This window comes from Paramisgurnus dabryanus, chromosome 15 (genome assembly GCF_030506205.2).
Source record: "Paramisgurnus dabryanus chromosome 15, PD_genome_1.1, whole genome shotgun sequence".
Taxonomy (NCBI): domain Eukaryota; kingdom Metazoa; phylum Chordata; class Actinopteri; order Cypriniformes; family Cobitidae; genus Paramisgurnus; species Paramisgurnus dabryanus.
The window spans coordinates 32,292,932-32,437,110 of record NC_133351.1 but is presented as its reverse complement, the minus strand read 5'-3'; the positions used below and the strand labels follow the sequence as shown (position 1 = coordinate 32,437,110).

The window sequence follows — 144,179 nt, the reverse complement described above, 5'->3', positions numbered from 1 at the left end:
TTGTTTTAACAAAAGATTTGCACTAACAATTTTAAGCTTATACTTGCATTGAATCTGTCAGTGTTATACAGATTTGTCTTTGATATAAAGGTTTTAAGCTAATTAAGATCATCTGTTGGCATCCAAAAATGTATATCAAAACAGAAATGTGTTGATTTGTGTATATACCGTATTTTCCAGACTATAAGTTGCATGTATTCATGTTTTGACCGTCCTGGAACTTAAAGTCAGGTACGAAACCTCAAAATAATTTCATATGAACCAAGAAAAACCATTACCGTCTACAGCCGCGAGAGTCCGCTCTATGCTGCTCCTGTATTTATGTAATTCAATGGATTCAGTGATGTGGAATGACTTTGCGGGACCTTTCTGAACTTGATTTGGCTTGTCGTGTAAATTTCGCCTATTCAGCCTCCCATGAACCATGTTCTGTATGTTATTGTGTATCGTGTAAATAACTGTTTATGTTACTTTAACATGTCAGACACCTTGTGACATATGTGTGGACAAAGGCAGGCAGAAGCAGCGGATCCATATGCAAGTGAATTTTATTGATAACATAAAGCTAGTGATGTTACATTTGAAGTGAGGCTTGGGAGCTTGTGTCGAGCAAAAGTGGGCGTGCCAGATGAAGCTTTGATTCGAAGCTTGTGTTGTTAAGATTGAAATCACGTGACCGATGATAAACAAAGCTTCACTTTCTGCTCAGTCACGTGCGCTCTTCGCTTTGCGTGTTGGAGGTTTTTTATGAGTTATTTGCCTTATTCTCATTTTGGTCCCACATAATACTGTATATGGGTGATTCTCACGAAAACTTGGTTTTAAAAATGTCAAGCATGAAAATGTAAAAATTGCTTAAATTTACTTTTTTTCCCACCAGACATTGAAAAACAAAGTCTGGAGTAAATGGGAACATTAATTTAAACACTTTACTTATCATTTAACACTTTTTGTAACATAATTTAAAAAATCTCATTACCGCAACAGTCAGAAAACATCAACACTGACATATTTTCAAAATGACATGACAAACCTGAAAGAACATCATTTGGAGATTCTGCACATGCATTTAAAATCAAAGTATTATGCTTCTATTAATTAAATTAACATTTAATAAGCATCTGTTGCGGTAATGATAATCAAAATGTCGTGTAAGCATTCTGACAAGACAATATTTCAAATTAACTGTAAAAAATGATCTTACCTGGTAGCCATCTTGAAGTAACTGGTCCATGTGCTTGGTCACTCAAAAATCAAACTTTATTAAAATTCTGTATGTGTGCTTAAACTGTTCTCAAAAAGTGTTGCGGAGGATAGGAAAATTAGGCATGGACACATCATTTTCCTAATTTTTCTTCATTATTATTATACATGAATATTCAGTAAATATTTTTTCTGTCATCTAAAGTAGTCTAGTAAAACATCCATTTATTTTTATTTTTTAAATATTTTTGTGTTAATTTGATTAAATTACAACATAACGCATGTTCAAACACAGCCGGACACATTGCGGTAATGAGAATTTCAGCAGAAAATGAGATAAAATTGACAAATTATAAATTCTTATGTTGAAATCACACTTTTTAATATTACTATATTACACATTTTATAGTTAAAATCATTAGTGCTGTGGTGTTTCAATGGTTTCGTGAGAATCACCCATATATGTGCTATTATGTGCGTGTGAACATTTTTCTGTACAATACAGTATTGAATCATATGAATAATAACTCATACTGGAATTTATTGTCACACTTTAACGAGTAAATACATTTATTATATTGACCATTCACACACATTTTCTAAGCTTTATTTGTACACATAATATTGATATTCATTTGAATTTTATCAGCTTGTTGCTTCATTGACTGAGCTTTTTTTCCAGAAGCAAGTGCTATATGTATATTAACCAAAAGATGGCTCTGTTCTCAACACCCTCCTTGAGGCTTCGAATCATGGTTTGAAACAGTAAGAGAAGTATTGATGCTTCATTCGAAGCTTCATTTCCCCATCGCTACATAAAGCGATACAAAATAATAATAAAAGTGAAAAACTGAAACAAACACAAAAGCAAACCTGAACCACATACATCCATTCAACAACTGATACAAGACAACTGATACACTGGGCTTATATACACTAAAAGAGTAACAAGGAAACAAGACACACCTGGGGAACAATCTGCACACAGACCAATAAACAAAAGAACTACAAAGAACTTCAGACATCGAAGACAAAGACCAAACTTCAAAACTTCCTGGCACAGGACCGGGGAACACAAGACATGACTGTGACACACCTATTCAGCCTGCTGTTCTGTCTGCTATTGTTTAGTTGAATAACTTGCCTTTCCAGATAAAATGTCTGTTCTTCGGCTTGGATTTTGTGAAATCATTTTCTTAAAAAAACGTGTTGTATAGTCCAGTGCGACTTATATATGTTTTTCCTCTTCAAAAAGCATTTTTGACTGATGCGACTTATACTCCGGAGCGACTTATAGTCCAGAAAAAATACGGTTTATATACTGTAATATGAATTGATGTCTGTAGATGTATATTCTGTAACGGTGGTTTTGTTTTTTCTTAGATGAGGTGGAGCAGTGGTTTATAGCAGTGGTATTGTTGGTGAGTTTTGGGGTGGTGTTTATCGCTGTAGTCCTGATCTTTCTGGCTGTATGGTACACTTATAAAGTTTGCAGAATGATGCACCCTGATGTCAAACTGCCCGAGCACCTTAAACAGGTACGGTACTATAACAAGAACAAAAAAATAGAGAACGAGCAGGGTATATAAGGTTTTTACATAAATTAAACTGTGATGTAAGAACAAAAATATTAGTACATTTTTCACATTTAATGTTTAGGATTTATATTCAAGGATTATTTATAGATTATGGTATTATTACTGTACACTCACTATTTATTATTGACCATTTATTATTGTTTTATGTCAAAATACCGAGCTCAATGGAGACTTCCTCCATATTATTTCTTGAATTGCTCTTGCTGTATTTTGACGTCATCCACCTGTCGGTTTTTTTCATTTGCTCGTAAATGTTTGTATCCAGGTTGCTTTGTACTGTATTTTAATAGTTGTTTTTCTATGTATATATCTGCAGTATTTGTTTGAACGGCCTCAGTCGTCCATGTTGCTGACCGTTCCACCCAACGAGAAGGTTTATGAGGTGAGGATCTTACATGAGGAGTCACAGAGCACACAGACGACAAATGAACCAATCAGAGTTCAGGAAAAGCAGGAAGACTGTTGGATGACAACGGACATGAAACAAAGAGACGAAGAGCAGCGATTACTTGATAAAATGACAGTGTAGTACTTCACACCATCATCTTTCTTCATTTTGTAAATTTTAAGAACTTTCTATTGCGATACTGTGAGTATTGTGAGAAGTAATGCCTTGTGATGCTTTGGTTAAAAGCATCTGCATCACCTAACCCTAACTGAATTACTGAAGATATTTTTCAAGTAAGTTTATGTTTGTATATCTATTTTTATAACACCTCAATCACTAGGGCTTCTTGTAGATGGCTTCTCATCAAATTCATTATTAATATTGTTAGAAAGACATGTTTGACACGTGTATTTCTGTGAATGGTCATTAAAGCTAGATTGTAAAAGTTCTGATTTAATATAAGCAGCATTTGGACTCATGTACAGTATTCTTTTCATTGACCACCAGTACCTGCCAACCTGTTTACAGCCTTTAACTGAAGTGTAAAGGTTCATCACAAAGGTCCAAATCCTTTACCAGAAACAGAAATGTCTGTTTCCTTCTTTGATGATGAATAAATGTAATCCTTGAGTTTCCGGATATAACATCAGGATTGTTTAGATTTTTTAAGCAGGTTGCTAGTTGTGGGTTGCTTGAGTTTTGTTATTAACAAACCATGACCAATTTGCAATGTCTGAAATGGCCCGGCCTATGACTAAGCAAAGCACATCTAAGTCCAAGTTTCCCTCAACTTTAACTAATAATACTTTAATAAAAGCGGCTTCTCATTCCAGCACTAGTTTGTTCACCTAAACACCTGCTCTCATCAATGCATTAACATTAGCAGCTCCGCTTTTACTCTTTGTGTCTTGATCCGGTCCTTGTGTTCCCCTATCTAGTACTTTTATTTATGAACATAAAACAAAATAAACCAAACAGGAACCAAAATAATCTATGGCGGGTAATCCACAGAAACAAACAAAGACAGGCCTGAGAAGACAATTAACCTGAGGACCAATAAAGAAAAGAACTACACAGAACTACAAACATGGCAGACAGAGACATATCTTCAAAATAAAAGTACATGATAGGGGAAACACAAGGACTGGATTGTGACACTTTGAACTTATTCCTGATTATTTGTGTACAGCTTTTTCCAATGCCCTAATGATTGATTCATATCAGCTTTATAAAAAAAACATTTCGGTGTATAATAATTTGACTGACATATAGTAGAGAATCAATGAGTTTGAGAATTGTTGGAACAAGCAGGTTCAATGTGTATTTGATGATGTATTTTGGGCTTTGGTAGCCTTTCAGTGGTGCTTTCTAGAAAGGAAGAGAGCATGGTCCTGTCTTTAGCATACAAGCTTCAATTAAATGTTGCCTGTATCTCATCTGTGCACTAGAAACAGATAGCCTACTGTATCAGTCAGGAAGTTGTGATGATAAATCCATCTTCTGAGCTGCGGTATCCCAACACTGGTGTCACATTCATACTGTGTTTAACATTTAATGGCTAAGGACCACCCAAGAGACCATATGACATGTAAAGCAACCAATCAATCACATTTCGCTTTGTGCTGCATCATATTTAAGGATGTCTCCACAATAAAATACAGGGTTCCTACAGGGTTTGGAAAAGTATAAATCAGAGTATGGAAAAATATTTACGTTTCCTGACTATTGTCCCTATTTTGTATTCTAAATATAAAATTAAGAATTTCTAAATGTATATAATAAATATATATTATATATATGCAATTGTTTTTTCATGGCGATTGGCGAATGTCTGCCAGCACTTCCAAGAGATAGTTTTTACACTTGATCTTATGATAGAAATTTAATTTTTGGGTAAATTAATAACCCTTTAAAAATTGTGACTGATTTAGCATTTTGTTTGTTAAGGTCACAAAAGGCAGTATTTTATTTAAAATAGAATTTCTAAATATTTTATTTATAATTAGCTTATTCTGCCCTACAAAGCCAAAGCACAGTAACTATGCATTTGCTCAAAATTAGTTAACGGTTGAAATGGGCTTTGTGAGATCTGTTGTGTCTTGTAACAAAGTCTCTTGGTTCAATTTTGTCTCATTTCAGAGAAACGTGTGTGCCAAAATTGCAGCAACGTTTGACTGGCTGGTGTAAAAAACTTTAAGGGCATTTTTCTCAGTTTAGGTGTTTGCGTACACTGTAAAAAAATTCCGTAGAAATTGCAGCTGAGTTGCCGGTAATTTACCGTAGATTTACATTTATGTTTTTTTCGGACAACATTTTGTTCAAAGTTAAATGAAAATTAAACATTCACAAGTCTTTATCTTTACAGAGTAAAACTAAAAAACAGCATCAAGCCGAACATTCTGGGAAACAAAATCTGGACCAAAAAACAGAAAAAGGTTGATGATGATTTCTGGTTCCCAGAATGCTTTGCATGAGGCTGTTATTGTATAGTTTTATTTTGTAAAGATAAAGACTTGTTAATATTTGAAATTTATTTAACTTTGAACAAACTCTTGCCAGTAAATAACATAAATGTAAATCTACGGTAAATTACCGGCAACCCAGCTGCAATAACATTGAAATTTCTACGGAATTTTTTTACAGTGTAGTTACTGGACTTAGCCTTTGTATGGCAGTATTGTTTAAACAGTCTTTTCAAGTTTTCTGTACCTAACAGCCAGTTAAGCATTGTCATTTGACTTTAGCTCTATTTTCAATTTTTCTGGTTAATTGTACATGAACGCGTCCCTTCTGTTTTTGTATTTATAAACAGGGTTCTAAATTAACATTAAAATTTATTTTGGCGGGTGTTAATAAAAACTTACTAGCCAGTTTGGCCGGTGATGCATGAGGCATTGCATGCATGATACATAAAGCTCTGTTCTCTGTCATTTATCCCTCTGGCAGTACTTCCTTCATTTCCCATGAACACTGTGCCGTAATGCTACGTGATGATGTTTAATACGCCAATTGCCTGCGCGCAGTTTGCAGCGAAACCAGCGCGAGAAACCATGGAAACGAACTGACCGCGTCCACCAGAAAACTAAAGGATGAAGGAGAACGAACGGGCAGAGCATGGAGGATAGACTGAGACAGGGGTGGGGCATGTGCTCCGGTGTAAATCTTTCGTGCCCATGTGTAAATCTCAAGTTTAAATTTTAGCAGTTAACTAGTGTATTCATTTGCAAAGATAATAGCGGCAAAACAGATCTATATGCAACGTAGTTACGCATCCATGTCCACGCGCTTCTTTGCGTTCATCCGCGCACGCAACTGCATCCAAAAGGGTACGCCACGCGAATGAGTATTTATGAAAACATGACGAGAAGTATGTTTCTTAATAATACTGATAATCTTATTTTGACTCGATCATTATTGGCTTCTGTAGATGTACATCAAAAATGTTTTGTGCAAAGCAGGGAAATGGAAGAAGAAAGGAGAGATGATGAGTTAAAGGGAGGTAAGGCAAACAACATCCTCAGCCTGTCAGGTCTTAAACATTAGAGGAAAAATCTCAGGAAAACATTTTGTCAAGTCTATAGAATTGCATTGTTGCTCAGAAAATCAACAGATTTATGTGTTATACTGTTCTGTATTTTCAGATATGAAATTAATATTTAGTTTACTAATATTTAACTCTAGGACACTAACTTACATAACAGTTAGCAGTAACTATGACTGAGATTATTTAATATAGCAGTCATAAAATGACTGGTTCTTAAAATATTCTTGTAAAAATAAGTTATCAATCATTGCTATCATTGTATAATGTAGAAAATATTTCTCTGCTGTCATTATTATTACCAAACATGTTATGCCATTTATGCCTCCAAACATGTTAGGTATGTTGAATATTACACTTAAATATTTTTAACTACATATTTATCTTTCGCAGTACCTGTTGCACTGTAGAATAGTGTGTTAAGCAAAGGATATTGTAAAGAAGTGTTGCCCCTTTCTTGCACACAGCAGGCTTTCAAAAAAGTCAGCAAAAAATGGGGGGCCTGTGCCCCAGTAAAGCTTTATGTCTATCAACAGAGAAATGAAGAAAGCTTATGTTTCATCACAAACATGTTGTCATGTTTTGTCAGGATTGTTGCATGCATTCGAAAAAAAAAAATCATTGTTGCATTCAGTGGCACTCTAAATTTCTTTTATTTTCACCGGGAAAAATTTGGCTAGTGGAAATACTGATTGGCTGGTAACTTCAAAAAGTTACTAGCCACTTTGGCTGGTGGTCAAAAAAGTTAATTTAGAACCCTGTTTATAAATGGAATTTTTGTATTCATTCAATGGTACCACTCAGAGATAAAGTTAGAAGTGACCAAACACATCAACGTTTTTCCTATTTAAGACGGGTAGTTATACGAGCAAGTTTGGTGGTACAAAATAAAACGTAGCGCTTTTCTAAGCGGATTTAAAAGAGGAACTATATTGTATGGCGGAACAGCACTTTTGGCAGTACCTCGACTCCATTATGAGAGTGTCACGGTAGGAGTCCATCGTGACTTTCTGTGTTGTGTTGTCGTATGACTGAAGTATGCGTGTGTGTGTGTGTCTGATCACTAATGATCTGAGTGAGTGCAGGTGCGCGTGATTGCTTTGCTCCAGCTGGTGGTAGTTATTCAGACGGCATATATACTCACCCATTCTCTCTTCTCACTGCCAGATGATTATGCTACGTTGTCTTACCTGTGTTATCGTGTCGTGTGTTCCTGTGGTCTCGTCTACGCGTGGAGTAGTGATGGGCAGTCCGGCTCTTTCCATTAGTTCGGCTCTTTCGGCTCAAGCTCCGGCTCTACATTTTAGTGATGGCAGTCCGGCTCTTTTCATAGATTCGGCTAGGGCTGTGATGGTGGCAAATTTTTACCACCGCGGTGGAACCATCAACAACAACCGCCGGTGTTGCGGTGGTGGGGTCCATGGGGGGGTAAGGGTGGTTTAAATGGTGAAGGAAAATAAAGTTTCACTAAATGCGCTTCCTGATGCGCGCGACTTTAACCTGGTAAAATTTTTATTTCACAACAAAAGACAAACGTGATGTGTATGTATCACTGTCACTGGAGACCAAAAGAAACTAAAGCAGACGCACAACACAGTGACATGGCTAAACTCCAACGTGCTGAGTTATGCTAAAATCCACCAGTTTAGTGGAAACGCCATACATGGTAATGTAGCGGAGATTTGTGTATTAACATAAAACAATGTTATAAATTTGTATCTTAGGCTTTAAATTACTGTACAACTTTTGTTATTATTATTATTTCACGTTTAAAAAAAACTGCAATTTTTACTTATTATTTTGTTTAATCATTCACCTGATATGTGACGTCACACAACCGCCGGTGGCACTTCACCACTGCGGTGGCAATGCACCACCGCGGTGGTGCGGTGGTCATGACAACCGTCCCACCCCTAGATTCGGCTCTTCTGGCTCGGCTCCCTTAGAAGAGCCGGCTCCCCTGCATGCGTCTGAAGAGTCGGCTCTTCTCGTTCGCTACAAAGAATCAGCTCTTAGAGCCGGCGTTCGCGAACGACCCATCACTAGCGTGGAGTTCTGCCTGTCTGTGTATCCGGTTTCATCCGTCATCTTGACTTCACCCACGAGCACAAGGACTTGTCACCGCAGCCTTTGTCTGATCAAACATTACTATCATATCATCTGTGTCGTCTATTTAATAAATCATTTTCATCTTTACTGCATTTGCTTCCTGATCTTTATATCCAGTCATCACAGAGAGGGAGAAGGGGAGCGACTTTTTCAGGCGAGTTGAAGTACTCTCAAAAGTGCTGTTCCGCCATACAATATAGTTCTTCTTTTAAATCCGCTTAGAAAAGCGCTACGTTTTATTTTGTACCACCAAACTTGCTTGTATAACTACTCGTCTTAAATAGGAAAAACGTTGATGTGTTTGGTCACTTCTAACTTTATCTCTGAGTGGTACCATTGAATGAATGGGGCTAAGCTAAATGCTATTGAAGTGTCGCAGCGCGCCCCAGCGCTTACGTGCACGCACTAAGATGATAGAGGGATGTATCAACTCTTCTTAGTTAAGGTAATAACATATTTTAATATTGAAAATGAGTAGACTATTCCTTTAAGGCACTTCAAACTTTGCTACGACATCATCATGCTTTTGATTCACAGATGGTAATTGTGTTAAAGTGTTTGATGTTGACTCTGCAAAACTACAACTTATAGAATTGATGTTATTTTTAGTGTCACGTAAGCAGTGTTGGGGGTAACGCATTACAAGTAATGCGCATTACGTAATAATATTACTTTTCTGAAGTAACGAGTAAAGTAACGCATTACTTTATAAATGTACACATAAATATTTTAGTTACTTTTTTAAAACTGAACATTTTAACATAGAATTACACACTATGTGTGCCTGAGCTGGAACAGTTTCAGTTAGAAACGGAGATGGCAGGCCAGAGCTTGAGATTTGTGCGATCATAAAAAACACCTGCAAGGCCTGAAAGAGATCAAGCCTCAGCCAAGTAAGAAAAAGTAACTTAAAAGTAACGCAAGCATTACTTTCCTTGAAAAGGAACTAAGTAACGCAATAACTTTTTGGGGGAGTAACTTAATATTGTAATGCATTACTTTTAAAAGTAACTTTCCCCAACAATGCACGTAAGATTAACATAAAGGGGATAATGCTTTCTAGCCCTTGATGCAGGAGTCACAATTGTTTGTTAGACAGATATTAAAGGAAATGGTTCAATTAAAGGACTGTGTTAAAAGTACCTGCTGTAAATTAACAAACTATTAATAAAACAGTGTAATTGGGTGTGGGTGGAGCCTGAGGATTACATAACAGCTTTCTTCATTTTTGGATTGGGATAATATAAAGATATAAAGATTTTGGATTAATATAAAAAAGAGAAACAACTGCTATTATGAATCTGACTGTATTCACACAAGTTTTTATTTTATTTTTTACAAATTTTGTACTTGTTTCTCTTCCTGTCCCATCTTTCACATCTTCTCTTGATAGTAATGGATTGTGATAACCTGAATGAAAGTATAATCAAAATCAGTCAGATTTTTATACAAAAGCAAGAGAAAAAAACAGAGAAAAAACAAAGTAACCAAAAGAATAACAACAAATGAAGAGTTTGGTTACAAAACTAAATAGCTTGGTTTTTTAAGTTTTTGTCTAAACATGTTTATTATTATGTTATCATGTTTTTATTGCGGTTTTTGTGCTATTTAGCTGTATTTGTTTTTGTTAGGCTTAAATGAAAACAAACCAACTACAATTTGATTGATATTAATTAGGGATGTTCACATTGACCGTTTAACCGTTAACCGAAGGTAAGAATTTATGACCGATTAACATTATCAGTTAAAATAAAAAAAAATTGTTAATACTGTCCATGGTGCGTGTCGTCATGAGCCGACAGACATTTTCTATCTTTAATTTGTGAATGTCCTGTAAATGACACATATGATTGCTGCCCTGACGGTCTGATAAAGTAGTAATCATTTGTATGAGAAATCATTGGTATGCGTCTTTGGAAGCTGAACGGAGACGCGCGCGTGTCTGCGCAAGATGACGCGGTCTGTCTCGCGCACATCCGGACAGACATTCGCTGATGGCCTCTGACCCTGACCATAAACATCTCTCTTTTTGCACAAACGGAGAAAGACGACGCAAAACCAAAACTTTCTGAAAAGCGTCCTGCTTTAGAAATGACCACTGTGGTAGATGAAACGGAGACAATCTTATGGGGGTAATATGATGCCAATATTATTGAAAATGAACAGACTAAAAGTCACAAATAGATATTACAACTTGTAAACACAAAACGCAATCTACAAATAGATTAAAAATCCACAAACACAGTCCTCGTGATCCGCAAATGTAAAACAAGATCTACGAATCGTCTTTGTGATCCACAAATATAAAACATGATTTACAAAAAGAAATCAGTGACTTGTACTTGAAAACCAGAATTTGAATGAATGTAAAGTGACTTCTTTGCAGATGAATATCATTTTCTATTTGTAGATTGTGTCACATTTGTTTTCAGAATTCTGACACTATTGTTTCGCTTTGGTGACAAAATAATGCCATAATCGTTGAAAATGAAGAGACTACAATTTGTAAACACGAAACAAATCTGCAAATAGGTTCCAAATCTGCAAACAAACTCCTCATGATCCGCAAATGTAAAACGAGATCTACAAATATATAAAAATCCACGAACAGACTCTTCATGACATACAAATATAAAATGCGATTTACAAATAGATTTAAAATCCGCAAACCAACTCTTTATGATTCACAAATAGAAATCATCGACTTGTACTTGACAAACAGAATTTAAATGAATGCAAAGTGATGTGTCTGCGCATGAGGGTCATTATTTGTTTGTAGATTGTGTTGCATTTGTTTTCAGAATTTTGGCACAATTGTTTCGCTGTTTTCCATTAAAAAAATCTACAAATGCCCTCCTCACAATTTGCAAACAAACACAGTCTAACTTGAATTTTCCAACCATTGTAAAAAGACATTCTTACACATTCTGTGCAAAGTTCAGCATGCAAGTGTTGATTCTGTGTTTGCAAATCACAGGGCATTCACGAATCCTTCTGCACAAGTCTACAGATCTTTTTGGCACTATCTTTCCGCAGAGTTTGTCACTACGATCCACGCGTGTAGTCAGCCAATCAGGGGTATTGCTTCAAAGTAATGCCACGCCCCCTCAATAAGCTCTTTTCAAAATAAAAGCTGGGCTCACTGCCATTTACCGTTGCCGGTGTTACAGCGCTGAAAAGGGGGCCAGACCGCGTTATCGATATTATATTAATGATATTAAAGCATTTATGTATAGCATGGCAAATATGTAGCATTAACGTGAACTAGAACAACCCCTCATTTAAGTTATTATCAGTGCCTGACAATTCAGCCGAGGTCATTAAATCGTTAAAAACACTGCATGAAGCGGTTTTATCCTTAAAACATCAGTGTCTCTTCAACAAACATTTGCCGAGCGTCAGCGAGCCAGCTGGATGGAGTGGAGCTGCTGACGCAGCTAAAATAAAGCAAGCGGGTGCAACGATAATATTGGATGTAACTTGCCGTAATTAACAAAAACATGAGCCTTATTTGACAGCAGCACTAATTGAACTATTTGACCATATGCATTTGATATACATACCGTGACCGGAATGCACTTACAAATCGCGCTGTTATTAGAAACATTTAACTCTTTCCAGACTGAGCATGGAGACAAACAAGCACAAGCCGTTTATAGAAGCAGCTGCCTGTCAGCGTGTACGGAATGAAGTCGTTACGGTCTCGGTTTTTAGACCGGCAGTCTGCCTGTGCCATTCCACCATAATCCGGACTGAATGGGTTGCAATATTATATCCACCATTTACAATCCTTCCTTTAAGGTCTGTTCTGCTTTTAACAGCTCAAAGCTATTACTCTCTGTAGCTTTCGAGTCCGTTGTAGGCTACTGGTAAATTTTGCAGTTGTTTTAGTTAACTTTGCAGAGCATTTTATTCTCGGAAATGGTCCTGGGCTGGGTTTTCCTATAACGATTGAACTTAGCACTCAAGAGCGCTTTCTACAAGGTAAAACGATCGCTCGCAGCTGGGTTTTAAGTGCTACTAACGAGTCGCTATCCCTTTGTCAAGTGCTGAAATGTCACTTACTGAATGACTCGTAATTGTAGCAGAAGCTTGTTTAGGCTAATGATCTTCAGCCGATGTGCACTAATATTTTTTTAAAATATTATTAATTATTTTTCAATGACTTATTAAATGTTTTAATAATTTGTGCATCATGAAATATTATTTTTTCATATTTAGTTAGGACTCGTCCCACTGCGCAATGCCTTCTGCATTTTATAATATAGTTTAGATTTTTCTATTTATTTGTTGTTTATTATCTATGTTTATTTATTATTAAGGATTATTGCATTACCCAGTTGCGAGCGATCGTTATACGTGCATCTTTGGGAAACGCAGGTAAATGAACAACGAATGTTCGTTAAGTAGCTCGTAGAAAGCGCTCTTAAGTGCTAAGTTTAATCGTTATCGGGAAACCCAGCCCTGTTCGTTCGGAATGTGACTGGCACACAGCTCTAGTCAGGACTGATTAGGCTATCCATTTATCAAGTATTGATTAATTATTTTCACTTAATCCCTTTTGCATTTTACAAAAAGTAGAATAGGCAGGCATATTCTGAATTTAATCAAAATTATGACTGTGGCGTTGAAGGAACCTTCCTTTAGTGATAAATAAATAAGTTATTTTGCTATTATTATCTAGCAAATATGACAGTTTTAAACAAACTAAGTAGCCTTTTTATTTATTTATTGGCAAATGCAGAACAACAAGGAACATGTAGAACATAGGCGACACGCCTCTACCTTGCGATGAGAAGATTAATCATGGGGAACATAAGCTAAATGTAATTTTAAAATGTATTTAATTTAAAAACAAATTTAATCCGAAAGCGGACTGTTTATGCTTGTCAAATTTATGCTGGCTCGGTCACAAAATTTCATCAGGCAGTATTTGATATATGTATTTGTGTTCATGGAAAACAATATAGGCTATAGAAATTCGTGCTGAGTGACAGGAAAAAGACAACCGTGCTAATTGGCACAAGAAAAAAAAGGGTCAATGAATACAAACAAATAAATCGAAAAAAAAAAGTAAGATATTGTTGATTCTGCATTTATCCAGCCAGCATAAATTTGACAAGCATGTGCTTTGGTTTTAAAAATGACATTTACGCCTTTAATCATATAAGGGAGAAAGGCGTGTAGCCTACCTTTGCTTTCTCCTCATTGTTCTGCATTTGCCAATGAATAAGTCAGTCATATTTGTTATAAAAAAAAATCAATGTATGCTACAGAATAATAGAACTTGTTAATTTTTTACCAAAATAAGAAAAAGAAAGTCGGTAAAAATGTGCACCCAGCTAGACACTCAAAATGAGGGCCGGAGTGGGACTCGCTGACTATTAAAATAATATAATTAAATCCTCAGTAGCCATATCTGCTATACTGTTCTCTGCAGCCTTGAAAATTCATTGTATTTTTCTAATATATCATTTCCAATTCAGTGCAAATACAGTAGCCTAAACAATTATGATTTTGCCGTAATTGTGCAGCCCTATATTTTAATATTATTTAAGTAAACTTGTTAAAAAACTACTAAAAGGGAACAAATATGTTTTCCCCTATATTTCTATAAAAAAAATGTAGGTCTTGTTAATACGTATAGGGTTGCAATAGTTTGGAACCTACTGATATACAAAACTGGCTAATATGTCCTGACTGGAGCTGTGCGCGTCTGCGAAAAAAAAAAAAAAAACGAAATAGGCGTCAGCTCATTTAATGTCATTGTGCTTTCAGTTAACCTGTTTAGAACTAGAAGTGTGCGCCCTGCCCTCGACTTTAGGCGGTGCGTTCAAGTTCATATACAGCGTGCAGACAGCGTGCCCGAGCGCGAGGGGGAAAAGTCCGCGGGAGAAACTCAACAGCTTTAATGTACAAAAACCTTACGACAAACGAGAAACGTTCTAACGGATGCCTTCAGTCAAGCAGGATTAAAAAGAGGATGAGAAACGTGCAAAATATACAATGTACAGTATATGTCATTAATAACTACTGCTTTTAAAAGGACTTTTAAGTTATTGTTTTTGTTTCATTTTCAAAGTTTGATACATTGTGCATAATGACATACTTGGAAAAAGGGATAATTCAAGAATAATTTATAATTGTTAATCTTTTATTAATTTTATGAAATACATTCAACTATATTTCAATGCACATTTAGGCCCTGAACAAAAAACAACTCGCGAGGGGAGGACTAGGAATTAAACCTTAATTAACTTTAAGGAATTAACTTTAGTAGTTATAACGGGCCACCTCTCGTCAAACTTTTATGACCCCCTCCCCCACCCGTTGACAGGTCGTGTTTTATGACCCCTTTGACAGGGGGGCGGGACCATCAATCAAAATCTGTACAAGTTGTCAACTTTAGACAGAAAGTATTTAATGGTTTTATGACGGTCATTTAGAGTGATTGTTTTTCCTGAGTGTGTTTTATGTCACGCGTATGCTGTCATTAAACATGATAGGTTGTGTTTGTGACATTTGCTGTTTATTGACATTTGATGTCAGCTCTCACCCTTCCTCCCTCCTTTCTCACAAGCCCTGCATTCTTTCACAGGGGTGCGTGTTGTAAAGCGATTAAAGATTTCTAAAACTCAATGTTGGTAAAACAATCCCCCATTACGGTGTCAAAAAAGTAAATGTTTATTTTAGATTTAGACAAATCATGAACAATGCTACGATTAAAACATTTGTTTGTAACATCACAAGTTATTTAATGAAATATTCCTTATACGTGTATAGTTTAAGCAATGATCTGAGCCATAACCTTTGGAGCCGGCAATACTATAATCTTTAGACAAAAGTCTAAACTAAATACAATTTTAAACGATTCATGAGTTCCGTGAATCTTTTCATGACCTGCTCTATAGTTTCACACGTATTAAAGATCCGACGGTGCCTGACAAAGCGCCGGGTGAGTGTTCATATATGCCGTTTTAAATTAACCTTAATAAAATGTAATTCTGTCCACTATGGCAAAATATTGGGGGTTTATTTTAGATTTAGGGGTTTCTTTAACCAAGGCTCTGATTAAGACATATGTATACGTGCACCGATTGTATCAGAGAACTTATAGCTGACGTTAATAAACTTTTTAAATGTTTTTAAGACGTATTCACCCCATTTAGGGGGTTTTATTTTTAATTAAAGGCTTCTTAAAACATGTGTGAATATGTGTATATTATACAAAGAGTCTTATATTGTCTGCTCTGACAAAAATAAAGTATTATTCTAGATTTAGGTCAATTGACTGCGTGTATCTTATAAATACAACTTGATAATACGTTTGTTTTGTCAAGAGACTTTTTTAAAGTCACGCAAGAATAAAATCTTTTAGTTGTAATTGGTTAACATTAAATATACTATTATCTATTTAACTATAAGATATATTTTTCTGATCAACCTCAAAGTTTTTGATGCTGAGCTTATGACCGTGTGTGATAGATATTTCACAGCAGGGTCGGTTTGTAGAGTCTTTTAAAACTGTAGTGGTAAAATGTAATATGGTAACTCTGTCAAAAAAGTAAAAGGTTTATTTTAGATCATAATCTATTTTATGGCAAACATTGCTGTATCTAAAAGTTTTTAACAACACAATTTATTTAATGAAATACGCAGTACGTGTATAGCAATGAATTGTACCAAAACCCCCGTAGGTCGACATTTCTTTAGACTAAATCCTATTTATTTTAAACTATATAAAAGCTGATTCGCTTCACGAGATCTGTGAAGCATTTCAAGCAGGGGGTTCTGTTCAAGCCATTAAAGATTGGGGCTCCGGCGTTTACAATAGAACATACACGGATGCGGGGACATATGGGCCATTAAGAAACTTTTAAACGATTAAAAACATATTCATATCATCTTCTGGGGTTTGTTTTAAATTAATGACATCTTAAAACCAACTGGGAATATGTGTTTATTACACAATAAAATGTAATTATGGCCGCTCTGACAAAATGAGGGTTAATTTTAGATTTAGGGAATTCTTTAACCAAGTCTCTGATTAAAACACGGGAATGCGTGCACCAAAGTTGTCAGATAACGTAGGCTGATGCGCACATATATCTGGTGTTAAGAACCTTTTAAACGTTTTAAGACATTTCACACCGTCTTCTGAGTTGAATTCATTAATGTCATCTAACATACGCGTGTGTACATGTGTATTTACGATAAATGTAACACGGTACGTATTGTCAAAATAAAAGGTTTCTTGAACATGTTATTCCAGTGTGTGGTTCTTGTCTTGCGAGTGTTCGACATATTTAGTGATGTGGAAAAAAGGCCCCATTGACAAAAAGTAATAGGTTTATTTTAGATTTCAGGCTTCATTACTCAGATACAGATTAAAGCATGTTACTTCTTATTCGTAATTTAAAGAAACTTAGAAGTTTTAAGACATTTCATCACACATCCTATGATGACATAAACCCTTGTGTTAGCCCTTAGAGGACAACAAAACGGGTGCAAATATTATTTATCAACGTTTGATGTTGTTATAAACCAGGTTGTCACATACGTGACAACAATCATTGCTTTAAAGACAAAACATTTAACAAATTTGACATTTTGTTAAACATGGTTGTGTGCGTCCATAAACACAACAACAGTTAGGACATGGTTCTACATAATATTAAAATCACGGGCTTACGTTAAATAGGTAAACCTTAATTTTTACTAAATAAAATAAAAATAAACTATTTGAACATATTATCTGATATTAGGTTAGGTTTAAGATGAATTAGTGTCTATAGCTTTACGAATTACAGATGTGGCCTTTAAAAATGCGCGTCTCTGAGAGCAGAATGCCGCGGAGACTTCCGAAATTCTGCGAGATCCCGCAGAAGGGGAGTTCGGTGGGGGACGCAGGAAATATAAAAAAACCTGTAGAGGGCAGGCGTGTTTCATGTAGGCCATACTGACGACAATGTGTGTGCTCGACTTCATGCTTAGCGTATACTGTATGATATTGAAGTAACATGACACGGATTATCAATGTTTAGGCGATAGACTTTGATGTCATACAAATGCATGCTTTTTGGCAAACATTTTGTTGGCGAAGTTTTCTTTTGCCAGTTACATAAACAGTCACATATTCTTCATAAAAATCGGACTCAAACGCGCATCATTTGTCTTATTTTTTCCGTGTACAGTTACAGTAGAAGAGACGTGATGTATGATAATCGAGTCTTATAACAAAATAATTCGCGAAGACCTTTGAAGAGACCGAGCGCATTTACGCAATATCATTAACTAGTTTATCTAATTTTACATTTAGTTCATTTTTGCATCTGAACGTTTTAATAGCTTTAACATGGTTGTGTTGCACTTTTCTGCATTACTGAACAGTAGGCTACTTTTTATATTATCATGTTTCCCTTTACATGGTATGAAACACGATAAAAAGTATGCAATGGTGTTTAATACATTTCACTGATAATTTGTATAATATGTTATACTTTTGTACTAAGGAAATAAAATCATATTGTGAGTGTAAATATTCATAAATTGGAGGAGTTTCTGAGGTGTTTGTCATCGGCAAAATGTGCAGTTTCTTTGTTGCTGATTAAAAACCGTTGGCTATGTGATTGTTTAAAATTGACATTTTTTCTACTTATTATTAATTTATTTTTTGCCTACATTTACTCAAATAATATCAATGTGAAAATATAAGTAATTCATACTTCAAGTTAGGCGTAAAACTTACACATTTTTGATGTCAAATAGAAATAATAATAATTTGAAATATGCAATTATTACAGTTTAAAAAACTTAAATATATTACTCTGACCTTTTTAAATATATTGACTAAAATAATCTGTAAATGTAATACTTATATTATTAAGGCGTATACATCAAATAATATATGTACATTTTACACAAAATATCTGTTCTATTTTAAGTAATTTATTTTCCAACTAAAAAAATCGCATAACTGCATTAAGAGATTTTATTAAGTTACTTTAATCATTTATTTTAGAGATATTTACAAAGCCACTGAATCATTTTTAACAGTGTGTACATTATGACCTTACGGTAGACTATTATTAAATGCATATAAATAAAAATATGTAAAACTAAATAAAAAATATATCATACACGGACTGTATGTAAGCATACCTTTTCTTGTTCGGTGCACGTGGGTTTAAATGCCGTTTTTCTAAAGAAGAATTTTAAAACTTTATTGGTGGTAGTTGAGAAGAATTCCTTTTTCCATTTCTAAATAATTTTGAGCGCAATATAAATATATCATATTTTTATTCTTATTATATAAGAATACGCAATTTTTACAACATTTTTAACATATGGAAAATATACGTTAAGCGTGTTGTGTGAATTTCCTAATTACAAGCTTTTGATGAAATTGCACCAAAACTAAACGTGCATAAAAACATAAAAAAGTAATTTAAATAAGCGAAAAATCTTTTTTATGAGCTCAAAATGTTGAATATAATGTGCTATTGCTGAAAATTGCCCATCTCTAAAGGAGAATATTCATCTTTAAAGTTGAAGAAACAAAAAAGTACTGATAAGCATTCTCAAATATATATATTCTGCAAGCACTCAGTTGAGAAGAATTCCTTTTTCCATTTCTAAATCATTTTGAGCGCAATATAAATGTATCATATTGTTATTCTTATTATATAAGAATACGCAATTTTTACAACATTTTTAACATATAGAAAATATACGTTAAGCGTGTTGTGTGTATTTCCTAATTATAAGCTTTTGATGAAATTGCACCAAAACTAAACGTGCATAAAAACATAAAAAAAATCATTTAAATAAGCGAAAAATCTTTTTTATGAGCTCAAAATGTTGAATATAATGTGCTATTGCTGAAAATTGCCCATCTCTAAAGAAGAATATTCATCTTTAAAGTTAAAGAAACAAAAAAGTACTGATAAGCATTCTTAAATATATATATTCTGCAAGCACTCATTTATCCATAATGATGTAATTTATTTTTTAATAACATATTGTCGCTGTCGGGCAAAGATACTCTCTGGACACCAAGACCATGTCTATGGGTTCAAGAATAACAAAATATTGGCCATTTGAAACTCGAAAGTCATCACTTTATTTTGTCCCATTGTTTTCCATTTTGCGGGTGATAAAACTCCTGTGCGCGTCGTTCAAATTCATTGAAATTTTGTTCACTTGTAGTTTAACTTGTTGTTCACTTGTAGTCGAGGGGAACCAAGCTGACAGCCGCGACAGCAGAGATTGTCACGTACCTACAAAAGGGTACCTGCAGCGATATCATTCTGGCTTGGTGGGATGTCAGCCAGCGAGAGTCCTCTGATTCTGACCTTGTTCTTTTACTCCTCAGAGTCTAAAACCAGGAGGGCATATTAAGTATTCATTGTATTTTCATTTTAACAGAGCAGCTATGGTTGCGCGTTTCACACACCTCTCCAAACCACGTTGTTAACACTATGCTTGTTCGACTTCATGCGGCGCCACAAGAACCGACAGCCGGATGACGTCAGAGTACCGCGAGAATGATTCAAGAAATCATATTTCGCCTCGCTCTCGCGATACTGTGACGTCTTCCGGCTGTCGATTCTCGGGGCGCCGCATGAAGTCGAACAAGCCTATTGACAGCAGCAAAAGCTACACATGCGCTTTTAACTTGTAAAACTCAAAGGTGTATGGGTAATGTAGTCTCTGCTCTCGGTGGGACGAATTAGGTAGCTTGCATTGTGAAGGGCGCTTTGAAAAGCGGCAGCGCAGCCAAATGATTAAATTAAGCCTCTGATTTAAACAGATGTGCAAATGAGCGTTCTGGTACGCTAGAAGTACGTTCTGGGCGCAGGGAGAGGTGGTGGTACGCAAGAGCTATATTTGGAAGTGGCGGTACTGAGTACTGGCGCCTACCGGCCCACATTAAAGCACTGGCGGTAGCAAAGGTATAGACGGCCCTTTGAAAAGCAAAAGAAAGCTGATAAAAATGAGAAACCCACACTGAAATAAATTGGAGTATTAGGCTACTTAACAAAATCTAAACATTTTTCACTCAGAAAAGGCTAGTAAATATAAACAAAATTATCAGCAGCTTTAACTTTATTACTTTTTTAATTTTAATTCACTCTTTGTTTCAGCGATGTTTATAAATATACTATATTTTTGCATTTTGATTACAAACTGTTCTACACTGAAAAGAAACTAATGTAATCTTCATGATTTAATCACGTAAAACACAAGTCTAAACACAAGCACCACTTTTCTGAATGATGATAATCACAAACATCCCAGAGTTTGTAAACCAATTGTTTGTAAACATATTTAATGCTAACTACTTAAAAATTCAGAAAATATTTTTTACAGTGTATAAATAAAAAGACATGAAGGAAGTTAATTCCAAAATGTAATTAATTGTACATGGTTTAGCTGCTTGTTTTAGCAGCTACCAGTGACACAGAGTCAAGAAATTAAAAACCACCCACCCCTAGGTCTGCCAATTCTTTGCCAACCCCCAATGCTAATCGATCACCTCATCATCAGGGAATCAAAAGAAAACCGGTTTATCCAGTTTTCACCAGCGCGTTGGGTTTTAATTTCAACCCTTGCAGTTTCTTTGTTAAAATGCAATTTAAGCAAATAGGCCTAATACATACGCTGTATGTTATTTTAAATGAATGTTTATAACTTATAAAATTAAGTGGATATCAGGTAACTTAATTTGACATATGTTGATATAACCTAGGCTCTCAAGTCCCACGCATTCACCATGAGACAGACGCATTTCTGTCAGTTCACACGCTCACACACCAAACCTTGTAAGCTATTTATCACGCTGAGAAGTAAAATAGAACTTTTCCTGCTATACAAGTAATAAAGGAGGTGCTGGTATACAGAGCATTTCTGTCGAGTTTAGCAGTACATTTTTTAGGTGTGGTCAACTTTACGCAGCGCCACAAGAACCGACAAGCAGATGACATCAGAGTACCACGAGAAATAAAGCGGAGGAGGTTGGTTTTAAATCGCCCTCGCGGTACTCTGATGTCATCCACTCATGTTTGAGTCTGTATCAGATGAAAATACAGATTTTGAGGAACAACTTATTGTTTGGAGATTGTCAATGGACGTTTCTGAGTGGTATGTTTGTTTTTTCAGTGTGGACCTGCAAAACGCCAAATGCATAAAAATTAATTAATATTGTAATGTCTTAGCATGATATGTTTTCTAAAATGTTTAAAAATGAACAAATCAGTTGTGCGAAACTACACAGAATTTTTTTTTTGTTATGAAACATGTTCAATGGTTACAGTGCCTCATGGTGGGGTTGAACCCCTGGTTCAGTTTACCCCATCTGGTTCACTTTGCCCCACAGCCACCGTTTTGGGAAACTGCCTAGCTTAGTAATTCAGGCTAATCTTTAGCTAAATCATTCACATGGTTTTATACATTAGCCTATCACCAATATTTATGGTATAAATATTTAGACCTGGATAAATCTACTTTGACATAACAGCCATTATACCTGGTATGTATACATTTTACTTTGATAGGATAAATTTTTTTTTTTTTTTAAATCATACTTTAATCATAACTCTTTAATTTGTCCTTCTCTTTAACATAGCCAAATATAAATTATGGTTGCTACCTGTATTTGTGGTCACACGGCTACAAATCTGTATGGTTGCCTAGATAAAGGGGGTGGGTCAACTTACCCACTGGCTCACTTTGCCCCACTCTCCCCTACTTGGTATTGAGAAACGGGCATTGTTTATCGAAGCCGGAGCGCGAGCTACAAACTACAGAGCGAGTGCGCGGGTGCACAATGGTGAAAGAGCAACACACGATGTAAATAACTAAACCAGTGCTCGCAGTACAGACACTTTATATTTTAGCGTACTATACCTTCACTTTCTTTTGCGTGCCACCACTTCTCATGTTGCTGGTACTTTGCCTTAAAGAGTCAAAGGGCGTTTCTATGTGGCGCTGCGCAGACAGTTCGGCAACGAAGACATCAAAGTCCTGCGAGAACAAGTCGAAATGTTACAAATGGTCCGACTTTACCTTTGCTCTCGCGGTACTCTGATGTCATACGCCGACCAGTCAGCGCCGCACCATTTAAAGTCGAACACACAAAGCGTCAAGGCAGGGCCGCTGGAAGTCATTTTGAACAGGGGGTGCTGTGAATTTTTTTAACCAAAAAACCTATGAGCCTATAGGCCTATTTAAAATACATTTTAAAAATAAATACATTGAGATTTACTACTTTATTGTCATACACTTCAGGGCACACAGCCAGGGTCTGAAACACACAGACATCATCAGTTCTCAGATGAATATGCGCTATTAATCAGAAGCAAAAATACTTATCCCAGGGGGAATTACTTTCGTTACAATTTACATACAACATATAATATTATAACAACATATAATATTAATTAAACTTCACAGTTTTCAATGTCCATGCGGACGAACATATTTTACTTTCGTTTTTAAGTTAAGATCACACGTCGATTAACAGATGTAAAATATTCTCACATTAACATACCTAGTATATTTTTATATAGATCTTTTTTTACTAAATAGTACTATTACTGTCTTTTTTAAACATATAAATAATTCATAATTTGAACAAAAATAATAATGGGTTTAGTTCTGATATTGTATACTTTTATAAAGAAAAACATGGTGTATAATTACATTTTTAGAATAGGCTTTATATAAGGTTTGTACTGTAAAAATACTTTATGTGTTACAAACAAAAGATAAAGAATTTACAAACGTGTGGAGAGCCATTTCAGCACTTGGACAGCGAAATGTTTTTTTTTAAAGCATTACTTAAAATGTTTTCTCATCTCACCATATCTACAGGTGCAGAGTCATTATATACAATAAATCCGTTGGGTAGCATTTAAAAAAAAAAACATTTAAAAGTAGATGCATTTGTTTAAAGCAAAGCATTTATTTACTTAGCTACAGATGAAGCAGCTCTTTGCGCCTTCTAACGTCTCATAATTGGTCATCATTTATGTCCAAGAGACTCAATAATAATCTGTTACATTTTAATCCTTTAATTTTTCATATTAAAAAGCGTTTTTGTGCTGCTGCGCATCCATGTATGTAATAAACAAACCCGCGTTGTCATTCCGTTAATACGCATATTATCAACGCGCTCTTTACTCGAACAGAAAAAACTCGCCTCGCGAATTGCGCCGGTTGTATAATAGAGATTCCAAAGTCTCTCATGAGCTAGAGGACTAATATCCAGGGAGTTCAGTATTTCTGTGTGGGCATGCATCAGGGAAAGGTGTGTGAGTCTTTTCTGGGTCATGGTGCTGCATACCAATGTCTTCAAAAGATGCAAGGCGGAGAAAGTGCGCTCGGATGAGGCCACGGATAGGCACAGTAATGAAATTAAAATCCAAAATACACGTAATAACCTACGTGTGTCAAAAATAATTTCCTAAAATATTCATAAGTAATATATCAATTGTGCAAAATATTTTAACTTAAAAAAAAATATTTCTCGCCTTCCCGCGACCATGCGTCAAGGTCTGGAAGAAAATGATACCTGCCCGGATCCCACGCACGCATCTGCAGTTATATACATTTTACAAAACCAGTATTCATTAGATTTTAAGAACTTTTTTGCCACTTTTAAAACTGTAAAACTAAATAAAAAAGATATCATATGCCGAATAAGCATGTAAGCATATGTTTTCTTGTTCGCTCCACGCAACACGGGTTTAAACGCCGTTTTTTTTCTAAAGAATAATGTTTACACTTTATTGGTGGTGGTTGAGAATAATTTATATTGCTTGCAGAATAATGTATATTGCATTTTAGCGCAATATAAATGTATCATATTGTTATTCTTAAATTAAAGAATACTAATATATTTTTTACAACATTTTTAACTTTAAAACATACATATAAAGATGCTTTGTACAATAGCTTTGCTTCTGACAACAATTTTCTGTAATAAATCAGTAAATGAATCACAAAATGTGTTGAAAGTGGCGAATAAAATGCTTGTCAATTCAAACAAAGGTGTATAAAACCGCTTTAATTAACAATAACTAAACTGTGCTCTTTTGCATACCTCTACTTTTCTCATGTCTTTCTTTATACCACCTTTATCTTTTTAAAATCTTGCCACTTTTAGAAATAATTTGTTTGCATTTTTTGTATACTGCACACTTTATTTGCATCAACTATACCCATAATAACATTTTCTACGTTTTTCTTTCAATAAAAATAAACATATTTATTATTGTCTTAACTTAAAACTTTGTTTTTTAATTTATAAATTAGATTTTATATAAAAAAGTTTTAAAAGTGTTGACTGCGAACGTCTGAGATAAGATATCTGGAAGGACAATAATAACAAGGATAATATACGCCTATAATATATGTACATTTTTAATTAAAATGTCTGTTCTATTTCTAGCCATTTATTTTGTTTTGACCAACTAAAAAATACATAAGTGACATTAAGAGATTTTATAAAGTTACTTTAATCCATTATTTTAGTAATATATTTACAAAGCCACTGAAAAATATTTTTATTGTTATGAATAACGGCTGAAAGGATTAAAAAAAAATCATAACACTGACTGCCTATATGCGCAAGAAAGGTATTATTAAAGTTTTAAATATGTAAAACTAAATAAAGATATCATATGCCCACTGTACAGTATGTAAGCATGGGCACTTGTTTTCTTGTTCGCTCTGCGTGGGTTTAAACGCTATTTTTCTAAAGAATATTTTTTTAACTTTATTGGTGGTGGTTGAGAAGAATTCCTCTTTCCATATGTATAGCATTTTAGCGCAATATACATGTGTCATATTATTGTTCTTAATATATTAAGAACAATAATACTAATATATTTTTACAACATTTTTAACTTTAAAACATGTATTTTTATACCACATGAATCTCTTTAAAATATTAATACTTTTAGAAAAACGGACATAATTATTAATATTATAAACAAACAATGAAACGGTGTCAAAATTCGACAACACAAATAATTAAGATATTCATTGTAAATAGAGTTAAGGGTATTAGGCTCACACTAAATTCTTTGTTGCACTTAGTATAAATGCCCATTGCACGTACAGTCATCTTAATATATGTATGCGCTGTTATGCTGGCAAGAAGGGGTTGACGTCACTTTGCTGTTTTAATAGAAATATTAAATATTCAGCAATGCCCTTATTAACTTCTGGAAACAACCGCAATGACAACGCATATAAAAATGTAGTTTTTTATGCGCCACCTGGTGGATTTTCTGTGAAGCGAAACACATTAAGGGAAAAGGGAAAGTAGCCCCCCCGAAAACACTTGCAGAATTCTGCGTGACTCCGCGAGACGATTTGGCGAATGTTGCGGGAGAAAACGCGCGTTTTTAAAGGCCACATCTGTACATCGTAAAACCCCCAGCGGATATGGTGTGTGTGTGTGTGTGTGTGTGTGTGTGTGTGTGTGTGTGTGCGTGTGCAATGGCTGTTATCACGTGGTGCGGACCAAACGACCAACGCTGCGGGGGTTGTGAAGCGAAGAATGAGTTCTGTATAGATGAGAAGTTTTTCCTTCTGAACACAGAACCTTTACCAAAAATGTAACCCCGGATTAACACATCACAGAACAATTTGAACAACCGTGTCGGATTCGTACACACCAGAGGTCTGTTTTATGTTTTGCAGAAACTGTGGAAACTTTTGATGCTGCCAAGTAGGGATGCACGATATTTATCGGACAGATAAATTATCGGCCGATATGGGCGGGAATGACGTCATTTTTATCGATCCGATAAACAACTAAAATACGATAACTACATCTGATACAGTACGATTGCTGGTAAATCAATAAATCTGTCTGCTTTATCCTCTTTCCGGAACTGACTACACCTCAAACTGTCGCGCTCATTATGCGCTCAACTGTCGCGCTTACCACGTCATCATCTGTAAACAAACATGTCTTCGCCGGTCTGGAAGTTTTTCTCGGTGGCAGTGGAGGACAATGCTTTTGCTATTTGCAAAAAATGTTCAGCAAGGGTTCCGAGAGGAGGAAAAAATTCGTCAAGTTTCAACACATCCAATCTTATATCGCACTTGAGAGGTCGTCATCGCGGCGAAGATGTACTGAAAGAATACGAAGCCGCGGCAGCTGCAGCTAAAGTTAATAGCGCGAAGGCTAAAACACCGAGCGTCACTGTACCCATTCAGCGAGCATTTGAAAATGCTAAAAAGTTTTCCAGAGACAGCGAAAAGGCAAAAGCTATAAACGACAAAGTGATCGAATTTATAGTCCTCGACGACCAACCGTTCTCCGTAGTAGAGGATCTGGGTTTTCGCGGATTAGTACAGCATTTGGAGCCACGTTACACCCTTCCAAGCCGCCGCTTCTTCTCTGATGTTTCCCTCCCTGCTTTGTATGAGTCAGTCGCCACACACATTCATAATTTGATCGACAAAAATGGACTACACATAAGTTTCACCACGGACATCTGGACATCTGATGTTAGTCCGGTGAGTATGCTTAGTTTAACGGCTCAGTGGTTGGATGAACATTTTAACATGCAGAAAGTTCTGCTGCACGCACAGGAGTGCTCCGGATCGCATACCGGGGCAATGATATGCGAAGCTTTTGAAGCAATGTTAGAACGGTGGAGTATAACAAAAGACAGAGTGCATGTTGTCCTTCGGGATAATGCACGCAATATCATCAAGGCCATGCAGGACTGTGAGCTTGCAAGCTTGGGCTGTATGGCACACACCTTACAGCTCGCGGTAAACGAGGCTGTGCTGAGCCAGAGAAGCATAACAGACTGTATTTCGATCTGCAGAAAGATGGTAGGCCACTTCAAACATTCACAAGTTGCCACCTCCCGTCTGCAAGACTTGCAAAAACAACTGGGCATGAAAGAGACGAGGCTTCAACAAGACGTGCCCACCAGATGGAACAGCACGTTCTATATGCTGAGAAGTTTGTTGGATCAGAGGCGAGCCCTTGCAGCATATGCGGTAGATTTTCAATTACCTGCTTTTTTGAGCATACAACAATGGACATTAATTGAAAACATGATGACCATTCTTGACCCATGTGAACAGCTGACAAGAGACATCAGCTCATCTACAGCCACAGTAGCTGATGTGATCCCCTCCATTGTAGCATTAAAACGTCTGTTAAACAAGACCGTTGCAACAGATCATGGAGTTAAAACTTCAAAGACCACTCTACTGCAAGCCATAGAACAGCGATTCAGTCATATCTATGGAGAGCCCCTGTTTTATCTTGCTACAATCTTGGACCCCAGGTATAAGGACTGCTATTTTGACCAACCAATGAAAAGAGAAGTAACAGAAAAATTGCAGACCATGATGAGCTGTGCATCAGAGAATGCGGATGAACCAAAAGTTAAAAAGACCAAGACAGATGGTGGCAATGTTTCCTTGCTAGCAATGTATGAAGAAATCCTTCAAGAAAACTATGATGTCACGAAAGAGATGACCCAAAGCCGAACAGAGGGGCAGGTAATTAAATTGTTTATCTAAGTTAGGTTTATTTGTCTCTAAAAATAGACCAAAATGTAACAGCCTAATTTTTTCTTTGTTCATTGTCTACTTTAGATAAACGTGTACCTCTCGGAGCCCCCAATTCCTAGATCAGAGAGCCCCTTGGAATACTGGAAACGCAACAAATCCCAGTTCCCAGACCTTGCTTCACTTGCAAGGAAATACCTGTCAGCCCCTTGCACCAGCATTGACAGTGAACGCTTATTTTCTGCTGCTGCAAATGTTATGGATGAAAAAAGAAACCGAATTGGATGTGAGAAGGCAGAGATGCTTTTGTTTATCAAAAAAAATCTGCCACTAATGCCTAATGTAACAAATAGAAAAGATGATGGACATTAAACAGAGAAGTGAAAAATGTGCACTTTATAGAAGGTTGAGACAGGTTGGGTAGTGCAAATTGGAAATCAAATTATTATTGTTTATATTTTTTATGTTAAACTATATAATTTCTATGCCCGATGCACTTCATTTTTGTTAAGCATGCACTTTTCTGTATTTTACAAGGTTGACAAATGTCAATGCATTTTATTTATTTAATTATTTTTATTTTTTATATTTTAAAAAAATGTCACCCTCATGCGGTAGAATAGATGCATTTCTTGTTTGTTATGCATGAAATACTTATGTTAATGACTAATGAGTTGTTAATTGCAGATAAACCAGAGTTCCATGACAGGTTCTGTTAAACCCTTTCTGTCACACAATATTGTGGTTTATTACACACAAAAACATTTGATAAGTCAGGCCTGATGTTTGCTGTTAAGGCCAGAGCTGCAAAAATATCAGTTTTATCAATGCACTTTTGTTTTTAAGATGTATTTAAGGTTGACAAATGTTAATGAATTTTATTTATTTTTTTAGTTTAAAAAGGATACCTACCTCACCCACATGCACTAAAGGTAGAATAGATGCATTTCTTGTTTGTTATGTGTGAAATACTTATGTTAATGACTAATAAGCTGTTAATTGCAGACCAGAGTTCCATGACAGGTTCTGTTAAACCCTTTCTGTCACACAGTATTGTGGTGCCTTACACACAAAAACATTTGATAAGTCAGGCCTGATGTTTGCTGTTAAGGCCAGAGCTGCAAAAATATCAGTTTTATCAATGCACTTTGTTTTTAAGATGTATTTAAGGTTGACAAATGTTAATGAATTTTATTTTTTGTTTAAAGACATATATACCTACCTCATCCTCATGCACTAAAGGTGGGATAGATTAATTTCTTGTTTGTTATACAAAAACTTCAACTTAAAGTAATTTAATTGCAGATAAACCATAGTACTGTTAAACCCTTTCTGTTACTAAGTATTGTGGTGTATTACACAAAAAATAAAAAGTGGAAGAGTCAAGGAGTAATGTTTGCTGTTATAGTTGTGCCAGAACACTAAAATATCAGTTTCATCAGTGCTTTCATCTTGGATTTTTTTATTCTCGTAGGAGCACAATCTGAAAGTTATTTCGAAAATTATAATGTAAAAAATTGCACTTACTGGTTATCGGTATCTGTATCGGTATCGGCTATTAAGATGACTTAATTATCGGTTATCGGTATCGGTCAAATTTTCTCTTATCGTGCATCCCTACTGCCAAGGTGTCCGAGTTCGCAAACAAACTATCAAACGCAACGCGGCGGAAACAGTGGACACGAGCCTTTTGTTGCTGAGAAGGAGATTGAACTCAGAAACAAACAAGCAAGCAAAGTTGTCTACGAAACTACGGATTCTTGAAAAAGATGGCACAAAGATCATTCGAACGACTACGCAATGGCCAGAAGGGGTATGTGTACGGGACCGACCTTTTTAAAGATATGCTTAAAAAGAACTACAAGCGCGAGATGTCCAATCTACTATGTACTGTGATATACAAAGATGCCAATGTGTGCATGCCTCCAAACTATTGCGAAGCTAACGCCGGTCGTGTAACCAGACTCAAGGAAAAAACAGATGGTGTGAAAAGTATAGATGGCTCTCTCAATAACATGGTACAGACGGTTGTACAGGCCCAAGAGGAACCCCGTGTGATTATTAGAAAGGCCCTAGAGATATTTTATGAATGTGACGAGGCCGAGTTCTACATCATCAATATCATACTTATGTCGGCCTTTGTAATTGACGTATGCATTGATATCCTTGTAAAGAAACGAGAAATTAATGTGTGTGAAATCATAGAAAATGCCGTAGATTTTATGTTTGAAAAGGGTCTTGGATCATGCATGCACTTTCTATGGTATCTAGATAATATCATAACGTTTAATAATGATGATGCCTAAAAACCAATCGTGTGAGCCAGGGGCATATCTTATGCAAGTTTTTACAGTTGTTTTTTAGTTTTACCAAAAGTTTTAATCTGATTTTATTTTTTACTCAACATTATGATTGATAATCTATGTCCGTCAACAAAGGTATACTTTAACAAAAACTACGTTCTAGTAGTTTCAATGTATGGTAACTGTTGTTTTTTCATCATTGATTTTGTATACTGCTTATGTTTTTGTATGTTTTGCTGTACCGATTTCATAAAAACAAAAAATATACAAGGATTTCTGGTCTTTATGTCTGTGTTGATACCATTAGGCTCAATCATTAGAACATTTAAACATCTTGTTCAGACAACGTGGGACATTGCTCATTCTTCATATGTTTTTGCAACTCCACACAGAGAAACGTGAAAGATTAATAGAAATTACATGTGGCTACATCACATGTCTTTCAGAGGCGTAAAATAAAGTCACCAATGTTAGTATGGGAAGCTAAAACAGCACAGGCACAATCTGATCCTAATTTTGATACCTGACGTCTGTCACATAGTCAAAGAGCATCTACTTCATGTCTCTACGAATCCTGACAGAGTTTTAGTTTCATGTACACAACACATCAAATGTAAACCACGGTAAACTAAATACATTTGACAGCAAAGATCTCTAATTTTCTGACAAACCCCAAAAAAGATGAGGAGGTCATCATCAAACATCACTCACTTTTTAGGTAGCGAAAGGTTTTTGTTTATTTTAGTTTAACTCAACACTGAAATTTTAGTTAAGCACACAGAAATGCACAGATTTTACGTTTTAAGTATACATGTCTACATCACATTGCGATTTTAGTCTCAACTAGGTCGATGATCTATCAATATTAGCTACAAATGTTGTTTGTATGCGTGCTCTGATTTCACAAAACATCCATTTACATTCAAAACCTTTTGGATTCAACGCCTTAAAGTCATCAATTTTATTTCGTTCACATCAAACGCACCAAAATTTTGAATGTGCAAACTGTTTTACTTCGTTTTAAACATGTTTGTGCGTTTTCGGTCTAGATTTTTATAGAAAACTTCAGAACATGACACCATTTTAACATTTACAAAATGATGAAACATTTTACTTTTAAGTGGCTCCCATGAGTATGTGTTGCTGTGACAAATACCTTTGATTGTTTGGAAATTATATGAATGCAGAGAAACAACGCAAAAGTTTTGAACTTTAACATAATTTATATGCGTCCTGATTTTTAAAAACAGTAAGCTGTAATGTTTCTTACACACAGATCTAAACACATCACAAGTCTCAATGTTTAATAACATAAAAACCTGTATGCAAAGGTTTGTTGGCGTATTTTTAGACACAAGCTGTTTATTTTCATCTTTAAACAAATGTGTATGACAAAAGTTGTCCTGCCTGAACTGACACTAAGGATCGATGCCGAAATGTTAAATCTAAGTATTTGCAAAACAACCTTCACCGTCATATAGATGTTTTCAATCTAATGGTACCCGTTTAAATGTGACCATACTATTTCAAACATTACCAAGTTGTAGATGGTTGTGACTCAATTTACAAAGGTTTTAACACACATTACTGTTTGTCACGATGTGTTTCATCGCATTGCTGTTGCATGCAACAGACTCTCAAGTTTTATGTTAAAAGGATTACTAAATAAAAACCTAAGCATTCTGTATTATGTTGGCACTGATGATTTTACAAGTTTTACAGTTTCAAACATTTTTTGCTATATTCGCTGTGAAAGATTTAGTAAATAAATCTAAAACATAAACAGTGTTGAAGCGTTACCTTAATCTTCTAGCAACAATTTTCAAGAGATTACCAACATGTATGATGTACTAACTGTCAGGGGATCTGTGATATTATTTTCTGAAGTAATTAGCTATCTAATGGCTACTGCACAATAACTTATGCGATAAAGAGTTTGTTACATAACCTATAGAAACGAAACAAGATAAATTACAAAGTCACTGGCATGAGGTTTACACTTAAACAAATTACGCAGATGTTTAAAGTGGTACATATTTTTTATTTCTCATCAAGTAAAAGAAATACATCATATGTTATCATTGTAGTGTAGAAATATCACAACGTTTTTCACGATCGGTTCAATAATTTCACCAACAGCAATTTGATTATTATTTGATATTGTAAATACACACAAACCCCAACAACCACACAGGTAATAGTCTCTAAATATTCTATAGAAAGCCATTAGCTTTTTGTCATCAAGTTTGCAACAGATGTATCACTACGACTATTTCATGATCTTGAAACCAAACAGTCTGTGGAATCGATACACGCAATGTGTATTGATTCATCAGGCATTGTCGGATCCTTCTTGGGGACCCAGGTCCATTGGAACATCATCAGACATTACTTGAGCCGTACAAAGGGTTGTGTTGTTGTTGTAGATTGATGGTCCGCCATCAGATACTATGGTGGACTTATTGAGTGCACAGGTCCAGCTGTAGGTTCTCTCATATACATATTGCTCTGGGGTGGGGTAGCGTGAATGTGTTGGTGTAGCAGTAGGAGTCCATAGTTTCTTGAAACTTGTTAGGCGATTGTGTTTGAATGAATCATACTGGCGCCGATTTAATGACTGTAATGGATAGGCGGAGATAGGAGTCCTGGAGTTAGGGACATTCCTCTCTGGGCGTAACAACTTCACTTTAAACATCTGCGTGATTTGTTTAAGTGTAAACCTCATGCCAGTGACTTTGTAATTTATCTTGTTTCGTTTCTATAGGTTATGTAACAAACTCTTTATCGCATAAGTTATTGTGCAGTAGCCATTAGATAGCTAATTACTTTAGAAAATAATATCACAGATCCCCTGACAGTTAGTACATCATACATGTTGGTAATCTCTTGAAAATTGTTGCTAGAAGATTAAGGTAACGCTTCAACACTGTTTATGTTTTAGATTTATTTACTAAATCTTTCACAGCGAATATAGCAAAAAATGTTTGAAACTGTAAAACTTGTAAAATCATCAGTGCCAACATAATACAGAATGCTTAGGTTTTTATTTAGTAATCCTTTTAACATAAAACTTGAGAGTCTGTTGCATGCAACAGCAATGCGATGAAACACATCGTGACAAACAGTAATGTGTGTTAAAACCTTTGTAAATTGAGTCACAACCATCTACAACTTGGTAATGTTTGAAATAGTATGGTCACATTTAAACGGGTACCATTAGATTGAAAACATCTATATGACGGTGAAGGTTGTTTTGCAAATACTTAATTTAACATTTCGGCATCGATCCTTAGTGTCAGTTCAGGCAGGACAACTTTTGTCATACACATTTGTTTAAAGATGAAAATAAACAGCTTGTGTCTAAAAATACGCCAACAAACCTTTGCATACAGGTTTTTATGTTATTAAACATTGAGACTTGTGATGTGTTTAGATCTGTGTGTAAGAAACATTACAGCTTACTGTTTTTAAAAATCAGGACGCATATAAATTATGTTAAAGTTCAAAACTTTTGCGTTGTTTCTCTGCATTCATATAATTTCCTACACAGGTGCTTCACTGGTGCTTCACTGGTGCTTCACTGGTTCTTCACCGGTGCTATATGGCACTAAAAATGGTTCTTCTATCGTTACGATCCAAAGCAACTGTTTTGGTGCTATATAGCACCGTTTGTTTTTTAGAGTGTACTCATGGGAGCCACTTAAAAGTAAAATGTTTCATCATTTTGTAAATGTTAAAATGGTGTCATGTTCTGAAGTTTTCTATAAAAATCTAGACCGAAAACGCACAAACATGTTTAAAACGAAGTAAAACAGTTTGCACATTCAAAATTTTGGTGCGTTTTATGTGAACGAAATAAAATTGATGACTTTAAGGCGTTGAATCCAAAAGGTTTTGAATGTAAATGGATGTTTTGTGAAATCAGAGCACGCATACAAACAACATTTGTAGCTAATATTGATAGATCATCGACCTAGTTGAGACTGAAATCGCAATGTGATGTACACATGTATACTGAAAACGTAAAATCTGTGCATTTCTGTGTGCTTAACTAAAATTTCAGTGTTGAGTTATACTAAAATAAACAAAAACCTTTCGCTACCTAAAAAGTGAGTGATGTTTGATGATGACCCCATCATCTTTTTTGGGGTTTGTCAGAAAATTAGAGATCTTTGCTGTCAAATGTATTTAGTTTACCGTGGTTTACATTTGATGTGTTGTGTACATGAAACTAAAACTCTGTCAGGATTCGTAGAGACATGAAGTAGATGCTCTTTGACTATGTGACAGACGTCAGGTATCAAAATTAGGATCAGATTGTGCCTGTGCTGTTTTAGCTTCCCATACTAACATTGGTGACTTTATTTTACGCCTCTGAAAGACATGTGATGTAGCCACATGTAATTTCTATTAATCTTTCACGTTTCTCTGTGTGGAGTTGCAAAAACATATGAAGAATGAGCAATGTCCCACGTTGTCTGAACAAGATGTTTAAATGTTCTAATGATTGAGCCTAATGGTATCAACACAGACATAAAGACCAGAAATCCTTGTATATTTTTTGTTTTTATGAAATCGGTACAGCAAAACATACAAAAACATAAGCAGTATACAAAATCAATGATGAAAAAACAACAGTTACCATACATTGAAACTACTAGAACGTAGTTTTTGTTAAAGTATACCTTTGTTGACGGACATAGATTATCAATCATAATGTTGAGTAAAAAATAAAATCAGATTAAAACTTTTGGTAAAACTAAAAAACAACTGTAAAAACTTGCATAAGATATGCCCCTGGCTCACACGATTGGTTTTTAGGCATCATCATTATTAAACGTTATGATATTATCTAGATACCATAGAAAGTGCATGCATGATCCAAGACCCTTTTCAAACATAAAATCTACGGCATTTTCTATGATTTCACACACATTAATTTCTCGTTTCTTTACAAGGATATCAATGCATACGTCAATTACAAAGGCCGACATAAGTATGATATTGATGATGTAGAACTCGGCCTCGTCACATTCATAAAATATCTCTAGGGCCTTTCTAATAATCACATGGGGTTCCTCTTGGGCCTGTACAACCGTCTGTACCATGTTATTGAGAGAGCCATCTATACTTTTCACACCATCTGTTTTTTCCTTGAGTCTGGTTACACGACCGGCGTTAGCTTCGCAATAGTTTGGAGGCATGCACACATTGGCATCTTTGTATATCACAGTACATAGTAGATTGGACATCTCGCGCTTGTAGTTCTTTTTAAGCATATCTTTAAAAAGGTCGGTCCCGTACACATACCCCTTCTGGCCATTGCGTAGTCGTTCGAATGATCTTTGTGCCATCTTTTTCAAGAATCCGTAGTTTCGTAGACAACTTTGCTTGCTTGTTTGTTTCTGAGTTCAATCGCCTTCTCAGCAACAAAAGGCTCGTGTCCACTGTTTCCGCCGCGTTGCGTTTGATAGTTTGTTTGCGAACTCGGACACCTTGGCAGCATCAAAAGTTTCCACAGTTTCTGCAAAACATAAAACAGACCTCTGGTGTGTACGAATCCGACACGGTTGTTCAAATTGTTCTGTGATGTGTTAATCCGGGGTTACGTTTTTGGTAAAGGTTCTGTGTTCAGAAGGAAAAACTTCTCATCTATACAGAACTCATTCTTCGCTTCACAACCCCCGCAGCGTTGGTCGTTTGGTCCGCACCACGTGATAACAGCCCTTGCACACGCACACACACACACACACACACACACACACACACACACACACACACACACACACACACACACACACACACACACACACACACACACACACACACACACACACCATATCCGCTGGGGGTTTTACGATGTAATTCGTAAAGCTATAGACACTAATTCATCTTAAACCTAACCTAATATCAGATAATATGTTCAAATAGTTTATTTTTATTTTATTTAGTAAAAATTAAGGTTTACCTATTTAACGTAAGCCCGTGATTTTAATATTATGTAGAACCATGTCCTAACTGTTGTTGTGTTTATGGACGCACACAACCATGTTTAACAAAATGTCAAATTTGTTAAATGTTTTGTCTTTAAAGCAATGATTGTTGTCACGTATGTGACAACCTGGTTTATAACATCAAACGTTGATAAATAATATTTGCACCCGTTTTGTTGTCCTCTAAGGGCTAACACAAGGGTTTATGTCATCATAGGATGTGTGATGAAATGTCTTAAAACTTCTAAGTTTCTTTAAATTACGAATAAGAAATAACATGCTTTAATCTGTATCTGAGTAATGAAGCCTGAAATCTAAAATAAACCTATTACTTTTTGTCAATGGGGCCTTTTTTCCACATCACTAAATATGTCGAACACTCGCAAGACAAGAACCACACACTGGAATAACATGTTCAAGAAACCTTTTATTTTGACAATACGTACCGTGTTACATTTATCGTAAATACACATGTACACACGCGTATGTTAGATGACATTAATGAATTCAACTCAGAAGACGGTGTGAAATGTCTTAAAACGTTTAAAAGGTTCTTAACACCAGATATATGTGCGCATCAGCCTACGTTATCTGACAACTTTGGTGCACGCATTCCCGTGTTTTAATCAGAGACTTGGTTAAAGAATTCCCTAAATCTAAAATTAACCCTCATTTTGTCAGAGCGGCCATAATTACATTTTATTGTGTAATAAACACATATTCCCAGTTGGTTTTAAGATGTCATTAATTTAAAACAAACCCCAGAAGATGATATGAATATGTTTTTAATCGTTTAAAAGTTTCTTAATGGCCCATATGTCCCCGCATCCGTGTATGTTCTATTGTAAACGCCGGAGCCCCGATCTTTAATGGCTTGAACAGAACCCCCTCCTTGAAATGCTTCACAGATCTCGTGAAGCGAATCAGCTTTTATATAGTTTAAAATAAATAGGATTTAGTCTAAAGAAATGTCGACCTACGGGGGTTTTGGTACAATTCATTGCTATACACGTACTGCGTATTTCATTAAATAAATTGTGTTGTTAAAAACTTTTAGATACAGCAATGTTTGCCATAAAATAGATTATGATCTAAAATAAACCTTTTACTTTTTTGACAGAGTTACCATATTACATTTTACCACTACAGTTTTAAAAGACTCTACAAACCGACCCTGCTGTGAAATATCTATCACACACGGTCATAAGCTCAGCATCAAAAACTTTGAGGTTGATCAGAAAAATATATCTTATAGTTAAATAGATAATAGTATATTTAATGTTAACCAATTACAACTAAAAGATTTTATTCTTGCGTGACTTTAAAAAAGTCTCTTGACAAAACAAACGTATTATCAAGTTGTATTTATAAGATACACGCAGTCAATTGACCTAAATCTAGAATAATACTTTATTTTTGTCAGAGCAGACAATATAAGACTCTTTGTATAATATACACATATTCACACATGTTTTAAGAAGCCTTTAATTAAAAATAAAACCCCCTAAATGGGGTGAATACGTCTTAAAAACATTTAAAAAGTTTATTAACGTCAGCTATAAGTTCTCTGATACAATCGGTGCACGTATACATATGTCTTAATCAGAGCCTTGGTTAAAGAAACCCCTAAATCTAAAATAAACCCCCAATATTTTGCCATAGTGGACAGAATTACATTTTATTAAGGTTAATTTAAAACGGCATATATGAACACTCACCCGGCGCTTTGTCAGACACCGCCGGATCTTTAATACGCGTGAAACTATAGAGCAGGTCATGAAAAGATTCACGGAACTCATGAATCGTTTAAAATTGTATTTAGTTTAGACTTTTGTCTAAAGATTATAGTATTGCCGGCTCCAAAGGTTATGGCTCAGATCATTGCTTAAACTATACACGTATAAGGAATATTTCATTAAATAACTTGTGATGTTACAAACAAATGTTTTAATCGTAGCATTGTTCATGATTTGTCTAAATCTAAAATAAACATTTACTTTTTTGACACCGTAATGGGGGATTGTTTTACCAACATTGAGTTTTAGAAATCTTTAATCGCTTTACAACACGCACCCCTGTGAAAGAATGCAGGGCTTGTGAGAAAGGAGGGAGGAAGGGTGAGAGCTGACATCAAATGTCAATAAACAGCAAATGTCACAAACACAACCTATCATGTTTAATGACAGCATACGCGTGACATAAAACACACTCAGGAAAAACAATCACTCTAAATGACCGTCATAAAACCATTAAATACTTTCTGTCTAAAGTTGACAACTTGTACAGATTTTGATTGATGGTCCCGCCCCCCTGTCAAAGGGGTCATAAAACACGACCTGTCAACGGGTGGGGGAGGGGGTCATAAAAGTTTGACGAGAGGTGGCCCGTTATAACTACTAACTTTAGTGTTTAGAATTCAGTTAAAAACCAAAAAAAGAATTCTGTGTGCTTTTTGTTTAAAGTGCTTGTTTTTATTTAATGTATTTATTTATTCACTGGTGGTAGGGTTGGGGGACAATGAAGGGGAGGGGGGGTTCGGCACATATGCTTGAACCACTACTGATTTGATGTAACGGGTGGAATAATTTTAACATGTCACCTGCAGTCCGGGTTAGGGTGGATTGCAGACTGCGGGTCTAAAAGCCAAGACTGTTTTGACTCGATTTGAGTGCCTAGCTCGATTTGAGTGTCTAGCTGGGTATGCGGTTTTACCTACTTCGTTTTTCTTATTTTACACTGTAAAAAATGTTTTGTGGCTTAGTAAATTTAACTAAATAAAATTAGTCAATTATATAAAAAAATAGGTTAAAACAAAAACTATTTTTGAGTACAAATAATGCAAAAATGTGAGTAATTCTAGATTAACACATTATTTAGTTAATTCCTAAATTTTATCATGTAAAATTTGTGAGAAGGAAATTAAATAATTATAAAAAAATAATAGGCTGTATTAACTTAAAAATATAGTGCATCATTTTTGCATCCACTTTTTAAAGTAAATTTTACATGGAATTTTTAGTAGGCCTAATTGCTTCTCCATGTAAAACTTACTTAAACATTGCAATTGCTTAAATTGCAAAGGCTTAAATTCAATGTAAAACTTACTTTAAAAAAGTGTATGTAAAAATGATGCACTGTATTTTTTTTTTTAGTAAATCCAGCGTATAATTTTTTTCATATTATTTTTATCAGTGTACTTAGTTTGTTTAAAACGGTCATATTTGTTATTAAAAATCATCAATATATGCTACGTAATAATAGCAAAATAACTTATTTATTTTTCACTAAAATAGGAAAGTTTCTTCATGCCACAGTCATAATTTTGGCTAAATGCAGAATATGCGTGCCTATTCTACTTTTTGTAAAAAGCAAAAAGGATTAAGTGAAAATAATGAATCGATACTTGATAAATGGGTGACTTGTTCATTATTGTAATATAAAGAAATGCATTACATTTTTTAAAAACAAAGCCCGCCTTTTAATCTTTCTGACTAGAGCTGTGCGCCAGGCAAATTCCAAATGAGCAGGGCCGGGTTTCCCAAAAGCATCGCTAAGTAGATCGTAAAAACAATCTTAAAATTCATCTTAGAATTATGGGCCGTTTCCCAAAAGCTTTGTAGCTTAAGTAGCACTCGAAAATCATCGTAGATCTACGAGTGCTCTGGAGTAATCGTTAATTTATAAGTGCATCGTAAGACAGCAGTGTTACAAGGTCACCTGCAGGACAACCAGCAAATTGCACTCCTGCAACAACGATAATGTAATGTTTTAAATGTAGGCTATATTTATTTATTGGGTTTTTTTTCTTTGTTTATTTGTTTAAATTACTTTAATATAATATATTTAAAATTCAAACGAGAAATGAAATTTAAATGACTAAACATAAATTAATTAAGAAGGAAAACGTATTTGGTACAATTTTGGTAAAAGTTGGTACTAGCAAATTGATAAATGGTTCCTACCAATTGCTGCTATAATTCATCTAGGCTACAGTAAAAAAATATTTTTTTGAAGGGTATGGCATCTGATTAAAAAAACCAAATAAATATTTACGGTACAATGCAATAATCCTTAATAATAAATAAACATAGATAATAAACAACAAATAAAAAGAAAAATCTAAACTATATTATAAAATGCAGAACGCATTGCGCAGTGGGACGAGTCCTAACTAAATATGAAAAAATAATATTTCATGATGCACAAATTATTAAAACATTTAATAAGTCATTGAAAAATAATTAATAATATTTTAAAAAATATTAGTGCACATCGGCTGAAGATCATTAGCCTAAACAAGCTTCTGCTACAATTACGTACAGTTACCTACAATTTCAGTAAGTGACATTTCAGCACTTGACAAAGGGATAGCGACTCGTTAGTAGCACTTAAAACCCAGCTGCGAGCGATCGTTTTACCTTGTAGAAAGCGCTCTTGAGTGCTAAGTTCAATCGTTATAGGAAAACCCAGCCCAGGACCATTTCCGACAATAAAATGCTCTGCAAAGTTAACTAAAACAACTGCAAAATTTACCAGTAGCCTACAACGGACTCGAAAGCTACAGAGAGTAATAGCTTTGAGCTGTTAAAAGCAGAACAGACCTTAAAGGAAGGATTGTAAATGGTGGATATAATATTAACATGTAATTTGCAGTCCGGATTATGGTGGAATGGCACAGGCAGACTGCCGGTCTAAAAACCGAGACCGTAACGACTTCATTCCGTACACGCTGACAGGCAGCCCCAGGTGAAAAAAAAGTGCACTAAAATACACTTTATTTAAGTACACTTAGTACACTTTTCCACAATATACTAAAAGTGCTCTATTTTCGCACACTAATTTTGAACTTAGTATACTAAAAAGTAGTATTTAGTACTTCTTAAGATGAACTTAATACCATCTTAGTGTACTCAACTGTGCTATTTTGAGACACCATGAAGTTGAACTAAAATGTATTTTTAACATACTAGGTCTGTATTTAAAAAAAATATATTTAATTATAACTTGAAGTACACTTGAACCCACCTTTAAGCATTTTTAAATATACTTTAAAGTATACTAATGGTATGTTAAAATAATATTCCAAATGTATTCCCAGGTGAAAAAAGTTCACTAAAATACACTATTTAAGTACACTTTCCACATTATACTAAAAGTGCTCTATTTTCGCACACTAATTTTGAACTTAGTATACTAAAAAGTAGTATTTAATACTTCTTAAGATGAACTTAATACCATCTTAGTGTACTCAACTGTGCTATTTTGAGACACCATGAAGTTGAACTAAAATGTATTTTTAACATACTATGTCTGTATTTAAAAAAATATATTTCATTATAACTTGAAGTACACTTGAACCCACTTTTAAGCATTTTTAAATATATTTTAAAGTATACTAATGGTATGTTAAAATAATATTCCAAATGTATTCCCAGGTGAAACAAGTTCACTAAAATACACTATTTAAGTACACTTTCCACATTATACTAAAAGTGCTCTATTTTCACACACTAATTTTGAACTTAGTATACTAAAAAGTAGTATTTAATACTTCTTAAGATGAACTTAATACCATCTTAGTGTACTCAACTGTGCTATTTTGAGACACCATGAAGTTGAACTAAAATGTATTTTTAACATACTATGTCTGTATTTAAAAAAATATATTTCATTATAACTTGAAGTACACTTAAACCCACTTTTAAGCATTTTTAAATATATTTTAAAGTATACTAATGGTATGTTAAAATAATATTCCAAATGTATTCCCAGGTGAAACAAGTTCACTAAAATACACTATTTAAGTACACTTTCCACATTATACTAAAAGTGCTCTATTTTCACACACTAATTTTGAACTTAGTATACTAAAAAGTAGTATTTAATACTTCTTAAGATGAACTTAATACCATCTTAGTGTACTCAACTGTGCTATTTTGAGACACCATGAAGTTGAACTAAAATGTATTTTTAACATACTATGTCTGTATTTAAAAAAATATATTTCATTATAACTTGAAGTACACTTAAACCCACTTTTAAGCATTTTTAAATATATTTTAAAGTATACTAATGGTATGTTAAAATAATATTCCAAATGTATTCCCAGGTGAAACAAGTTCACTAAAATACACTATTTAAGTACACTTTCCACATTATACTAAAAGTGCTCTATTTTCGCACACTAATTTTGAACTTAGTATACTAAAAAGTAGTATTTAATACTTCTTAAGATGAACTTAATACCATCTTAGTGTACTCAACTGTGCTATTTTGAGACACCATGAAGTTGAACTAAAATGTATTTTTAACATACTATGTCTGTATTTAAAAAAATATATTTCATTATAACTTGAAGTACACTTAAACCCACTTTTAAGCATTTTTAAATATATTTTAAAGTATACTAATGGTATGTTAAAATAATATTCCAAATGTATTCCCAGGTGAAACAAGTTCACTAAAATACACTATTTAAGTACACTTTCCACATTATACTAAAAGTGCTCTATTTTCACACACTAATTTTGAACTTAGTATACTAAAAAGTAGTATTTAATACTTCTTAAGATGAACTTAATACCATCTTAGTGTACTCAACTGTGCTATTTTGAGACACCATGAAGTTGAACTAAAATGTATTTTTAACATACTATGTCTGTATTTAAAAAAATATATTTCATTATAACTTGAAGTACACTTGAACCCACTTTTAAGCATTTTTAAATATATTTTAAAGTATACTAATGGTATGTTAAAATAATATTCCAAATGTATTCCCAGGTGAAACAAGTTCACTAAAATACACTATTTAAGTACACTTTCCACATTATACTAAAAGTGCTCTATTTTCACACACTAATTTTGAACTTAGTATACTAAAAAGTAGTATTAAGTACTTTTTAAGATGAACTTAAAACCATCTTAGTGTACTCAACTGTGCTTTTTTGAGACACCATGAAGTTGAACTAAAATGTATTTTTAACATACTAAGTCTGTATTTAAAAAATATCTTTAATTACAACTTGAACCCACCTTTAAACATTTACGAATCTACTTTAAAATATACTAGTAGTATGTTAAAATAATATACCAAATGTATTCCCAGGTGAAAAAGTTCACTAAAATACACTTTAAGTTCACAACCTTAAGGTACCAAAAGCTCTTTATTTTCGTGCAGTAAATTGTGCTTAATATACTAAAAAGTAGTATTTAGTACTTGTTAAGACAAACTTAAGACAATCTAAGTGTACTCAACTGTGCTATTTTCTAAAATTGTATTCAGTTACAACTTGAAGCACATTTGAACCCACCTTTTAAACATTTATAAATGTAATTTAATAATTTCAGATATAATAATATTACATAAATAATATAGCATACAAAATGAAATAATAATATATTGCCCACACATTTGTATACATAAAATAAATCATTTCTAATGTACTGTATGTGACATTTGAATTACAGTCAAGTTTACTATTAGAATGTTATACATGTACTATTTTACCTGCATGTTTGCCACCAAAACATGTTTTAACTCATTCTAAAATGATACCTATTCTGTATTCATACATACGAACCGGTTTCTTCCATCATTAACAACTAATTAAATGTTAAAGAAACAACTAAGTATGTATTTACTGCTATTGAAATGATTTTACAATATAAAACAAAGATCAGTGAAATGCAATGAGCTACTTTTATCAAATTGTGGAACATTAATACATCAATATGAAAAGTACACTATGAATATGCAACCATTGAATAATTATATAATCATAATGATGTAATTCTCTAAACAAAAAGTTACTGGACAAATGCAGAAGTGCATTTGAACTTACTCGAGATAAACCTACAAATGGCTGAACCAAAACACAGAGAAGTTTAAATGTCACGTTTAAGTGGAGGGTCACTTCTTCTTGCCATTCAGACACTGAAGACTTAATCACAAGGTCTGTGAAAAGGAAACAGAATCTATACAAAATTAACCAATAATTAATGAACATATGCATTAGAATTTTGTTAACTTCTCAGTTTACCTTTTAAAGCTTTGACTGTGTCCTCATCAAGCTTGACATGAGTGTCCGTTTGATCCGTCGCTACATGGCACTCTACAAGTTACATTGAACAAAGGGTTATAGGAGGCTTAACTCACTGACACTGATATAATGCAACCTGTGTGTATTACAGGATATTCTTTACTTTGATAATTGTGTTTTATTTTAACCAAGGGCATTTTCCATTGACATGTCTATTGTGGTCTTGCTTACAAGAAAAGTTCACCTCTGTTTAAGGAGATTTAAGGAAATCAGAAGTCATGCCAATGGATTCTATGCACGCTTAACTTCCACAATTGACTCAAGGCTGCTCTTAAGTTTCTGATGCGGGAGATTTAAAGCAGAGTGACAGCAGAATCGCTAAAATTACTTGTTTGCTGGATTTACCCAAATTTACAACCTATGATGTGTGAAGAATTGTCCAGATGTGCAAACTGAGAAAGGTTGCAAGTTTTATGTGTTGTCTTATCTCTGTAATCATTAAGATATATTCAGCTAGCCTGTACTAGCAGTGCTTACATTGTGCTGTTTTTTACAATCCGTCCAGCAGGCTAATCACGTTAGTAATATATTATTGTCTTTGTAATGTTGTCTAAAAGTGTCCGGTCCAACATCCAATAGGAAAATTCAACTGCAGTACAGGGCTCAAAATTAACTTTTTTTTGGTAGCACTGGTGCTCACAACTTTAAAGAGTTAGGAGCACCAGCAAAAATTTAGGCGCATCCATCCAAAAATTTAAAAAGCACCACAACTACAATGTATATGTTAATAGATTTATTTTATTAAAATAAAATGCAACCACCAGGCTTTACATATCCTATGGCCAGCATTTAAATTTGGTCTTTTATTTTTTATTTTTTACTGCATAGATTACTAAATTAATACCCAACTGCTTTTGAAATAGTATAGCAATAATAATTTACCAATTACAGATTAAAGGTAAAATGATTAAGATTACAATAGAAAATCTAGCAAACACGTAAAACACTGATTAATTGGGACATTTACAAAAGTGACATTAATATAGAAGGCTTAATATAGAAGGCTTATATTGGTATTGATAACTGCATTACCAGGATGCTATTACTACTAAATATGTTTTTAAAAATATATTTTTTTATAAAAACATACCATCAACATTGTCGTGTTCCACATCAACATGGACAAGGATGTTTGTCGGATGTCCATTCACCAGCGCATGCGCACATACACTATCAAACACTCTTTGACAGACAGGTCGGTGTCTCCATAGATATGTATATAAAGGCTAGATGGCTCGTCCGCGCTGCTGGCCAATTGAGTGCAACGTCCGCATTTTGGCGGCCATCTTAGGACAGGGCGCTCGCTCACTCGTAGCATTGAGTTTTAATGATGCAGGTACTTTTAAATGACCATAACTTGCTTAATTTTTTACCGATTTTCAAACGGTTTGGTTTGTTATAAACGTCAAAGATGTACCTATGACACTGCATACCTATACTAAAAATAAAAAATAAATTCATGAAAAATGTTAAAGCAACCAGAATTGTAGCCACGTTAATAACGTTTGTAAAAACCCAAACCGTTTGAAAATCGGTAGAAATTTGAGCAAGTTATGGTCATTTAAAAGTACCTGCACCATTAAACTCAATGCTACGAGTGAGCGAGCGCCCTGTCCTAAGATGGCCGCCAGGTGATGCCGTTAGGGACTCCGCCTTGAGCCATCTAGCCTTTATATACATATCTATGGGTGTCTCCATCAATAATGAACACATTTGTCATGACACTATTTGTGTTTTTGGCACTTTCGCCATGTTTAAGCAAGGTCTGTCGCTTAAAATGTTTTGATTCCGCCACCAACGCCGTTTTACAGGATTTACAGTAAGCAAAGTAAGTTACATCGAGCCATTTTCATAGAGGAGACACTCGAAATCTTTAAGCCACTCTCTCTGAAAGGTTTAACGTCAAGTCTTATTTTCCGGTGGTGGAGTCGCATTTGAATCCGGATCGTCGTCTGATTAATTACAGTAGTAACATTGGCTGTAGTCGGCTTGTTCTCGTCATGCTCGCGGTGCGTCTTATTTTCGCGCTTCACGTACCAACGTAGCACGGCAACAAGGAATGACTGACGCTCATATTAGCCAATCTGCGGTCTTCATTAAACGTAAGAACTTAATGGTGAAATTTGATTGGTTATGTAACGTTGGGGAGAACACTGAACCTGGGAAGCAGCACGCAGCATCACAATCTAAATCAAGTCGCACCACAACAAAATGGGCAGTCGCAGAAATGCTCCCAAATATATTTTAAGGTCGCACAGATTAAATTTCGGTCGCATATGCGCGACGCAAGTGTCTTTCGCTAGTTTCCACCCTAATTTTCACGTTTAGCGCCGCGTTGTTTAAATAGCAATTGCATTTGCGCCCCCTTTTGCGCCCATGGGCGTTCTGGTCTAAAAACAAGGTGTGTTCAGGCGCATTGTTGGCGCGTTGCTATTTTGAGGCAACTAAAATAGACTACGCCATTGACCAACAAAAACCTGGTCTAAAGTCTAAAGTCAATGGCGCAATGTGTTTTATGTTATTTAAAGAGCGCATTAGTAAAATGCGCCTAAACACGGGAGGACAACGCGGGTTTGCTTATCACAAGGTACATAATGCGCAGCAGCACAAAAATGCTTTTAAATATGAAAGATTAAAGGATTGAATGTAAAAGATTATTATTGAATCTCTTGGACATAAATGAGGACAGATTATGAGACGTTAGAAGGCGCAAAGAGCTGCTTCACCTGCAGCCTGCTAAGTAAATAAATGCTTTGCTTTAAACAAATGCGTCTGTTTTTAAATGTTTTTTTTTTTAATGCTACCTCACGGATTTATTGTCTATGATGACTCTGTACCTGTGGATATGGTGAGATGAGAAACATTTTTAAGTAATGCTTAAAAAAACTCTTTGCTAAAAAAAAACGCTGTCCAAAGTGCTGAAACGTGAGGAGAGCCGTTTGTAAATTCTTTATCTCCTGTTTATTACAAATAAAGTATTTTTAGAGTACAAACCTTATCTTACATGCTTGTAAATAATTTTTTGATGATATTGGATAGCCATACATTAAAAGCAATTACAAGCCTGCTTTTTACTTCCATGACTAAAAGAAAACGGGTTTTAAAGGTTTTGATAAAAAAATAACAATTTCAATACAAGTGAAAAACAACACAATTATTTAACATTAATCTTAAACTGGGGATCTTCTTCCTCCGCTTATTTTTTCAGTTTACAAAGTCCGTCATCTAAATAGGGATTAGACATAACGCCAGCGCAACTAGCTTTTAAAGGGGATGAGAGCAGAGACTCTCATTGGTTTATTGCACGTTACGCCCAAAATACTCCCATTACAATAGGACCTACCCTTTTCGACCATGCGCTCGGCGCAAAATCCATTTTTCCCGTCGTTAAATTAGCAAAAGTGGATTCGGACACGCCCATTTAGATGTTGCGCTGTGCGCTTTAGACAATGCGCTTAGATCGTTAAAATAGGGCCCTTTATATCCAAATGTCAAAAAACTTACACTAATAAAGCATCATTCTTACAGATCATTAACTAAAAAAGTTGGTTTAGGTTTAGTTACTCTATAAACATTAGCATTAGAAAAACACAAAAGTTATCTAAATATTATACAAATACTGTAGAACTAAAAACTTACACCAAGAATAAGTATTTTTACGGGCTGTATCTTCATCTGTTCATCTCTACTTCGACTTATTAGATATTCTCGGCTCTGATTGGTCAATTTGAATGCCGCTGTGCTAAAAAAAGACAGGCTGTTATGATTTCTGAAATACAACAAGAGAAATGAAATGCCTAACTTTACTCACAAAAAAAATGTAACGTTATGTTCCAAAAGCCACACAACATACACGCTTTAAGAAGCTGGGTTATACTGTAATACTAAATGTTCTACTTATTTAATAGTTCACTAAAAATAAAAAGCAAAAATCTGTCATCACTTAACTTACCCTCATGTTCTCTCATTCATCTCCAAACAAAAACCGATGTACTTTAATGAAATCCAAGAAACGTATATTTCCCCTCGATGTCAGATCCACTTGATACTTAAAAACTGCTCACATTTCAAAAGGTTAATCGCAACAGAAATAAAAACCATCGCCGAAGTAATCCATGTGAATCGCGTTGTTTCAGCCAAGTCCTCTGATGATCACTATATATAATTTAATAGTTTTAGTTTCAACTTTTAATCCACATTTACCAACGATCACGCACGTTGTGTATCGAACAACTGAATCAGGAAGCCAATGTGACGTACTGAATCCCAAGAACCAATGAGGTTTAGTCAGGTCCGTCACGTGTGTTGTTTGAATATAAATACTAACAAATTTATGTGGATTAACTTTGTAAAATCAATATATAATGCAAGTTCAATGATATGATGTTGAAATTGCAATGTTAGCCTATTAAAATTAATGTACATGTTTAAAAAAATATATGTTTTTTTCTAAATACACTAAAACTTCTGTAAAAGTATGCTTGTGTTTAACATACTTTTTTTTTAAATGTGTAATTAAACATATATTTTTTCCCAGCGTACCTCTAGTGCTCTTTTTAGAAATACGTTAAATGTATGCTTGAGTTTAGCATACTTATAAAAAGTGTAATTAAAAATATATTTATTACCAGTGTACCTCTAGTGCACTTTTTAGAAATACATTAAAAGTATGCTTGAGTTTAGCATACTTATAAAAAGTGTAATTAAAGATATATTTATTACCAGTGTACCTCTAGTGCACTTTTTAGAAATACATTAAAAGTATGCTTGAGTTTAGCATACTTTTAAAAAGTGTAATTAAACATATATTTATTACCAGCTTAACTCTAGTGCACTTTTTAGAAATAAATTAAAAGTATGCTTGAGTTTAGCATACTTTTAAAAAGTGTAATTAAGCATATATTTATTACCAACGTACTTGTAGTACACTTTTTTTAAATACATTTAAAAGCTATTTAACATATTTTTAATACACTTTAAATAAGCACGTTGGGAATACAAATGTACTAAAAACATATTACTTAAATTTTAAGTATATTTTTAATACATTAAATACTACTTTTTTTCCACCTGGGGCTGCTTCTATAAACGGCTTGTGCTTGTTTGTCTCCATGCTCAGTCTGGAAAGAGTTAAATGTTTCTAATAACAGCGCGATTTGTAAGTGCATTCCGGTCACGGTATGTATATCAAATGCATATGGTCAAATAGTTCAATTAGTGCTGCTGTCAAATAAGGCTCATGTTTTTGTTAATTACGGCAAGTTACATCCAATATTATCGTTGCACCCGCTTGCTTTATTTTAGCTGCGTCACCTTTAGGGATGGGCATTCGATTAAGTTTTCTTTGTCGATCGTCAGGAGAATTAACGATCGACTATCGATTAATCATTAATATTTTTATAATAAAATTTGTTATTTAACTTTTATACTTAAAAAATGCAATGAATACAAATATACAGCGTGTTTTTCCTCGATGAGACCTTTATTACAAGATCAACTTGTGGAAGACAGTTAAACTATGTTTCAAACATATATTTGCGTGCATGTGCGGTGCTCTAAAGCAGCGGAACCTGCAGCTGCGAGCCAGCATTATTAAACAGAGACCTCATTAGTTCCAAAATAAATAAAAAAAACAGATTCATGTTCAACATTATATTAAACAAAAAACATAATACTTAGATCTGAAAGGTTTTGTCAAAATGTAACTCAAAATTATTCAAGCCAGAAGAAAGTGCAAGATATTAGCCTTCCTAACATTAGGCTATAACAAATTAGGCTACTTAAAGCCTCGTGAAAAATAACTAACTTAAGTAACTCGCATAAAACTTCTGCACCAGTCTACTGATTTTTTTTTGAGAAATAAAAGCATGTTTTGGGGTCAGACGCGACCGCAACCCATGGTGACCGTCAGTCCAGCCGCCGCCGAAAACACCCGCTCCGAGGAGACTGACCGGGATGCACAGGTACCTCAGCGCTAACTTGGCTTATTCCGCATACAGAGTATGTGTGAAACAGCGTGCGTTTTGTGAGCCCGATTCACCATTGTTTAATTATACTAACATAGTCTTTTAGTTTTTATTTGTTGTAAAACAACAGTAGACACAAATTTACTATGATCTCCAACTCCACAATATACCATAACCATGGTATTTGTAGTAAAATTGCGGAAATACAAATCGTTTTAATCTGAAAAAAAAAAACATTTTCACAATGATAAAATCATGGCTAATTTTCCTAAGGTAGTAATTACAAAATGATATATGTTTGAAAGACGGAGATGCGCACCTGTCAATCTATTACATAACAGAGCGAGGCCAGAGACAACGTGCTCATAAACGGGAGTAATATGGAATAATATGTGCATCTTTGAATAACTGTAAGTATACATTTCTTTTAAATATATTTTTGTCATATAAAGTTTTGAGACATTGCCTAATAATGCTTTTTTCACTTTAATTGCTCATTTAGACTTATTGTGCGGGTAACAGCGTTTTTGACGCATTTACCTCAGAGATTATTTTAGCAATATTGCTTTTTTCCGGTAATAATAATACAATTTATATTTCAATCCTGTTTCATTGTCTGTTTATTCATTTCATTATGCTGTTATGTTAATGTGAGGATATTTATTTGCCATATGAAACGTGCCGTTATATGAATACGTTTGTATAATATTCAAATATATGCGGAATAATGTGTGCGTCTTTGAATAACTGTATGAATACAGTTGCTTATTTTTGTCATAAAGTTTTGAGTAATAATAATATTGTGAGGATTAATTTCCATATCAGACGCTTTTTGTCGGTGAATACTCTCGTTTATTATTTGGAAATCATATACATACATAGTAGGAAATATATAATGTGGAAGGCTAGACTTGCAAAGTTACTCTGCTTATTTTTATTTATGATATATGTGGAGATAAATAAAGCATTGCAAAACTGCTGATTTGATCCATTCAGATCCTGACCACCAGGCTAGAGATTTTAAACATCCTTAATCCACATTTACTAGTCTGTCAAATAATATCTAAAATATATTGTTTTGTGGAAAAAAAATGATGCTTTGTTCTATTGTTTATGCGGAAAAGTGTTCACAGAAAGTGTCAATCACATGAACGTTTTATATGCAGAATAAGCGGTTAGCAGCGCACTGCAACGGGTGCTTGACGGATTCGCCGCACACATACTAGGGGTGGGCGGTATGAGCAAAAATTCATATCAAGGTATTTTTCACTCTTCAGCCGGTATAACGGTATTACGGTATGTTGCCATATGAGATAAAACTTGGAGTCACACTGTAGTAAACCTTAGTTAAATTACGGACAAAATTAGTATTTTTCACCTTATGTTACTAATAAGTGAGGGATTGGACATAGACATGATTTTTTATCTTTTCCCATTTTTTCCTTTAAAAGCGCAATTGTGTGGATGGGTGGACTCATCTTCTTATGCATATTGTCACTAATATGGGAAGTATGAAAATATGGAAATTAGTATGGTCATTTGCTTGTAGGCTATTACAATGTTTTACGCTACATCCAACAACTTTAAAGCTGTGTGCTGTGTATATCTTGTGTCTGTTTGATTTATAAATATACAAAGAACAAGATTTTCTTTTTGTTGTTAATATGAACATCTGATAGGAGATGCCATCTCACTTTAAATAATTATTAATCCCTGAACGCATTAATGAATGCAGTTTATTAATACAAGTTAGTTATATTAATAAATGTATTTATTGCATTTAATTGCATTTAATTTAATTAACCAGCAGATTCACATTGCCAAAAACACTCCACTCATACGTTTTTATGCGTAAATAGGCACTATGTATTGTTTAATAGCCTCTCTAATTAATAAACCTGCATTAAGAAAACGAAATTTACCATTAAAGGCTGTTTTTAATGTGTTTGGTACGTTTATCCGCTAAAGCACTCTGAAAGCGCTATTCATTTAACCGTTACTCGTCAACCATTTGCGCTATCAAAAAAGGAATGGTTACTAAAAGAAGATAAATTGCACTTTTAGCCAAATTATGGTTTATTAAGGTAATTTCTTGCTTTCCGTCCTCCAATCGTTTACCTGGAGAGCGCGTGCAGGGCGCAGTAGAGAGAGCAGATCTGAGTGAAAAGGGAGTACACCGTTAAACGACTTTGAAGCAGTGAGGTAAAAAAGCCTCCTAAATGTATAACACTGTTGACGCGCTGTTGGTGCCTTGGGACTCGACAACCCGACTGTTTAAGTTGATTTTCAATAAAGCAGTGTTGATTTTGTTCGCTTCTGGGTCCTGTTATGTTTCAGAACCTGGTAATGCTATAGGTAAGCCACGGGCTTGTTTCTCGCCAAACTCGCTGTATACAGATCACAACACCTGAAATATAGTCTTTGGCAGGATTTGCGTGCACTATTATGTGCATCCTCTTAAAAAAATGATGATTAAAAATGGATTGAAGTGCGATCGGAGCCTTTCGTTTTGTGTTTCTGTGGACGGCGCATCTCGGGAACGGAGGTATGACTTTTAAGACTTGGGTAAACTCCCGCGCGGTCTTAAAAAAATAACATTCATAAAGTTAAATTTAAGTCCTAGGATGAAGATCTGGGCGTTTTAAGGCCATAGATATAACTTTCTGAAGGTTAGTTTTTTGTAACACCCCGCGGGAACCCTGATAAGTGCAAAAATAGAATTTAAAATATGTAACGCCGGTATCAACGGTTTTGCAAAATCCATATCATGGCGTGACACAATACCGGTAATTACTATCATACCGGTTTATTGCCCACCCCTAACACATACGCAAACGCACTGCATACGGAGTATTTGTGAAACAGGAGTTATATAAAAAAAAATGCATTCAATTAATTGATAACAAATTAACGTGATCGACGAAATTCTTAACAATCAATTATCGATCGTCGATTAATTATGCCCATCCCTAGTCACCTTAGCAGCTCCACTCCATCCAGCTGGCTCGCTGACGCTCGGCAAATGTTCGTTGAAGAGACACTGATGTTTTAAGGATAAAACCGCTTCATGCAGTGTTTTTAACGATTTAATGACCTCGCCTGAATTGTCAGGCACTGATAATAACTTAAACGAGGGTTTGTTCTAGTTCACGTTAATGCTACATATTTGCCATGCTATACATAAATGCTTTAATATCATTAATATAATATCGATAACGCGGTCTGGCCGCCTTTCAGCGCTGTAACACCGGCAACGGTAAATGGCAGTGAGCCCAGCTTTTCTTTTGAAAAGAGCTTATTGAGGGGGCGTGGCATTACTTTGAAGCAATACCCCTGATTGGCTGACTACACGCGTGGATCGTAGTGACAAACTCTGCGGAAAGATAGTGCCAAAAAGATCTGTAGACTTGTGCAGAAGGATTCGTGAATGCCCTGTGATTTGCAAACACAGAATCAACACTTGCATGCTGAACTTTGCACAGAATGTGTAAGAATGTCTTTTTACAATGGTTGGAAAATTCAAGTTAGACTGTGTTTGTTTGCAAATTGTGAGGAGGGCATTTGTAGATTTTTTTAATGGAAAACAGCGAAACAGTTGTGCCAAAATTCTGAAAACAAATGCAACACAATCTACAAACAAATAATGACCCTCATGCGCAGACAAATCACTTTGCATTCATTTAAATTCTGTTTGTCAAGTACAAGTCGATGATTTCTATTTGTGAATCATAAAGAGTTGGTTTGCGGATTTTAAATCTATTTGTAAATCGCATTTTATATTTGTATGTCATGAAGAGTCTGTTAGTGGATTTTTATATATTTGTAGATCTCGTTTTACATTTGCGGATCATGAGGAGTTTGTTTGCAGATTTGGAACCTATTTGCAGATTTGTTTCGTGTTTACAAATTGTAGTCTCTTCATTTTCAACGATTATGGCATTATTTTGTCACCAAAGCGAAACAATAGTGTCAGAATTCTGAAAACAAATGTGACACAATCTACAAATAGAAAATGATATTCATCTGCAAAGAAGTCACTTTACATTCATTCAAATTCTGGTTTTCAAGTACAAGTCACTGATTTCTTTTTGTAAATCATGTTTTATATTTGTGGATCACAAAGACGATTCGTAGATCTTGTTTTACATTTGCGGATCACGAGGACTGTGTTTGTAGATTTTTAATCTATTTGTAGATTGCGTTTTGTGTTTACAAGTTGTAATATCTATTTGTGACTTTTAGTCTGTCCATTTTCAATAATATTGGCATCAAATTACCCCCATACAATCTGCCCTTTGGATATTAATCCTCTGGACCGATCGCGTGCTTTTTAATAAGGTAATGTTGCGTGAATATCTCATAATGTATGAATCCTGGTTCTGTTGTTGATCTGTCGCTGCTGTTTGCACGTTCAAATTAAATGTTTTGTTTTTACTAGTTCACAGACAACCGTCAACTGTATTTTTACTCAATGACAATTTCATATAAAAATCTTATAAGTTAACGGTTAATGTTCGGTTTAGAAGCTACGGTTGTCGGTCGGGAAAATTAACTGATATGAGCATCCCTAATATTAATTGAATGCACAATCAAAAATTGAGATTTCTGAAAATTTTTGTACTATCAGAGTTATCTCGTTTTGTAACCAAACTCTTCAAATGTGTCAGGATCCTGCCTGAATCTTGTTTTATATTATATCTAGTCATGTTGGTAGGGTTCTTCTGACAGTACATTGTTTTGTGTGGGGAATGCGTGGTCTCACTCTTGGTTATATTAGATCACGTATTTCCCATGTCTTGTCACTTTTTACCAGCTCCCTTGCTTGTTATTATTTTTACCTGTTCCCCTCATTAGTTTTCCCTATTTATAGTCCTTGTGTTTGGTGTTCTGGACTGGTCCGTTTTTTGTTGTTACCCATGAGTTCTAAGTCACACATATCAAGTCTAGTCAAGTTTATTGTAATCTGTTTATTGTAAAAGTTTTGTGTTATCTAGTGATGCACCAATGTATCAGCCGCCAATATTTATCGGCTGATTTTTGATGAATTTGAAACCATCTGCATATCGACAATAGCACGAGAAAGGCCGATACCGATTGTTTATTAATTAACTGCATAAAGAAATCCATTATATGTAAAAAAAAAAAATGAGTTAATGTTGTTAATAAAATAAATGCTGAATAGCAAAAACTACCTTTGAAGGTTGTCATGCTGTCTTCTTATATTTGTTTTAGCTTAATTTGTGCCATTATGTTGGTCAGTTGATTGTTATTAGATCCAATCCATGTTCAGTAAAAATAATTTGATGCAGAAATAAACTAGCTAATAGACCAACTGTATAGTATTGTATACAAGTGTTTAATATCGGTATCGGTATCGGCCAGAAGTTGTCTGTTTAAATCGGTATCGGCCCAAAAAATCCTATCGGTGCATCCCTAGTGTTATCTGTTTATTTTTAAATGTTTAGTCTAGTTTTGTATCACTCCATTGTTTTACCTGTCATTAGTTTATAGTCTTGTTTTGTCTTATTTGCCCCATCGTGGGTTTTTGTTTTCCTGTTTTTTGTTAATAAATATTTTATTGTTACGTCTGTGATTGGGTTCGTTTCTTGTCCATTCCTGACAAAATGTAAGCAGTCTGATATTCTGATGCATACAGTAACTAAAGCTAAAGTAATGATATACAGCTAAAATGTGAAGCATTAAACATCATTTATCTTAATGGTCACTTGAAGTCTGAAAAGATATTTTCCTCATGTTGTCTTATTTAAAAACATTTCTCTTTTTTGCTGATAGACAAAAGTGTGTTTGTTTTGGGTAATATGTTTTAAAGGGCAGGGTTATAGTATTATTATTGTATTTGTTTATCATACTAAATGTGTTTTTCTAAAATACATCATCTCTTTAGGTCTTTCTTGCAGCTTTTTATCTGTGCATATTATTGATCTGTACAGAATGGTTTAGCTTGTGTGAGTTTAACCTATCCATGTGTTTGTACTGGTTGAGTGTAGAGCAGGTGATGAAGATGACGTGATCCTTCATCTTCACTGCTGCTCACAGTTTTACTCCATCAGACTGAATGAAGAGAGCGTGAGAGTCAAACATGTCAGGAGACATCCGAATCTTCTTGCTCTTTAATCTCTTACTGCCTCTTTCACTACTGATCGGTAAGTTCTGTTTCAAAGCTTTCTTGTTGTTTGACGGTTGAAATTTTGCTGAAGCAGTCTTTTGTAGATGATAATAAGAGTAAATATTTAGTCTTTCATGTATATCAAGGCAAACATTGTGCTGACTGTACAATCTTTTGTTTGGGAAACCTTTTTATATATTACTTCAAAATTTTACAGCATTATTTTAATAAACTATAACTAGACATCAATATTATTGTCTAGACAAAGTTTTTGGTTATACCTTTGCTTCTCATGTGTCACAAAATAAACATAATTTAACTTATCTTTAGCATATCTTAATGCTTGAAACAAAACCGTTAACCTGAATGAATATATAAAAAAATCTTACTTCAGAATCGCAGGCACTTATGTCTTAGAAATGTTAAATAAAATTATTATAGTAGGCCTACTGTGATGTAGTAATAAATAATAAACCATATGTGTTTTATGAATGATAGCATGTTACTACTATTATTAAAAACTTATACTTGAAATGAAAGATAAATGTATAGATTAAAAACTGTAAATATACAATACATGTGATAACAGTGTAATTACACTGACATGTAAACTATTCTAGATCTAAACTAGTTCACTTAAACTGATTGTTTAATGAAATCTCTTTTGTGCATATATCAATACAAAATGTCACAATTGTGTCTTAGTTTAGGTGCTGTATTGTACAATATATGAAAATGTGACTACATCTGATATTTACACTGTAATGGATGTACAGTATTTTTTACTGTATTTTATTGAGATACATGTTGCATCAATGTTAAGCAACAATTCAAAAAGAATTGTTAGATTTACATAATTCAATTATTGAAACCGGTTGAAATAAGTTTTCTTAAAATAAACTCTGCAGATACTTATTTTATTTTAAGATAACTTATTTTAATTATGTGGAACCAGTGTCTATAATTGAATTATGTAAATCCAAATTTTTTTTTATTTTAGTGTAGGACGATGTTTATTTTTCACTGCTCTCTCATGGACTGATCAGTTAGAGCACTTTGTGGGATATCCTGGGTCTGTGCGTGAAGTCAGGGTGCTGAGGAACAGCCCTGTGTATTTGAAATCACCCGATTGGCTGGTCTCCAGTCGATATGTCGATTGCTATGGGAAAGTTGGGATAGAAGTGTCCATCCGATGCTTGCTTCAGAATCTGGGCCGACTCAGTAGGGCATCCGGGGATTTCTCGCCTACTGATTTTATTGATGCTGAGAATTCGGACATACTAGTCTGTTCACGTACTGTTTCCCCTACTACATTTTCAGTAAGTAGGCGATTTTGGACGATACTTAAGTACACGTGCCTCTGAATCTCGCAAGAAATAGTCCAAAATCCCGGTAATTCTCGACAACCCTTTTAAGTATACTGAGGTTTCGGACATACTATTCGTTCGCCTACTGCTTTTTGCCTGCTATATAGTATGGCAGTATGCGGTTTCAGATTCAGCCAAACAGTTTTCAACCGCATGGAGTATGTGCTCTTTCATTCTTACATTTGTTTTACTTTGTGGATGATGAAGCTTATTGTGAATTTACTGTGTAATGAAATAAATGGAACATATCAACCTGAAAGCGTGTTGACTATTGGATACTGGCTGGCACAAGTTGAAAACTCATTGGAATCGTATGGAATTTATTGTGAGTAATTCGTTGTGAGTAATCTTTTGCTTTGGATTTTCAATCACCTCTTGAATTAAATTGAAGTCACGGATAATGATGAGGAAGAAGAAGGTGATTCTATGGCACAGCTAATTGGAACTCATAGAGGCAAATTGGCTGTATGTACACGGAAAATGAATGAATTGAAAGGATTGTGTAAAACAAATGAAAATCCAGACAATGTAATAACCCATCTAGAGAAATTTGCAAGACCTGGAGAAAATTCACAGTCAGTTGAAATCAATGATGTCAAATGAGGAAAAAGAGGAAGACAGTACAAAATTGGTTTAATCCAAAAATGTTGTACTTCCAAGATTTCTTATTTGAGACTGAAATATGGTTGAAAGATCAAGAGGATCAGAATCCAATTAAAGCAGGAGAAGATGTTGTTCAGCCTGAAAGCATAGTTGCACCTGAAGATAGCATTTCTGTAGTCTCAAAGAAAATATGTAAATCTAATAGTTCTCATGTCTCAAGTAATACTAGTCATTCAAGCCGAACATCAAGATCTTCTGTGTCCTCTACTGCCTCTTCTGCACGCATGAAAGCAGAGGCCAAGAAAGCTGTTTTGTTGGCAGGTGCTGCTACCCTGTCAAAGAAACATGCTTTGGAGTTATAGGAGGCTAAAATAAGAGTAATGAAAGAAAAACTAGAAATTGAAACTGACCTAGCTGCTTTATAAGCTGAAATCAAAGTTTTTGAAAATTATGAGAAACTTTCTCAGGGTCCTCAAGATGGACAGGAGAATCCATTAAATGAGATGATCACATTTCTTGAAAAGCAGCATGAGCCTTTGCAGACATCTGTTATAGCTGAGCATGAGCAATCTATTGAAGATTATGTACCTATAAATCTTACTTCAAAAACTCAAGAAAAGCAATCTTTGAACACTGTAACTCAAAATCAAGCTGATGAAGTGCATCCACAAATCAACAAATGATTGGTAGTCTACCAAGTGACATTTTCCTTTCCAAAATAATGAAACAACAAAGGGACCTAACAGAGATGTTGCTCAAAAAACAGAGCATGGCTTTCCTACCGAAAAGAGAAATTTCTGTCTTTAATGGAGATCCCTGGAGTTTTATTCCATTTATGCAAGCCTTTGAATACAAAATTGAGAGTAAAACTAAGAATAACAAGGAACGACTCTACAACCTTGAGCAATTTACAGCTGGACAGGCTAAAGATTTGGTCAGGAGTTGGATGCACATGAGCTCCAGCAAAAAGGGTATGATGGGGCAAAACGTCTACTTCAGGAAAATTTCGGAGACGCCTACATTGAAAGAACTTTACAGTGGTCTAATATCAAAACTGAAGATTGTCAAGCTTTGCAGAGTTATGTCCTCCTCTAAAGAGGATGTTGTAACATAATGCATGAGTTAAGTTATATGAAGGAATTGGATACTGCACCTAAGAGTAATTCTATAAAAAACTGCCTTACAGAATTAAGGAAAAGTGGAAAGCAGCTGCAAATGACATCATGGAGAAAACCAACCAAAGAGCTGGCTTTAAAGACCTTGTCATATTTCTTGAGAAGCAGGTTAAAATAAGTTTAGACCCCTCTCTTTGGTAACATTCAGAATAACCAAAAGAGCGGTGCTGAATCAAACTTCTTAAAAGGGAGAAACTATAGCAGAAAGAAATTTGCAACAACAGCATCACCAATTGCTATCCAGAACCCTTTACTGGGTAATGTGGAGGATACAAGACGGATAAGAACATCTAATATTCCATGTCCATATTGTACAGGCAATCATGTTCTTACCAATTGTCAGTCTTTTAAAACACAACCACATGAGAAGAAAGTTGAATTTAAGCCCAACTAAGCTGACTGCAAACAGAATTTCAGTAGCCATGATTGAAGAACTTTCCCACAAACAGTATCATCAAGAGTTTCCTGAAACATATTATGAGGAGAAAGTAGAGATGTCTCAAGAGGACAAAAAAATTAATGAAAATACTCTCTTCTCAAGTTGTACAAGTAGACAATCATTACTCTTTACCTTTACCATTTCGCAATGAAAATGTATTAATGCCAAACAACAGAAAGATGGCATTACAAGGAAGCAGAAGGACTTGCAAGACGACTGAAACGTGATGAAAAACTACATGCCGAATATGCACACTTTATAGAGAAAATGCTCCAAAATGATTTTGCTGAGAAAGTACCCTTGGAACAATTGCATGCTAAGGAGGGAATGTTTTGGTACATACCACACCATGGTGTTTACCATAAACGCAAGAAAACTTTACGTGTGCTATTTGATTGTTCATCACCATTCAAAGACACATCCTTGAATAGAGAATTACTTCAAGGCCCTGATCTAACAAATAACCTTCTAGGTGTGCTCATCAGATTCCGTAAAGAAAACATTGCCTTAATGGCAGACAAACAAGCAATGTTTCACCAAGTGAGAGTTCATGATGAATATATAGATTTTCTTAGGTTTTTGTGGTGGATGAAGGGAAATCTTGATTCAAACCTTAAAGATTATCGCATGAAGGTGCATATTTTTGGTGCAAATTTTGCACTACAACAAACTGCTCGAGACAATCAACACAATTATAGAAAAGAGATTGTGGATATCATCCAGAACAATTTCTATGTGGACTATTTCTATGTACTAAAATCAGAAAACTGAGACCACAGTTCATACCAGCTCAACAAAATTGGACAATAAAAGATTGGAAAACTTTGCCTTGTCTGATGAGTCTCGAATTCAGCTGCCACATTTAGATGATGCGGTCAGAATTAGGCGTAAGCAACATGAAAGCATGAATCCTCCTGCCTTGTTTCAGGCTGCTGCTGATGGTGTAATTTCTCACATTTTCTTGGCACACTTTTGGCCCCTTAGTACCAGTTAAGAGTCATTTAGAATTTATGACCACAGTGTACCTACTTCCAGCAGGATAACGCACCATGTAACAGAACTCAAATCTTCTCAAACTGGGTTCTTGAACATGACCATGAGTCCACAGTCACCAGATCTCAATCTAATAGAGCACCTTTAGGATGTGGTGAAACTGTAGATCCGCATCATGGATGTGCACCAGACAAATTTGCAGACACTGCGTAATGCTATCATGTCAATAAGGACCAAAAGCTCTGTGGAATGTTTCCAACACCTTGTTCAATCTATGCCATGATGAATTAAGGCAAAAGCGGGTCCAACCTGGTACTAGCAAGGTGTACCTAATAAACAGTGGGGGGCAAAAGGGGTGTTGGGGTGGCACTGGACCCCCCTGAAATCTGACTGGCCACCCCGGGTGCTACACTAAATTTAATACACTTCTTTCACCCCATCTAATAATTCACTTCCCGTTAATCGCCGTGTTTATTTTGACGTGCGGCAGCGCAGCATTGTTCAAAAAATATTAAGAGAATATTGACTTACATTGCAAATACTACATAATGATTTCAGCGTAGGCTGAAAGAGTGTGTATAGTAATTGTCTTTTTGTCTCTGCAATTAAAGTTAATTAAATTACAAAAGAAGATTTTATTGACTAACTTCTTAAAAGTGATGCCCAGCCGATGCCTGACCAATGACCACCGGCGGAACCAGTTAAATTTGCTTACTTGTTCACATACTGTACCTCGATAGTATTTATATATGTAAATATATATGTATCTCTCTCAGGGGCTTTTCTCTTCCTAGGAGTTTTTCCCCCTGGACTACCCAGGAGGGTTTTTCTTCTAGGGGTTTTTTTCATCCCCTGGAGAGTCTGCCACCTTTGGCTTAACTTACTACTTTACTGATTCTTGAAACTTTGGCAAAAACATGTCCCACTAAGAAAAGTGCTAATTCTGTTAGAAATTAATAACATTTTTATGAAGAAAAAGAATCAATGTTATAATCAGGGGGTCCTTTGCACATATGTAAGGTTCTTTTATATTTATTTTTTATTAATTTAATGATTATATGCTGGCCCATTGCCTACAAAATCAGCTGTCCTCGGTTAAGAGATAATCATTTCAACTTGATTAAAAAAGCCAAAAGTAATAATTGAATTGAATAATATATTTACCACATGAAAAAGTACATTGTAATATGTATTAAAAACTACAAACAGTGAGTTTTGACAATATTTACTATTATTTTGTGATTGCTCAAAATGTGTCCCACATATTCGTCACCACCGTCAGATATTTATAAAAAGCAATAAAATCAGACAACTACAGGGTCAACTGCATTCCTGAGGACCCCATTTTCAAACCTTCAGCTCTGCTTCAAGATCACTCAAGCTCCTGTAGGTTTGCTATTTTCTCTTAAACTTTTCACTGCTACTGTGACAACCATAACATGTCAACACCGTCATCTTTGTTTGTTGTTTTATTTGTTTTAAATGAATATGCTTACAATATGTTTTTTCAGTGCTGTTGAGTTATTAAATTAATAGTCTCTATTTATACAAAAATATGTTTATTTAATAAAAAAATCATTACTTTTTCTATTTAGGCTTAAAGTAAATGTTGTATGAGTAGTAACTGGAAAAACGCCTATTTTATGAAAAAAATACGAACAGGGGAGGTTGCACCAGTGAATTGCTGAACAGCCAAGACCTTGGTCTATAATTTTATACCTTCAGATTTTGTAATTTAACTAAAAATTTTTTTTCAAAATTTAAACCTGTTTTATCCAAATTCCCAAGAATCATGTTACATTACTACTACACTCACTTTTCTATGCTTTTCCTACATCTATTAATGTAAAGCTGCTTTGAAATTAACAATTGTGAAAAGCGCTACATAAATAAAATTTTATTGATTTATATAACAAAAAAAAGATGAATTCATATATACTTAAAAAAAAATCTTTTTGTCAAAAAAAAGTAATTTTTGCTTTTTGAAGTTCAAGGTTTCATGGAGTTTAGACAGTATATCAGATGTGAGAAATAGAAAAGTTTAATTCATTGTTACATGTTTACATCTAGTAATTTATGCAGTTATATGAATATTTATCTAATGTGAGGTATGTGAAGTAGCTAATCAGTGATCATGAGATTAATTGGTGATTTTTTTGATACATGGTTGCACATTGTTTTCTTTCATGTACTATGGAGTCCCCTAAAGTAGTCTTGGCCATCCCCTGGCCACCACATTTTTAAAAATTCTAGTCCCGCCATTGCTAATAAAGTGGCCACTGAGGGTAAATATTAGGGAGGAGTCCTGTCAGATCAAATGGGATGTTTGCCGATGGTGAAGGTGGGCTTGTGATCAGATGCCAGCAGAAATCTTTTATTTGTTTTAACATTTTTTAACAGAACTTTATTTCTTCACATTCTTACTGGACCTCTACAATATGAATCACGGAAATCTCTCATTTTCTAAACCATTAAATGCTTGTGTTTTTTTATCTGAAATACACACCATTATATAAAATATTTAAAATATTTATATAACTTAACAGCTTCTGCTCAATTGAATTTTATTTCTGTTGCACGCACACACACAGTTTTGCCTTTATTTGATAGACAGTATTTAAGGAGACAAGAGGAAGAAAGTACAGGGTGGAGAGAGGGGTATGGGATTGGCAAGGGACCTCGAGCCGGGATTCGAACTTGGGGCGCCCATATGTCGGACACTGGCCACTGCACCATCAGCTCCGACAGACATATATCTTCTTAATGTTTCTGTGAATGCAACTACAGATCAGATCATATTAACTCATGAAAAAAAATCTTATGATGTTGATTTTTTTCTTTTTACAGCAATATTATTCAGATACAATGGGCTATCAGTGGTGTATCTGCTGTTCCTTCTGTCCGTCCCTCTGGTGCCCAGTCCAAACATGATTACTATGAAGGGTAAGTGAGAATAAACTTAAGCTTTCTCTTCAGGACAGGAATATCAGGTGTAAAATTATGACAGAGATAACAGATGTAAGTGAAAATCACTGAATTACAGCTGTGGATGATTCTATACACACAGTATTAATGTAAATATACTGAATATTATTGTTAAGATTAGGCAAATAAAATTGTGCTTATGTAATTAAATGTAACTGTGCATAAAGGGAAAACATTTGTGTAATCATCTTTTAGAGTAAGAATACTAATTTACTATTCATGTTTTTCAAATTTTCTTCTAAATCATTTAAGTTATGCAGTGCATCTTTGTCAGGTATTTGTTTTAATTCAACAAAAGCTGTTAACGTAAAGCTCCAGACATCTCATAAATGATGCATTACAAAAGATCATTTTTGTGCTGTCAGCTGCAGATTACCTTTAAAACCTTTAAAATGTGCATCAGTGCTTTATAGATCCATATAATCATGTTAGATGTTTTTCTTAATCCCACTGAGGCTCTTTCTTTCATTTACTCTACACATACACAACCACGCACACACACACACGCAGTGCATTTAATCACTGTGTTTACTGTAAGTGCGAGTAAAGAAAGAGATTATGACTGCATAGCAAAAATGTGAAAGCTTTTAGTAAAAATAAGACAATAGGAAACACATTTGCTGCATCAGCTAATTGTTGGTTTTATTGCTAAGTAATCAAAAACAAAACACTCGTTCACCTGGGTGATATGTAGTCATTTCCTATACATTAAGAGAAATGAAGGAAAAACAGAGGATAAAAAAGTGAAAGATTAGCAGAAAAATGAGCAGTCTTAGCATTTTGCAAATGTTGTATTATACTGTCAATTCTCTCCTAATTTAATCTTAACCCTCTTGTTATTTTTGTCTTGCTTTCAGTATAAAAATCTAAAAATGCCTAAATTAAGATGTATTTTCTTTATTAACAAAATTATCTAAGAAAATAAGTTTAGTTTTTTGTCAAAATTTGTGCTTAAAACAAGTAAAAAATAATCTGCCAGTGGGGTAAAAAAAATCTATAACTTTTATCTTAAATTCAAGAAAAATGTCTGAAAAAAAATCTTAACACATTGGCAGAATTTTAGGCTTGTTTTAAACACAAATTCACTTAAATTGCATATGTTTGAACTAAAAACTAGACTTAGGTCTTTTCTTAGGTCATTGTGCCAATTAACAAAAATACATCTTGATTTAAGAATTTTTAGATTCCGTACTGAAAACAAGACAAAAATAAGTAAGAAAGTCAGTTTTTGCAGTGTAACTTAGGGATGGACTGGCGTTCAAAAACTGCCGAGGACAAATACAGATCCATCAGAACTCACTACAGATAGACGAAAAATTAATACATGAGCCTTTGGCATTTTCTTTAGCGGTTTTACATTGCTATTGTATATACCAAGTCAAAAGCCCAGTTGCTGAGACATAGAAAAGGATTTGTTCTCAAGTCTAATACTGTATTCTCAAGAGAGCATCAAAGAAGTTCCTCTTAGATTTATTGAGATTTTTATTATCATCATTATTAAAAACATTCCCTTATGAGATATAAAATAAAGAGAAATATTAGACATGGCCCCTTGGATACAACTGAAACAAATGGAAACAATCCACCACAAATGGCTGTGCTTTAAGTTTTTTTGTTTGTTTCACAACAATGTCTCATTATCTTTTCATTTGTATATGTCTTACATAATCTTGCTAAAGCTATGAAGCTTTACAAAAACTGCACTTAATGTAATGTGCAGTTCAAAGAAAAAACAGAAGCAGGATCTATAGGCAGTTAATGATTTAATAATGTTGTGGAAAGAAGGACTCAAATGCAGGAAATAGCAGAAAAATGTTCACAGTTTTAATGAAGCTGACCACAGGTAAATAACGGCATCAACTCAAACTCAGATGAACAGAAAAATATCCAGATGGCTGGCAAAAGGTCTACTTAAAAGTCCTCTGTGGCAGAGAAAAACAAAAGTGGCAGCAAGGCTTCACAGGGCAGCCGGTCTAGGTGAAGGCGAGGCAGGAGGCAAACGAACACCCCTCACAGGTACCTCATAAGCACCACACTCGCCAGAGTTCTGTAATTGCACACGATAAAGGATGCAGGGTAATTCCATTGAATTAGCAGACAGCACAGATGACAATATACTTCAGACAGGACACGACACGACACGACAGGACAGAGAACAATATTTGGCGTAGCAGCTCAGCTTGTAATACAAGTTCACACTGAATAAACAATCTGACAATGAGACAAAGGCAGAGCACGATAGATAAAGCCAAAGTTAATGAGAGAAGATGAGAGACAGGTGGAGAGAGGAGAAAGTGGAAACAGCTGCGGCTGTAGGTAATGAGAGCGGCTAATGAGTGAGTGAATGTGTGTGAATGTGTAAAAGAATGTAGAGAAAGAGAGAGAAAGAAACTAGGTCATAACAGTGCCCCCCCACTAAGGAGCGCCCCCTGGCGCTCCCAAGGGGGAAGCCCGACGAGACCGGAGAAAATCATCAATGAGCGAAGGATCCAAGACGTCCCGGGGGGAAACCCAACTCCTCTCCTCAGGACCATATCCCTCCCAATCGACCAAGTACTGATGCCCACGCCCCCGACGACGCATGTCCAAAATCTTGCGGACCTTGTAAACGGGTGACCCCTCGATACGAATAGCGGAAAGCGCGGAGCGAGGGGACGAGCGGGTGGCAGGCTTAATGCACGAGACATGAAAAACGGGATGTACCCGGCGAAGATTAGACGGGAGACGGAGCTTGACAGCGACAGGATTAATAATCTTAGTGATGGGGAAAGGTCCAATAAATCGAGGAGCCAATTTACGAGACTCAAACTGGAGAGGTAAATTAGCTGTGGATAACCACACTCTCTGACCCGGCAAATAGCGGGGGCTTTTAATCCGACGTTTATTGGCTGTAATGCACATGCGTCTACGTGAGTGACAAAGAGCGGATCTCACCCCTCTCCAGGTTCGTTTACACCGAGAAATAAATGTCTGAACGCTCGGGCATCTAGAATCAACCTCTTGTGAAGAGAATAAAGGAGGCTGGTACCCGAGGCAACACTGAAACGGAGACAGTCCCGTGGCAGAGGATGGGAGCGAATTATGGGCATACTCTGCCCACGGGAGCTGCTCTGACCAAGATGATGGGTAACGAAATGCGAGACTACGTAAGAGCCGGCCTATGATCTGGTTGGCTCGTTCAGCTTGGCCACAAGTTTGGGGGTGAAAGCCTGACGAGAGATTGGCAGTGGCACCAATGAGGCGACAAAACTCTCTCCAGAATAGAGAGGAAAATTGTGGTCCTCTGTCAGAAACTACTTCAGAGGGTAGACCATGTAATTTGAATACATGATTGACAACAATCTGGGCGGTCTCCTTGGCAGAGGGGAGTTTAGTGAGCGGTATAAAGTGTGCAGACTTTGAAAACCGATCAACCACCGTCAAAATGACCGTGTTACCATCTGACGGGGGAAGACCGGTGATAAAGTCGAGCGCGATGTGAGACCATGGGCGAGTAGGTACGGGTAACGAACGAAGCAGACCCGCTGGCGGGGCATTACCAGCCTTAGTCTGAGCACAAACGGCACACGAAGCAATAAAACGGCGAGCATCGCGATCTAAGGTAGACCACCAAAAACGCTGGCGGATCGCTGCAAGTGTGCCCCGAACACCGGGATGAGCAGATAATTTAGAAGCGTGCCCCCATTGGAGGACAGCCAAGCGTGTGGGCACCGGAACAAAGAGTAAGCCTTTAGGGCAATTTCGTGGCACGGCAACGCGAGATAATGAGCGCTTAACCTGTCCTTCGATTCCCCACCCAGCGGCCCCCACCACGAGACCTGGAGAAATAATTTCCTTCTGTGACGTGGAGGGGGTCGAGGAATCAAAGAGCCAAGACAATGCATCCGGTTTAACGTTTTTAGAACCGGGGCGGTAAGAGATAGAAAAATCAAAGCACGTGAAAAATAATGCCCAACGAGCCTGACGCGCATTTAATCTCTTAGCGGAGCGGATATATTCTAAATTACGAAGGTCGGTCCAATGTCGCCACTCGCCGAGCGCTAAGCGTATATGGCGAGCAGCTCCCGGTTGCCGACATCGTAATTAAGTTCCGAAGGCGAAAGACGATGGGAATAATAGGCGCACGGGTGGATCTTTCCATCAGCTGCAGATCGCTGTGATAGAACAGCACCCACCCCTACCTCAGACGCATCAACCTCGACGATGAACTGTCTAGTGACGTCAGGCGTAATAAGAATAGGTGCGGCAGTGAAAAGAGACTTTAAATGATCAAAAGCCCTTTGAGCGGATTCTGACCATTCAAAGCGTGACTTGACAGATGTTAGCGCGGTGAGAGGGGCGGCTACCTGACTAAAGTTTCGGATAAAGCGGCGATAAAAATTTGCAAAACCAATGAAGCGTTGTAACGAGACGCGAGAATCGGGAGCCGGCCAATCTACCACCGCTTGAACCTTTAAAGGATCCATACTAATCCCCTCTGCCGAGATTACTGAACCCAGAAACGTGACCGAAGATACGTGAAACGAACACTTCTCTGCTTTGACAAATAGCCGGTTCTCACGTAAGCGTTGAAGAACGCGGCGTACATGCTGGACATGAACCTGGGGAGACGGGGAGAAAATAAGTATGTCGTCAATATAGACAAACACAAAAATGTTAAGCATGTCACGGAGAACATCATTGACAAGAGCCTGAAACACGGAGGGGGCATTGACTAGACCGAAAGGGAGGACCCGATATTCAAAATGACCGAGGGGCGTGTTAAAGGCGGTCTTCCACTCGTCTCCCTCTTTAATACGCACCAAATGGTATGTGTTGCGGAGATCGAGCTTGGTAAAAATCTTAGCTCCCTGCAAGGATCTCGAACCCTGAAGACATCAATGGCAAAGGATAGTGATTCTTAACAGTGATGTAATTCAGCCATCGATAATCTATGCAGGGACGGAGCGATCCGTCTTTCTTCTTTACGAAGAAAAACCCCGCACCAGCGGGAGAAGACGACGGAACAATGGTACCCGCACTAAGTGAATCAGAAAGATAATTCTCTAGCGCCTCCCGTTCAGGAGCCGACAGAGAATATAGTCTACTCCTAGGAGGCGTGGTCCCTGGTAAGAGATCGATAGCGCAGTCATATGGACGATGAGGAGGAAGAGAGGTGGCCCGTGAACGACTGAAAACCTCCCGCAGAACGTGATACTCCTCCGGGACTCCAGACAAATCACCAGGTTATTCTTGAAATACAGAAACAGAAGAGACAGGAGGGACAGCGGATACTAAACACTCAACATGACAAGACAATCCCCAAGACACAACAGAACCCTTAGACCAATCAATATGAGGACTATGGCGTTTAAGCCAAGGATGACCCAGGACAATGGGGGTAAAAGGAGAACGAAAAATCAAAAAAGAAATTGTCTCTCTATGGTTACCAGATACGGTAAGAGTCAATGGAATAGTCTCTTTCTGTACTTTGGGTAGTGAACTGCCATCTAAGGCAAATAAAGGAGTAATGTCACTTAAATGCATGAGGGGAATACCTTGTTGTAGAGCCCAATCCTCATCAATAAAATTTCCCTCTGCTCCAGAGTCGATTAAGGCAGAACTGGCAACCGATGAAGCGGACCAATGAAGCATGACTGGAAGTGACGTGCAAGACCTGGAAGGGGTTTTCCGTGTGATGGCGCTCGCCAGTAACCCTCCGCCTACTGACGAGCGCTGGCTTTTACTGGGCAGGTAGAAACATAATGATTAGCAGCTGCACAGTACATACACAGACGGTTAGCGATCCTTCTCTCTCGCTCCTTAGGAGAGATGCGTAGACCTCCCAACTGCATGGGCTCGGGCTCAGCTCCAGTAGTAACGGGGAGAGTCATGACAGAAGAAGTAGAGGGGAAAGTTGTTTCCATGCGACGGGCTCTGCGTCGTAGCTCAAATCGCTTCTCGACCCGAATAGCAAGGGCATTGAGGTCATCAAGTGAAGCGGGAACCTCCCGAATGAAAATTTCCTCCCTGATCTCAGGATTAAGACCCTCCAGAAATAGGGCGTTGAGAGCCGGCTCATTCCAGCCACAGGTGGTAGAGAGAGTGCGAAACTCTATAGAGAAATCTGGAACAGAACTCCTGCCCTGACGAAGGACGGACAGCTGACGCGAAGCCTCGGCACCGTGAGCAGAACGGTCAAAGACCCGGATCATCTCCTCCTTGAACTGTGCAAAGCTGAGGACGCATTCCGAATCCGCCTGCCAGTTAGCCGTACCCCATTCACGAGTGCGGCCAGCGAGGGGAGAGATTACATAAGCGACCCTCGCTTGTTCCCTGGCATAAGTCACCGGCTGAAGGGAGAAAACCACCTCACACTGGGTCAGGAAGGCACGACACTGAGTGGGCTCACCCGAATAGACAGGAGGGTTGTTTATCCGCGGCTCTGGCGGAACATGAGCGTCCGGTGAAGAGAAAGCGGCTGGCGGATATGATGGACCTGCTGCGAGAGGTCAGACATCTGGGCAGCAAGCGTCTCAACCGCATGTCTGGCAGCGGTGATGTCCTCCTCGTGCCGTCCTAGAAGGGCACCCTGTTGCTCGACGGCTGCTTGAAAGGGGCTGCTACCCGCTGAGTCCATGTTTGGTCAGATTGTTCTGTTGTGGAAAGAAGGACTCAAATGCAGGAAATAGCAGAAAAATGTTCACAGTTTTAATGAAGGTGACCACAGGTAAATAACGGCATCAACTCAAACTCAGATGAACAGAAAAATATCCAGATGGCTGGCAAAAGGTCTACTTAAAAGTCCTCTGTGGCAGAGAAAAACAAAAGTGGCAGCAAGGCTTCACAGGGCAGCCGGTCTAGGTGAAGGCGAGGCAGGAGGCAAATGAACACCCCTCACAGGTACCTCATAAGCACCACACTCGCCAGAGTTCTGTAATTGCACACGATAAAGGATGCAGGGTAATTCCAATGAATTAGCAGACAGCACAGATGACAATATACTTCAGACAGGACATGACACGACACGACAGGACAGAGAACAATATTTGGCGTAGCAGCTCAGCTTGTAATACAAGTTCACACTGAATAAACAATCTGACAATGAGACAAAGGCAGAGCACGATAGATAAAGCCAAAGTTAATTAGAGAAGATGAGAGACAGGTGGAGAGAGGAGAAAGTGGAAACAGCTGCGGCTGTAGGTAATGAGAGCGGCTAATGAGTGAGTGAATGTGTGTGAATGTGTAAAAGAATGTAGAGAAAGAGAGAGAAAGAAACTAGGTCATAACAAATAAAGCAAAGAGTAATCATTCATCCATGAAATGAAATGACAAAACCAAACTTAACTAAACTGTACTAAAAGTACAAGAAACAGAACAAGAATTGACCAGCAGCACACATTGTAGAAACATCTGGCTAACACAATTAGGCTGAATCCGAAATCGCATACTTACTGTGTAGGTACTGAATTTCACTGGGTACCTACTTAACGTGCGCTAAGGCAGTATGTACGTTCGCGTTAAGTATGGACAGCATTCGCCATGTTGATGTTATCATGTGACATATGACGTAGTAGACTTGTTCGAGTTCATGCGGAACCACAAGAACCGACAAGAGATTGACATCACAATACCGCGAGAGCAACTCGAAATCAGACTTCTCCGTGTGATTTCTGGAATCGCTCTCACGGTACTTTGATGTCATCCACTTGTTGGTTCTTACAGCGGTGCATAAACTCGAACAAACCTAATAACAGCCATGAAAACGTATGCGTGTGTATGAGGGACAGGTGCACTAACACCTGATTGCATCAGTAACTTGATCTGTAACAGTGTTACAGATATATTACACATTATTTTGTAGTGGACAAAATAAGTAAAACAAGCAGATTGTAATTTAATATCTATTGTCAGATGACAGCTGTGCTTGAATACAAACTAGACAATGCAGGCACTATGATTATATACATTTTAGTGAAGCAATCTCTTGTATTTACTTAAAACTACAGGAAACATGAATAAAAAAAATGAATGAATAAAACCATCACAATAAATGAAAACGTACAGAAGTGAATCCCATATGAAACAAAACTTTTTTCAAATGTATTTTTCTAACAAACCATCACATATTTACTGTCAGCTCAACACAGCTGTGACAATTCTACAGCGTTATTTTCATGAATCAGCTGAGCACTTTAATTGTGGTATATCCAGGGTCTGTGCGTGAAGTCTGGGTGCTGAGGAACAGCCCTGTGTGTGTATCGAAATCACCCGATTGGCTGGTCTCCGGTCGATTGCTTTGCTTTCCCGTGGCATCATGGGAAATCATGCTTTTACGTATACTGAGGTTTCGGACATACTATTCGTTCGCCTACTGCTTTTTGCCTACTATATAGTATGGCAGTATGCGGTTTCGGATTCAGCCTTAGTGTGGGGTAACATAAAAGAACTACAAAAACATAGAAAAAGACTACAAAAGGAAGTGACATAAACCTCATTTCAAATGCACAATTCAAAATAAAAGACATGGTACAAACTAAAACATAGATACTTTACACTTAATAACAGGAATTACAAATGGTGAACTCAGAACAGGTTTCAAAACAGAATCCTCACACAGTGGCGCAGCGTCTGGGCATGCAGGGTATGCATGTGCAAATGGGCCCGGGCCAATAAAAAAAAAAAATTCAATGTAATTTTTAATTGTGGCCGCAATATTTATTTAAATCTACCCTTTAAAGTAAAAAAGTAAAGTAAAAATATTTGACTACCTTATTAAAAGTATATGTTGTTACAGACCTGCGTGCCACAGTTAACAGTGCCAGCTGTCAAGGTGGAGGGGGGGGGGGCTTTGGCTTAAGGGGGCCCGTAATTTTTTTTGCATATGGGCCCGGGACTGACTTGCTACGCCAATGTCCTCACAAGTGGGTTTATGGTATTATTATAATATAAAGGTTTTTCAATTGTTTTCAAATGTATGTGTTTATGTATACACAGGAAAAAGTGGCAGTTTTCTTCGCACCGTTTGCTCTACCGCTGTGATGTTTCTAGCATTGCAGTGTGGGATGCAAATCCCTTTCACATATATTCCTAAAGATGGTGAGATCACATTCTGTTCCTTTTAAGTCTTCCTGATTTATTTATGTCTGAATAAAGCATGGAAATACAAACTAATATTCTACAAATCTTTATTCTTCAGTGAGTGGACCATGGGACAGTGTCTTCCTTCACCTTGGTATTGTCAGGTATAAAAATGGTCTGATTTGTTCACCTAATAATATAAACCGAATAAAATCTCATATAGTGTCTGCTAATGGAGAACACCTCCCCACTGCCTATGGGGACACGGTAACCCTAGTGGAGTGCAACCAGAATACCAAGCGGGCAAAGCAGATTTAGTGAACTTTTCTGGCGTAATACATCACGGGGCAAAAGCAAATTGTACAAAAATGTTGTACAAATTAGTTTGAATTAGCCACCTCATAAAATATGTATGAATTGCCATGAGATCTATGCAGATCTATATGCAGTGTGTAGACTGGACACAACACAGACAAAGTTGAGTCTTCCTTCCTGTCGACAAGCACGAGATATGCACTCGTAAATTGGTTGGGTTATTTTTGACCCATAATGGGTAAATATTGGACATAACACGTGCTGGGTCAAATATTACCCCATGCTGGGTCAAAAATTACCCAATGTTGCGTTGTAGGTATGCAACCATGGGGTATAATAACCCAGCATAGGGCCAATTTTAACCCAGCATGAGTTCTGTCCAATATTTACCCATTTTGGGTCAAACATAACCCAGCCATTTTTAGAGTGTGTCCCCATCACTTTATGCCCAAGTTGTTGTTATTGGAATAATTCTTGCATTAGGGTCCATTAACATCTAAAATGCATGCAAACGCTCGCCGTTTTTCAAAGTGCTCGCCGTCTGTCTGTCTTTGCTAATGGTCCCACTCGCTGTTAGTTTTGTTTACATTTGAGTGTGCTTGCCGCGTTTCTACATTTAACTCATTCCCCGACAGCCAATTTTTAAAAAGTTGCCCGCTAGGTTTTTTTATGATTTTCAAAGTTTCACAAAATGCCTTCCAGAAAAATTTTCTTCTAAAAATATATAAACATACAAATATATCAAATGAAAGAACAGACCCTCTGCTTTCAAACAAACAATAAACAAACAAACAAAACATGAAAAAAACACTTACTATTTTTCTGAAATAATTGCATTTTTGTAAAGGAATTTTGTTAGAGATCAGATTCAGAATGATTATAAAAACATACATTTAGTTTATAATAAGTAAATAACGTTTTTTCATACGAGTGTTTTGTTTTTTCTTAAATTGTGTAAGTCATCTATTGGATAATCACTGTATTGCAGATTAACGTAAAAATTCTTCAGAAACACTTTTTTATGCGAAATATGTGAACGACCTCTAAAATTGAAGGGATCTACAAATCTACGTAATTCTTTAAAATCTAAGGCATAGATGTAACAATGAATCTCCATTATCGTTTATTGCAAGAGTAACAAAAATATATTTATTGCTGAACTATAAATATGATTGTTTTTTCCAATAAATACAATTTTTGAAAGTCGATTATATATTTCTTATTTTTTGACACAAAGTACCTTACCTTATTTGGCAATATGCATGATCTAAGTAAAACAAATTAAAATCCCCCCGCATACTAAATCAATTTTGCTTATGTATTGTATATCAGGGGTTTCCAAACATTTACAACCCGACAGGTAATCTCAAGAATGCGATCTGATCATGGGACAGAGTGGGACTCATTTTCAGCCCTGGAGTTTCATGCCCTAGACCGGCCCAATATTATTCAATTAAACTTCTTTAAAAAACGACTGAAAGAAAACAAATGTGTTTGTGTTTTTAAAAAATGGTGGGTCTTGAGCCCAGAAGATTCCCCTATAGTGTAACATACTGTAGTGAGCTACCAACTATAGAACTATCATTTATAGAGCTCATTTCAAGGACTCTGCCCTTCGAAGGAAGTAGGGCACAGGGAAGCTCACTTCCATTTGGAATTTTAGTCATAAAAGCTTTAGTTAACATCATTTTTGTTTTGTTTAACCTACTTACCAGGTTCAGTGATGTGGATGCACTTAACATTATTCGTCTACTGATGCCAGATGTGATTGTGTTTCTGTCTACGCTGTTCATACTGCGGCTGTGTGCTGCCAAGCCTCCACATCACCTGAAGACCAGCGACCACTGTCAGCAGAGCTTTGATACTGAGGTGACGAACCTGTTCAGAAATGATACCAAATGAGCCAAAAACTCCTATCGACTGTATTTACTGTTCACATACTTGACAGGGTTCAGATGGAGAGATTTCTGACTCAGAATCTGAAGAGGAGAGCAGAACATCAGAGACTTTATCCTCCGAGGAGAAGTGTGAGCCCTCGCCCGTCTCTCCAGGTCTCCTGCAGAAGATCATTGTGTTTATGACCGGTCTGAGACTTCTCCTCTCTTCGCTCATGAACACTGCTGGGAAAGTGTTGGTGACTCTTCTCCTGGGATTGGCAGGTATCACAAATATATCAACATGTGTGAATGTGTTTTGGACCGTCATGCAGTTAATGATGTATCAGGTATCTTTTGTATCAGGTATCATTTTGCCATCACTGACGTCAGCGCTGTACTTTGTGGTGTCTCTGGGCCTGGCGTGGTGTTGGGTGCTGGGCTTCAGTATCCCTCTGCTATACTTCAGCTCTTTGTGTGTGATGATGGTGATCTTCAGCGGAGGACACATTATTATCCTTTACCTCTATCAGCTGCCTCTCATCCAGCAGAGCGTTCCTCCTGAAGACGTCTTTGCCAGGTTTCATACAAGCATCATTCAGTTCCCAGAAAACACCCAAATTGATGAACTTATTGAATCTTTAAATCACTTTAAATAAGAGCATTTTTCCAAATGGACATGTATCAAGGAACATCTTGTAAATCAGGGCTTTTGAATAGAAGAGCATCACGTCAGTTCAACAAAGTCAGATTCATGATTGCCTTCTGTATGAATGGAGAGGGAGTTTGTCTAACACTAACAGAATAGGTTGGAGAGAAAGCTGGAGGTGGGACCAGATAAAAAATACAATCAAACAATGATCAGGGATTACAAATAAAACTACAATAAAAGTAACGACACAAGCATGAGTATGTATATGAGTGTGTATATGAGCTCATCTTATGAGAAATTATGTGGTTTAGCAGCACGACTTTATATCATACACTCAGTGCGAGTCTTTCCATGATAGATAAAAAAACATCAAAATAAATGCAATATTACATATTAGCACTTTTTAAAAGCAAACAAATCTGCTTACTTGCAGGCTTCAGGTGAAGCGGCTCTTCTGCTAGCTGATCTCAGCTTCACGCCTGCTAAAGTCTTGTAATCTGTCCTCATTTAAGTCCAAGAGATTTAATAATAATCTTTTACAATTTAATTCTTACATTTTTTTATATTTTTTCATATATTTAAAACGTTTGTGTGCTGCTTGCTGCGCATCCATGTGTGTAATAAGCAAATGCGCGTTGTCGTCCTGTTTATAGCCGTTTTAACTGTTTAGCTGTTTTAACGCCCTCTTTAAATAACAAAAAAATGGTGCTGGGCATAGATTAATCTAGATTAATCTCATACAACATAAAAGTAATTTTTGCATAATATATTTTGTTTGTGCTGTGTGTAATTATTATGTATATATAAAGACACACACATTCATGTATGTATTTACATTTTTTTTACATATATTCTATATAAATAAAAAATTATATATAAATAAAACATTTTAAATGTACCGAGCCCCTAAGGTGACATTGGAGTAAAAAAATCTAGAGTTTAGTTTCATGTGCTCACGTAAAACTTTCATGTGCTCACGCGAAACCTTCATGTGCAGAATTTTTTCTAAAGTTTAGTTGCGCATGCTCACGTGAAACTTTCGCGCGCGCACGTGAAAGCAAAACTTTCACGTGAGCACGCAATAGTTTCACGTGAGCACACGATAGTTTCACGTGAGCACGCGATAGTTTCACGTGCGCACGCAAAACCAAACTTTATTTAATTTTTGCTCTACAGTATCTCCCCTTTGGGGCTCTGTATACATAATATTTACACACAGCACAAACTCACATATTATGCAAAAAATACTTTAATACTAGAAAATCTAGATCTAATCTATGCCCAGCACTACTAAAAAATATTGTGCATTTATTTGCCTCAAAATAGCAAAATGGCCAACAATGCAACACCTTGTTTTCAAGTCAGCAGGCCATGGGCACACAAATGGGTGCTAATGCATTTGCTATTTAAATAACGTGGCGCTGGACATGAAAATGGTAACTGCGTCGGGCTGAAACTAGCAAAAAACAATTGCATCGCACATTGTGCTGCATTGTGCCAGGTGTATGATAAGGTCCTCTGTGTTCTTTCTTTATGATTTTGAGCAGAAATAAAATTTACTGATGGTAAGCAACTGGTTTCCTAAGTAAAAACAGGCAGAAGCATTAACACAAAGATCATAAAGATCTGAGAATAATGATTTCTTTAATTAAATTATTGTTGTGGGAAGTGCGACCATGACAATGTTCTTATATTCAGAAACAAAAGTATCTACTCTCTTGAATTACCCCAATAAAAGTAATGCTTTGTTGGCATTGATGCTTTCCTAACATAAACAATGTAAGAATGTATTTACTGCCACTTTATTTGTTTTGTGTAATTTTGGAAGCATTATTTAAAGGGGACATATTATGAAAATCTGACTTTCTCCATGTTTAAGTGCTATAATTGTGTCCCGAGTGCTTCTATCAACCTAGAAAATGTGAAAAAGATCAACCCAGTAACTTAGTTTTGGTAAACCATTCTCTGCAAGCATGTGAAAAATAGGTCATTGTAATTTGGCTCCTATTGTGATGTCAGAATAAGGTAATACCGCCCCCTTTATCTGCACTATCCAACCACAGCACTGCCATTTAGTACAAAGAGAAAGAGAGAGAGAGAAAATAATTCACAGCACAATTGAGTTTCAATTGCAACAAACCACCATCATTGTGATCAGTGTTTGCACTTCAGCCGCTCATTTCCATTTTAAATGACACACCCAAAATGGCACACTTTTGCTCAGACCTAGATTAAGACTTAGTTTACATCTGAAAAAAAATCCTCATAATATGTCCCCTTTAAGTATGATGTGCATGAAGTCAGTCTGAATAATGAAGGCTAAAGCAGAGGTAAACATCTGCTTTATGTGTTTCACAGGTTGTTTGGTTTAACTGCACTCATCCAGACTAACCCGTCAGATCCACACAACCTCACCCTACATGAGGAGGGCAGCTGGCCTGCGATAGTTAATCCACTACTGCTCCTTATTCTCTATATCTCACTCATTGGTTTACTACACAAGTGGACTCAGTCTATCTCAGAGGTATTTCAATATATTTCACTCTTTCTACAGTAATGAAAGAACTGATCATTCACCTTCTGTTCAGATGCTTTGCCTCTGTTTCATCTTTGTTTTATGTTTGCGTGATACAGTCAAGAAATCAAAACAGTCTCTCTGTAAGGAGTTGTTGGAAAAATTATTTGTGTCATGCACAAAGCAGAAATTCGACACAATTTTATGTCTATCGTTTGCCAACACAAATCTGTAGAAGGCTTTTGATGATTTTAAGCAAAAGATGAGAAATATCTTGCTCTTTTTTTTGTTATCTGAAGAGAAGTGCTGTAATGTAATATATATATATATTTCACTCTGTGTTGTGTAGCCTGTGGTCGTGATGTGGAGAAACGCATGGGAAGATCAGGACATCAACTCTCTGATGTTAGAGGAACACGACTCGCATCGCTTATCTTACGGTAAATCTCCAATTAGAAAATATTATTGGAAGAATTATTAAAAACAAATATTGTTACCAGCTCACACATCATGAGTGTGTATATAAAAGAGATACTGTGTTCGCTGTGTGTGTTTTCAGATTATAATGTGGAAAAGGAAAGCAGTGGGAATAATGATTTTGAATCTTCTGACGGTCCTGAGCCCAGCGCCATCATTCTGCTCGGAAACTTCATCATGAAACAGAGTTATGTCATCGCTCTCATCATCATGATGGTAATGTTGGGTTCTCATATTCAGAGATACTGTAGGATAAATGTCTATTTCAACTGCTTGAAAACTTGAGTAGTTTGGTCTAAAACCGTCAAATGATATACCTCTCTAATCTTTGGTACAACATGATTTAATGAGAACTATTAGATTTGCACTAGCAGAAGCAACATATTCATCTAATTTAAACTATAAGTAAGGGATAATGTAGAGGCAGCCGGTAGTTATTGGGAAATAAGCCCCGACAGTGTGATCAGGACCCGACGCGTAGCGGAGGGTCTTGTATCACACTGAAGGGGCTTATTTCCCAATAACTACCGGCTGCCTCTACATTATCCCGCTTATTACACGGCTACTTGCCACATAAGAAAAAAAACTGGACATGAATATGAATTTGAAACATTTTATTGGCATATTTGTTTTAAATTAACATTTTTATCCTTCCGCGAAACTTTGCACAGATGCATAAAATGATCGTAATACCTTATTAAGATCCTCTGCTTCATACTTGTCTCAATTTTTTCTCTTTTAGCCAGTCTTTGAGAAGTTTTAATGCCCATTCTGTATTTTTTTGTGTTTTGGCTTCGTAGCTGTCATGCTCTATTTTATCAAGTTCAGTCTCAGTAAGCTCTCTGTGTCTTGTCGTGGTTGTCGAGTGTTTGTCACAAGATGGCGCCAAACAGACAGTTATCTTTATTGATCTTTATTGGCGCGGAGCGATTTTACTCGTGAAAGTAGTCCGGCTATGCGTTATTATTTTGGAGCGGTTATTATTTGAAAAGAACGAACCTGCAAATGTCTCAACTGACCAATCAGAATCAAGCATTCCAGAGAGCCGTGTAATAAATCTATTTATTTTGTCTAATCTTTAACTTATGATTTCTTTCCATTTTCTGTCATCATTTTGTGTCACACTGGATATTTATTGTATAAATAATTTATGTGAATCATAAAGCACATTGATCAACTATTAATAATAAACTGTATACCTCAAATAATAAAGTCAGCCATCAGATTTATTTGTGTCTGTCAGGGGTATCGACCAACAGACAATATTGCTATGGACTGTTCAGTTCACTTAAATAATGCAGCTCTTTCAAACACATAAACAGGCGAGCCGTACTTTTGATGGATTTTTTATTCATCACTATATTGATATTGTCAATGATTTACTGTGGAAGAGCAACATTTCTTATTTATCCTATAGACGATGGCTGTTTGTGTGTGTGTGTCTGCAGGTGTGGAGCATCAGCTATAACTCATGGCTTACATTAGTCTTATTGGTCTGGTCGTGTGTAATCTGGATGCTGAAAAATCGCAGGCGGTTTGCGATGCTGAGCTCTCCGTTTCTCGCTGCCTATGGCACATTGCTGCTAGTTATTGCATTTATAAGTGAACTTCATCTTAACCACAATCAAGTTTTCCCTACCTTACCAAAAGTTGTCCTGATGGACTTTGATGTGTATGGTTATCCAGTTCCCTGCGTGCACCTCGCCGCAAAGGTATGGGACTTTTATCACAGAGCTTAATAAAGAGTTTATTTGTTGTTATAAAAAAGTTTAGATAGAGATTTTTAAAACATTTATTAATGAAACATTATACTAAAGATTACTGAAATGCAATCAATTCTTGCAGGGATTTTATACATTTAGTTTCTTGATGTTACTTCATCAACGGTTGAAAGAGAAAAATGAAGAGCAGCAGCAAAATGAGGAGTGTTTAACAGAGCTCAAAATTCAAGCATGTACGTATATCTTTCAATTTATTTTTTTCAATTCCTATATAATTGTTTAATATAATATTTAATATTTAAGATTAGCTAGTCTGGCTTCTTCTCGAGGTTTTTTCACCCAAGGAATTTTTTCCTACATGCAATTTTTTATACGTTACATTTAAAGTCGCCATGAAACGGAAGTATCAATTGCCTAATTTTCCCCGTGGTGACGTGTATCCGAGTAAAACCGGCCTCTGAAATGAAATAAGGCAGGGCTGGATTTGAATTTGTCCATCGAGATCTGATTGGATCATTTAAAGTTGGGTCGCGTTTCTAATTGCTAATCGCAGCGATATTCTCCCGGACCCCGCCCACCTGCCATACATTTTGACCGGAAGTAAAGAAAGATCGTTTTTAGGAGGGGAGGAGTTTTTGATTAAAGATTATGAGGGCACATGAATTTTTAAAAATTAATGAAGCTCACAGATAAATCATTTGTAAAAAATACCACAATATTACAAAACAAATTACAGTTTTTTATTTTACTTTTCATTGCGACTTTAAATATAATATGAATTATATCACAGTTAATCTTTTAATTCATGAAATTATTTTTTAAATAAATAAAAAACTGCAAAAGTGGCAACTAACATAATACAAATTGCTACAAAGTTTAGCTTCACTTACAAATGTAATAAGACGACAAATACAGAAGCTGAAGCATCATGTGAAAACCAAATGTGTGTTTCTGTTTGTGTGTGTTACAGTTAATAATAATCAGTCCTCGGATATCATGACTGTGTTGGGAGTCTTAATAAAAGACACACTCGTGAAGTACTGGATCTTCTGCTGTTGCTTGATGTTTTTCCTTATCAGTTTCTCGGACAAAGTAGCGGTCTACAAAATCCTTTATATCTGCTTATTCCTCTTCTGTGTGGTTTTATATGAGGTAAGTTAAACAAATGCTCTCTCCTTTTAACTAATGCACAGTATTCTTAATAACTATTACTAAAATCATCTGAGATCTCTGTTATTTAGGTCAGTCTGGACTCTCACTCTTTCACAATGCATTGTGCTGTTTTCTTAGCATCTCAATAGCATTCGCATTGTTGTGTTTGTTATGGGGTGTGCCTTTTTTTTTCAAGCTTAGCCTTAAAAATGACTTGAGATCCTTGAGTGTCAGGTTTCATTAGTTAAATGTTTTGTGTAATATCATCACCTCATCACAAGCTGAAGAACCTAAACAAAGGGAAGAGACCAATTGTTATAGTGTCTCCTCAGATGACCGGCAAGCTATAAGCTAATTTTGGCTTCTGTCTGCTGTTAAGTTTTTATGCACCCTTTTTTATACAGCAAACCCAAAATAGTGTATATGGTTATTCAAAAACACCAAGTTTAATGCAAATTGTACTTTATTATAATTTTAAATAAGACAAAAAATATAACTGGACCACATCTTTCAAGCTGAAACCCAAAATCTTGAAGAACTTTGGGTAATGCGGGTGCCTAAATAAATGCCAACCGAATAAAGGAAAAATATTTTATTGTAAAATATATATTTCTTTCTTTGATGAATTTAAAACATGAAAATAAAATCAACAGAAATAAATCAGGATTTTTTTCAGTCTTTTAACATTGACAGTATAGTGATAATTGTTTTTGTCCAGGTCCATTATGAGATGTGGAGGAGGCTGTTGAAACATTTCTGGGTTGTTGTGGTGGCATACTCCATGATAGTGTTGATCCTGATCTACATCTACCAGTTTAAAAGTGTCTCTGGCCTTTTCCAGCAGATATTAGGAGTAACCGAGGAAAGGTAAGCATCCCCTTCATCTGACATCAGTGTGTGTGTGAAGTACTGTATTGAGAGAGACCTTCATGTATGTTCATGTGTGTTGTTCAGGTTGAAAGACTTTGGCCTTGAACAGTTCGATGTGGTTGAACTCTTTGCACGAATCTTACTGCCAGCCTCATTCCTTCTGGCCTGCATCCTTCAACTGCATTACTTCAACAATGACTTCCTCTCTCTAACTGATCTGAAGACAGTACAGACGGCCAACATGACAAGCAGGTGATGGTAAAAAACAGATGTGATGAAGAGAAAAGCCTCTTTAAATGATTAGTAGCTTTTGGTTAAAAAATAATTCAACAATTATAATATTGGTTATTAGAACTCATTTAACAGAAACACTCTCATTACACCTGATTTAGCAATGAACAGTATTGACATCTACTACATGTTGGGCTTGTTGTATCTTTTATCACAGTGTGATACACACATTTTCTGATTAGAAATTCAGAAATCAGCTACAAGAACTCATATGTGCTGTTAAATTTATTGTTTTGTGAACTGTGTGTGATTTCAGAGAGGATGAGCTAAGAGAAACACTGAAAAGCATTTTTGATGTGTGAGTATTTGGTCTCTTGTTGTTACAGTTTAAACTGTGTCAGATATGTAATGAATAATTGACGACGGGCCATTGAATTATATGAAAATAATGCACACCCAAGGACACCGCGGGTGTGCATTATTTTCAAATAATTCAAAGGACCGGAGTCAATTATTCCTCTTATACCACGGTTACCACAAACATTGCTCTGGTGCCTATTTTTAAGACATTTGAAAAGTTAGTTGTGCGGTTATCAGAAATTAATGCATAACCACGGAACATTTCTAAGCCAATCAGAATACAGCATTCAACAGACCCGTGGTATATGTGAGGTATAATTATTGACAGGCCGTTGAATTATTAAAAAATAATGCACAGCCAAGGTGGTAATGCGGCTAAGCTAAGTAACACACAAAAAAAAGTTACCACAAACATTGCCCTGGTGGTTATTTTAAGACATTTGACAGGTCAGGTATGCATTTTACAGAAAAATAATCAACACCCGTGGAACATGTCTCAACCAATCAGAATAAAGCATTTAACAGACTCGTGGTACATTTTAATATGTTTTTAACTTTAGGTGAAGGCCTTTCTCTCTGCTTTAGTTGCATTGTTGACATCAAGACTACATTACACATATTTTTAGAAGTGTCCCAAATGTGTTTTGTTGGTAAGGAATAATTGACGACAGGCCATTGAATTATAAGAAAATAATGCACACCCAAGGTGCAATGCGGCACGACGCGAAGCGGACCGGAGTCAATTATTCCTGTTATACCACGGTTACCACAAACATTGCTCTGGTGCCTATTTTTAAGACATTTGAAAAGTTAGGGGTCCGGTTATCAGAAATTAATGCATACCCACGGAACATTTCTCAGCCAATCAGAATACAGCATTCAACAGACCCGTGGTTTAATTGTTAATAATGTATGCTGTGTCATGTTTATACCATTTAGAGCAGTTTATGAATTCATACTTTGTTTGAATGTGCTGAAAAATATAATTTTTGTTTGTTTGTTTTAAAGTTGAATACTTAGAGTTGGTCAAATAACAAATAACATTTTCTTAGAGAAATCAAAAGGTTGAGCATAACATGAATGATCCAATTGCAACTGATTTAATATTCATTGTCAATCTCTAATTCACATTATTCAATGCATTATACAGAAGCTTTATTCAACTGTATGTTTGTTTTTCACTGCAGGATTAATCAAAGCATTGAGAAACTGAAGAAACGGTGAGTAAGGTTTTTTTGACTGGTTCTTTTTTGCGTTTTTACATTTTTATTCTGATCCGCTCCTATAAACCCACACATATGTAGTACACTTTACATTAATGTGTCATGTTTCATGTTTCTGCATACAGTTAAAAATTAATCCTAAAATTGAATGATGAAATTGTTGATTAAGGTTACTGCTAATAAATTAAACTGGTTATAACACACTGATGTCTCATTGTTGCTGATTTCATGAAAACAGAAAGCTACTTCGGTTACAATAATTTAACAACAACATGATTATAAAAGTACTGTAGCACACAGCTTCTTCACATGGCTTTCAGTGGTTAGATATTTCTAAATAACCCCTGTCTGCTAAAACACCATGAAGTAAAGTACAACCCCAAATCAGAAAAAGTTGGGACACTATAGGAATTGTGAGTAAGTTGCAAATTAGTCCTTACCCAGCTAACAGAAAAAAGTTCTAAGAATGTTCCCTGAAAGTTACCAAGGTTCCCAAAAACGTTCTGCCAACTTAAAAGTGTCCAGTTTTCTTGACGTTCTAAGAACGTTTTCGTGCTGTCTGAACGTTTATTATATTGACTTGTTTGATTGTTATGTAAATGATAGAGAAACATTGCATTTTATTATTTTATAAAACATTATTTCTAAATGTTCTCTAAAAATATTGCTGTAGAAAACACAATTCACTTATTAATTTAGATGTTGATGTTTTGTTTCATTTAAGTCACCATTATTGTGATTAGTGTTTGTTTTAGTTGGACTCTTGACCCTTGACTTTTTGCTTGCTAGTTTTTTCCCCTGGTTGTGTTAACTTTGTGTTAATACACCACATTTGTTATGAACATGTAAAGTTAATAGTGTAATTCTGTAGTGGTTTGTACATAATGGTAAAGATTATGTAAAAAAAGTAATTTACTAATCAAAAGTTTATCTTCTCTCAATAATGGAAAAAATATCCGCTGTATAATTGGGACGCACAAACATCAAGAATCAGAGTATGAATCTCAACCATGGTGACAAAAAAAAAAAAAAAATTCATTATTTATCCATGCTGCAATGCATGTTGGGAGTCCTGAATGAGATTTGTAATTTGTTGATACCCAGCATGCATTGCAGCATGAAGTTTTTCATTTAATTGTCACCATGGTTGAGATTCATTCTCTGATTCTTGATGTTTGTGCGTCCCAATTTTGCGGATATTTTTTGTCCAAAGTTTCTAAAACTCCTTAATGACAAACTGCTGTGAAAGTACTGGATCTCATATACGTGATTGACAGAAAATAAACTTTTAATTAGTAAATGAATTAGGCGATGATCTTTACCATTATGTACCAACCACCACAGAATTCACTATTAACTTTACATGTTCATAACAAATGTGGTGTATTAACACAAAGTTAACACAACCAGGGATAAACTAGCAAGCACAAAGTCAAGGGTCAAGAGAGTCCAACTAAAATAAACACTAATCACAATAATGGTGACTTAAAATGAAACAAAACATCAACATCTAAACCTAATAAATGAATTGGGTTTTCTACAGCAATATTTTTACTATTTAACATTCAAAAATAATGTTTTATAAAATAATAAAACGCAGTGTTTCTCTATCATTTACATAACAATCAAACAAGTCAGTATAATAAACAGTTAAAGTATTAAACATTGTGTGAACATTAAAACATTACATTGTCATAACGTTTAAAAATGGTAAAATGTAGCTTTCCTCTAACGTTCAGACAACACAAAAACGTTCTTAGAACGTCAAGAAAACGGGACACTTTTTACGTTGGCAGAACGTTTTTGGGAACGTTGGGAACTTTCAGGGAACATTCTTAGAACTTTTTTCTGTTAGCTGGATAAGCTGTTCCTTATATGTACATTTAAATTATCTGGCCTCTTATTGCTACCTGTCCCAACTTTTTTTGGAATGTGTAGCTCTCATGAAATCCAAAATGAGCCAATATTTGGCATGACATTTCAAAATGTCTCACTTTCAACATCTGATATGTTATTTATATTCTATTGTTAATAAAATATAAGTTTATGAGATTTGTAAATTATTCCATTCCTTTTTTATTCACAATTTCTACAGTGTCCCAACTTTTTCTGATTTAGGGTTTTAGTTGAAATATTATTAATAAAAAGAGTTAGGGCTATTTCTTTATTTTTTATCCCATCTATTGCAACATTTGTCTCTAAAGCGTCACTATATACAGCCTGTACTGTAAATTAGTAGCTGTATTACTCATTTCTATATCAATGTGAAAACACTTTGTGTGGTATTGTTTAGGCATATAATGATTGTACATGCATGTGACTTAAATGTCTCATTGTATAATTAAAGTAAAATTTGTTCTATTCTCGTAACTGTACATCATACGTTTGGTTTTATACATGATTTAGTGTTATCTTCTATTTTAAAGACTGAGGCAGGAGAAACTAAATGGTGAAAGTGGTGACGATGTGAACAGTTTGTCCTCATGTTTGGACTGGAATCATGCAATGGAATTAGATGATGATGGTAAGCGCAATTCTTAACCTAACCGAGTTTAAAGGACAAATTAACCTACAGCCTTGATAGAGCACATGACCACTATAGACCCCTTTATCACCCACGTCACGGTGACGTCACCGCTCTAGCTGGAGGCATAAAATAAGTAGGAACTCAAAAAAAAAAAAATAAAAAAATAAGTAGGAACTCATAGCCGGCGCGCTAAAAGTTTGAGTTTTTGACTTTAAAATGTCATCTTGTTGTGTTCTTGGCTGCCAGATTAGAAGGAACCGCACTTTTGGTTCAAAAATAAAGTTTTACCGGATCCCGGCAGACATTCCTTCACAGAAATTAAGAAGACAATTGTGGTTGAATGCAATACGGCGTACAGACTAGACGGAGACGATCATAAATAATGCTCGTGTTTGCAGTGCACACTTCATATCAGGTAAAATAATCTACTGTATGCATATGTACTGTTGTGTTGGTTTTATCTAGTACAAATCAGCAAGTTTCTGTTTTATAGGTGAAAAGTCACCAACCGCGCTATTGTTTAGCTTAAATGTTAAACAAACATGCAGCGATAGATGTGTATGCCATCGTTTGAATAGTCTCTTAAAATAATACACATTGCTAATCATAGTTAGCCCAGTGATAGGCTACATAAGACAGTAAGCCTAGACAAATTACCCAAATCCACCTGAAAGTAATTCATGTTGTCTAGGAAATATCTAAAACCTGGTTAAAATCGCAATAGTTAATTTACAAAAATACCTGTCACGGTCCCGCAGAATCAGTGACTGTACATATTCGGACAGATCCGAAACTTCTTCTGCATCCATGTTTAATAAATCCCTCCTAAAACATGCTAGTTTAAGCTTGTCAACATAGCCTCTGCGGCTCTTTCTGCCTCCAGCTAAGCCCCGCCCACACAAATACGTCACATTGTTTACCAACTGTAAAAGGGTCTATAAGACACACAACCTCTATAGGACACCTGGGGCCTATTGCACAAAACTAGGATAAGGGATTAAGCCGGGATATCTTGGTGATCCTGGCTCAATTGATCCTTGATCCGGTTGCACTAAAGTTGGATAGGGGGCAGGAGGATATGTTATGGTATAAATTTCCATGGAGATCTATTCTGTGGAGCTAGCCTGCTCCGGACCAGGCTAAATTCCAGGATCTATTTAATCTCATCCCTTATGTCAGTCAGCAATCACCACAAATGGAAACCAAGAGTTATTTCACTTCCCAATATACATTGTTATCACATATAAGTAGACCCACTGTAATTTTATTAAATGTTTGTGATCATTAATTTTAATAATTTTGGATAAATTATGATTTTTATATGATGTTGCTATCATTAGATAATTTACAGCTTCCTAAAGACTATAAGGCTATATATAAAATGATAGAACATTAGGGCCACAGAGGAACAAAACAGACAGAGAATGAAGTCGTAATATTGTAACTTGTTGTTTTAGAGGAGGACAGTTGTTACAATAACAGTTGTGGGGCATTTCGTGGAATTGTACTTCAGAATGGTTTCAGAAACAAGGAAATACTTAATCAAATTGTTATAAGTATCAGGACTGTAAAAACAATATGCATCTTTCCACAGAAAGAACCAGCCTCAAATGTATGACTTTCTCCTTTCCTCGGTGTGGCCCTTATACTCGGTCGTATAAAATACACATTTCATATAAATATAAAAGCACAAAGTGTAACATTATGTTTCTTTATTGAATAAGGACAAAACAAAGCAGGTAAACCATCAGCTCCTTTCCAAACTGAAGTCACACAGTGACTCTACAAGATGGAAAGCACAGAATCAAAGCATATTATACAACCAAAGCATAAATACACATTCAAAGGTCTGTATATAACAGACCCTGCATGTCTGCACACTGAAATAAATGCAGGACAAATTCATACACATTAACTGAACAGACAATTTCAGACAACTGAAAACAAGACAATTAATGGATGCAGTAGCCTCCCTGCAAGCTTATATTACAAACAGTATACACACAGTATACAGCACAAACATCAAAAAAATGTGAAAGCACACATACTGACTAAAATAATTCAACACTTATTGGTCCCTCAGCAGCCGACCACTGTTGTCATCGGAGAAGATTTCCGGATTGTCCCAGTCCATGGCTGGCGGCACTCTGGGTGCCCTCTCCTTCCTCAGGCAGGACACCACAAGCCACAGTAATGTCACATGCCCTCACAGGGCTGACCCTTAATTTGTGAAAGCAGTGAGAGCGTGCCTTCAGGAGGCCAAAGGTCATTTCAACTCTGGCCCTAGCATGGGCATAGTTGTAGGCCTGCTGTGCTTCCTGGGGGTCTGTGAAAGGTGTCAGGAAAAACGTCTGGCAGCCTTACCCCCTGTCTACCAGCAACACACCAGAGAATTCACCTGTCAACACAAAATCTCATCATTACTAATAAAACACAGTGATATTGTTGACACAGCCATTATGTAAAAAGTGGTTATATATGGGTTGTGTGGCTCACCTTGTGATAGGCGCTGATAGATTTCAGAGGTCCAAAAGATTCTGGAGTCATGGACTGAGCCAGGCCATTTTGCCAGTGTTCAATGGAAAAGATCAAAAAGTTATGTTCACCTGAACATTAATGCTGTAAAAAGATTTCATATTTACAAAATCTGCCTCATGGGCACCTGAGGGGGCTTTTATCCTTATGTTTGTGCAGTCCAGTGCACCAATGACTCTGGGTCCTGTAAAAGAAATGAGATTTTGTGATGGCTCCCAATGATGACTCCTTTGTATAGTACTTTCACAAGTTTGACATGATACCTTATGCCTTTTGGAATCCAGAGAGATGGTCTCCTCATCATCGCCGTTATGTGCTGATGAAATGGGGCCTTGACCCCATCACATTTAATCGGATTCATATTGAAGCTAGTAGACAAGACATGCCAGGCCTACAGTATGCCTTTGATGGAGTACTCACTGGATCAGCATCGTCAGGTGCTCGTGCTGGTGGCTTTAACAGTAACACAGTGCTGCCAGACACTACAAGGCAATAGGCAAACCAAAGTCAGACAGTCCAAATAGATTCAATATGAATGTGATTGTGTCCCATGTAGAGATGGAAGAACATACCTTGTATGAAGCGGGTGGCATCTTGTGAGGGACCTATGCTTGTCTCTTTTATCCCAGGGATTCCCTCCAACAGGCCTTCCTTTATTTAGCTCCAAAGCTGGCCTCTGCTGGGGTGAGGTCAGCTTTTGGTGACCCACCACCCATGCCTTTTCTCTGGGTATTCTTTTTCACTGCTAAAACAGTACAGACAATGTGTAAGCAGGCACCTTCTGGGTACAATCTATGCTTGTGCATTATTAAGTATTAGTCAGGGCCCTTACCATTCTGCAGATTTTGATTTTGACCTGCTGCCATGTCCGTTTTGGCCCGGTCATATTTAATCTACATCACACAACACCACACACAAAAAGAGAGACTTTCTTTAACACACAAGAACATTCAATGGAGCCACACTGCAAAAAATGACTTACTTTGAATTGTTGTCTTGTTTTCAGTAAAAATATCAAAAAATTATTCAATTAAGATGCATTTTCTTGATGAGCAAAATGACCTAGGAAAATAAGCAAAAATATCAGCCAATGGAATAAAAAAAATGTTTTAAATTAAGTGTTTATGAAAAAGTATATTTCAAGAAAACTTTTAATACATCTTAATTTAAGAATTTTTTTATATTTGTACTGAAAACAAGACAAAAACACGAAGAAAGTCATTTTTTTGCAGTGCAATGAGCAAGTGACCTTGGGTCCTTTGAAAGGCGCTTTATAAATTAAATTGATTATTATTAATAGCTCATCTATTTATTCAATTGTTTCATTGTTTCAAAGCAGCTTTACATTAATAAAAGCAGAAAAAAAAGAAAAGGAAAAAAAACCCGGTGGACAACATAAGAAGCAGAGTACATAATGAGCGTAGTAATAATGTAAGGCTTTCATAATAATTTATTGAAGCCTTATCCAGTGTGATGGAGTTACTTTACACAATTTCACTCATATTTGCAGTCCATTTCAATAAAAAAATTAACTGTTTTATAATCAGAGTACAATTGCGTTTTTGGAGATGTGAATTAAATATTTTAATTGTAATTGTGATGTTTCAGCGGAGCGGTGAGTGTGTAATTGTGCACTACTTATGCATTCAGGCGGTCTGCAATACTTTGCCACGGTTTTTCTTTTTGCTTTATCACTGTGGCGGTGTTGCCTTTCTTCTTAATTATGTCTTTTACCTCCTCGTATGGATTTGTGCCTCTGACAGGGAAAAGAACGCCGCTAGTTGCCATGGTGAATCGGTGAATCTGTGATCGGTGGCGGGGTCTAGTTGAGTGAGCCGTGAGCGCGCACCTATCCAGGATTGGTTTCACCTGGCTTGATGAATCTGTGTCTGATCATCCTGGCTTGGTCTTTGTGCAACCAATTAAGCGTGGACGCACTTGTTTTGGCTTCATTGAGCTCAGCTCAGTCATTTAGCCTGGATGTCTTAATTCTACTTTTGTGCAACAGGCCCCAAGCCTCCAATAGATCACATTGTCTGTGTAACACAGGGCCTCTATAGATCACACAGTCTCTGTACAACACACTGCCTCTGTAGGACATGCAGCCTCCATAGGACACGCGGCTTCTATATGTTTTAATAGTTGAACATGTATGTGTTGCAGTTCCAGTGAAGCAGTGGTTGGTGGTGGTGGAGCGGGTTCATGATTTCGTTTTACGAGCTGTCCTGGGGTTGTGGAGTGCTCAGGGACTGTGCTGGAGAATACTGGAGATCCACAGCTTTAAACTGGTTTCTGCTGGTATCATGTTGGTCTGTGTGCAGGAGGTAAGACATAAACCAACACATAAATTACACAGTGAGGTTAGCATAACACAGTGTCTCTCTCATCTAGCACTCAGAAACCATTACAGGTAAAGTTCAAACACTTTTTTCTACAGGTGTGTCTGATGAACTTCTTGTTTTTGGTGTTGTGGGCGTTTGCTCTGCCATTTCCGAGACTACGGCCTTTGACATTCAGCGTGTCCTCTGTTTGGTCATGTGTGATGGTGGTGTGTAAAATGATGTACCAGCTCAAATTCATTAAACCTTCTGAGTATTCCTCAAACTGCACAGCTGTAAGTATATTTTCATATATGCACTCATATAATATTATATTACATACCTTATAGTATCATATAATCTGTCATGATTTATATATGGGTTATAATTCAGGCATAATTTTCTATACAACACTTAGTTGTGTTCATTCAGCATATTACAGGCTTATGCAGAATTAAGTTTGAGTACTTTTTAAACCCTCTATAATTGAGCTTGGCTTATGTGGTCTTATTTTAAGTGTTCATTTGTTTACACAAAACGTATATAAACTCTGCTCCTGTACATCTACTTTACTCTATCAAACACATTTGAACCAACTGCTCAGGTTATCTAAAAGTTGTAAACTTGGCAGGTTTGGATTCAAAGGGTGCAGGGAGATACTGTAGACCTCCATGAAACGGGGCTGAAGATTCTTGACCTAAAGGGGAAAATATGATATTGGAATTTTAGTATGCCGGAAAGATTTAAACGCAACAAACACAACCACTGCTTGAGCAAACATATGTCTGTTTTATTGGACCTTTGATACAAAACTGTATAACCTGTGTGACAACTAGCCCCAACCTCCATCTTTCAAGGAGTTCAAAATATCAACCACATTCATAGCTAACATTTCAAGTGTTGGATGTATTTTTAAACTTTTCACTTTTCATGCCCTATTCACTATTTCAAATTCTAACAAATGGTCAACATAGAGTTAATACAAACATTTAATGATCTATTTGAATTGTTAATATAATAAAATATTTATTAGAAATGTTCTTTATACTGTAGGTGATAAAACGTATCTATTACATTCTACCATCATTGAATATCTTTTTTTTCTGAACTAATCCTTTAATCTTGATTATTTCTGAAGGGCCTGCAGCTCTCTAATATGAGTTGGGTTGGTGGTAACATGGCCGAGCTCCTGACACATTCAGTTCTCTATGTAGCACCAGTAGATCCAGGACTGTGGATCGGTGGATTGAAAAAGTGTGAGGATCGCGTCCTGCCTTGTCTCTGGGTAATCTACTCAAAATTGTTAATTGAAAAACATTTGAACAGTATGTACCATGAAGTCCACTATTCTTGTCTTTCTCTTTCATAAAACTGTAATGATGGGCTCCACCTGAGTTTCTTTTGTTCAACACAAAAATGTAAGATGATGTAAGCACATAATAAATGGCACCATTTGCCTTCCATAGTTTTTCTTTCACACTATGGATGGGTGCTGTTAACTGTGTGGTTGACATCATTTATCAAAATATCTTATTTGGTATTCAACAGAATAAAGAAACTCATACAAGTTTGGAGCAACATGAGTAAATGATGAATTGTATTTTTTGGGTGAACTATCCTTGGTTCATGCTGATTTTTGCTGAAGTAAACTCTTCAGTAATGTTACTGATTCATTGCTTTATGTGTTTAGAATCACCTGTTCATTTTAGGCCTTCTTGTGTTCGATGTTACTGTCCGTCGTCATCAGTTACATCATCATCTTCAGAATGGCTTTAAATCAACATACAGTGGCATAATATTTCAGGGCGTGACCCGCCAGCATCTTGACCACAGCATTCTGTCCTGTCTCAAATACTTCACAAACTTTTTCTTCTACAAGTTTGGTTTGGAGGTATGTTTAAAGAAATTCAATTTAAAAACATGTCTTTTAATTTGCCACATGCCATCTTTTTTCTTAAAAACTTATCATTATTTTAGTATAGTGCTGGCTCATGGACAGTTATAGTACATTTAAAGATTTAGTGTGGTAAAGCATCAATCTGCTTACTCACCATCCTTTTATCCAGCTGAGTTCAGGTTGTCAGAGGTCTTATGGCAGTCGAATGTGCGCCATCTGTTCACTTTCATTTTCAAATGGCACTTAAAGGGACAGTAAGTAGGGTTTTAAGTGTTTTATTAATTAAAATCAATGTCTTAAATAAGTCCTTGATGGCGATGATCTTCCTTTTTTTTGTAAGCTTAGAATTTCTTCTCTTTACTTACATTGAACGGGTAAGTCCAAGGAGGTTTCCATGTCATTTCGCTGTATTGATAAACTCATCATCATCATCGGCGGTCACTCGAATCGAGAATGACTGTCCTCTCTTTTGGGTCTACTTGTGGTTCTTCAGATGGCTAGAAAGGCCAATCCGGGATCTGCATACTTTGGTGCAGTGTGGGCAGGGGTAGGTAGTGAGTTTTGATGGTGGTTGAGCCTTTTCTTCTTTCTCCTTACGAAGCTATCGCTTTGTCTCTGCGGCACGACGAAGTTCTATTTCATGATGTACTGCACCATCCTGCAAGGAGTTTTTCCAGGTGCCTCTATCTAGAGCAATGTTTTCCCAGTTGCTCGATGTAATGTTGAATTTCTTCAGAATGGCCTTGATGTTGTCCTTAAAACGTTTCTTCGGCCCCCCTGTTGCTCGACTACCTTCCTTTAGCTGAGAGTACAAAATCTGTTTAGGAAGACGTGTATTGGGCATGCGAATGACATGGCCTGTCCATCGTAATTGGTACTGCATTATTGTGGTGGTGATGCTGGTCATGTTTGCTTCCTCCAGGACGCTGATGTTGGTGTGTCTGTCCTCCCAACTGATCCTCAGAATCTTTAGCAAGGATCGTTGATGGTATTGTTCCCTGGCTCTCAGGTGCCTGCTGTATGTGGTCCACGACTCTGCTCCATACAGCAGGGTGGGGAGGACAACAGCTCTGTAGACCAGGAGTTTTGTTTGGACAGATAGGTCTCTTTTCCTGAGCCTGGCATAGGCTCCGCTGGCACAACTCAGCCGGTGGTTAACCTCAGAGTCTATGTCAGCTTTAGTGGAAAGAAAGCTGCCGAGGTAAGGGAAGTGGTCCACATTTTCAAGTGTGGTGTTATTCACTTTTATGGTTGGCTTGGTTGCTGACTGGTTGGGTGGAGGTTGATATAAGACCTGGGTCTTCTTGATGTTTAGTTTTAGGCCCAGGGCTCTGTACGCCTTGGCAAAAGCATTCAGGATGCCCTGAAGGTCTTCTGCGGAGTGTGCAGCAATGACGTTATCATCCGCGTACTGAAGCTCTGTAACGGTGGTGTGGATGATTTTACTCTTGGCCTTGAACCTATTAAGGTTAAAGAGTCTGCCGTCAGTTCTATGCACTATTGGAATCCCCTGTGGCAGCTCCTCACCCATGAGGTGGAGTATGGCTGCAATAAAGATGGCAAACAGGGTGGGTGCAATAACACATCCCTGTTTAACTCCTGTTTCCACTGTGAAAGGCTCAGACTCAGTGCCACCATTGCTGCGCACTGTGACTGACATGCCATCATGTAGGAGTCTCAGTATTCTGATGTACTTGTCATGACAACCATACTTTGATAGTATACTCCACAGAGTGTGGCGGTCTACCATATCAAAAGCCTTTGTCAGGTCTATAAAGGCCATGTACAGAGGCTGCCTTTGTTCACGGCATTTTTCCTGTAGTTGCCGTGCTGTGAAAATCATGTCTGCTGTACCTCTGGATGGACGGAAGCCAGATTGGGATTCTGGGAGTATTTCCTCAGACAGTGGTAGTAGTCGGTTTGCAAGAGCACAAGCAAGGACTTTACCTGTCGTTGACAGGAGTGAGATACCCCTGTAATTTTCGCATTCAGCCTTGTCACCCTTCTTGAATATAGTCACTATTAGAGCATTCCTGAGCTCTGAGGGAAGTTCTTCTTTTTCCCAGACTTTGAGGAGTAGGGCATGAATGTGATACAAGAGTTCTAGTCCACCCTCCTTTAAGATCTCAGCTGGGATACCATCTGGACCAGCAGCTTTGTTGTTCTTAAGGCTCCTGATGGCATTTCGAACCTCTGTTATAGTTGGAGGTTCCCCCATGTCTTCTCCAAATTGTTTTGGCGGATGTGTTTGATAATGTCAAATTCAGTTGAGCTGACCCTGTTTAGGAGTTCTTGGAAATGCTCCTTCCATCGGGCGTTAATGGACTCGTTGTCCTTCAGTAACTTCTGACCTTCCTTTGTACGCAGGGGGTTTAGGCCATGGCAGCTTGGACCATAGATGGGCTTGGTAGCACTGAAAAAACCTCTGGTGTCACCAGAGTCTGCCATTCTCTGGATTTCAAGAGCCCTTTCCGTCCACCAAGAGTTTTTTAGCTCCCTTACCCGTCTCTGGACATCTGCCTTGGCTCTGGAGTGAGTCAACCTTTTGGCCTTGCAGGTTACATCATTTTGGCAGGCACAGAAGGCTTTCCTTTTCTTGGAGATGAGTTGTTCTATCTCTGTGTCATTCTCATCAGTCTTATTTTTACAGCTTTACGGCTTTACGGCACATGCTCTGCTGCGACGTCACGTCTGTCATGGCAGCTCACGCTACTGTCCTTACTGTTACTGTTACTGTACTGTCTTGGGTTTTTCTAGTTTCTAGTCATCTGTGCGATTTATTTGTTATTTAGTTTTTGTTAAGTGTGTCTGGTGAAGTTAAGCAACGACATAATGCTGAAACTGCTGTGGATTACCCTTGTGATTTTGTGGATGATCGAGAATGGTACAGCGCTCACGCCATTACAGTCAGATGTTACTGCACTACTCACATACAGCCGAGATGAGCTTCTGCGACTCCGGTCATCTGTTCTCTGTAACGAAAAACCGGCTGACATCCCTCCGGAGATCCGACCGAGGAAAAGGGGTAGCCGTGGTGGTATCCGTGCCCGGTTATGAAGGCGTCCTTTCAGACCTCCGTTACCCTCTGTCATATTGGCCAATGTACGTTCCCTTCGGAATAAGATGGATCAACTTCATGCCAAGTGTCAGGGGGAAAGACTCTTCAGGGACGCGTGCATCATCGCATTAACTGAATCCTGGCTCGATGAATCCATATCTGACTCTGAGATCAGCCTGGACTACTTTTTGACGGTCCGACAACTTTTTTTATAGGACCCGTCAGTCCTGGAAGGAGAGGGGTGGAGGACTATGTGTCTTTATAAACAAGCGCTGGTGTACTAACATAAAAATACACAGCATCATATGCACACCGGACGTAGAGATATTAACATTATCATTACGCCCCTTTTATCTTCCAAGAGAATTCCCCACTGTGGTTTTTGGGTGTGTTTACTGTCCACCAGATGCTAACATAAAAACAGCAGCAGAGCTAATAGCGGAGAATGCTAACGCAATGCTAAGTAAATACCCCCAAGCCCCGGTGTTCTATATGGGCGATTACAACAACTGCAGTCTTGACAGCGTACTTCCTTCCTTCCATCAGTATGTTCATTGTCCCACAAGGAAGGGAAATGTCTTGGATCTGTGTTACAGGAATGTTTTGGATGCATTTACTGTCCGTGCTCATCCTCCACTGGGCTCTTCGGACCATAATGTTTTGGTCTTTCTTCCGGGTTACAGACAGGAACTGAAGCGCATCAAGCTACAAGTCCACAGCTCCCCACAGTGGTCGGCGGATGCAACTGCATGTCTACAAGGCTCTCTGGCATGCACTGACTGGACCGTTTTTAACGGCACTTTGGATGAGAGACTGTCAGTTACAACGGACTATATAAAGTTTTGTATGGATACCTGCATACCAACAAAAACCTATAAGACTTTCCCCAACTCCAGGCCTTGGATTACCCCACAGATTAAATGAAAACTTGTTGAAAAACACAAAATATTTCAACGTCAGGATTGGATTTCACTTAAAATAATAGACAGACAGATAAAAAATTACATTATTAAAGAAAAACTTAAATACAAAGAGAAAATTGAACATGAGTTTTCTACAATGAACACAAAACAAGCCTTCAAGAAAATAAAAATACTGACAGGACAGGATGTGAAACAAGATTATAGCACAATCACTGACCCCATGACCTTTGCAAACAGCCTAAATACTTTTTATTCTAGATTTGACATCACTGACTACTCAGCTGTCTGTAGTGAGCTACTTAATGCTATCCCTCTTGATCCACCAACATCTCCTCCCTTTACAGAGGTAGATGTTCGACAGGAGCTGAGTAGGTGCAAAGTTGGCAAGGCCATGGGGCCGGATTGCATCCCTGCCAGGCTGCTCAAGCTTTGTGCAATGGAACTCTCACCGATTTTCTATTCAATAATGCATGAGTCATACATTACAGCATGGTGGCCCACCCTATGGAAAATCTCTACCATCATTCCTCTACCAAAGAAACCCCGCCCGTCAGAGTTCAACCATTACAGGCCTGTTGCTCTCACACCCATAGTAAGCAAATGCTATGAAAAACTGATTCTCCGGAACATCTTGTCAACTGTCAATCCACAGCTGGATAAATATCAGTTTGCCTACAAAGCCAGGCGAGGGACGGAGGATGCTGTTGTATGTCTCCTTCATACCCTCCTTCAACATCTGGAAACATCTGGTAACTCTGCTGCAGTTCTCTTTGTGGACCTAAGCTCAGCCTTCAACACAATCCAACGTCATCAGATGATTAGAAAACTACACCAACTCAATGTTGCACCTAATTACATCCATCTGATTCACAGTTTCTTGAGCAACAGGCCACAGGCTGTGAGGATAGGGTCTGTCACATCGAACACCATTATAATTAACACTTGAGCTCCTCAAGGCTGTGTCTTCTCTCCCTTCCTCTACACGCTCTACACCAATGACTGTATTTGTCCTTCACCCATCACAACATACTACAAATACTCCGACGATACTGCAATTCTGGCTCTTCTCAATGATCATACCACCATTGCTGCTTACCACGATACAATATCACACTTCACACACTGGTGCATAGACAATTTTTTCCATCTCAATGTTGAGAAAACAAAAGAACTGGTCTTTAACGCACCCAGTCTCAGTCAGATCTCCATTCATGGCAACATCATAGAACAGGTGGAGAAATTCAAATACCTTGGACTCACCCTGGACAACAAGCTCACTTTTGACCATCACATAACAGACATTCAAAAACGCTCACAACAACGTCTGCATGTTCTACGAAAACTCAGCTCCCTTTGCATTGCCCCTCGTCTTCTGTTACTTCTGTATATGAGCATCATACAGCCCATTTTGTTATACTGCTCCACTAGTTTTTACACTATGCTGTCAGTCACTAACAAAAACAAACTCAGTAAAATCACACACATAGCTTCAAAAATAATACATTCCTCTACACCTAACATTTCAGAACTTAATGACAGAGCAATAGCCCGCCTTGCCCAATCTATAACAACGGACCCAGAGCATCCCCTCAACTTCAACTTCACTCTCCTGCCCTCAGGCTGCAGGTATAGGACCCTGAAATGGAGAAGGGCTCGTTTCAAAAAGAGCTTTGTTCCATTGGCGATCTCAATCCTCAATAATTTACATGGTAAATTATGGTCTGTCCAGCAGTTATCAGTGTTAACCATGGCCCTTGTGATATTCACGTCACGGCGGTCCCTGATTCGTACAATAACATAGTCAATGAGATGCCACTCTTTGGAGCGGGGGTGTCTCCAAGAGGCCTTAAAGGGATACTTCACCGATTTAGCATTCAGCTTTGTATCTGTAGAAACCCGGCAGTATTACTGAATGACCATGTTTTCCTCCCTCATTTCCCCCTGAGAGGAGAGATATTTGCATTTTGGTTCTGCAAAAAAGTCCTCCGATGATGTAATATGACGATTTTTGCATCATCGGAGGACTTTTTTGCAGAACCAAAATGCAGATATCTCTCCTCTCAGGGGGAAATGATGGAGGGAAACATGGTCATTCAGTAATACTGCCGGGTTTCTACAGATACAAAGCTGAATGCTAAATCGGTGAAGTATCCCTTTAAGTTTGTTTTTCTGGCGAAAGAGAGCATGAGTGATGATAAGACCATGCTTCGCACACATGCTGAGAAGCATAACTCCATTAGAATTGATGTTCCCGATGCCTTCCTTTCCTATAGTGTCCTTCCAGAGGTGTTGATCCCTGCCAACCCTGTCATTGAAGTCTCCAAGTAGTATAATCTTATCTTCCTAGGGGATTCTCGACAGTGTCTTGTCTAAGCAGGAGTAGAAGGCCTCTTTTACATCCTCTTCAGAGTCTAAAGTAGGGGCATAGGCGCTCACAACTGTTGCTATCTGGTTGTTGTCAAGCACCAGACGGATGGTCATGGGATGCTCACTAATCCCCACAGGGAGTTCAAGGAGGTGGTTGATGAGCTGATTCCTAATGGCAATTCCAACACCATGGATCCTGGGCTCGTCAAAAGCTTTTCCTTTCCAGAAGAAAGTTTAGCCACCCTTCTCTTCTTTCAGTTGTCCTTCATCTGCCAGTCGGGTTTCGGAAAGGGCAGCTAGGTCAATTTGGCATCTTCTCAGTTCTCTAGCAATGATTGCGGTTCTTCTCTCTGGTCTATCACTGCTTGCACTATCCATCAGTGTGCGCACATTCCAAGTTCCAAAGTTCATTGTTTTATGTTTCTGACCGCAAATGGTGATCCCTCTGGATGCGGTAATCCAGTCAGGAGATTTGAGGCAGGCTATTTTTAGGGCACCTTTTCTAGCCCCTTCCCCATGTGGTGTGAGCAGATTGGATCCTAAAAAGGGCTGCTCAGTCGTGGGTGCAGCTGCCGGAGGGCTCTTTCTGCCTCGTTCCAAGAGCCCAGCGACTGAATCAAGCACGCACCGCCTAATGTGCCAGTTTGTGACTAAGGGCTTCCAGATCTCACAATCCTGCCCCCATCGCCACATTCTGTTCGCCATAGGACTTAAACCGGATGTTAGGGTGGTTTCCCATGGAGGACGCCTGTGAGTGATTTTGTTTAACGTGGGGAGACTGTTGCACAAACAGCCACCACACGATCCTTGACAGAGGAAGGGTCAGAATCCAGTGGCATGGAGTCCAAGACGACTGGGGACCCTTTTCTGCTGCAGCCTTCATCCGCCTTCCTAGCCGTTGTGACGCTCCCATAAGGCCAGCTGTCATCCTCCGCCTGCTCCACCGTTGAGGTCTCCACCGTTGAGGTCTCTAATAGCAGAGAGGGACAAAAAGCACTAGCCTACCAACACGTTTCCACAGCGTGTTTTTGTTCAGAACATGTGAACCAGCTGCAACGGAAAAATTAGATCAGTGAGTACATAACGGCTAATGTAGTTGCAACACGCATTTGGAAAGGCGAGGCGCTAGAGAGAACTGTTCGTTTGAATGCAAAATACAATTTCACCACTAGATGGGGGTAAATCCTACTTATTGTCCCTTTGAAATACACTAGTCAACTTTTGAAGTTGATCAAAATGTTTCATAAAAGTTGTCTTAAAACCAATACTCAATACATGTTTTGTCTTAGGACAACTTTCCACTTCAAATGTTGACTAGTATAGATAAATACTATAGATTTAAGAGGCTGAAGTAGTCTGGCTGGGTCAATTGTATTCATCACATTTAATTTTGCAAATAATTGTTTTTGTTTTTTATTTGATGTGATAAATTATGTTTCCACCAGAAAGTTTTTTTTTTTTTTTTTGCTTTTTTAAATTGTTTAAGCATTAAAGCAAAGCATCACTTTGTTGTTTTCCTCACTTTTGTAAGTCACTTTAGATCAAAGCATTTTCTAAATGCAATATAGGAGAATTTTATAAATTTCATGTTAAAATTGCTTAAAACGGGGGTTTTATGGGGTAAAAGTCATCTTAAAATGTTGTAAGTGTCCACACAAAAATGTCTCTATATCCACATGCAAACTGTAACTCAGTAAGAATGTCTTCCAGTGATCATTGCTTTTCTTAGGCACAGTTTGTGTGTGAATTCAGAGATATTGGTTTGTGGACTGCCCGATGTTAAACCATGTAACAAAATTCTCAAAATCCAACTGAACCAAACAGGATATTTTACACATGCACAAATGAAGATAGATGAAACTTATTTGTATTTAATTTGTATGGACAAATGTGTGTCTATTTGTACAAATTGCTGCATATTCATTTAATTTTGAAGTCTTACAGATTCAAATTGTAAGGCATTTGTGTGTGGATTGTAGACACTTGCAACATATATCAAGTTTTTTGATAAATGCGCATGCATTTGTCTTTGTGTTGATTTTAAAATTTATTTTACTGAATTTTTAAACTTGAATGAAATGAATGAATGTACTACTATATTCTCTTATGTCTTGCATGTATCAGGTGTGTTTTGTAGTTGCTGTGTTTGTCATCGGTCAGCGGATGGATGCGTGTGCCCTTCTGCATTCATTCGCATTGATTGCTGTTCTAGCGCGTCGTCGCAGGAAGGCCATAGGAGAAGTGTGGTTAAAATACTGCTGCTTTATCGTAGGTGTTATTGTGCTGCAGTATCTGCTGTGCATTGGCCTGCCACCAGCGCTCTGTGTCGGTTAGTTGTTTAGTTTACTATGTTACATTGAAGACTATAGATAGATAATAACAATAAACTGCAGTTCTAATACTCTGAATGGGGGAAACTGCAATGCAGTTATATCAAAATGATATAAATGCAGTTATATTAAAATGATATTAAAATAATATTCACAAATAAACACACCATGCACAAACTACACTATGGTTGCTGGTTCGGCTGGTTAGGGTCACTCAATTCAGTGAGCCAACTATATTAAAAATGATAGATGACAGACAAGACAGATCAATAGATCCTGTTCCAGCTGTATGGTGTCTGTTCAGGTGGTGTAGTCTTTACTCATAACCTGGTAAACAGAATCATGTGTATTAAGGGGACACTTCTGAATGTTTCTTAACCAACAGTTTCTGCTGGGAATCATGCTTGTACATTCTCATAAAGCACCTTCTGCTTTATATTAGATTATCCCTGGAGGACGTTGTCTCCCGCTTTGAGTTCTAATCTGATAAAATGGCTGTATTTACCAGACTACGCTATGAGTCCAGATGCCACCTTCATCTTCTGTGAGTTCTCTATCAGACCACATGTCTATGCTTCAAACCTGTGTCTCTCTTACAGTACCTTCTTCTCTCATTCCTGTCTCCAGATGACTTCCTGCTGTTGTTGGTAGCATCTCTACAGTTGCAGGTTTTTGAGGATGAAAATCAGGCTCGTGTGAGACTCCTGGCAGGAGAAAACGTGGAGATCAGCCGAAGTCTGGATCCACAAACCCTCAACCAGTACTCCCCAGTCCAAAATTTTCTGCATTGCAGGTGTGTGGACCTAAATGTTTTGGTTTTGAACACTGGATTCTTATGGATTTTATACCTTTAGTACATTTGTACAGTGCACATTTTCTATAGGTATTAAAATAATTGAGTGGAGGGAGCCCTTGCTGTAAAAAGGAGAGCACAACTCTAGCTGAGCATTTCCGGGGGTCTTCTCGATGAGAAGAACACCACTTCACTAACAGGTTCCACTTCAAAGCGTAAGCATGTCTTGTAGACGAAGCTCACGCTGAAGTGATTGTATGCACCCTCCAAGGACCCAGCATAGAGTTTTTAGAGGTTCCGGACCTGGGTGCCTCATTTCTGAGAAAGTAGATCCTCTCTCAAAGGGACTCATTGGGGTGGAAGGGGGGGCTGTCATGAGAAGTACTAGTTTTGGGAACCAGGTCCGATTGGGTCAATTAGGCGGCACCATTAGGTTGTGCCATGAAGTTCAAGATTCCTGCTAACAAATGACCTGCACAAAATAAACAGCAACCACAGAACAGATGTACAGCTAACTCACAAAGACAAAATCCATTACCTTTTGTTTTTCCTTTATGTGCTTAGATCCTATCTGGATATGGTGAAGGTGTTTCTGTTCAGTCATTTCTTCTGGCTGGTGTTATGTCTCATATTCATCACTGGCACCACCAGGATTAACATCTTTTGTCTGGGTTATTTGATGGCCTGTTTCTACTTCATGTTGTTTGGAGGCACATTACTGCTGCAGCCGGTGCGATATGTACTCAGACTGTGGGACTGTCTGATAGCGTACACCTGTTTGGTCATCAGCTTCAAGAACTTGCTCTCGGTAAGCATGCACATGTCTGAATGATCTCTCTAGAATTGTGCTTTTGTAGGGGCCAAAAAAAAAGGGATTTGTAGGGTATCTTTTGTATTAATAAATCTGTCTTTGTCTTAATATAATCCATGTACAGTAATTTTCCGCAGATTCATTTTCTCCAACCCAACACTTATCGGTATAATAATCAAACAGAACAGGGCTGCATTTCACAAAAGCACCATAGACCAAAGCAGATCATAGAAACTCAATGTATATTTGAATAAAGTGTGAATATATCTAAAGTGAGGAAATGTAAGCAAAAACAACATCAGGTACATAAAGTGCTGTGAAAAAATCCTGAAAAATTCCTAAAGGAGAATGTTCGGCCATCTGTTTGTTACCTCAAGCTGAAGCAAACTTGGGTTCTGCAGCAGGATGGTCCAAAACACACCAGCAAGTCCACCTCTGAATGGTTGAAGAAAAACAAAATGAAGACTTTTGAGTGGCCTAAGCCAAAGTCCTGGGGCCGTATTCACAAAGAATTTTAAGGTAATTTTAAAAGTAGCTCCTAACTGGCAAATTTAGGAGCAACTCCTAAAAATAATGGTCTAGCATATTGTTTATGACATTTGTTTCATAATTCATTACATTCATGACAAGCAGGAAGTTTTTAGAATTACATGAACCCTCAACCCTCGACTGGCTTAGCATACCACCGCCTCTCGCAGTCTTCTGGGTCCGCGACACAAGCGGGAATGCTGCATTGATCTGCAAACAAATCCTTTTCCCAGTAATGTGCAGGTTGATCCGAAATGAGCGGGTGCCTGCGGTCACCCGCGGTTACGAGTCATCCAAAAAAATATTTATGATATTTGGGTCGCAGTCGGGCGGGTCGTTTAAAATATTTTAAAATATTACTACAAATATTATTAATATTGAAACTATTTTAAACAATTACTACTTAAAAAAATGCAGCCCAGGGAGCGGGTCAGGTACACTATTTTTTTTTTTTTTGCGGTCCGAGTTGCGGGCGGGTTAGTTGAAAACGTCGATTGGGTGCGGGTTGTTTATACATTGACCCGCGCATCACTGTCTCCCACGTCTCACGCTTAGTTTTGCTTGATATCTCAGTGCCCAATTTCCCTTTTATTAAGTTTCTTTTTTCCAGCACCAAGTGGGCCAGCAGCAGTAACTGATCCTGCATCCAGTTGGGCTTTCTTTTCCGTTTTGGCGAGTTCATAATCCACCGTCATTTCAGGGCTCAAAATTAACTTTTTTATTTGGTAGCACTGGTGCTCCCAACTTTAAAGAGTTAGGAGCACCAGCAAAAATTTAGGCGCACTCATCCAAAAATTATGAAGCACCACAACTACAATTTATTATAAAGTGAATAGATTTATTTTATAAAAAATTAAACACCACAACTGGGCTTTACACATCCTATGGCCAAGATTTGAAATTTGGTCTTTTTGCTGCATAGATTACTAAAATAATACCCAAATGCTGTTTAAATAATATAGCAGCAATAATAATTTAACAATTACAGGAAACACAAATATGATTACAAAAGAAAATCTAGCAAACACGTAAAACACTGATTGAAGGTGACATTACAAAAGTGACCCTAATATAGAAGGCTAATATACAACCCCAAAACAGAAAAAGTTGGGACATAGTAGAAATTGTGAGTAAAAAAGGAATGGAATAATTTACAAATCTCATAAACTTATATTTTATTCACAGTAGAATATAGATAACATATCAAATGTTGAAAGTAAAATATTTTGAAATGTCATGCCAAATATTGGCTCATTTTGGATTTCATGAGAGCTACACATTCCAAAAAAAGTTGGGACAGGTAGCAATATGAGGCCAGAAAAGTTAAATGTGCATATAAAGGAACAGCTGGAGGAGGACCAATGTTTAGGAATGGGAATGTTGACCTATTCTTGTCTAATACAGACTTCTAGTTGCTCAACTGTCTTAGGTCTTCTTTGTCGCATCTTTCGCTTTATGATGCACCAAATCTTTTCTTTGGGTGAAAGATCTGGACTGCAGGCTGGCCATTTCAGTACTCAAATCCTTCTTCTATGCAGTCTTGATGTTGTAATTGATGCACTATGTGGTCTGGCATTGTCATGTTGGAAAATGCAAGGTCTTCCCTGAAAGAGACGACGTCTGAATGGGATCATATGTATCTAGAACTTGGATAAACCTTTCAGCATTGATGGTGCCTTTCCAGATGTGTAAGCTGACCATGCCACACGCACTCATGCAACCCCAAACCATCAGAGATGCAGGCTTCTGAAAAGAGCGCTAATAACAACTTGGGTTGTCATTGTCCTCTTTAGTCCGGATGAAATGGCATCCCAGTTTTTCAAAAAGAACTTCAAATTTTGATTCGTTGGACCACAGAACAGTTTTCCACTTTGCCAAAGTCCATTTTAAATGAGCCTTGCCCAGGGAAAACGCCTGCGCTTCTGGATCATGTTTAGATATGGCTTCTTTTTTGACCTACAGAGTTTTAGCTGGCAACAGCGAATGACACGGTGGATTGTGTTCACTGACAATGTGTTCTGGAAGTATTCCAGAGCCCATGTTGTGATTTCCATTACAGTAGCATTCCTGTATGTGATGCAGTGCCATCTAAGAGCCCGAAGATCACAGGCATCCGGTATGGTTTTCCGGTCTTGACCCTTACGCACAGAGATTGTTCCAGATTCTCTGAATCTTTGAATGATATTTTGCACCGTAGATGATGATAACTTCAATCTCATTGCATTTTTTCTCTGAGAAACTCAGAAAACTATTTTTTCGCTGCAGCATTGGGGGAATTGGTGATTCTCTGCCCATCTTGACCTCTGAGAGACACTGCCATTCTGAGAGGCTCTTTTTATACCTAATCATGTTGCCAATTGACCTAATAAGTTGCAAATTGGTCTTTCAACTGTTCCTTATATGTACATTTAAATTTTCTGGCCTCTTATTGCTACCTGTCCCAACTTTTTTTGGAATGTGTAGCTCTCATGAAATGCAAAATGTGCCAACATTTGGCATGACATTTCAAAATATCTTACTTTCAACATTTGATATGTTATCTATATTCTATTGTGAATAAAATATAAGTTTATGAGATTTGTAAATTATTCCATTCCTTTTTTACTCACAATTTCTACTGTGTCCCAACTTTTTCTGTTTTGGGGTTGTATATTGGTATTGATAACTGCATTACCAGGATGATATTACTACTAAATATTCAATGTTTTTAACAACATACCATCAGCATTGTCGTGTTCCACCTCAACATGGAATACAAGGATGTTTGTCGGATGTCCCTGAAGCAGGATGCGCACATACATCATCAAACACTATTTGATAGACAGGTCGGTGTCTCCATCAATAATGAACACATTTGTCACGACAATTCTTGTGTTTTTGGCACTTTCGCCATGTTTAAGCAAGGTCTCGCGCTTAAATGTATGGATTCTGCCACCAACGCCGTTTTACCTGCTACCTCCGTTTCACAGGATTTACAGTAAACACAGTAACATCGAGTCATTTTCATAGCGGAGCCACTCGTAATCTTTAAGCCTTTCTCCGAAAGGTTTAACGTTAAGCCTTATTTTCCGGTGGTGAAGTTGCATTTAAATCCGGACCGTCGTTATGAATTAATACAGTAGTAACATTGGCTGTTGTCGCCTAGTTCTCAATCTCTTCATGCTCGCGGTTCGTTTTTTCACATTTTCGCGCTTTGCGTACCAACGTAGCACGGCAACAAGGAATGATTGACATTCATATTAGCCAATCTGCGCTCTTCATTAAACGCAAGAACTTAAAGGTGAATTGGTTATGTAATGTTGGAGAGAATGCTGAACCTGGAACAGCACACAGCATACACAATCTAAATCAAGTCACACCACAACAAAATAGGCAGTTGCAAAAATGCTCCCAAATATATGCGACCAAAACAGTCGCAGTTTCGAGCCCTGCATTTATTTATTGCATTAGGCTTCTTCAATATGGGCAACATTTCCTTGCTTTAAGTAGTCTATTTAGGCTAATAAGATGTAAATTAATCAAGCAAGTGTTAGGGTACCTTGATTTAATTTAATTTCATTCACGACTTTTATATATGCATTTTGATGGCATTACTATTATTATTTGTGTAGGACACAGACATATTTCGATGTTGTAATTCCATGATTTGGTGCGTCTGTGTTATGTTCCGCATAGGGTGACCACCCGTCCCGCGTAGCGCGTGAACGCACAGCGTTTGAAGCCCAATTCATGCGTCCCGCAAATTGAGACCGTGTCACGCATAATCAATGATTGCTTAAAAAAAAGTTGGTCGCTCTATATCCTTGAGCCCCAGGCAGCCAAACGAACATTACTAGACAGTTCAGGCTCGCTCGCCACTCGCTACTCGCACGCTACTGTTGCCCCTCAGCTGAACTGCTGACTAGGTTGTTGTCAACTTTTCGTTGTTGTCATGACAACAAGTGCGATTTAGGAGTACTCATAGTGGTAAGATAAAATTCTTTGTGAATACGGCCCCTGATCTCAATCCTATTGTAATGCTGTGGCATGACCTTAAATGGGTGGTTCATGCTTGAAAACCCTCCAATGTGGCTGAATTACAAGAATTCGGCAAAGATGAGTGGGCCAAAATTCCCCCACAGCACTGGAACAGACTCATTGCAAGTTATCACAAACACTTGATTGCAGTTGTTGCTGTTAACAGTGGCCAAACCAGTTATTAGGTTTAGGGGCATGTGGGTTTGGATTTCGTTTTCCCTTCATAATAAAAAACTTCGTTTTAAAACTGCATGTTGTGTTTACTTGTGTTATTTCTTTGATTAATGTTTTAGATCATGAATCAAACTGAAATATTAAAGTGTGAGGGTCAACACAACTGTATGTGGATTTAAAACAAATAACTTACCAATATAACTGTGTGTGTGTGCGTGTGTGTGTGTGTTTGTGTTTGATCAGCTGGGTTCTTGTGCGTATCTGGATGGATTACAGATTCATGGTTGTTGGCTAATTCAGGCCTTCAGTATGTTCTGCACCATCAAGGGCTACACTTTACGTAAGTAGCACATTACTTGTTGTTTAAGTAGTGCGCAATTGAAATATCACATTTATGTTTTACAAACTTTTATAAGCCATGTATGGTTTGTTAAATGTTTATGGTAAGTTGTTTTTGTTACCACTCCTTTGAAAAGGGCTACCTTATAAAAAAAAATAGAACCTATCATGAAACATAAAAGAAACAATAAAAAAGTTGCAGCTATTGATATTGACTGACATACAGCTGCTGTTCTGGTTAAGATTAAAATATGAAAATTCTTATTATAATTATACTGTCTCTGTATGTTATATATGTGTGTACAGCTGAAGCAGATGATAAGTGTGAACTTCCGGAGGGTGAAGCAGGAATTATTTGGGATGCCATCTGTTTTACTGTGTTGCTGATTCAGAGGAGAGTCTTTCTCAGCTATTACTTTCTCTATGTTGTGTCCGACCTTCAGACCTCGAAGATTCTTGCCTCCAGGTCAGAAAGCATTTATTATTATTTATACAGGTCTTCTGACTGTTTTTACACATTTTACCCATCAGTTCTGCTTAACCCCCCATTCAGTTTTTTTCTTTCTGTCCTTGGCTGTGTCTCAAAAGTCATATGTCAGTATATCATGTGCATAGGTTTGGGCACTGGTAAGCTCACTTCACATTGGGACACTGTTCGGTTATTTTCCTGTGACGAGACTGCTTAATGCTAATTTGCAGCTGTTATTCATCAAACAACCAGCAAAACCAACATCTTTGACTTAATTTTTAAACACTTGTTAAATATATTATGAAAATCACTTCATTATTCTATTATATATCTGTGCATGTGCATACATTTGGAAGAATATTACATTTAAAAATAAAAAGCAGATTGTGGCCCCTTCCTGTCTAACAATGTGTGTTTATATTCAAACTAAAACAAACGTTTGTCATTTCAACATTCTGTCGCATGGGAATTATGCTGGTCTATGCTGGTTTAGCTGGTGGTCACCAGCATACCAGCACCAAAACACAACATATGCTGGTCTTGATGGGATGACCAGCATGGGATGCTGGTGCTAATTTTGGTGCTGGTTTAGCTGGTGCTAATGCTGGTTTGGTGCTGGTTTTGCTGTTTTTTTCAGCAGGATATTGTTCCTATTCCTTCGATATTCATGGGACCCATAGGTTAGATATTTGAAATGTGATTATTAGCAGACAGGTATCAATCTATCCCTTACAATTTGCACATAGAAACATATAAGAGTAGATTATGATTTAGTTTTTATGTTAGATATATAGCATTTACAGTCATCTAGAAACAACTGCCAGTTCTATTAGGATTATTTCTTGTTGTTTTTTCATTTTTCTAGTACTTATCATACAATTCAGTTTGAGTTAATAAATGATTATGTTTAAGTGACAGAATAATTCAACTAAAACAGGGATCTTAAATATCAGTCTTATAAATATCCTGGGAAATTTAATTGTAAGATGAATAGTGGGATTGTTCTTAAGAAGGCACAAGCGAGAGCTTGAGGGCCAGGAAACATGTAGTAGTATTACTGTGGTATGGATGATAAAAGAGGATAAATGAAATAATTAAGATGGCTGGTTCAATGCTCCAGAGGTTAACTTCAACTAAAATCCATTCTTTATCTGAAACTGCCAACAAATCTACAGTAATTTTTATGTTTTTGTTTTAAGAGGAGCAGAGCTTTTTGAAGCCAAAGTAAAGAAACGAGTGGCAGCCAGGTTAGAGATGGAGAAAAAGTCTGTAGAGATACTAAAGAAACAGTAAGTGTGTTACAGTAATTAATAAGATGCGATAATAATCCCTGATTGTCTTAATCTAGTTGTATTTTTGCCCTACAGAATGGAAAAAATCAGGTCTAAACAGAAGAATTCCTTTGATGAGTCTTCACATCAGCCAAAGCAAAACGGTACTTTGAACACATTCATATCACACATTTAGTTGTGTTGACATGCTGATGTCTGTATGTATCTGTATGTATGAATCTTTAATTGAAAGAGACAATGATCAATTCTGTTGTGTGCGACACCTAAGACACAAACTGAGAGCTGTACACATGGCCAGATCAACAACAGATCACAGATCAATCTATAGTTTCAGTTCTTCATCTTACATTTACAGTAGCAGACACTTTTTCAAAGCGACTTACAAACGAAGTAACAATAGCAGAAATAAGAACAACAAAAAACAGCAATACATAAGTGCACTAAAACCAGTATTAAGTCTAACACAGTAAACATAGCCAAGGTTTATTTTTTTAGAACAGAAAAAGATAAAGATATAAAAATACATTAGAAAAATACATACAAAGAGACGTGTACCCTCTTTGGCTCATTGAAGACCACTCTTACTGCTGCATTCTGGATCATCTGTTGATGTTTGATTGTACATGCTGGGAGTTCGTTTTTTTTCTCTCTTTTCAGACTGATCTTAGGATCTTAGGTGTAAACAGTAACAGATAGTGAGTGATTATCATATAGTCTGACAGTCGTGTCTTTACATTTAAAGGCATTTAGCAGCTATAGGATTCTGTAAACAATCCTACCAGAGATTCAGCTTCTGCATAACACAATACAAGCAGCTAAATGAAAATAACTGGATGTACACATCAAAATGTGAAGAGTTAATGATGTATGTACTGTATGTCTGTTTCTATGATTAGATGAGGACTGTGGCTATCATCTCTTCCAATCTGATAGTGAGGAGGAGGAGGAGGACAAGCCGGACCAAACACATGAAGACATTACACCAAAAAAGAAAACTGCTTTTCAGGTTTAAAGAGAACAAAACAAATACAAAAATCAAACTTAAGAATGAGTTAAGAGTGAGGTTTTCCAAAAGTTCAAATAAATCTATACAGGCAAATTTTAAAACCATGTTATGTCAGATACAGCAGATATGTTTGGTAAATTACAACAAGCAGGATTTATTCTAAAATCTTTTAAGCTAAAGAACATACAAGACAGACATGTTCTTCTGCTGAGGAGAGATAAACGCAGATAAAGACTAGTTAGCATGTTAACAGATTATGCTAAGCTAACTAACCTGCTAATGCAGTTTATGGGATGGCCTAATAAGTGCCAATTAACAAAATAATTCAAATGTCAGAGACGCTGTTGGTCAGATCCCAGCAAAACTGGATTTGGCATAACACATAGAAACTCTGGACTCCAAGGTTTTATAATGTTTGACCATTTTTATTAATCTCTTGACCTGGGCCTGTACTCAAATTTGGCATGTGTCCTTATTGAGGTGATACTAAGTGTAATTTCGGCATATGACCTCTTTCTTAGCCAAACTTTGCACTATCAAAGGTCACTTGGTATACTAACTTTGGGTTGACATCATAACGGAGTTAAGTGTTTGGTAAAAAATTACCATTGGAAAAGTTAAAAGTAAATACATTTTTGGATAAATTGGTCAGATTCCAATTCAGAAACACCTCTACTTTCAGATGTATGGTTTGCAGGGTTGTCATCAGTGCCGGCTCGTGACTGCTCATCTGAGGGGCGCTAATTCAAAATAAGTGTTTGGAGTGTCATGTGTGTTGCCTGCGTTTTCAAAATATGTGTTTGTTGTGTCATGTGAACCATGTGCATCACGTGTTTTTGTTAAATTAAGTGCCTGCTGCACAGGCGTCAAAACTGTTTATGATAAAAGAGACGCTCACGTTCACAAAATACATGCAAGACACTCCCTTAACAGTAAACTCTGATTATGCATGAGATTATTTGAGTATCTGGAAAACGCAAGCGTCTCTTTTATCATAAACCCTTTAGACACATCTGCAGCAAGCACTTATTTTGACAAGACATGTGATGCACATAGGATCTCTCGAAGTGCAAGACACTTATTTCGAAAAAAGGAACCACACACATAAAGGGCTACATACATTTTGTGACAAACCTCACATCGAGCGCCCTCGAAAAAATAAGTCACCGGCCACCACTGGTTGTCATAGACCCCCATATCTAACAATGAGTAAAAAATCAACAGATACAATAAGTTATTCACCTTCAGTGTCTGGGCTTCCTACTAAGGATGATAGAAATAGAAAAATATGATTTTGGTGTAACTTTCCTGTCATGATTTGTGACAGTTACATTGGCCAGGATGTGCTGGTAGAAGAGATTGCTTTCTCTTCCTGCATAAAAAGGGCTACATAAATAAAAGAACCTGCTGTTTTCATGCACATGCCACCTTGGAACAAAGCAGATATTTTTTTCAACTTTATTCTGAAATAATCCCAGAGGCTGAGCCATTAGTTTATAGTAAATGCATTTATGTGATAGATAACTCAGTGCCTGAAGTACTGTGAGTCAGAGCAAATCAAAGTTACTCCTTGCCATTTGTTTTTGACCTCAACAGTTGGCGTATGAAGCCTGGGTGGCCGGATCCAAAGCCGCCCTCAGAGATCATCAGCGTCAAGAGCAAAAACAAGAGACGCAACTCGATGTCAAAAGAAAATTACACAGACAGAAGGGTACAATATCCAAAACATTTACTCTGAACCTTATTGTGCCATCCAGTTCAGTCTCAGGAAATCTCTGGACTGTTGCTCACGTAGCTTGACTTATACTAAAGCACTTGGTAGCTATGTTTACAAAGCCTCCAGCCAGATACACGATTAATTTCTAGCAAATGGAATAGGGGAAAAGCAATTACTAGTTATCATCACCATAAATCCACATATTAACCCCTAACTAATTAAACTTGACATCACTGTACCATCATTATATTTAAACAACAACACTTCTCCAAGTCACTGCAGTGAGTCCATGATGGCTTTTTTTAATTGAAGGTGGGACTTCTGTCACTGAGCGTTGCATTTTTCCTTATTCACAGAATGTGGCATCTTTAAAATATTTATCATCTTTAAATTTAAATGTATATAATCTATAAAGACATTTAACACCGTCTCATTTTTTCTTAGCAGAACATTACAACAACTCAAAGCATCTGTACAAAGTAAATACTGAACCATTGGATAGAGTTCCTCTGTTGTAAGAGAAGTGTTTATTTCTGATACTGTAGGCTGTGAGAAAGAGGATTCTGACGAGGAGGAGGAACAGGAGGAGGTCAGTCATGAGGAAGAACAGGAGGCGCTCAGTGTTCAGGATGAGGAAGAAAGAGGTATGACACACATGTTCAGTAAGATCTAAAATAAGTGGATAATACACAGAACACTGAAGATTCCAACCAATCATCCTACTTATAAATTATATAGATGCTTTCATCAGACGCATACGTATTTTCGGGTAACGCGTCTGGACAGAGTGGTGACTTGTGGCTAAACTGAACTCTGGAACAAATACCTCGTTGAAAATAACAAATGTTTTTTATTCATAAAAATGACGGGCGATCATGGATCACTGCTATGTGAAGGAAGGTTTGGCATTGGATCAGTTAACATTGTAAACATTACACATTTTACACAAAAATTAATCACAACACGAACATAGTAAAACCATAGTTACCACAAAATAACCATGGTTTTGAAAACCATCAGGGGCGCTGTAAAGGGGGGGTAAACAATGACGATTCTCGGGGCCCACGAGTAAGAGGGGGCCCAGAGAAGCCCCCAAAATTGTGGTGCTAAAAATATTTAATAGTAAAAATTATTAACTTTAAATTATTCTATATGCTGTTTCCTGGTATCAAAAAAATGTATTTGTTTAGGAAACACAAACGTCCGTGGGCCCCTTTCCCCCACTCAATTATCATATAATGGTCAGTCCGCCCAAATTGTATAATCCAGGCAACACAGTTTGACTTCACTTATAGCGCCAGCAGAATATCAACTTGACTGACAAGGAATTGAAAATGCCTAAAAAAAATCTTGGAACAATTTTCTTAAACCCTAAATTCAAGAAAAATGTAAGAAAAATTTGCTTACCCCATTGGCAGATTTTTTTTTTGCTTGTTTTATGCACAAAATCACTTAAATCTAATATTTTTTGTCTAAAAACTAGACTTTTTTTCTTGGGTCGTTTTGCTCATCAAGAAAAAGCATGTTAATTTAAGAATTTGTAGATATTTTTACTGAAAACAAGAAAAAAATACTAAGAATTTTTTTTCTTGAAAATCATTTTTTCCAATGCATAAGTTTAAATGTTGTGGTTAAAATGACTGCTGGTGGCCGTTCTAGTGTTAAAAGTGCATGATAAGGGAACTCAATTTTCTCCCCATGAAAAATTCTTAAATTAAGATGCTTTTTCTTGATGAGCAAAATGATCTAATAAAATAAGTCTAGTTTTAAGACAAATTAATATACAATTTAAGTGAAATTGTCCTTAAAACAAGCAAAATGATCTGCCAATGGGGTGAGAAAAAAATTGTGAAATAGGATTTCTTTTTTCTTAAAAACTTAATTCAAGTAAAATTTTCTTACCCCATTGGTAGTCAAAATACCATAAAAGCACTTGATTTTATGTAAATTAAAATAAAAAAAGTCTCAGCTGTGTTGGGGGCCCTGTCAAGATTCTTTTCATGGGGCCCAAAATCCTTAGCAGCGCCCCTGAAAACCATACAGTACTTTTCAAAAACTATAGTTAAACCATGGTAACTATAGCTGGAGCAGAACAGACAATCGCTTGGCTCCCAAGCGAAAAAGATGAATATGCAGTGCACCTGCCGCCTATATATATATTCCTCCTGTGGGGCGTGGCTGGCAGATGCAAATGCTGCATGCCTATATTCATTGGCTTTTTCTAGTTACACTTGAAGCAGATTTATCTCTCCAGTGAGTTCCCAATTTGCTGGTCATTGACCTAACATCAAAGTGACCGACTGAAAGGAAACCGGTATTTCTGAATAGCCTGAGGGTGGGATTAAGCAGATTTGTAAGTATTTAATGAACGTATAGTACAGTACGTGTCAGCGAGCATTTGGTTACAATCATTATCTCATTTTGACAGAGATGGCGTTTATCGGCTTTTGCATCTGAGCTCTTCATATTTATGTGCAATATGAATACACTTAAGTCCTTGCCATCTTAGAAACAATCTTTCAATCTTTTAAATGTAACTTCTGCAGAACACAAAAGGTAAATTCAATAAAATGTCATCAATACTTAAAAGAAAACTTTCTGAGGGTTTATTATCTTTTAAATGCATCTAATTTGTTTACATTACACATACACTTACTTACAGAGGTGGAAAAAGTAATAAAATATTGTACTCAAGTAAAAGTAAAGTTACTTTTATAATATTTTACTTAAGTAAAAGTAAAGTTACTGGTCTAAAAATTTACTCAAGTAAAAGTAAAAAGTAAGTCATTTTAAATTTACTAGTTTTTAAATTTTAGTAAAAGTTACTTTTTTTAAGCGGGGAGAGGTGAGGATTCTAGTATAGTTCAAAAACGACAAGGGAATATAAATCTCAAACTAGTTGTTTTTAATTGTAGGAACATCTTTATAATTAAAGTGCAATAACAAAAAGTTAATAAAATAAAAAGCTTTTTTAAACTAAGAAACATTTATGGAATTGTTTAATGGTTTAACATTTGAGTTATGCACTTTTGAAGGTGGTCAGCAGCTGGTAAATACAATCACTATAGACCGTTTCAGCGGTAACAACATAAACAAGCGGCTGTCGCGGTCCGCATGTAACTTCCGGTAAAATCCGCTAATAACAAATAACAACAAATTCTTTAAACATAGTTTATTTGTATAACAAGCAAACAAAACAACACATAGATTACCTAGGAAACCAAAACATTTGTTATTTTCGAGGAGGCATTTGTTCAAGAGATCAGTTTAGCAACCAGTAAGACCATTAAAAAAACGAAACCGGAAGTAAGGTTCGGATCCAGACGTGTATCACGTGCGTCCGATGAAACCATCTATAGTAAGGTTGTAAATGATGTATTGCTGGTAACATACATTAATTTATTAAACTATAGTTTAAATGAGATGTAATGAGATATAATATAATGAGATGAGTACCATGGCTATATACTTTGACACGTTTATTGTCTTCTAGCTTCCCTGACCTGGGTACCTGATGTCAGATCTTTATTCTCTCTCTCTCTCTCTCTCTCTCTCTCTCTCTCTCTCTCTCTCTCTCTCTCTCTCTCTCTCTCTCTCTCTCTCTCCTCTCTCTCTCTCTCTCTTTCTCTCTTCTCTCTCTCTCTCTCTCTCTCTCTCTCTCTCTCTCTCTCTCTCTCTCTCTCTCTCTCTCTCTCTCTCTCTCTCTCTCTCTCTCTCTCTCTCTCTCTCTCTCTTCTCTCTCTCTCTCTCTCTCTCTCTCTCTCTCTCTCTCTCTCTCTCTCTCTCTCTCTCTCTCTCATGTCTAATGTCTTTAAATACATACTTAAGTAAAAGTAAAAGTACAGATTTTAAAAACTACTCAAAAAAGTAAAAGTACACAAAAAAACTACTCAATTACAGTAACGTGAGTAAATGTAATTCGTTACTTTCCACCTCTGCTTATTTATTTAGCAGACACATATGCAATGCAACTTCACATTTGTCTTAACACGTGCTCCCGTATAGCTCAGCGGTAAAGCATTGCATTAGCAGCGCAAGCAGTCATGGGTTCAAACACACAAACTGATAAAAAAAAAAAAAATCACAATAATGCACTGTAATGGGCTCCTTATAGTTGTGCGTAGGTCCTATGGCGTAGGTTCCGCGTCAGTTTTGTTGTGTATGATTTGAGAAAGCCAACAATGATGGAAGTAAATAAACAGTGACTTTTGTTGCAGTTTAAGTTAAATCACTCCACAACTTGGCCCATCTTTATTTTCACCGTCGCAAAGGGAAATATCTATGAGAGCAAACAATAAAATTAAATTTACTTAAATACCTCAAGTCTCTGTAATTTAGGTGGTACATTTGAATTGTAGAAGGGAACGGGAAGATGATTATGTAATATTACAGTACAGTATTCACAGCTGTGGCCTTAATCGCCAGATGAATGACTTTCAGAGAGAATGGAACAACTTCAATTATTCAATTATTATTTCATTCTCCTTGTCTCGTCTAGACCACATATTGAAGCGGATACTTGATACTTTCAAGTTTCTATGGGTTTTCCTGCTTTCTCTGGTGGAGGATATCATATCAGGCCTGAAGTCACTGTGTAAAGACAGTCTGGACATCTCGAATGTGCTTCACTTTGAGAAAGCTCTACTGAGCAAACAACAGAAGAAGGTAACGCTCATGTTCTGTCAGTTGTCGTTTACTTTTCTTTCCTTTTGCATAAAGAAAAATCATGTGAGTGGTTTGGACGTTGCAATGGTGGAGAAAACACTGGTAATGTCTCATAGTCCTGCTTTCATGGATAGAAAATTAGAGTCTGGATTTAACCCAAGTCATTTGCACTTATTTGCATGCCAAGATAGCTGATGCCACATCAGGACACTATACTGCTAAACAGCTTGCATATTATTAGGCCAAAAAGATATCAAAAGCACCACATGTTAAATAATACTTAAGAAATAATCTTGCATAAATTTAGAGAGAACCTGAGAAGCAGAAGTTTGCCATTAAAATGATAAAATTTTATTTGGAGAAGCCAACCTGACTTCTGACTAAATGTTAACTTTTAAAGACACTAATGAGACTATACTCAACAAAGAATGGACTTAAATTCTGAGATGAAGTTAACCTACTTCAATACTTCTCTATAAACCTGTCTTGGATAGGGTAAGAATGTGACCCATGACAGTATTCATCAGTTCTACAAAAACTGGCTGTCCAGACAAAACACAGAAGACATGTCCAGAGAGGACATACAGAAAACGACTTCCTCATCTCCTGTGGCTGTAAGCGGATCTCCTTGCAGCTACGCCAAACTCAACAGTGTCTATTCATTTGCCAGCAGTATTTCCAGGTAAATTACAAACATATCATACATGTATGCAAAGCTGTTGAGTTTTTCAATAATAATGCATACTCAAGGTGATAATGCGGCATTTAACAGCCCCGTGATATTTAGAAATGAGATTTATAAAGCCTGCCTGTTTTACTTAGAGCTGCTCCCTCTTTAGCGTTTTTTTAAATCTCATTTGACATTGTAGCTTTGTTGTGATTTACGAAAAACGGGACCCAAGTACAAAAGTTTTGGTGAACTCAAAAAAGGGTTTAATCACAACAAAAAGCCTACGAGGGGGCAAAGACATACATAAACGGGTTACAATGGCGAGATGTTAACAAGACAATATACGGTGACTCACTCAGTTGTTTGATATACAGACAGTGTTTTAACACGAAGCACACAATGACGGCTCAGGACATACAAAACAATTCAACACAGGAAAGAACACAATGGGGCCTTAAATAGGGAAAACTAAACAACGAGGGAAGGTCAAGTGAGGGGAGTTAACAAGGAGACAAGAGGCTGGGGGCAAAGACAAGACACGGCAGAACGCTACCCAAACAAAAGACCATGTGCCGCCACACAAAACATGGGTACCGCCACGATCGTGCCACATGACTATGAACAACTATGAATAACTATGACAGACTGGCAGGATCATAACACCTGGGACTGTTTTAAATGTGCTTTATAAATAAGAATAAAATATATGAACAGGCGCAATGTACAGAGCTAATAAACTGAACCAATACCTCCTAAATCTGAATTGCTGTTAAACTCAAACACACCGGCACCAAAACAATAAGCAATCAGGGTCTAAACATAGTTAAGCAACAGCAACTGTTTTTTAAAACTTCTGTAAGACAGATAAGTTGAAATGGTTCCCTTTCAATACGGTTCACTTCGTTTGCGTCAGTTGCTGACGCTATGAGGGAAACTCCTGTTACTCAGCGATTAAAGCCTATTGGTTAACGTCTTACAGACCAATGGCGTTTGAGCCCGCACGGGGCGTAGCCCACGCCCTTATATAAGTTCAGGATCAAGCGCCAAAAGCTCACTAGCGAACCTTCTCGCTGCTCCAAAGAAGAAGCCCTTACTTGCCGTTGATCAGAGCACTGCAGTGGACTACTACACCCAGCGTGTTCCCCTGCCGCTTTTTGGTTGAGTACAAAAGAGCAAATTTCCGTCTAAAAGAGCGAAGAAGCGCGTTGAGATAATAGCGCATCGGCACTGTGGCTCATGCCAAGCCCATTTGCCTGTGGAAGATCTCCACAACGAGTGCGTCCTCTGTCTGGGTCCTGCCCACGCCGAGGCCGTGCTCACCGAGGCGGGTTGCTCCCACTGCAAGCTGCTTCCCATCGCAGTGCTGCGCTCCCGCCTCGATACTTTCAAGAGGAAGGCTTCCCGTGCTCTCCCGCCTAAACAGCAGTGGAGCCGTGAAGTCGAGAGGCGCCCTGAGACAGAGTCCACGCCGGCTCATCCCCCGTGTGCTCCGTCTCCCTGCCGTTGACCTGTCACCTTCGTTCATGAGGACCAACGCCCCCTGCCGAGTGCTAGCGGCATGGTTTCTTTTGGGTCCGTTGATACTGTTGAGATGATGTCATCCTCTGAGGAGTTAGAGGATTGGGCGGCTTCGGATGACGACACCCACGCCGCCGCTGCTGAAGAACCCACCAAGTCGTGTCAACACGACTCAGAGCTCATCCGCATCCAGTCTCAAGCAACAGCGGAGCTCAATATTCAGTGGTCGAGGCCGTCAGAGCCTCAACTCAGCCGTCTGGATGAGTGGTTCCTGCAGCCCGGGCGTCGTCAACCATCCCACCAGCGGCAGGCGCCGTTCTTCCCGGAGGTTCACCAGGAGCTCACAAAGTCCTGGCACGCCCCTCACTCCACCCGAGATCAGAGCGCCGTCTCCCATGTCCTCTCCGTAGTGGACGCCGCTGACGAACACGGCTACACCAAGCTGCCGCCGCTCGAAGTCTGCCGCTGCCAACCTCTGCCTGTCCTCGGCAGGTGGTTGGAGAGCAAAGATGAACCACATTTCGAAGCCCTGCCGTCTAACCTCAACCTTGGCGTCTAAATCATACGCTGCCAATGGCCACGCTGCATCTGCTCTCCACACGATGGCAGTGCTGCAAGTTTACCAGGCGAAGCTCCACCGTGACATGGATGAGACAGGCCCTGACCCGTCATCCTTTAAGGACCTGCTCCTAAAGTCGCCACTCAGGCTGTGGGGAGAGCCATGGCTAGCCTGGTTGTTCTGGAGAGACATCTGTGGCTGAACCTGACAGAAATCAAAGACACGGATCGGGTTGCCCTACTTGACTCGCCCATGTCGGGGTTATTCACTTCAATTCGCTCGGAGACCACCCCGGTTTCGCGGCGTTTTGGCACAATCAACCGTGGCTCCCGACCTATGGCAGCTGAAAACATCAGCACCATGGCCAATACCGCTGAGGAAAGACATCCTCTCTCAGGCGAGAGGGACGATATGGCATACACAGCCGGAGCTATGGAATCTACACGTTTTGTCTTTCAGGACAAGTGTTAAAACTCTAACGGAAGCTAGGGCCCCATTTACCAGGCGCCTTTATGCTCAAAAGTGGTCTATTTTCTCTGACTGGTGCACAACGAAAAACTTAAACCCAAACACCTGTGAAGTGGAGCATATTCTCTTCTTTCTACAGGAAATGTTGGACAGCGGTTGCGTGCCTTCGACGCTTAAAGTATATGTGGCGGCGATAACAGCGAATAACGCCCTTATCACTGGTCACACGGTGGGAAAACATGATCTTATCATTAAATTCCTCAGAGGCGCTCGCAGACTAAACCCACCGCGACCTAACACAGTCCCATCTTGGGATCTGTCCCAGTTCTAAGTATAGGGCCACGTTCAGTGTCTCTCCGGTAAGGGCACCTCAGTCCGTTATGTATGCACGGCGGGATGGGATTACGTTACCCCATAGCGTCAGCAACTGACGCAATGCGAAGTGAACCGTATTGAAAGGGAACGCTTAGGTTACTCACGTAACCCTGGTTTCCTGAAATAACGGGAACGAGCATTGCGTAGCTGGCCGTGCTACAAACTCCTACGCAGTCAGTGTTATTCGGCTGCGCGCTTTAGTCGAATAATAGTGAGCTTTTGGCGCTTGATCCCGGACTTATATAAGGGCGTGGGCCCAAACGCCATTGGTCTGTATTTTCTACAGACGTTAACCAATAGGCTTCAATAGCGGAGTAAACAGGAGTTTCCCCCATAATGTCAGCAACTGACACAATGCTCGCTCCCGTTATTTCAGGGAACCGGGGTTACGTGAGTAACCTAAGCGTTTTCTGTGTTTCCATTTCTTATCTCATCATCGGCTTACGTGCAAAATCTTTGTCTCCTTAAAACCGTGAGTGTCTTGTTGTGCAGGACCGGCGGAGACGTATAACACTCATTTACTAAAGTTTTACAGTCAGTTTATTAAACCCTGATCATCACAGACTTGATACAGCAGCCTTATGTTTTCTGCCTGTATGAATGCTGATGTGATTGAATATCATGCTTTCTTCTTTGCGTGTGTTTGTGTATTTTTAGCTGTCAAACCGATGAGACTCCTCTAATAACCCATGAATCACCTGTAGATGATGTGAACGACACAGATTCAGTCCAGCTCTTCCCAAACCTTCACATATCTGAAGATCTACATCAGACTCTTGAGAATAGTGATGTCATGTCAGAGTCAGTCTTTCTCTTTATCACCACTTAACACAATTATATAGTTTCTCATAGATGTAACTCATTGTACAATGACTTTCAAATGATTTCTGCTGTCCATTCAACACAGAGATCCTGATGGCACCGAAGAGCAGATGGATGACAACAGGACGATACTGGAATGGAAAAGTGAAGAAGAGGATCATCTTCATGAGGAGTCTCGAGCACTCAGTCAGGAGACCAGAGAACTAACTGCCAGCGAACTGCTGCTTAACAAGTGAAACACAAAAAAACATCATCATTATTTCACAAAGACTAAACAAGCACACAATAGTTTTAAGATGTCAAGTTTGAAATTCATCTTTTTTTTTCTTCTCCTTCAGGATATTTGATATTCCAGAGATCGAGGCGTCGGAGGGGTTTTACGCTTCTTTGCCGTGCAGCGTGCGTCTCATCTTCGCTCTTTACCACACAATGGAGTCTCAGTCAGAGATGTTCTGTTATTTTGTCATCATCATAAATCACATGGTGTCTGCCTCTCTGCTCTCAATTTTTCTGCCCGTCCTCATCTTTCTGTGGGCAATGCTGTCGGTGCCCCGACCAACCAAACGCTTCTGGATGACCGCTATTATCTACACTCAGGTGTGATTTACACAGCTGCTACTGCTGATGATGAAGATGATATTCAATCATGAACCTGGATTATCTACCTAATACTGTATCAGTCATCTAATCACGAGTTAAAAATTATATTAATGAACACTGGTGTGACTTTTCACTGTTGAAACTTATTTGTAAAATGTGCATTTTTATCATGTCATAAAATTTGCTTTAAATTAAATTTTGTAACTCTGTTAAACTATAGATGTGCAGTGTTTTATCATACTTACATCTGTTCTTCTTTACTCTTTCTTTTTAATCAGCTCACAGTTGTAGTGAAGTATTTTTTTCAGTTTGGCTTTTTTCCGTGGACTACATCAGCGTATCGTGGGATAAATGTGGAGCGAGCATTTGCATTGCCCAACATCGTTGGGATTGAGAAGAAAGATGGATACGTCCTGCTGGATCTTATCCAGCTCATCGCTCTGTTCTTCCATCGCTCCATCCTGAAGGTGATGAGCAACAACAACAACACTCAAATGACACTACCTCACATCAAACCTATTTGTTTCAGTAACTCTAAGGTCATACATTATAATTCAACCACAAGCATGCGTTCACAAGCTGTATGAGCTGTTCACTGAAATGAGGGATGGAAATGCTCTGAATCAATTATAAAATCACGGCAGCCAATGGACAGATTGCTATTTAAGGACCTCCTGAACCAGCTCGAACCAGGGACCTTCTTACTTTTAAAGACCAGAGCTACACAGTGAGAAAAAGAAACAAAAAGAAAAAAGTAAACAAAAAAACGGCTGCATCCGAAAGCTTAGACAGCTGACTTGTTGCCTCACTGCCTCATGAGGCAATGACTTCAGAGGCAAGAAGGCAGCTCCAGGAAACATTCATTCAGACAGCCTTTATAAGCAGCGTAATAGGATTCTATTTGAAATATAAAGAGAGAGAGAGAGCTCGTTTGTGATAACAAGTCCAATACTTGTACGCCATTTAGTAGACCAGGCTCGACCAATCACATTCCCCCCATACACAAATGCATAAAATTGTGAGACAAGAAGATATATCAGGAGACAGCAGGAAATACAACAAACATTGGAAATTTTTTTTTTTTTTTTTGTGTGTGCACATTTATGAGGAAGAATCATCGTTATGTACGTGACAATTACATTTTCACTTACTTGACCTTGGAAAATAATAAAAAACCTTTTTTGAGACTTTGCATGGGTATTAAAACACAGGGTTGGGGGTAACGCATTACGTAATATTACTTTCCTGAAGTAACGAGTAAAGTAACGCATTACTTTATAAATGTACACATAGGGCTGGGCGATATGACTCAAAAAATTATCGAGAAAATGTTTTCCATATCAGTCGATATCTATAATTATCATGATAAATAACAAATCTTTACTCCTGTCAAATTTAAAGGCAGATTTTTGCTCCTGAATGAAAATTGTAAAAACCAGACAGTTAATAATGGTTTTAAACTACTTTTTATTCAGAACATGACAAATACAAATACTAAAATCTTGTTTTAATGCATCTGTATTTAATGTAATCTATTTGTTATGAAATCAACACATTTCGGACACAAAAGCAGCAGACTACTGTCACTTTAAGAACCAAGACAGACTGCTTTAAGTTTCAATATACTGAGTAACAGCTGTTTATGTTCACTTAAACAAGAAAGAAAACTCAGTTCAGTGATCACGCGTGTGTTATACATATACGAGCTATACACGCTGATAAATGGATGTCAAGAGTGTCACGTTGCTGTGGGAGCGCACATACCCAAACACTATATTCACTGCAGTGGTGGATCTGCTGCTTTTCCTCAGTTTCCTGAATTTGTGAATGTCCTGTAAATATACTTTTAAAGCTGTGCGGACGTGTGTGTGCGCAAGGCGGACGCTGAATGAAAGTACAGTATACTGCACCTATTGTGTCTGCTGTGTTTGACGAACCCTGTTTGCGCGTTCAACATTACACAAAAGAAAAAGTTTCCGCGCATTTGGATTCCGTGATTCCGTCCACGTTATCCGCATCGCGAAAATCATAGGTCTCTACTAATAAATGAATAACTTGCCTCATCTTCCACTCCTTCAAGTCTAACTGACACTGTGATTGTAAACCAAGAGCGCGTGCCGCATCCGGAAGTGTTCGCGCAACATTACGCACAGTGCTTAAACATTATCGATCACTTATCGAACTGTCCTGATCGGTTTATCGAAAAAGTTTATACAGGTAAAATTATCGTTATCGAATTATCGCCCAGCACTATGTACACATTAATATTTGAGTTACTTTTTTAAAAAAAATAATGCGAGTTACTTTTCAGTTTAATTAATTCAATTTAAAAATAAAATAATGTACTGAATAAAACTGAACATACTGTATTAATGTACAATTACGCACTCTGTGCACCTGAGCAGGAACAGTTATGTCAGAAACGGAGATGGCAAACCAGAGATTGACATTTTTGCGATCATAAACAACACCCCAAAGCCTGAAAAAGATCAAGCCTCAGCCAAGTACTTAAAAGTTACTTAAAAGCAACGTAAGCATTAATTTCCATGAAAAGTAAGTAACGCAATTAGTTACATTTTTGGGGAGTATTCTTAATATTGTAATGCATTACTTTTAAAAGTAACTTTCCCCAACACATCTGAGATATCAGTATGGTTAAAACTTTTTTTATGATAAGATTGACACTGCATGGAATTGCCCAGACTATTATCCAACATTACACTTAAGGTTTTATGCAGCATGAAAGTGCAACCCTCAAGATGGAGTTATATTCCAGTTTGTTATATCAAGGTATTCATCCAATAATCAATAGTTGTGTTTTATCAGAAAAAAGTCACTGATGTGAGCTTAGGAACACATAAACTAATCCACTAAGAGACTTGATTGTTAAGAGAGAGTGAGAGATAATTGTTAAAAGAGTTCATGAGATGAGGTGTTCGTGCATTTTGTACCTTTAGTGTCACGGCCTTTGGGACAACAAAGAGGTGGAGATGCCAGACTTCTTTAAGAAGCTGAAGAAGAAAACCGAAAAGAACAAGATGACCGGAGCATCGAAACGACAAGAAGAAAAAACGAGAAAACTGCCTTTCCTTCCTCTGCAGACCTCATACACATCTTTCTTTCAAAAGCAGAAAGGAGAAAGCGTTGAGAGAGGCGGTGAGATACCAAACATAAATACAATATGACATTTTCAAAACTGCACTTTAAAAATGCTGAGTGTCATTTCTGTCCTTCTAATGACACCAGATGCAACTTTAGCCTACATTCTTTTAAGGAACAGCTGTATATATCTGTTGCTAACATGATTAAAAATGTTTCGGCAGATGGGAAACAACACAAGAAACGAAGTTCAAAGAAAAAGCAGCGGGTGAAAGTGAGGCTAAGCAGAAAGGATCGAATGAAACAATACATGAACAACCGAATGTTGGAGGCCAAAGCTGCAATCATAGAGCTGTGAGAAATGAACAACGTCATACAAATAAATATAAATACATACAAATAAAAATATACTCTGCTTTCATGATGCACGTTTAAATACTTCAGTTTGGTTCTGTACACACTACACAAAGTTTCTGTGAATGATGCTGTGAAATGCTGTGATGTAAAACAAGCATCCTCCTGCTTCTCTTTTCCTTTCAGTGGTCTACATGTATACTTACCCATAAGACAATTCTTCTATGACATCATTCACCCTGAGTACAGTCCTGTGTGTGATGTGTATGCGCTGATGTTTCTGGTAGACGTGGTGAACTTCATCATCATTATATTTGGATACTGGGCATTTGGAGTAAGTCACGACTGCTCTATCAATCCCACATTGCTTTTCTCATACTTTGACTCTATGAAAATTAATTACGCACCCTGATGTCCTTCCAGTTGTGTTAATTATATGAAAATCTCCATCCAGAAATCCAGTGATTGTATTACTGAGTGTATTGGTTGTTACAGAAGCACAGTGCGGCGGCTGATATAACGGAGTCATTGTCTGAGGATCAGGTTCCTGAAGCGTTCCTCGTCATGTTACTGATTCAGTTCAGCACCATGATCGTGGATCGCGCTCTCTATCTGAGGAAAACTCTTCTTGGAAAGTGCGTTTTCCAGGTGGTGCTGGTTTTTGGGATCCACTTCTGGATGTTCTTCATACTGCCTGGTGTCACAGAAAGGTGAGGAGTTTCAGAATATCTCGGTAAGTTCACATGGGTGTGCAGTTTCTCATTTCCTCCTATTAGGCACCCAGGGTTTGTTAACATAACAGAGATCTTCCCTATGTAGTCAACTGAAGCTGTGGGAATGATATATAACACAACGCTGTGCTACAGATCACATCAAACAAGCCTAACGTTTTTACTATGGGATTTTCTATTGCAGGAGATTCAGCAGGAATCGAGTTGCTCAGCTGTGGTACTTTGTAAAGTGCATCTATTTTGGTCTCTCAGCGTATCAGATCAAATGTGGCTACCCAAACCGTGTTCTTGGCAACTTTCTTACTAAGAACTACAATTACTTCAACCTCTTCCTATTTCAGGGGTACGTCCATCATTCACTTACTCATTACTCTTATATATCAATGAAGGTGATGCTTTTAAATCAGTCCTGGATGCTGAATGAGTCAGTGCCAAATTAAGTTTGGATTTTAAAGGTTCCTGTTTTACATGCTTCTTTGGGTTAAAACGGTATCGTTCCCGTTGCTTAAAAATTAGAGATTCTTACCAGATCTTAAGCATCTTTTGCTACACATAATGCGCACTGGCCAATACTGTAAACTTGTTATTATAGTTTATATAGTTTTAATTATAGATATTATTTTTACAAAAAGCACATGGATTACCCTCAAAAGGCCTTTATTAACCCCTTGAAACCATGTGGATTACTTCTGTGGAGGATGAATGCACTTATTTGACCTTGAAAGTCGTTGACCCTGATTTCTACCATTTATAAAGCTTGGACGAGCCAGGAAATGTACTAAAATAACTCAAATTGTGTTTGTATGAAAGATGATGATCTTATGGATCTCGGATGGCTTGAGTAAATAATGGAAAAAGTTTTTTGCTTAAATTATGTAAAATTCAATTTAATTTTTCACAGTCACTTTAAATACCTTGGGATCCATCTCACAGAGGAGCTTTCATGGACCACACATACACACAGTTTGGTGACAAGAGCATCTCTACCATCCTCTTTAGGGTCTGGCCAGGGTTAGGGTCTTTAACAGGGTGCTGAAAGCTTGGGGCTGTGGAGAGTCTTCTCACAGGAAACATCATCACATGGTTTGGAGCCAAGGACTGAAAAGCACTGTTCAGAGTGACGAGAAAAGACCATAAAGACACTGCATCACACACATCTAAAACCACCCAAAACCAGGACCAGGAAGATTGTAAAAGACAACCCGGAAACAATCTCTTCTCAGATCCAACACAGAGAGACTTAGGAGGAGTTAGGCTACTGACTGAGGACCCTTGAGAAGTCTGCACATTACTACTGTCCTATAGACATATACACACAATTGGGTTGACTATGAAAAAATAAACTCTTTTTGGAGGATGACATTTATCACATAAAATCCTCCACAGTTGGGCATAAGAGAGTCACTTGGCAGCTGGAGCTAAAAGAATGAAATTCGACTATGATACCTGAATACCTGTCGTTTTGATTTAAGACTGATGCTTGTTTCTATCTCTAGTTATCTTCTGCTGACGTTGTTGTGTTTTGGCTGTAGTTTCCGGATTGTTCCCTTTCTGACTGAGTTGCGGGCTGTGATGGACTGGGTGTGGACAGACACGACTCTCAGCTTGTCTAACTGGATCTGTGTGGAGGATATTTATGCCAATATCTTTATCCTGAAGTGCTGGAGGGAAGCGGAAAAGGTGAGAGTTGGATTTTATTTTATTCAAAGCTGTCATCAACATTCAATTACAGTAATTGCATATCATTGATACACATAGGGATAGTGATGATGTACTCGAGTCTGGTCTTGGACTCGAGACCAATTTCTGCTTTCTCTGACTCGTCTCGGACTCGTTCCTTCAAAGACTCAGTCTTGACTCGGTCTCGGACCACAGTGAAAGGAGAAGGACTCTTTCAGACCGAGTCCTCGAGACCAGCACATTTTTTTATGTTCATATAAAAAACATATGAATATGAAAACTGACATGTTTTTATGGTCTTGGTCTCGCCTCGGTCTCGACTCCTAAAGGACTCTGTCTCAACTCGGACTTGCTTCCTCAAAGACTCAATCTTGACTTGGACTCGACTCTATTTGAAAACCAATGGTCTCGACCCTTCAAAGACTCGGTTTTGACTCGGCATAGGCGGTCTCGTCCCCATCACTACATAGTGACTTACAAATATCACAATAATAACACGAGCAATATCACTGCACAAATATAATAATGAAGGCTATTGTCACAGTTTAGAGAGAAGGACCAAATGCAGAGGTTACAACGCAAACATGTGTTTACAGAACAAATTTCCAAACATGACAAATCAGAAATGAACTGTATCATGAATGATGTTCTTGCATGTAAAGGTGGCATGTTTGTGCTGTATTTGAAGTTTCTGTCTTATTTTCTGGCTTTAGAAATATCCGCACAAACCTGGACAGAAAAAGAAAATGCTGGTGAAATACACCATGGGTGGCTTCATAATTTTTGCTCTTATCTGCATCGTCTGGTTCCCTCTTCTCTTCATGTCATTGGTCAAATCTGTTGCAGGAGTAACCAATCAACCGTTAGATGTGTCTATTCAGCTGAGCATATTAGGATATGAGGTGAGTAACTTTACACTAGTATACATGTATTCTTCGTTTTGAATCTACACTTAAAATAGTAAAAGTTGAATGAAATTAAAAAATTACTTCCATTGGTAACGTCCAAACATTTAGATTACATTTAATCTTACAATATCTCACTTTAATTGAATTTAAGTAAAAAATGTTTTTTAAAATGTGTTTTTCCTTAATTTTTTACTCAAAGAAAATTTTTTTTTCATTTTATTCATTTAAAAAAAATATAAACTTAATTAAATAATTTATCCTGAAAATTGTTTGTGTGTTTGCATGTGTTTGTGTGTCTCTGTGTGTGTGTCTGTGTGTACAGCCGTTATTCACGATGAGTGCGCAGGAACAGAATTTGATCCCATACTCCGAATCAGCACTCCAGAAGATGACCAGTCACTTCGCAACACATCCGGTACAACCTATTTGTTGGGAAGCACATCTGTATATCATTGTAAACGTAAAATAAATATTGAAGACACCATTCAGGGTTTTTAAGATCCTTTAAACAGCTTTAATGATAAATACCATACTGTGTACTTTATGAAACTTTAATGTGTATTTTAAGCAATCAAAGCCTTTCACTTATTACCTGGGTTACTGGAGGACAGTAGCGGATGGTGACTTCTCTTCCGAGGGGCAGGGAATTAAAAAAATATATGTTTGGAGTGTCATGTGTGGCTCATCATGTCAAAATGCGACTTGCTGCACACGCACCGAAAGGGTTTATGATAAAAGAGACACTCACGTTTACAAAATACCCATAAGACACTAATTTAACCGTAAACTCTGATTACACATGAGATTAAGCGGGTATCTGCCAAACGTGAGCGTCTCTTTTATCATAAACCCTTTAAAAGCATCTGCAGCAAGTACATATTTGCACAAACATGACAGGCTAAATACTTGTTTTGACAAGCTTTGCATCGTGCAACCCCATCAAATAAGTCACCGGCCGCCACTGCTGTCGAGTTATTGTAGAACATAAGAGTTCCACTGAGAACTTTTCATTTTGAAAGAATGTAATTGTTTGAGAGGTTTCACTGAAAACACCAAAGAGTTTTTCTAACAGTGTAAACTAAACGTATTTAACATCTGTGACTTTATATAAGATTCATTGGTTAAAGTAGAATGTTGGTTTACAGTTTTTTTCAGTCGCTAACAAGCATTTGTCCAATCAGTTGTCACATTTTCAAAACTCTAAACACAATTAGCACAGCATCGGTCTTTTTTGGCCATACAATTTATTCATTTCATGTCGTTTTCACAAAATATGCAGTCAGTAAACACATTTCCACAATGCTTACATTTTCTTAACAGACAAGCTATACCTCCCACCAAAATTATGGATTGTTTTTGTAGTATTTACAAATGCTTACACACAACATACCACAATAGCAAAAACAATATTCCAAACCATAGATACAGTATAAAAACCTTTATATTGGGTAAATTGGGCCAACCACAGCTGATTCCAGTCTGGCTTAGGTTATTTTTCTTTTACATTGATACTTATACAGTAAAAGCAGGACTTTGAGGAGTGATGTTTTTGAAAACAGAAACAGACAAACACTGTAATGTCTGGACGAGGAAGCATAAAAGCAAGGGGCACATGGAGAAGAGCAGGCCCAGTGAGAGGTGCAGTGAGAAATGCAGGAGCAGTGAGAGGCGCAGTGAGAGGAGCAGGGCCAGGGAGAAGAGCAGGCCCAGTGAGAGGTGCAGTGAGAGATGCAGTGAGAGATGCAGGAGCAGTGAGGTGTACAGGAGCAGTGAGAGGTGCCGGACAGTGAGAGGTGCAGTGAGAGGTGCAGTGAGAGGTGCAGGAGCAGAGAGGAGCAGGAGCAGTGAGAGATACAGTGAGAGATGCAGTGAGAGGTACAGTGAGAGGTGCAGGAGCAGAGAGGAGCAGGAGCAGTGAGAGATGCAGTGAGAGATGCAGTGAGAGATGCAGTGAGAGGAGCAGAGAAGATCAGGCCCAAGGAGAGGGCAATGTAGAGGTGTAAGAATGCATGGTGGTGGCATTCCAAGGGCTGCAAAAACAGTAGTAAGTGATGAAATTCACTGATTTCAGTAAGAGAGGCTGGTGAAAGAGTGCAGCCCAATTTTAGGAGGTGGCCTCCATTATACACATCTTTCAACAAACCAACAGGTAAGTATTGCATTTTAAATGGATTGTTTCTATTCTCACTTGACATGTCAATAAGGTCATACAGTAATGCATATGTAGAATTTTTTGTCCCTCTAAAAAATGCAACGTCTTCCACCCTCTGGGAGAAGAGGAAAGCTTCTCAAAAATGATCAAGATCAATACTGTAAAACTTTTTCTGTTCTATCATATTGTGTTTCTACTTTACCTACTGTAGTCAAGAGTAAGGGGAAAACCTGCTTTTTACTGAAATGCTTTTGAATGTGAACATTGCTGTACATGTGGACACACAGGTTCCAACCAAGACATTTAGCGTAAAAACAGTGGATTGCATGTTTTGCATGCAAATACCTGAAAAACTGAAACATAAAAGTCTATGCAGTTTTTGTAATGTCAACAATAGCCAGTATTTTGAAACCTGGTGTACTTTAATTGATTGCATGTACCTTGTGAAGTGAAAAGAAGTGTTATTCTTTGAAAGAATAATTTCATTTTGAGTCAGATTTCCAGTGTTTTGGTAAAGTTATTATGTGCAGAGAAAGATTTGTTCTATTTTGAAATGAAGAGTTAGTATTTATTTAACAAAATGTGTTTTTGAGAAGAAAATTATGCATTTGGCCAATTGTGTTTTGTAGGTGGAACTCTGTGTTAAGTGTTTAGAAAAATTATCTGAAGTATGGGTAAGCGCTTGTTAGCGATTGAAAAAAACTGTAAGCTCTTTTGTTCAGATTATTTCTGCATTGCTCATGTGATCAGATATTGTTATCAACATTAATGCAGTGTGATTCACCTAGATCTTGTCTGTCATCTTTCAGTTCTGTGGTCTGATCAAATCATCCTCTTTGTTTCTCAGTCAGCAATGCAGTTTATTGTCAACTATATGCCAGAGGACATTGTGACGGCAAAGGTCAAATCTGATGCCAGTTTGCTGTGGAGCATCAGTCCAGCCAGCAGAGAAGCCATGATCCATGAGCTCAGCATCTCCACACACATCTACATCACACTGCGTTGGACTTTACTACGGTACACACTACACTACACAGGCCACGATTGATGATGTGAGAATGATCAGACTAGTGAAAGCAGTTTTATCCTCTCACTTCACACATCTGGAGATTCTCACTAATGAGTAAAATGGCTTGTTCTATCAAATGCATTTAATGGCTATCTTTTAATTGATGTGTTTTTTATACATCTGAGCAGGAACGCCTCTTTGGTGATGAATGTAGAGGCTTCTGGTGAACGCACTGTCAAGTATGAAGACAGTGCTCTGAAACAAGAACTGGTGTCCATGCTCAGAGGAACACAGAGTCGTCCAGTGTGAGTCTCGAAGTATTTTGCAAAAATACCCTGTGCACATGTGCAGGACAATTCCTCTCAAATTCACGTGTTATATTTACCTCTTATCTACATATCACATGATTCTCGTCACAGAAACATGCAAGACAATAGCAACACGCATTATTAAGGTAATGGGGTCATGTGCTGTACATTCTACAGCGTTGCCTGTTCGAAAATTGTTTTTATTGTCTATATCTGAAAACTTCTTAAGAACAACTTTCTCCAACTCAACTCAGCTTTGACATTTATCCAGACATAAAACATGAACTTCACGAGAGATGGCATTGCCAAGTCGAGTCAATTTTTTCGAGTTCAAATTTGGACTACTGTTTACAGGGGCGTAGCACAAAGTAACAAAAACGTAAACAAAATGTGCGTGCAGATAGACAAAACCATTTGGCGCATTAGCAAGGGGTGGGACCGTGAGACTTTCGATATTTTTAACTTATACAAAATGTACTCATTCAAACAGTTATTCAGCCAATACACTAACTTTACATTTTATCTGACATTCATTATGAAATTTAATTAGGAAATGAAAATATCCAGGTAAAATTAAATATATTCTAGAATTTTCAAGGGCCCTTGGGGCCCTGGTAATCAGTAATGGTTGTACACCCAGTCCTACGCCCCTGACTGTTTAAACTGTTTCCATAAGTTTTTTTTTTAGCGGGTTAAAGATGAAGATTTTGTTGATTATTGTTGGTATTTGAGCTGTGAATAGTCTTCAGGATGCTTTTGGGCTATTTTTGAATGTCCATTGGGATGGTTTTTATACGCGAATCTGGCAACCCTGGCTGTGCGAATATGCAGATGTTTGGTTCGGATTATATAAAATGTAAACAAACATTTTATTCAGATTGCAATGTTTAGGGTGCATATAAACTGTATTGTCGTAACCTTAAAACGGATAAAATTCAGTTGGATTGACAAAATCATGTGCATGTAATAGGGCTGTGCAAAAAATCGACTGCGATTCTCATGCGCGTGTCATCAGTAAAGCCGGTTCGGTGATTAGTATTAAATCGCCATCAGCTGCTTTCAGATGGAGCAGCATTTATTACACAGACCCGTAGTTCACCGAGAAGCTAGGCAAAATCGGGTTCAAAATCGACTCCGATTATCTAGGCGATTTTGCCTAGCTTCTCGGTGAACTACGGGTCTGTGTAATAAATGCTGCTCCATCTGAAAGCAGCTGATGGCGATTTACTTCAAATCACGGAACCGGCTTTACTGATGACACGCGCATGAGAATCGCAGTCGATTTTTTGCACAGCCCTAGCATGTAAACATAGCCGGTGTGTCAAACACATTACCATATGATTATTTACAACTTACTCGTTGTGATTTCTCTCAGGATGTTAGAAAATCTGCTTCCTAAATACATCAGAGGATCTTCAGGACCTAATGCTAAAGTGGCACGTCGACTTCAAGTGGGTCTACAGTTTTTCCGTCCTCTGTCCATCAAACTGCAGCGAGCCAATAGCAGTTCTTTAGAGACGAGTCCGCAGTGGTGGGTGGTGGAGGAGTGTTTCCCCGCTCTGTCGACTAGCAAATGTCAAAATATTGAGATGGTGGTGTTTAATGATAAAGTCAGCCCGTCCAGTGTGGGCTTCTTGGCCGGATACGGGTGAGTTTCAGTAACACAACTCTTACTTGTGTGGAACACAGATGATGTTTTGAAGAATGTTCACACTGCTTTTTGGTCTGAACAGCTTTGAGATGATAAACTTTTAAGTTCAGCTGTTGTATTTCTCAATGTTTCTCTCTAACATTTCACCTGTTTTTCTGCTGTAGAATCGTGGGTCTGTACATGTCTGTAGTTCTGGTTGTCGGTAAGTTTGTACGCGAGTTCTTCACTGGAATATCTCGATCCATCATGTACGAAGAGCTGCCGTGCGTGGACCGCGTGCTTAAACTGTGCAATGATATTTTCATTGTGCGAGAGACAGGAGAGATGGAGATGGAGGAGCAGATGTTTGAGAAACTCATCTTCTTGTATCGCTCACCAGAGACCATGATCAAAATGACACGGCAGAAAAAACAATAACTTTTGCACACTTCAGATGTATTTTAATATTGTGTGAATACGGACGATGACTAATGAAAGGAAAATCAAAACAGGATGAATGCAGATCTCCCACAATTGAACATCACAATTTATACTGTAACTCATAAAAACACTCAGCACACCCAGATCCTGATTTTCTATGATGACAAGAGGATCTCGGAGTATTTGGGCACAAAGACATGGTAACATTTACACAATGCATGCATTAAGTTGTTTTTCTGTTAAAATGTAAAAAAACATCTGTTTGCTTTTTTCCATCTAAGCTATAAACATGAAATATATTTGCAGTGATTTAAGTAATATGCATTCCTGTAGCTTAACTGGTAGAGCATCCACGGGTACTGATGAAATGTATAGCATGAATGCATTGTATGTTACTTTAGATGAAATGCATACAAGAATAGAATATTAAACAATGGCATGTGAAATGGAGGTTAAGATTTAAATTGTTTTATTTTAGTGTCACAACAAATAAAATTATGTCATTTTTTAAACACCCTCATGTCATTTCAAACCCATAAAACTTTAATTCAAGACAAAAGGTGAATATTTGAAGAATATTCTAGCTACTCTTTTCTTTATAATGAAAGTAAATAAAAACTGTAAAATTGACTCATCACATCATCCTAACACAGCATGTCCTAAACAAGGAAACGTTTGTAATGTCAGCTAAACTTCCTATTATTTGTTTATTATTTATTATAGGGTACTTGATTTTTCACATGTGAAATAAAATATCTGAAAATCCCATTTTACAGGCAGTGCTTTAGGTTTATAAGAAATTCATCTCACTGTCCGGATATGAGAAATCATTTAATTGCCATTGCAATTAAAATTCAAACTTTCCCATTTATAGGCTATGAGGATAAAGTGCTTTCTGTTAGCAAACCCACACTTTAAAGGTTAACAAAGTTATTTAGAAGATTTTTCTTATTCTGATCTGTTTATTCATTATGTGCTGTCAGTAGGGATGGGTACCGAAACCAGGTGTTGTGCCGAATTCTGTGACCTATCGAATTCTGTGACCAGGGGTCGCTGTTTAGCAATTTTTTCACGCGAGACCGCGCCGGGCGCCCGTGCACATTATCGTGAGCGCGGCAAGGGAGTCATTTACCCTCGCTCGCTCTATTCTATCGTATGAATGAAGCAGTCAGACTTCGTGAGAAACGAACGCGCCGATTAAAATAACGCGAAATAGGTTCTAAAATACCAGAACATCACAAATGTTTTGTTTTTTTTACTTGCGGCTGTTGCCATTTAATGTTACACACATCTGGTAGGGAGTAACAACAGCTTACCGAAATCTGTGACCTCTCTCTGTTTCATTCAGAATTGCAATAATGTTACTCAAATTCAGTCTGGTGATGTCTAATCTCATCTGTAATATATCATTAAATGGATTTTGACCTGATGTTAACACTTACACACATACAGCAGGGTCACACAATCTGACAGACAGTATAAACAGCCTACCGAAAACTGTGACCTCTCTCTGTTTCATTCAGAATTGCAATAATGTTACCCAAATTCAGTCAGGTGATGTATAATCTCATCTTTTATTTATCATCAAATGGATTTTGACCTGATGTTAACACTTACACACATACAGCAGGGTCACACAATCTGACAGACACAACAGCCTACCGAAAACTGTGACCTCTCTCTGTTTCATTCAGAATTGCAATAATGTTACCCAAATTCAGTCTGGTGATGTATAATCTCATCTGTAATATATCATTAAATGCATTTTGACCTGATGTTAACACTTACACACATACAGCAGGGTCACACAATCTGATGGACAGTAAAAACAGCCTACCGAAAACTGTGACCTCTCTCTGTTTCATTCAGAATTGCAATAATGTTACTCAAATTCAGTCAGGTGATGTATAATCTCATCTTTAATTTATCATCAAATGGATTTTGACCTGATGTTAACACTTACACACATACAGCAGGGTCACACAATCTGACGGACAGTAACAACAGTCTACCGAAAACTGTGACCTCTCTCTGTTTCATTCAGAATTGCAATAATGTTACCCAAATTCAGTCTGGTGATGTATAATCTCATCTGTAATATATCATTAAATGCATTTTGACCTGATGTTAACACTTACACACATACAGCAGGGTCACACAATCTGACAGACAGTATAAACAGCCTACCGAAAACTGTGACCTCTCTCTGTTTCATTCAGAATTGCAATAATGTTACTCAAATTCAGTCTGGTGATGTATAATCTCATCTGTAATATATCATGAAATGCATTTTGACCTGATGTTAACACTTACACACATACAGCAGGGTCACACAATCTGATGGACAGTAAAAACAGCCTACCGAAAACTGTGACCTCTCTCTGTTTCATTCAGAATTGCAATAATGTTACCCAAATTCAGTCTGGTGATGTATAATCTCATCTGTAATATATCATCAAATGCATTTTGACCTGATGTTAACACTTACACACATACAGCAGGGTCACACAATCTGATGGACAGTAAAAACAGCCTACCGAAAACTGTGACCTCTCTCTGTTTCATTCAGAATTGCAATAATGTTACTCAAATTCAGTCAGGTGATGTATAATCTCATCTTTTATTTATCATCAAATGGATTTTGACCTGATGTTAACACTTACACACATACAGCAGGGTCACACAATCTGACGGACAGTAACAACAGTCTACCGAAAACTGTGACCTCTCTCTGTTTCATTCAGAATTGCAATAATGTTACCCAAATTCAGTCTGGTGATGTCTAATCTCATCTGTAATATATCATCAAATGCATTTTGACCTGATGTTAACACTTACACACATACAGCAGGGTCACACAATCTGATGGACAGTAAAAACAGCCTACCGAAAACTGTGACCTCTCTCTGTTTCATTCAGAATTGCAATAATGTTACTCAAATTCAGTCAGGTGATGTATAATCTCATCTTTTATTTATCATCAAATGGATTTTGACCTGATGTTAACACTTACACACATACAGCAGGGTCACACAATCTGACGGACAGTAACAACAGTCTACCGAAAACTGTGACCTCTCTCTGTTTCATTCAGAATTGCAATAATGTTACCCAAATTCAGTCTGGTGATGTATAATCTCATCTGTAATATATCATCAAATGCATTTTGACCTGATGTTAACACTTACACACATACAGCAGGGTCACACAATCTGACAGACAGTATAAACAGCCTACCGAAAACTGTGACCTCTCTCTGTTTCATTCAGAATTGCAATAATGTTACTCAAATTCAGTCTGGTGATGTATAATCTCATCTGTAATATATCATTAAATGCATTTTGACCTGATGTTAACACTTACACACATACAGCAGGGTCACACAATCTGACAGACAGTATAAACAGCCTACCGAAATCTGTGACCTCTCTCTGTTTCATTCAGAATTGCAATAATGTTACTCAAATTCAGTCTGGTGATGTATAATCTCATCTGTAATATATCATTAAATGCATTTTGACCTGATGTTAACACTTACACACATACAGCAGGGTCACACAATCTGACAGACAGTATAAACAGCCTACCGAAATCTGTGACCTCTCTCTGTTTCATTCAGAATTGCAATAATGTTACTCAAATTCAGTCTGGTGATGTATAATCTCATCTGTAATATATCATTAAATGCATTTTGACCTGATGTTAACACTTACACACATACAGCAGGGTCACACAATCTGACAGACAGTATAAACAGCCTACCGAAATCTGTGACCTCTCTCTGTTTCATTCAGAATTGCAATAATGTTACTCAAATTCAGTCAGGTGATGTATAATCTCATCTGTAATATATCATTAAATGCATTTTGACCTGATGTTAACACTTACACACATACAGCAGCAGGGTCACACAATCTGATGGACAGTAAAAACAGCCTACCGAAATCTGTGACCTCTCTCTGTTTCATTCAGAATTGCAATAATGTTACTCAAATTCAGTCAGGTGATGTCTAATCTCATCTGTAATATATCATGAAATGCATTTTGACCTGATGTTAACACTTACACACATACAGCAGGGTCACACAATCTGATGGACAGTAAAAACAGCCTACCGAAAACTGTGACCTCTGTCTGTTTCATTCAGAATTGCAATAATGTTACTCAAATTCAGTCAGGTGATGTATAATCTCATCTGTAATATATCATTAAATGCATTTTGACCTGATGTTAACACTTACACACATACAGCAGGGTCACACAATCTGACAGACAGTATAAACAGCCTACCGAAATCTGTGACCTCTCTCTGTTTCATTCAGAATTGCAATAATGTTACTCAAATTCAGTCTGGTGATGTATAATCTCATCTGTAATATATCATTAAATGCATTTTGACCTGATGTTAACACTTACACACATACAGCAGGGTCACACAATCTGACAGACAGTAAAAACAGCCTACCGAAATCTGTGACCTCTCTCTGTTTCATTCAGAATTGCAATAATGTTACTCAAATTCAGTCAGGTGATGTATAATCTCATCTGTAATATATCATTAAATGCATTTTGACCTGATGTTAACACTTACACACATACAGCAGCAGGGTCACACAATCTGATGGACAGTAAAAACAGCCTACCGAAATCTGTGACCTCTCTCTGTTTCATTCAGAATTGCAATAATGTTACTCAAATTCAGTCAGGTGATGTCTAATCTCATCTGTAATATATCATGAAATGCATTTTGACCTGATGTTAACACTTACACACATACAGCAGGGTCACACAATCTGATGGACAGTAAAAACAGCCTACCGAAAACTGTGACCTCTGTCTGTTTCATTCAGAATTGCAATAATGTTACTCAAATTCAGTCAGGTGATGTATAATCTCATCTGTAATATATCATTAAATGCATTTTGACCTGATGTTAACACTTACACACATACAGCAGGGTCACACAATCTGACAGACAGTATAAACAGCCTACCGAAATCTGTGACCTCTCTCTGTTTCATTCAGAATTGCAATAATGTTACTCAAATTCAGTCTGGTGATGTATAATCTCATCTGTAATATATCATTAAATGCATTTTGACCTGATGTTAACACTTACACACATACAGCAGGGTCACACAATCTGACAGACAGTATAAACAGCCTACCGAAATCTGTGACCTCTCTCTGTTTCATTCAGAATTGCAATAATGTTACTCAAATTCAGTCTGGTGATGTCTTATCTCATCTGTAATATATCATTAAATGCATTTTGACCTGATGTTAACACTTACACACATACAGCAGCAGGGTCACACAATCTGATGGACAGTAAAAACAGCCTACCGAAAACTGTGACCTCTGTCTGTTTCATTCAGAATTGCAATAATGTTACTCAAATTCAGTCAGGTGATGTATAATCTCATCTGTAATATATCATTAAATGCATTTTGACCTGATGTTAACATTTATACACATACAGCAGGGTCACACAATCTGATGGACAGTATAAACAGCCTACCGAAAACTGTGACCTCTCTCTGTTTCATTCAGAATTGCAATAATGTTACCCAAATTCAGTCAGGTGATGTATAATCTCATCTTTTATTTATCATCAAATGGATTTTGACCTGATGTTAACACTTACACACATACAGCAGGGTCACACAATCTGACAGACAGTATAAACAGCCTACCGAAATCTGTGACCTCTCTCTGTTTCATTCAGAATTGCAATAATGTTACCCAAATTCAGTCTGGTGATGTATAATCTCATCTGTAATATATCATCAAATGCATTTTGACCTGATGTTAACACTTACACACATACAGCAGGGTCACACAATCTGATGGACAGTAAAAACAGCCTACCGAAATCTGTGACCTCTCTCTGTTTCATTCAGAATTGCAATAATGTTACCCAAATTCAGTCAGGTGATGTATAATCTCATCTGTAATATATCATTAAATGCATTTTGACCTGATGTTAACACTTACACACATACAGCAGGGTCACACAATCTGATGGACAGTATAAACAGCCTACCGAAAACTGTGACCTCTCTCTGTTTCATTCAGAATTGCAATAATGTTACCCAAATTCAGTCAGGTGATGTATAATCTCATCTTTTATTTATCATCAAATGGATTTTGACCTGATGTTAACACTTACACACATACAGCAGGGTCACACAATCTGACAGACAGTATAAACAGCCTACCGAAATCTGTGACCTCTCTCTGTTTCATTCAGAATTGCAATAATGTTACCCAAATTCAGTCTGGTGATGTCTAATCTCATCTGTAATATATCATCAAATGCATTTTGACCTGATGTTAACACTTACACACATACAGCAGGGTCACACAATCTGATGGACAGTAAAAACAGCCTACCGAAATCTGTGACCTCTCTCTGTTTCATTCAGAATTGCAATAATGTTACTCAAATTCAGTCAGGTGATGTATAATCTCATCTTTTATTTATCATCAAATGCATTTTGACCTGATGTTAACACTTACACACATACAGCAGGGTCACACAATCTGATGGACAGTAAAAACAGCCTACCGAAAACTGTGACCTCTCTCTGTTTCATTCAGAATTGCAATAATGTTACCCAAATTCAGTCTGGTGATGTCTAATCTCATCTGTAATATATCATCAAATGCATTTTGACCTGATGTTAACACTTACACACATACAGCAGGGTCACACAATCTGATGGACAGTAAAAACAGCCTACCGAAATCTGTGACCTCTCTCTGTTTCATTCAGAATTGCAATAATGTTACTCAAATTCAGTCAGGTGATGTATAATCTCATCTTTTATTTATCATCAAATGCATTTTGACCTGATGTTAACACTTACACACATACAGCAGGGTCACACAATCTGACAGACAGTATAAACAGCCTACCGAAATCTGTGACCTCTCTCTGTTTCATTCAGAATTGCAATAATGTTACCCAAATTCAGTCTGGTGATGTCTAATCTCATCTGTAATATATCATCAAATGCATTTTGACCTGATGTTAACACTTACACACATACAGCAGGGTCACACAATCTGATGGACAGTAAAAACAGCCTACCGAAATCTGTGACCTCTCTCTGTTTCATTCAGAATTGCAATAATGTTACTCAAATTCAGTCAGGTGATGTATAATCTCATCTTTTATTTATCATCAAATGCATTTTGACCTGATGTTAACACTTGCACACATACAGCAGGGTCACACAATCTGACGGACACAACAGCCTACCGAAAACTGTGACCTCTCTCTGTTTCATTCAGAATTACAATCTTTTTTAATAATAAATTAAATTTTAATTTGGATAACATTATTGTAATTCTGAATGAAACAGAGGAAGGTCACAGATTTCGGTAAGATGTTGTAACTGTCCGTCAAATTGTGTGACCCTGCTGTATGTGTGTAAGTGTTAACATCAGGTCAAAATCCATTTAATGATATATTACAGATGAGATTAGACATCACCAGACTGAATTTGAGTAACATTATTGCAATTCTGAATGAAACAGAGAGAGGTCACAGATTTCGGTAAGCTGTTGTTACTTCCTACCAGATTATGTGTGTAACATTAAATGGCAACAGCCGCAATAAAAAAACAAAACATTTGTGATGTTCTGGTATTTTAGAACCTATTTCGCGTTATTTTAATCGGCGCGTTCGTTTCTCACGAAGTCTGACTGCTTCATTCATACGATAGAATAGAGCGAGCGAGGGTAAATGACGTCATCGCTCAGTGGGCGGTCACGTATATCGTTAGAAACTCCCTTGCCGCGCTCACGATAATGTGCACGGGCGCCCGGCGCGGTCTCGCGTCAGTCGCGTGAAAAAATTGCTAAACAGCGACCCCTGGTCACAGAATTCGATAGGTCACAGAATTCGGCACAACACCGGTATTAAACTGGCCCCGGGGCTAAATTATGAAAGACCGTAGTATCAGTAGATCTGACGCTATCGGTTCTGCTATCGGTCCTGGAGAAAAAAATAAAAATAAATGTACTATGTATTCTTGCTTAATAATGTTTTCGTGCACATTTTATCTCACCAAACATTTCTAATTTGCGATTAAGACGTTTGTCTGTGAGACCTGCGAGATCTCTCATGCGCGCCGCGGAGGCTGGCTGTCTGTCAAACACAACCACAACAACGAGCGCGGCGCACGC

The 144,179-nt window shown here is 37.3% G+C and overlaps 3 protein-coding genes and 1 long non-coding RNA gene across 5 annotated transcripts in view; 3 read left to right on the top strand and 1 right to left on the bottom strand.

Annotated features, from left to right (window-relative positions):
- Positions 1-3,838, top strand: part of crfb4 (cytokine receptor family member b4) — a 9,830-nt gene extending 5,992 nt beyond the window's left edge. Inside the window, exons 6-7 of the mRNA XM_065293134.1 lie at positions 2,587-2,741; positions 3,118-3,838. Of these exons, the coding sequence (XP_065149206.1) occupies positions 2,587-2,741; positions 3,118-3,330 (368 nt within the window). The 3' untranslated portion in view covers positions 3,331-3,838. The remainder of the gene's footprint in view (positions 1-2,586; positions 2,742-3,117) is intronic.
- Positions 3,839-26,697: 22,859 nt separating this feature from the next.
- On the top strand, positions 26,698-29,761 carry LOC135782863 (zinc finger BED domain-containing protein 4-like). The gene is made up of 2 exons (XM_065293355.2): positions 26,698-28,381; positions 28,478-29,761. The coding sequence occupies exons 1-2, from the start codon at positions 26,822-26,824 to the stop codon at positions 28,760-28,762; spliced, it is 1,845 nt and encodes a 614-aa protein (XP_065149427.1). The 5' UTR covers positions 26,698-26,821; the 3' UTR covers positions 28,763-29,761.
- Positions 29,762-56,365: 26,604 nt separating this feature from the next.
- LOC135782679 (piezo-type mechanosensitive ion channel component 2) lies at positions 56,366-136,910 on the top strand. The gene is made up of 51 exons (XM_065293133.2): positions 56,366-56,918; positions 64,306-64,401; positions 73,420-73,521; positions 73,622-73,667; positions 75,534-75,687; positions 75,767-75,977; positions 76,059-76,272; positions 78,703-78,868; positions 79,209-79,299; positions 79,419-79,552; positions 80,785-81,048; positions 81,182-81,290; positions 82,028-82,209; positions 82,928-83,076; positions 83,164-83,331; positions 83,627-83,668; positions 84,858-84,890; positions 87,320-87,417; positions 92,119-92,279; positions 92,393-92,569; positions 93,412-93,558; positions 93,964-94,164; positions 102,643-102,847; positions 103,291-103,392; positions 103,476-103,641; positions 104,206-104,449; positions 109,415-109,511; positions 109,817-109,976; positions 111,179-111,268; positions 111,347-111,414; positions 112,168-112,277; positions 113,874-113,988; positions 114,540-114,638; positions 118,493-118,659; positions 119,154-119,341; positions 122,907-123,050; positions 123,157-123,303; positions 123,410-123,668; positions 123,950-124,138; positions 126,629-126,827; positions 126,995-127,124; positions 127,311-127,458; positions 127,620-127,834; positions 128,040-128,198; positions 129,388-129,535; positions 130,249-130,437; positions 130,766-130,858; positions 133,443-133,612; positions 133,793-133,909; positions 135,288-135,560; positions 135,728-136,910. Exons 1-51 carry the CDS (start codon positions 56,855-56,857, stop codon positions 135,978-135,980), a joined length of 7,653 nt encoding a protein of 2,550 aa, XP_065149205.1. The 5' UTR covers positions 56,366-56,854; the 3' UTR covers positions 135,981-136,910.
- Positions 89,505-90,594, bottom strand: LOC135782680 (uncharacterized). 2 transcript variants are annotated; one of them, XR_010545462.2, is made up of 3 exons: positions 90,528-90,594; positions 89,917-90,437; positions 89,505-89,818 (listed from the first exon to the last, which is right to left on the bottom strand). It is a non-coding gene; the product is annotated as an uncharacterized lncRNA (long non-coding RNA). The 2 variants fall into 2 exon arrangements; XR_012335124.1 differs by having other exon boundaries at positions 89,917-90,139; positions 90,219-90,571.
- Positions 136,911-144,179: the final 7,269 nt, after the last annotated feature.

Excerpts from the sequence above, each read along its gene's own strand:
- LOC135782679 (XM_065293133.2), top strand. The coding sequence starts at position 56,855 with ATGTCAGGAGACATCCGAATCTTCTTGCTCTTTAATCTCTTACTGCCT. Across the intron at positions 79,300-79,418 it reads CTCGCATCGCTTATCTTACG|ATTATAATGTGGAAAAGGAA; the intron begins GTAAATCTCCAA and ends GTGTGTTTTCAG. Across the intron at positions 123,304-123,409 it reads AGCGAACTGCTGCTTAACAA|GATATTTGATATTCCAGAGA; the intron begins GTGAAACACAAA and ends CTTCTCCTTCAG.
- LOC135782863 (XM_065293355.2), top strand. The coding sequence starts at position 26,822 with ATGTCTTCGCCGGTCTGGAAGTTTTTCTCGGTGGCAGTGGAGGACAAT. Across the intron at positions 28,382-28,477 it reads AAAGCCGAACAGAGGGGCAG|ATAAACGTGTACCTCTCGGA; the intron begins GTAATTAAATTG and ends TGTCTACTTTAG.